At 43.5% G+C, this 144,179-nt stretch overlaps 1 protein-coding gene and 2 long non-coding RNA genes across 4 annotated transcripts; 1 reads left to right on the top strand and 2 right to left on the bottom strand.

The window, feature by feature from the left end:
- Positions 1-71,655: 71,655 nt before the first annotated feature.
- DIO2 (iodothyronine deiodinase 2) lies at positions 71,656-97,845 on the bottom strand. The gene is made up of 2 exons (XM_083503470.1): positions 94,065-97,845; positions 71,656-78,219 (listed from the first exon to the last, which is right to left on the bottom strand). The coding sequence occupies exons 1-2, from the start codon at positions 94,284-94,286 to the stop codon at positions 77,650-77,652; spliced, it is 792 nt and encodes a 263-aa protein (XP_083359596.1). The 5' UTR covers positions 94,287-97,845; the 3' UTR covers positions 71,656-77,649.
- Positions 97,846-103,574: 5,729 nt separating this feature from the next.
- LOC310707291 lies at positions 103,575-131,246 on the bottom strand. Of its 2 annotated transcripts, none has more exons than XR_014526418.1 (3): positions 131,125-131,246; positions 104,779-104,898; positions 103,575-103,919 (listed from the first exon to the last, which is right to left on the bottom strand). It is a non-coding gene; the product is annotated as an uncharacterized lncRNA (long non-coding RNA). The 2 variants fall into 2 exon arrangements; XR_014526419.1 differs by lacking the exon at positions 131,125-131,246 and adding an exon at positions 107,428-107,500.
- On the top strand, positions 124,106-127,263 carry LOC310707329. The gene is made up of 2 exons (XR_014526431.1): positions 124,106-124,166; positions 126,829-127,263. It is a non-coding gene; the product is annotated as an uncharacterized lncRNA (long non-coding RNA).
- Positions 131,247-144,179: the final 12,933 nt, after the last annotated feature.

The raw sequence follows: 144,179 nt of genomic DNA, 5'->3' as shown, positions 1-144,179 counted from the left end.
GTAGTTTCATTTGCTTCCCATGTGCTACAATGTTCCCAAAATAACTTTATGGCTAGTGCCTTTCCATAATACATCAAATATTAGCTGATATCATCTATTTTGTTCCCCTTTTCTTCATCTAAGGTGAGGTAAGACCCTCTATAGCTAACCAATATCTGAGCAGGCTCAAGAAAAGGTTCACATTTGAGGGATTGTGGTCCATAATTCAAGAAGCAGTGGTTTTCATTGTGTGCTGTGACCCAGTGCATACCCCTAAACATTTTGTGAATCTAAGTTTGGCCTCATTGAGAGGCAGTGTTTCAATATGAGTAGGAAAATGAGAGTACCCCTAAACATTTTTTAGAAAAAGCACTGCTGTGACTACACTGATTATTTCACATCTAACTACTTTTGGGAGAGCAAAGGTCCAATAATATGCTCCATTGTTTTAGGACAGCAATTTTAAAATTATGTTTTAGGGAACCCAGCTGTTCCTTGAAGCTCATCAAGAGGTCCTTCAGTGAAATTAGTTCTGGCATATCAGATTTGCCTTCTGTAGTTGCAGGAGAGCATTGACTACATGCAAGCAGCGTGATGGTGAGATCCAATAACATGCGCCCCAGAACATTCCCAAGAACCCTCTCCATGGCAATCAAATTAATGTGGAAAGAGTTCCTGGAGTGTAAGAAGTTGAAGTGTTTGTTTACTCCTGTCAAAACATCTGGGACATAATTAATTTCCATCTTTAAAACAAGATCAGCTATTTGTTTGTTTCTTAACAATGTTGTTTAGACTTTTACCTTATCTGAAGGGTCTCACTCAAGCAAAATTGCTATCAGAACTGGGAGGGGATATTGTCAATATAGTTAGCAATAAGTAATAAAGCAATTAGCAATGAGTAATGAGTAATTAGGGATCAAGCTGCAAGACACAGGGAGCTGTGGATGCTGTGATGATTTGACTTTGCAGACCATTAAAGTGCTGATTTCAAGAGGTAATTGTCCAGCATTTTGATAGTAATACAGATCAGCCAGCATGCAGGTGCAAAGAGGCCTTTGGATTAGGTGTCCTCCAATGTAGAGATCATGAAAATTTTGGGAAACCACAAGAGCAAGTTCCTGCCTATGATGGGAGCCATCAGTAAGAACAGGAAAGGACCCTATGGAGGAAAGAAACTTGGGGGGGGGGGATGAGACTCATTGTCTGAACCACTTCCCCACCCATGTTAGTCATAGGCTCAGTCAGTCGAGGGCTCACCCTTCAGGGAAAGACTGCAGGTCAATGGCAGAGCACCCGCTTTCCATCCAAAAGTCCCAAGTTAAAATAAATTCTAGACTCTAAGTGCATGTCTACTTCTAGCTGGAAGACCCCACAATCCTCAAATGTGTCCACACCAGCAAGACACCATGGCTTATCTAGCCAAGATTGTTATACCAATGCCTATGGAACCGGAGCCCAACACCTTCATACTTTACAACTGCACATTTTCTAAAGAGAGGCTTGGGGAATCAGGATAGCAATGTTCATATGTTACATTCAACTAGTGTACAATGTGTGAACACAAATAGTTGGACTGTACATGTAAAGTACAAGGAGTACACAGTTTGAATGTCTGTGTATACAGTAGCTGAGCTATTCAAATCTAGTGTACACTCACATGCACTTGCATAGAGACAGCTTGAACATGTGCTTGGTGTAATGTGGGAACTAGCCTCAGTTCTTAAGTCATTGAGGTATGCAGGAACTGTTGAGAAATCTGCTTGAGGAGGAAGTTCACTGGCTATCTAAAAAGAGAATATGCAATGGCAGGGCTAGGTTAAGATGTTTCCCTACCTGAGGTGAAAGACAAACTGGTGCCCCTCTGTTCCAGGTAGACTCCAGCTGGAATGACATCTGAATTTTACTTCAGTATTAACAGTGGGGCATTCTGCACCATACCTGAGGGCATCAGGGTAGCTTAGAGGGTACAGAACAAGCTACTGCGGAATGGTGAAGGGTTACTGCTCCCACAACACCTGCGACACTTTGCCTAAAAGTAGGCCCAGCCTTGTGTAACAACTTGCTAGGGCGAAATTTAAAAGGCTCATCTTTTTTGGTTATCTGCCAAAAAGATTCCCTTCAGGACTTGGTGTCAGACAATTATGCACATTATGGACATTTTGTGCCTCATTCTGAACATTGTCCTTGAGGGGAACATATTACTGAGCCTGAGGGATCACTGTGCTCTGCTGCAGCACACCAATGCCTATGGCATTATGGAGGAGCATTGAAATATATCACCTATGAAATGAAGACATTAACCCAGACCTGGTCTGTTTATTCCAAGCCCAAGAAAAATCTCTCTGGAATCTTTCTCACAAAGCAGTTCTGCTACACATATTACTTTGAAATATAAAGAAAGAAGAAAGAAGGAGTCATAGGTACATCTTCACTAGTTACCACAAAGAAATTTCCCCTTTCTTGCACATAAAGCTTTAATTCTGAGATCAAGTTTTCCTTTAGTAGGGTATTTGGCTGTGAATATGCTCAGGTCAGCTTGGGAATCTTCTTGCAAGTCTGAAAGGCAGGACATTTAAAAAAGAAATAACCACACAAGCCATGTGTAACATTAGTTCGTTCACCCCTTCTCCATTGCAAATAGCTGTTTAGGAGCCTTCCCTTTCAGGTGGCCTTACAAGATACAAGAGTTGTGGCAGGATTGACTGTTTGCCACCACCTGAAGGAGAAGCAGCTAAGCATTCCTTTTCCTACTCCTCTTCTGTTGCACAGCCCTCTCTTCTCCTGTGAGTATTCAGTGGCTAGAAGCCCCAATGTCTATATTCTGTCTCCACTGCCAGAGGCAGTATGTTTCTGAATCCCTATTGCTGGAAAACACCAGTAGCAGGCAATACAAACCAGGGTCGGCCCACCTATGAGGCAAGGTGAGGCGATTGCCTTGGGTGGCAGGATCCACAGGAGCAACAGATCCACCCTCAAAGGAATGCATCTCCTGTTGCTGCCGCCACTGCTTAACAAAAGGAAAATTGGATCATTAGCACAGCCTAACTGGGGTTAGCAGATGACTATGGTGCAGCTCTAACAATAGAAAATGCTAAGTATCAGGGTGAGCCCTGTGACCAAGATGGTGAAGGCAGGAAACTGGGGCATGGTAGGCACTGGCAGAGGAACAGGAGTGCAAAGGGAGCGGACCACCCCCGGCACCACTATTCCCGTAGGGTGCCACTGCGGCGCCCACCCGACACATGCCATGAACCCCCGCGCGTGCGCCGGGAGTCACGGCCCCACAAGCGGCACACCACACCCCCAAAACACGCGCCACGCCCTCGCAGGTGGTAATCATGCCCCTGGGATGTGCGCCATGCCTCTGTGGGCAGCATGCCATGCCCCCTGGATGTGCGCCATGCCCCTGGGGCACCAGCCATGTCCCCACCTTCTCTCCAGCCCCGGCAGTGGAGCATGCAGCTTCGCCACTGACGGGAGGTGCTTGGACTACGAGAAATGGAAGCTCACAGCTAGAGGCACATCAACACAGAAAAAATGAAGATGGCAGTGATTGAATTGGGGCAGGAAGAAGAGAAGGTATGGGAATCCTTAATGACTCCCTCCTCCATAGCCCTCTAAGAGCAGTGGTAAGTAACCTTGAGACTCCTCTCTCCCCTGCTTTGGAGGGCCATAGCTTAGTGGAAGTGTGTCTGTCTTGTATGCAGAAGGTGCCACATTCAATTCCTGGTGACTCCAGGAGACACTTTTGCCTGAAAACTGCCTTGAGAGCACATGCTGAGCCAGCAAGCTAGATGCATCATTGGTTCTAACGCAGTATAAGGCTGCTTCCTATGTTCTTCAGACCACCCTGCAATTGGAGCACTCAGAGCAAAGGATGCAAAAAAACAAATAAAAAACAAGGACTGAGAATATTATCTGGGGCAGCAAGGTGGGGGTGGGATGGCTCCTCTGCCATAATTGAAGCCTCAAGGGCCACACAATATTTTCTGGGCACAAACTCTACTTCTGGAAATGAGCCACAGGCTTAAAAAAAATGTTTGCAGGCACCAACACTTAAGGCTGTTGCAGTTGCCAGACCCACTGGCAGATGTGATTGCTCTATTGGGGGGGGATAACAGACACCTGGCTGAGCGGCTGCTACCTCACTGCAATTTTGCCTTGTGGAAATTTACCGCCCAGTCTTGCAGACGCTGATATAGCCGTGCTTCATGCTCTAGAAGAGAAAAGTTAACACTCTTTCCCAGCAATTGCCTAAGAAACGTTTTCTTCCCCTGCAGCTTTGTAGCCTGCAATAAGCAGACTGTGTCTGTAGTCAAGTCTACTGAAGATTAAAAGGCCAAAGAGGTGCAAGGAATTTTTGAGCTAAAATGCTCAAGCAGCAGTACTCTGCTCTTGATTTCAAAGGTAGCAAAGGGTTGGTGATGATGCTGAGCTCAAAGCTTTGATTTGGTCCTTATCTAATCAGGATAGAGGAGCCAGGGGCTCCGTGCGGCACATCTGCCGGTGAGGTCAGATTGGCCAGTGACCGTGAAATGTTTTGCCATTTGGTTTGGTTAGTTGTTTATCGGCCTACCTTTGCAAAAAAGAGTTGGGTTTGCTAATGTACATCTTAGAACTGTATTACGGACTGTGGTGCAGCTCTGGCAACATAAAACATATGGTTCACCCTGTGGTCAAAGAATATGTTGAATATTAGAACTATCTAATATGTGAACAGCATAGTAAATAAGATGGTAGATCAGAGCCAGGTTCAAATCTTACTTCAATCATAAACTCATCAGTTGGCCTTAGGTCTGCCAACATCCTCTCAGCCCCATATCTGCAACATAAGAAAACCATGCTATACTTCAGGTTTAGCACCAGTGTGTAGAATATTGAGGCAAGTCCCAGTCAGGGGGTACCACCACTGCTTTGGCTCAGTTGGGCAGAGACTGAAGAGATGAGCCGTCCAGCGAATGATGTGTAGCAGGATGACTCCCTTTGCCACAGCTGTTCCTGAGGTTTTGGTGGTGAGCTCATGTACACCAGCAAGTATACATGCTGCTGGTGTGTGCGTTTGTGTGTGTGAGGCTGGCTTCATTATACCAGTGGCACTGGTGAGGGAAAGGGGCATCATACAGTCCCAGAGTTTCACTTGGTGCTGCCACTATAGCCTGTGCATCACCTTGCAAGTGGCAAAAGCCAGGCCCTTTCAGGGGGCCTTATGAGGTCAGACGGAGCACCTTACCCAGTTCATTGCCTCCAGAAAAACCTGGAAAAAAGACCTGTCAGCATTACTGGATTATAAGGATTACTGTGACAATAATCCTGGACTCACACATTTTTATGAAAACTTTTTGATGAATACATGTGGGATCAGGACTGCAGGACTCTACTCTTAATTCCTAACCTCCATGTCCGTTTAGACATTAAACTGAAGCTCTACACAGAGTTTTCTCTGGACAATTGGGAACTTAGAGTTTCTAGTCTTGCAGAGGGATAGGCATGCAAAATAACTGCACATGCATGAGCTTTATGGAGCTGTTCAGCTGAATTCATGGAGTCTGGGAGGGGTGACATTTCAAGTGACCCCACCCCACTGTTCCCACATTTTCACTGTAGGATTTGACTAGAAATTGTATGCATGAAGCATTTTGAATGCTCTAACGGTGCTATTAAAATATAAATATTATTGTCAGTTAACTGTTAGCTGGGCAAACACCTATTTGGACTGCACCTTGTTTCTGTTTATAGTGCACTGTGGTCCGTCCACTTGTGAGTGCAAACAGTAATGTAGACGGAAAACACTCTAGGGGTGCATTTTTTTGACCACTTAATAGTACTTTGCATTTGTATTGTGATTTCAGGTATTCAAGGTGCTTCTCATCCTTTATCTAGACATAATCCTTACAGCACTATAGTAGGGCTGCCATTTTTTTAAGCGCAAAAAAGAGGACACATTTGCTGACTTCTGCTTTAAACTATGGATCGCTTTGACGACTCTCGTTTTACATACCCATGAAAAAGAGGACGTGTCCTGGAAAAAGCAGCCATATGGCAACCATGCACTATAAGATAATTCAGCATTGTTATTTTCATATTTTAGATGGGGAGACTGAGAGAGAGAGACCTGCCAGTGAGTTCATGGCAGAAACATAATTAGACTGGAGGCTTCCTGACTCATACCTTGGCTTCTTCACCACTGTGTTTTATCAGCAGCCTATCATTTGACTTGGGAATGAGTCTGATTGACCTGAACCAGTGCTTTTTTCCAAGTAAACATGCATGTGATCATGCTGCAGAAGTGCCATTAATTAATGCATTTAATTACGCACATGACTAGTATGATTAATTACTGTAAAATAACTATTCGCCATTACTATTAAAACGACACCTTTAGGTTCCATGTGAATTCACTCAAATTGGCTGCTACTGAGACAGCTGAAGCTTCCATTTGTTGGAAGACGTTAGACAAGGAGGAATTCATGTCATGTATTATGAAAAGCAGAGGGCACTTGCTGCCTGTTGCCATTAATTGATAGTGAAGGAAATGGTCCTTTACTAAATGCCAGGAATTGACTTAATGGGATAAAGTTTGTGTTCAAGCCCTACGCGTGCCTAGTGATGAAATTACAAACGCACTGTACATTTGTTTTCAATGCAACTGTCAATTGAGCGAAAGGCACACTAGCACAACTACATGTCTAATGGCTCGAATCTGATCTCCCACTCTTTTTTCTCCACGGCAAAGTGGCCTGGCAACTTCAAAAAGAGAGAGGAGGGAATGCTTCCTTCCTAACTTGTTAGCTGCTGTACATGTCTCTGGCTGAATGGCAAAGTGTTTTTATTCGTCAGCTTACATGGGAACTCTAAACATTTTAACTAAACACCCCAAACAGCTGTTACCAAGGGCATTTCTGCAGTTCTTGGGAATGATCATTGCTGTGGGGCGGGGAGGAACGTTGCCTGTAAACAGACCATAAGCTGAGTGATGATAATTCTGCGATGAGAGCTAAAAATGGTCTCCTATTGCCACTAAAGCACTGTGGTGCATCTCAGTTCCTAAAGCTTCCCGATTAACTGGACACAGGGCATGTTTGAAGATGCTTCGGTGATGTAAACTCAATTAAGTGTGCAGGACCTTGGAAACAAGTTATTCTGTGCGTAGGTGGGGAAGGCCTGACATTTTGCAATAAACTAAACAAAAATCCTTTAGGCAGCACTGCAAGAGACAATTCTGTTCTGTGCATCAGAAGCAATAGAATTAAAGGGGTGGAGGAACCTTATTGGTTGTGCTGTCCGTGTTGACTCCTTGTGAGTTCAGCTGCTATTTCTGCACTTCTACACATTGAGACACCTCATGTGATATAGAACCTGGATCTTCTCTGAAGAGGGATTTTTTTTTTTTAAAGAAGTGTTGACATAAAACTGAATTCTCAAGCTGGCTTTCCTTTCTTTTCCTGATTATGCTCTTGAGTGATAACCTCTGCCTACCTATGACTATGAATCTGCTCCTGGCCTTACTGATCCCCTAATCCTGCTTTTGAGATTGATCTCTTCCTGGCTTTGACCACGTATATACCTCTGGTCCTTTACCACTCCTGGACTCTGCCTTCCACCATATCAGATATGCTCCTTGGCCTACTTGAATGGGCAGCCGCCCTCCAACACCCCCCACCCAGGGCCAGAACCTGATGGTAAGGATGCGCAAGGATTTTTTTCAGTCTGCATTTTTAAGCAAGCTAAATTAATACTTGGATTAGAACACAGTTATCCTCGAGGCTTCACATTTTTCCGAATTCTGCAACACAGCTCAAAAATGTAATAACATGCATATTTTAGTTTTAAAATGTATACAAAAAATCTGTGAAAACTACATTTTAAAATAATGTGTATTTTCATACAAGTTTTTTTTTAAATGATGATGATGGTAATAATTATAATTGCAGATTGATATGGGAACAAAATAGAATGCACTTTTGAATGAGCACCTGCGGATCTCACATGGACCACAGATAGAAAGATTTATCCATGGGTACCTGATGGTCTAGAGGAGTCTGTCTCACATGCTAAAATGTCAAATCTAACCCAAAAATTCTGATGAGTCAGATCACCAATGCACATTGACTTTTGCCATCAGCGCATGATGACAATTAAGTAGAATGAAGTATGGCTTACACATCATCTGACACCTGCCAAGCTGAACACAGCCTATCACACATGATTGGCAGTCTAGGAATAGGTTGATATGTTTACCTGCCTAGGATTACAAAGATTCATGAACAGGAATGGTAAGAGTGGCAAGTCACTGTTAAGGACCACTGAAATGGAGGCAGAATGCCTTTCCAAAGTCAACATCCTGCAAATGTGAAATGATGGGTGGTCCTTAACAGTGACTTACCACTCTTACCATTCCTGTTCATGGAACATTTATTTGATGTTTATTAGTTTGTGACTCCATGCACATATTGCATATCTTCTGTTTATGAATTTTGTTTGGTTTTTTTTATAAATATTTATTGAGGTTTTCACATTATTACAAAATGAAAAAGGAAAAAGAAGAAGTACAAAATAAAAAGCTGTTAAAAACAGCTCGAACTTTTTATCACTTATCTTTCATTTACTTATTTCCTGGACCTCCTCATACCTCCCTTTTTTGTATTCCAATTCAAATTATTAGTTCAGCAATTCCTTTCCCTCCTTCTTGCATCCTAGTCTTTAATCTAAATATGTTTTATAATAACATTAAATTTTGATCTGTTAAAAATCCATTTTTTTCATATTCTTTTATACCTTTACAGCTAGAAACCACTTAACCTCAATCCAACATCATTCTAACATTCGTTAATTTCTGTTTATGAATTTTGAAACAGTATTATGATAAAAATATTGTCTTTACTGTATATTATTAGCCAGCATGTTGCTCGTTGTTGCTTAGAGTGTTCTGTTTTGCAACACCAGGGATTTTCTTTGTTGTAGGATTACAAAGATGGCATGATTGTCAAACACCTAGCAGGTGACAACACATGGATGATAGGTAGCATTTGGCTTGGCAGATCTGTTGTGCTGGTCTGGATTTGGCTTGATGTGTCACTTTTCCTGCACAGATTGCCTGAAAGGATTCAACGAGCAAGCTAGCATTCCTCCCAAATTTTGCTATTTGACCACAGAATGTTGAATGCCTTCAGACAAGCTTGTTCATTTTGATTCTGACCACATGGTGAAATTGATCATGCATGCAGTCTGTTGTATAGAAGGAGCTTCTCTGTCTTTTGGCTGCCCCAGTTTCAATGCAAGCAGGAGATCTGGGCAGACCAAGTGATATGCACGAAGCCGAGTTGCTCCCATTGAGATAAAACAGAAAACCTTGACATTTACTCCAGAGCCAGTGTCAAAAGAGTGAAGAGTCAAAATCCATTCCAAGGCTTGCAGTCTTTGACGAAAACATCCCCTGTAGTTAAGCAAAAGTGACAATTGGCTGGTATTGTATTCAACCATCTCTGACATCTCCAGCTTGAAGGAATGAATGAGCATTTGTAGAAGCTGCCTGATAGGAAATAGATCCAAAACCCTTAATTGCTTGGACAACCCAATTTCTTGCATACAGTTAGTAGCAGCAAAAGAAAATAAAGAGGGGCAAACTTGAGGTTAATAGTCAAAGATTTGTTTGCATGTGTTGGAGATACGTTCTTCTCCCTCTCCCATAGTATTAGAACTTGACACCACCCAATGAAGCTGACTGGCAGTAGGTTCAGAACATACCAAAGGAAGCAGAACTTCATACCATATACATGGAATTTATTGTCGCAGGTATGGAGGTTGGATTATTTAAATAGTGAATTAGCAAAAGATACATCTGTCAGCAACAAGTACTGGCCTTATTAGCTAAATAGAACCCCTAAGGCAGTATATCTTTGAATATCAGATATTAAGGACAAGAGTTACTGCCTTCATGTCCAGCTTGTAAGTGTCCTGGGGGCATCTGATGGACTGCAAGAAACAGGGTGCTGAATGAGATCAGGGAACCTGTGGCTCTGCAGATGCTGTTGGATTCTATCAGCCTCAGCCAGTATGGCCAGTGGTCATGGATGATGGGAATTGTAGCTCAGCAACTTATGGAGGGCAACCAGTTTCCCTTCCCTAGACCAAATGGATGCTTAGTTTGATCCAGCAAAGTTTTTGTTCTTAAGTGTGTGTGTGTGTTCTGTTCTGTTCTGTTCGGCTGAAGAGCATCATTTTTTCCTCAACCCCACCCTTCCTTTGGACATCTCCTGGAACACAATGTCAAATCAGTTACTAACTGTAATGATAGCACTCACAATTTGTTGACACACCCTTAGTGCTAAGGACTTGGCAATTTGAGGACTTGCTCTGGAGTCACATGACCTGGGCAGCTCTGTGGGCTTTTAGTTTCAGATTTGACAGAGACACTTAGAGGGTCTTCTGAATAAAACTCTTAATATTAAACTATTCCTCATTCTTGCTGCCTGTTCTTAGACCCAGAAACTTGTCACTAAGTTTCTTAAAGGTACCGCTTTCTAAACCAGTGAGCCCACTGTGTTCTCGCCTCCTTGCACATCACATTTCACCCTGAGCGTTGTGAAATAACAAGTGCTACCTCAAAATATCATTGAATGCCTTTGAGAGCAGGGATGAAGCAAGGGGGTGCATATGTTTTAAGTTCATTCATGGCCTAGATGACTTTCCTATATTGATTAAGCAGTACTTTCCAAGCAGGTATATTATCTTAGAAAATAATCAGTAAATTAACTCCAGGACACCAACCTCCTAGGAAGATTAATGATACATAATTTACTTCTATGAAAGAAGCAAGCATCCAATAAATTAGAAAATGCACACCACTATCAAAGCAAATTGTTAAATATCTCCAGCATTCACTTTATTGAGTGGTTGACAAATGGATTTTACATTCATTCAGTCACATCAAAACTGCCTCCTTGTTGCACATCCTGCTATGGCTCTGGGAACAAAGGTACTTGTTGCTTATTAAGCATGCCATGCACATTCTACTCAATCCCAAACTGAGATAGACAGACAGACAGACAGACAGACAGACAGACAGGTGCAATGGCTGCACCATACATTTAAAGCAGTATTATGTCACTGTCATAGATTTCTCCCAAAGAATCTGGGGAACTAGTTTGTTAAGGGAGCTGAGAATTGTTAGGATACCCTCATTCCTATTGCACAGCTACAATTTCCTGAGTTTCCTGGGAAGAGGAATTGATTGTTAAATCATTTTGAGTATTATGACTTTTTGAGAGGAACACAGGTCTCTGATCAGCTCTAAGCACCCTTAACAAACTGTGGTTCCCATGATACTTTGTATGGTGTGGATATGCCAATAGATAGATAGATAGATAGATAGATAGATAGATAGATAGATAGAGATAGATAGATAGATAGATAGATAGATAGATAGATAGATAGAGGATAGATGGATACAAGCATACACACACAAACTGGCCTAGTATATAAAGTAGCTTCTTCCCTATGACAGTGACTAGGAAAAGGATCTAGGGGTATGCACTCTCCAAAGGCAGATTCCAAATTATGTGAATTTTTTATCACCCCTTGCCAAATGGTTGTAATGACTGTTTCTAAGTCAGTGCAAAGCATGGATGCTATAAATACCCTGGAGAGCTGCTTCCTGTGTTACTATGTGAGGCCACAACAATTTCAGGTGTAAGTTTAAGGCATAACAATTTCTGATGAGGACGTGGAATGGACCATTGCAGGTCTAACACCACAAACGGAACAGTTGTGTCACTTTAAATGACATCCATTAATTCCATACATTCAATATAGGGAAAACAAACATGGTTGCATGTGTGTAGGCACGCTAAAGTAGAATCGACTTTTTATTACTTTTATTTATTATTATTTTTTTAAGACCTAGAAGAAGAGGCTGAGATTATCTACATAGGAGAGAGAGAGAGAATGTCTGCTGCAGCATACAGAGGACGATAAAGAATTTCTGCATCTTCCAATCTTGGCAAATAATTAAGCCTCATAATATCGGTGCCAGTATGATTAATGAAGAGGAAAGGACAATCTCTCTGGTGCTGCTGTGCTTTTTAAGTCGCAAGGGACCTTTAACCCTTTCAATCTAAAGATGATTTATCTCATTTCAAGGCAACAATTGCTCTCCTTGCCGCTGCCTTTTAGAAACAGAATCCAGTCATTACTGATACTCCCCATTCTGCACCAGAAGCTTTGAGAGACTCTCCATTAGGGCCATTCCAAGTTGTTTTGTTTTCTTTTGTTTTCGCTTCGCCAGGCATATTAAAATTTTGCTATGCCTCCCCCAGTATGCACATTTGTGTCTTATTATAGACCAAGCAACATAATAACTCATTCAAGCTGAAATCCTATGCACACTTACCTAGGAGTAGGTCCCATCAAACGCAATAGAATTTACTTCTGAGTAGACATGTATAGATTTGGGCCATGGTTGGCTGTGATAGTCCCTTTTAAAATTGTAATTTTATCCATTTTTAAAATTTATCAGCACACGTTATTGTGTTCCATTTTACTTATTCTGGAATAAATACATTCCCCCAGCCCCAGATTCTTGAATATCATTCTTAATGCAGATTGACTTCCCTCTGGCTATAGTTCTATGTGCACATTCCTGGAAGCCCCCTTTGAACAATTGGAGGTATGCAATAGGAATGGTAGGAAGTGGATATATTGCAAATATGATGTGGCAGCTTTATCCAGGCATGCTTGGAATGTTGAACAACAAAGACAATTGCTTCATTTGCAGTTGCGCTAGCCTGCTCTCCATCCTGTAGGACGACTTGTGGAAGGGTTTTATCATGTTCCTTCATCCCATCATAATGGCCTAACTACATATGACACTAACAACATGGTTAGCGACACACACACACACGCCCCATCATAGTGTCAGACTAGATGTGATTCCAGATTATCACCTGCTGTTGTCACTACTGGGGCTTCCTGATAATAATACGTTTCAGCCTTTTTCTCACCTAGGTGTAATATAAGCTATGGGTGTGCGTGGGCCACAAGATTTAGTCCACACCCTAATTCAGTTCTTCAGAAAATAGACCAATTTGGTCCAAAACACTTCGCAGGCTGTGCAGTTTAGTTGAGATCTGAATACTGATTCAGAAAAATGTCTCCCCCTTCCGCTATAACAAGAAAATAAAAAGCAGTTATAAATTAGGCAAAACTGGATGAAATTTTCAGTGTTCCATTCTAAGTAGATGAAGCTTGCTAAACTACAGACAAATGGGTCCAGGAGTTTTAGCACTGGGTACATTTAAAATCTGATTTTTTAAAAGAAGAGAAAGGAAGCATCTATAGCTCTCTCTCTCTCTCTTTGCATGATTAGATGAAATTTGCAGGCTTCTTAGCCCATTTTGAGGGACTGAAATTTGCCAAACTTCAAAAGGAAAGTTGCAGTGGTTTTCCTGCAAGAGCAGGCTTTACAGTTTGGGGGTGTTCTGTTTTGTTTTAAAAAAGGATTCACCTAACCTCTATTTTGTGGACAATTTGTATGCAAATAGCGTACACGAGCGGTGGTCCTAGCTAAGAAACCTGCCAAATTACAGGCAAATAGGTTGAGGGGATTTTGTGGTAAGGTCCATTAGACTTGATTTGGGAACAGCGGGAATTTCAAAGGAATTTCTTTTCCTCCCTATGGTTTTGAGGGAAATGATTTTATTATGAAAATGGTATGCGTTGCAGAGGTGCCCTTAGCCTGCAACATTTCAGAAGCATGGGTGAAAGGCTAAGGGAAGGTGGGGACAGGCAGAGCTTCAGACTTGGTTCACTTTGGTTCTTGATTCAGGATTCAAATGAATCAGATGCACACCCATAAAGTGAGACATGGCTCTGAAAGTGAAAGAATCTGAGACTAATAGACAATAGAGTGAAGATGCCACATAGCACCAGAACCTCTGTGTTATCCTTTCACTGACAAGCTAAGACCTTCCTAGTCAGACAGACCTTTGAAAATTAAGGCGCAGACAGTGCTGATCACTGAATTGCTGTGTTCAAAATGTGTTATGATGTATTTTTATTACTGTTTCTAAATGACGTAAGCCACCTTGAATCCCAACTTAGGAAAAAGGAAGGATAAGTAGGTAAACAATCGCAGTGAATTGGGGCCTGCTATAAACCATGTGTACTCTGGGATATATTTTCACCCCCACCCCCACCTCTGACCCTTTCATCTTCCTGAAATGCTACATGACTTAAATAAAGGCATCCTGTCTTTGATTACAGCAGAACAACCAGGCAATACCATTGGCACACTTCAGAGATCCTTGATGTAGACCTTGAGGGTTTTTATCTAGTTTTTATCTGTTGGCAGAGTTCTTCCACTGGCTAGAAGTGAATTCCTCCCAATTAGACAAGGCTAGGAGTAGTTCAAGGGGTTATCTAAAAGGTGTTAGGAGAATCAACACCACACTGCACCTCGGTCGGGAGAAGGAAGCATAAAACTTCCACTGTCACCACTTCCCCAAGAGCATAAGGAAAATGTTCTCACCATGGATAAACTTTCATTTGATGTTTGCTAAAAACTCCTCCCTTATATGTAAAAGTTAGTTATGAGATGTAAAAGTGTATTTAAATAGTTAGTCTTTGAATTGTTAATTTTTTTGAGCTCCACCATATCTCTTTCACACTATGTGCACAAAGACATCATCATACCCTTCCTCTAATCATGGAAATCTCCATTTGGCTTGTCATAGGTAATATCCATTGATAGGTCTCGTCTCCCTGAACTTCTCTCTCTCTCTCTCTCTCTCTCTCTCTCTCTCTCTCTCTCTCCACAGTAATAGCCATTGCCACCTGTTATTGGTATGAATTCTGCAAGTTAATTATGCATTGTGTAAAGAGGCACTTAAGGTATTTTCAGAAATCTTTACCATACTTTAGATATCACACCACAATGGACTGTTAATGTGCCCTTTTCATAGCTACATTACTGACATAAAGAAAGTCAAAGAAGGACCCATCTAGTAGAATTTTCTCAGCAAGCTTTTGTGTATATTAATCCCTCAATGTGAATCTTTTCTTTTCTTTTCTTTTTACTGGAATTCCAGGAAAAACAAATTGCCAGGTAGGAAGAGAAGAAAGAGGAAGACCAAACCATTAAGACAGTACGAATTAAAAGCTTTTGGGAAGATAATGCAGGATGAGAGATAGCAGACTTGTATTCCCTCTGCCGTTAAAATTTTGTTTGACCAAATGCCTCACTTCCGGTCTGATGCCAGTCAAGAGAATATGAATCCATAAAGCTATTCTCTATCTATTTCAAATACAAGTAATCGCTCTCATTCCCACCCACCCTTGCAATATACTTTCCATTTGAAAAATGGCCTTTTCTCTTGCTCTCCATTATATGAAGCTGTTATCCATGGAGATGTAAGTGGATGGTTTTGATTACCATTTGGTTATGCTGCCTCATTGTTGCAGGAAGGCTTCTTCTGTAATGAAGAAAGTGAATAGCACTTAGATAATAGCCAGGCGTAGGGTTGATGATGTGTTAAATTATTCCTGATGTATATGAGAGAAGCAGATGATTAGTATTAGCACTATGAGAAAGATTTCTAAAGAGCACAATATAGATGTTGAAGATGGGGTCCAGAAAGACCCGCATGTCTTCGAATACTTTAGGAGATTTGTTAAAATGAAATGAGCCAGTGACTTGCCACCCAATTGCTCCTAATGCAAAACTTTGAGGCTAATCTGGAGGTTCCAGCTCAGGTAACAAGGCTGGCTCTGCCTCTGACGAGGTCCTGGGCAAAGTCTCCTATGATAGGCCCCTTCTGGTGTAATTAAGACATAGCAATATGTTGCAGTGGAAAACTGGGGTATCTGTCTTCTGGGGTGTGCTCCTGTGCGAGTCACGTGACCCACATGAGAGCACAGTGTCCCAAAATGCCTGTTTTGGGGTACTGTGCTCTCATGTGAGAACACGCCCCCCCAAAACAGGATGTCCCGATTAAATTGAGGGGCTATGAATAGTGGGTCTATCTGGTTGTGTTGCACTGTTCCAAGCAGTAGTGGGTGACTCCTTTGAGACATTAGAGGGGAATTGAAAGGGTGGCTAGGCCCACCTACTTGAGAATGCTCAGAGTACCAGGTCCGGGGGGGGGGGGGGAGGAAGCAGAGAGAGGCATCTTCTCTGGTCTGGACCCTTCAATATTGCTGGGGCCCTGGCAGTATCTCCCAGATGCTGTTTGGTGGGCTATAGAAAGTATAATTTGCATGGGCATAATGACTCTCCCCATACACATTCCTTCCTATCACAGCTGTGCTCCTCTCAGCCTGCCAAACATCTGATGGGCTGAGGGTAGGGTAGCTGCTGGTACCACTTGCTGAGATCCCATTGCCTGCCTGTCTGCTCCCCATCCTAGTGGATTGGACCTGCAAAGAGCTGAGGTGCATGCCAACCAGCTAGAGGGGGGGAATGCATGATGGGATCCCTGTTCATCATGTGCCTCTCTGCTGCCCAGCTGATGGATCTAGAAGAATGAAGGTATTGACATTGTAACCACAAGGAAGGGCTCTAAGGTCGTCTCAGAGTTGTTCATGGTGAGAATTAAGTAGTTTCACAGTGTGTTCCTGTACGTGGCTACTTAGAGTACATTGAGTTTACCCAGGTAGGCGTGTGCAGGTGTGAAGCCTTAGCCACATTAAGGCAAAGCTATAGGGAGAAGCAAGAAAAGCTACCTAGGTGTGCATTAGTCTGATGATGCTTATGGTTAAGTTCTGTTAAAAATAGTTTCAAACTGTGCTGAGCTGTTGGCATTAATTGCTCTTGTCTCTCTTTACATCTGTAATCAGCACCTACCGGCATACATTCCATGTTCCCCTCCAGGGCTGCCATTCACAATACTAATCAAAATGGAGAATGTTCTGCATTTAGGGGAATATTCAAAACAACAGCATGGAATTTGCCACTTGGACATAGGACAGGATGCCAAGGGTAACCTTTTTTCATCTTCTGAAGTATTGTCACTGTTCTTTCTGTAAGCACAGAGAGAAAAGTTGCACAAACATGTGGAATACCTTCCCCTTAATGAGTGCCGGTACTTACTAGATCACCCAAGTCCTTGGAGGGTACTTGAAACCACTCCTAGCATCTTCACCAACAAAGGAAGTTTTCTGCCTGCTTTCTTGGAATCAGTTAGCATTACGTCACTCCAACAGCAATGGAGATATTGCATTTTTTTTTTCACGGGTGAAGTGGTTAGGAATGGAAACAAAAACAATATGTTAGACAGGTACATAATCATCTTTATCTCTTCCCCCGCTCCCCTCAATAAGAACAGGTGTTTTCTCCGTGTGTCTTAGTAGTGCTTATTGGTAATACCAGTTATGTCATATCAATGGTGTAGCAGGAGGGCGGGGGGAGTGTTGCCCCAGGCACAGTTTTTTTGGGGGGGGCATTCCTCATGACGCTCTGTGACATTGTGAACTGTTGTGTCTTTTTCATACGGCCCTCCAGTTGGAGGGCTCCATGAGAAAGATGCAACAGGTATGCACCTGTTAGGATCACCCTACTCACGTGTAGGACCCTGGCAGAGACACATGCCCGACTGGCATGTTCTCTACCTCCTGGTCGGTTGGTTGGGAGCTTCAAAAGCTTTCTTCAGCCCAAACATCACAGCGACTGATACCAAGAGGCATCAGCAACTTACGATCCTGCAGACTATTGGCAGTTTGCGTAACAGAACTCAGTAGCACAGCATTTTGGCTAATCTACTTTTATTTACATATAATACACTTGGAGCATTCTGACTCAGCTCCTTCCTCTTTCTCATCAGACAGCAAAGAGAAAAAGGACAAAGGACAATAATCCTGCATTCCGGAACACAGTAACATAAAACAACCTGTCTCCGTCACTTCCCACTCTGTGGAATGAAAACATACACCATCATGTGATAGACAACAATCCCATGACTGCAAACACAGAGCAAGAATCCTAACATCACCCTGCCAGCCCCATGGCATTTTTGCAAATCTTGCCAAGTGACACTGGGCTCGCAGGCGCCCTGAGTGCACCTCTCAAAGCAGGGGGGCATTGGCTGTATTGGCCAGGCCGGCTCTCCACTCCAGTGGGCGGGGGTCACTCCAGCATCGCACCCTGCCCCCACAGTGGTGCATGTGCTCACACACCAGGCACCAGCAAGGAACACTCTGCCACTGTGCCATATCACATTTCTGTGAAAGGCTAACAGTAGAAACATGACTAGAATCTGACAATACATATGAATCGGTGAATGTCTGGTTCAGGGAGAAATCATGTGTTTACCTGCCTGTAAGCCTGTATCATTAGTTTATGGGGGTAGATGCCAGTATGCCAGTATAGACCCACTTCTGCAGTCTGGAGACCTCCAGGAATAGTTGGGCTACAGCTCTTATCATTCTTGACAATTGTCTATGCTGGTTGGAGTGGATGGAAGTTGTAGGCAGGTACCAGGTTCTGGAAGTCTGGTGTAGGCTGTACTGGCTACGTGAACCAATAGTCTGATTCAGTACCAAACAGATTCATAGATTTCTGTGTTCCTACAACAGAGATCTAAATGACAAAGGGAAAACACTATTTGCTTTTGTGGGTAAGTTTCCAGACCATGAAATACCAGAAGGCTGAGCTATTCAAGAAAATAAAACAATGATTTTTGCACCTAAGAGTGCAAAGTGAATCACTGAGTGTGGAAACTGCTTGGAGTAAAAGAAGAGGAGAATTTTCAGGAGGGCTTTGGTGATCACCTTTTAGCAAAGCATTTATCCAGGGGGTTGCCAAGTGGATGTAAGGTGAATTGAAAAACAGAATAGGGTGTTGTCTGTCTTTCATCTCCCGTCAGCAATCCAACAGAAAGTACCTCTATTTTCCAGGAGAGCTTCCGGCAGAGAACCGGCTTTTGGGCAAGTGAAAGATTTCAGGCCAGTACATCTTATTACATGGGTGGTCGAGTTATTGAACTCTATTGACAAAGGGCTGGATTTTCTAGCAAGACGGAGCTTCATTAAAATTCTGCAGAGACTGAAAATTCAATAATCTCTCTCACAAAGAACTGCATGAGTGGGGCTGATTAGGCAATTTCTCTCTCATTCCATTCCTTTTGCTAAAAGCGTTGTTACTTCTTGTTGGTACAAAAAGACAATCATTAAATGAGCATTCGCTATAGTTGATCGAGTGGAAAGTTTTAAAGGTGCACCAGTTTCTTTCTTAAGGCTTTATTGAGGCTTTTAAAAAAACCTCACAACATGAGAGTCACAATGCTAGATAATTCTAGACCGAATGATTGAAAATTAGATCAGAGACCGTTCCGTTCTGGGATCCTTCCTCTTTAACTCCTCTGCTGGTTGTTTTTTTTCCAATGGCAAGATGTGGAGAACCATTGGTGGCAGGTGAGCCAAATTACGCCCAACATTGTGGGTGCCTGGTGCACAAGTGTGATGTCACATGCTGGGAGGAGCCCCAGTGTGCCCTCTGAAAGGCCTGGCGGGGCCTGCTGTGGCTGTGACAGGCTCCATCGGGTCCTGCTGCTTCTGCAACGGGCTCCAATGGAGCCGACCACTGCAGCGGCAGGGCCCGGCTGAGCCCACCAGAGCTGGAAGAGAGCCCAACACAGCCTGTCTGACTGTAGAATATTGAGGGGCCCCAGCCCCCACATTGAAACTTTTGTGGGTGCCTGGGCACCAACAGCCCCACAGAGATGGTTCTGGTGACTGGTGTTGTTTGCCAAGGGTGACACACAGTATGTCTACACTGCTCTAAAACTGTAACTGAGGAGGCTTCATGTAAAGGAAGTCACATGGTTCCAAAGGGGAGAGAGCTCACTGCAATGTGAGCCTGTTGCACATTGTACAAGCACAGGTGAATGTGGAGGTGATATTTCACACATTCAGCAGGGTATGCAGGTGTCCTCTTTTTTGCTCTTCAGAATATGGCAACCCTAGTGTTGGTAGGACAGGGACGGGAGATGTACAAGGGGCTTCATCAGTGAATAGCCTCCTTCATGTGCTCAGTGAAAAAAAGTCTGTCTAATAGCTTCTGTAGATGAGACCTGCTCAAGTCATGACCTGCCAGCTGGCCATGAAGGATACCTGCAGGCTCCTCAACTCCCCCTCACCCTGTTTAATCAGTCCCTGGCAGGCAAAACAAAAAGTTTATCAAGCCCCCAGTAGGCTACCATATGCAGCTGGTTAGTGGAGCACTGTGCTCGACTTACTATACCACATAAAAAGAGCCCTGCTGGATCAAGCTAAAGTCCATTATAGTCCAGCACCTTGTTCTCACAGTGGCCAACCAAATGTATAGGAGAAGCCTGCAAGCAGGACCTTTGTGCAGCAATGCTCTTTCCTTGTGATTCCAGCAACTGGTATTCAGAAGCACACAGCCTCCAAACAAGGAAGAAGAACATAGCCATGATGGCTAGAGGCAAGTGACTGCCGTATCTTTCATGAGTTTGAAGCAGTCTAAGTTGGTGACCATCATTACATCTTGTGGGAGTGCATGTGGTCCAGCCATCATTTAGATGGTTAAACCATCCTATGTATTACGGCGGAAGGCATGGGTGCCCGCCAGTCTCATCTCTCCGACGACCTTTCCTTTATCCTAAAAGCGGAAATGTATTCTACCCTTGAGGAAATAGCTCTTCAATCAAACAAAATATTCATCCTGACATTTTTCATCTGAAGGATTTATTTGTTGGTTTATTTGTTTGTTTATGCCCCACCTTTTTCTCTGGCAGGACTCAATCTGTGGCTTACAGATAAAAATAAGAACCACTTAAAACACAGAAAAACCATAATTTTTTTTAAAAAATTAAATATTGATACAATTAAAAACAATGTACAGATATAAAATCTATGAAACCCACACCAACAATTACAATAAAAACAGCACAGCACCAGTCCTTTCATTAGAAGCAGTCAGTTCCCAAAAGCCTGTTGGAACAAGGAAGTCTTCACCTGCCAGCAGAAGGAAAACAAGGTGGGAGCCAGTCTAGCTTCTCTGGAGAGGGAGTTCCAGTGTCTGGGAGCAGCCACTGAGAAGGCCCTTCCCTGCACCCCGACCAAGCATGCCTGGGACAGTGGTGGGCCTGAGAGAAGGACTTCCCTTGAAGATCTCAAAACCCAGGCAGATTTGTATGAGGGAATAGGAAGCTCAGTCACGAAGAGCTTTAAAGATCAGAGCCAGCACTATGAATTGTGCCTGGAAGCAGACCAGTAGCCAGTGAAGCTGTTCTAGTGAGGGAGTCATATGCTCCCTATAACCAGCCCCAGTCAGCAATCTGGCTGTAGCTCTTTGAGACAGCTGAAGTTTCTGAACACTTCTCAGAGGTAGGCCGAGATAGAGCATGTTACAGTTATCGAAACAGAATGTAATTAAGCCGTGTGTCACTGTGGCCATATCAGGCATCTCAAGGAATGGGCTCAGCTGGCACTTACCTGTGCATATCTGGAAATCACACACCAGAACCTGAACATTTATGCTCAGGGCTGAATCCAGGGCATGCCCAAACTGTGCACCTGTGTCTTTAAGGGAAGGGTTACTCCATCCAACACAGGCCAAATCCCTATTCCCTGTTGTGCCTTCCGACTGACCAAGAGCACCTCTGTCTTATCTGGATTAAGTTTCAGTTTGTTCACTGAATATTCACTTTATTGGGCCATTGTTTCCATAGATGGCATCCCGGTGGAAAAAGTGGGCAGTATGCATTATTACCCACTAGAGGGCAGGCAAAGCTCACAATTTCAAAGGCCAATGGCTCAGTAGAGAAGATTTGGTTCCTGGGATCTCCAGCATGTTCCACTTGTTCTGAACTTCCTTCCTTCCTCTTCTCAGCCCAGAACATTGACGAAAAGCTGTCTAAGGGTGAAGCTTTCTTTAGCTTCATCTGAAATGACCTAGCCCCAAACCGCTTGCCAGATCATCAGAGGTGGCTCAAATTGGCACAGGTGTGCTGCGTAAGAAGATAGGGATATTTTTAATTTAGTTTCTTTTAATTTTTAGCACAATCACCTCCAGTCAATCTGCAGCCTGTGCAATAAACATCGGGGTGGCGGGGACAGGCTACTCTATATCTGCACCCAATAACCTTTCCTTTTATAAATTCACCCATTGCCTCAAAGCATTGAGCCCAAAGTCCTTAACCCAAGTTTGGCCTGGAACAGGGATAATAGCTGTTTCCCTTGCCCACCCCTCATGAGAGGGAGAGAGAGACCCAGAATGTAAAGGGTAGCAACTCAAGCATGAATTTAATGGGACTTACCCCCAGGGAAATATGCACAGGACTGTGCTTACTTATCAGTAAATGTGCTTGGGTTGCACGCTTAAGGAAATTACTGAGGAAAGTAGAACAAATTGTATAGGGAGGGATATGCAGCGCAAGATAGGTAAGGAGAGACCCCCTAGCTCAGAGGTAGGCAATGTGATGCTCATCAGAAGTTCCTGGACTACAGCTCCCATCTGGTCCTGCCAAAGCAGTCAAGAGGCAGGAATGATGGGAGGTGTAGTTAAATGACATTTGGAAGAGCACTACATCGGCTATCCCAGACTACTAGCTTCTTTAAAAAGAGAAAGAGAGAGATAGAGAGTTCTTATCCCAGGAACAGCAGATGCAACGGTTGCCCAGTTAGTGGCTGAAACTGGAGGGAGGCTATGAATCATATGCTACAGGGCTCTGTCCTAGGTACCATATGCTGTTCAAAATTTGTATAAATCAGGAGTCGGGAAACTTTTTCAGCAGGGACCTTGTGGGGGGCCGGACTATATTTTGGAAAAAAATAATGAACAAATTCCTATGCCCCATAAATAACCCAGAGATGCATTTTAAATAAAAGGTCACATTCTACTCATGTAAAAACACACTGATTCCCGGACTGTACGAGGGCCAGATTTAGAAGGCGATTGGGCCGCATCCGGCCCCCGTGCTTTGTTTGCCTATCCATGGTATAAATGTCCTAGAAGCAGGGATGAATGAATCTATAAATTTTGGCTCCTCTTAGCTTCTAACATTTCCAATCTTAAGACAACTCTCACTTGTTTCTGACTGATAGGCCTGGATTCAGTGTTCGCTGACTGCCAGTGCAAGGACTGTTGCACTAACGTAAGTGTGAAAATAATGCTTTTGCAATATGAAATCCAATGCAACTCTTGCAGTAGCGGAAGCTTGTTGGGCAAGCAGTGGTGCAACAGGTTGTGCAAAAGCTTGCACAACAGGAAGAACTAGGGCTACAGCAATCTGTTGCACAACCCTGGCTTCCTGTGCCTACTTTAGCATTAGCACAACTAGTGCAACATTAAGGGACTGTAACTTAGCTCTGTGTTGAATTCCTCCATTTGTTTCCCCTAATACACACATTCTCCTCTGTAAGTTTGTCCAATACAAATGTTTTTGCAAAGCAATTTCCCTGGATATTGTGCATCTTTATATCTTACATTCCCTAACAAATGCATTTATGCAGTACTATGCATCTTGATGGGAGAACGGCACTGCAAAATTAGGATAAGTGTGAATTTCAAAGCATGGCCCTCTTTGGTTTGTGTTTTATTTTGGAAGATTTGAATAAGGTAGGTTCACCTTTAAATGTAAGCGGAATTGAATTTCTCCCCCATTCCTACTTGGAAAAGGGGTAGAGGGAATGCTCTTCACATCTGCCAATGACACAAACCTGGGAGGGGTAGCTATAACTCTGCAGAAGACAGAGTCAAGATTCAAAGTGAACTTGACAGCCTGCAGCACTGAGCCAAAACCAACAGGATGAAATTCAACAGAGATAAATGCAAAGCTTTTCATTTAGGTACCGAAAACACACAACCCTGACACAAGCAGAGGATGGGCGAGACCTGGCTTAGCAGCAGTACAAGTGAAACGGATCTGGGTGGATCACATGCTGAACTTGAGCCAGCAGTGCAGTGCGATTGCTAAAGCAAGTGAATGCAGTCTTAGGTTGCATTGACAGAAACAGAGTATCCAAGACCATGGGAAGTAAGAGTTCTGCTTTGTTCTGTGCTGGTCAAGCCACACCTGGACTATTATGTCCAGGTCCATGTGCCACGTTTTAAGGACAATGAGACACTGGATTGTGTCCAATGGACGGTATTCAGGATGGCGAGGGGTTGGAATAGTTGAAAGGGCTGGGAATGTTTATCCTGGAGAAGAGGAAGCATGATATCATTCTTCAATCATCCGAAGGGCTGCCATGAAGAAGGACAGAGCAGACTTGTTCCCTGTTGCACCAGAGGCCAGGACTAGAAGCAAGGGGTGGAAAGTACAGGGAAGTGGATTGTCATCAGAAGAAACTTCCTGATGGGAAAGCTTGTTTGACAGTGGAGCAGACTGCCTTGGGCAGGCGTGGGTCCTCCTTTGCCAGAGGGTATTAAAGCAGAGACTGGGCAGCCATCAGTCTAGGATTCTGTAGCTGCAACCTGTATTGCAGAAGCACAGTGTTTGGACTAGATCAGGGATTCCCAAACTTGGGTCTCCAGCTGTTTTGGGACTACAACTCCCATCATCCCTAGCTAGCAGTACCAGTAGTTGAGGAAGATGGAAACTGTAGTCCAAAAACAGCTGGAAACTAGATGGCAACTCTGGACTACATGACCTCCCTTTTAATTCTATGATCCTAGGGAATGTAAAGGAATTGTTCCTCTTTTGTAAAATTTATCCAGCCTTGCCATCCTTTCTACTGGCCTTGCTCTTGAGCCTTTAAACAGCCCCTTTAAATTAGCACATGAAGCTTTGCCCATCATATGCCATCCCATAAAAAGAGCCAGCTGTCTGCTGCCATGCCTGTGTAAGGAAAGAGAGAGACAGATAAAGAAAGGATGCAACTCTATAGACGCATATTTAAAATATTGCTATATTGAGTAAGGTAGGGCGTATTCCAGCTAAACAGCAGCCCTTTTGAGTTCTACTTTTTTCAGTGTAAGAGTTAAGGGCATGCTTAATTCTCTGTCACATAAATCAATAGGCTTTAGGGCTTAGCTTTTGCTGGATGGTGCCCTAAGTAGGTAAAGAGATTGGCCCTGTCAGAAGATAGAGTGTGGATTTTGTTAGGAGTCAAAGAAGATCTCCTTTAGTTCATAAGGTCAAAAGGCCTGTGTGTTTGGCGACTGGAAGAGCTGGAGTCGCACTCCCTCTTCTCCTCATGTGTGCTTGATTTAGGGGGTTGATATTGGAGCAAGAAAGAGACTTTCCATTGACTTCAAAGGCCTTTGGATCAGGCTGCTGTGTAGTCATTGTATCAGTGGCCTGAATTCATTTCAGATTGGCATCCAGACAGCACAGCTGACTGATGATCTGTTACAGATGCAGCGAAGTGGCCTGATGCAAGGCACTCTCCCATCCAACATCCACAATGGAGTGAAACGTCATACCAGCTCTGAAGAGCTTCAGGTCCCTCGTTGAGCATTTAACTCTTTGGAGAGAGTCTCCTCCAGGGAACCAAGGCAAGGGAGGTAAGTTGTCAACAACAAGTTCAGGTCATTTTTATGGTTTGGGTAGGAGATCCTACAAACACATAACAGCACCATCCTATGCATGTCTACCCAGACATGCCCATGATGGAACTACCCATGCAGGGCTGTCTTTACCCGGGGGTGCAAGGGGTGCAGGGCACTCGGGCGCAAATTCTGGGGGGCACCAGGCGCCTGCCACTGAAGCCGCCTAAGCTCTTAACTATCTACCTGTTATGAAATTATAAATAATTTTGATCAAGCTAGAAAAACAAAATACATATATACCTAGGTATTACTGAAATGTATACCTACTGTTTCACTAAAGGACTTTCGACTTTGTGCACTCATTTACCAAAGACGTGCCACGCCAGCGGTGGCGCTTGTCATTCACAACGGCGCCATGCACGCGAAATTAACTCTTACATCAAAATATTATGTTAAGTGTTGTGTTGAGCTGCTATGCGGCAGCGGGGTCAGTGGCACCTTTGACACGACTGATGTTTCTCCTAAGTAGGTGCCTAAACAATACTTATAAGTTTAAGTGTGGTGGTGGTGTATATTTAAGTATAAGTGTATTGTAAATAAATGAGCAAATAAAAAAGTTTGTTTCTTTTTCCTACCATCTTTCGTAAACAGGAGATAAGGCGTAATCATGGTGTCTGACACAAGCACAATAAAAGTTAATTTGGGGGCTAAACTAATTTTGGGGGTGCTGGGCAGATCTTTGCACCGGTGGTGCATATGCTAAAGACAGCGCAGTACCCATGTAGTTCCACCATCGTTCATACTCTCTGGGAAGTGGGTATAGGACTGTAGCCTAAAAAAACTGGAGAAAGTGATTTTTTCTGAGATGGAAGGTCTTTTAAGAAAAAAAAGGGGGGATATAAAATCTGAAAGCACAACTGTACAAAAACAAATCCTTCTTTTAATGAGCTTCTGGTTCCTCCTGGAAAGCCAAGAAGATACCTCACTGCATATAAAGTTCTTCCAATAGATCATATTTTCCACCAGAGTCCCTTTCTCTATATCTCTCTTTATTTATTATGAGAAAGCTATTTCCTACTTAAAAAGGAAACGCGTTAGTTGTTGTTAGAAAGCTCTTTCATGAATCCCAAGCAACTGATTTTATGAAACGTGTTTGCTTGTAAGAATGCCAGGTTCTTATTTAAGAGGAGTCTGTGCTAGATCAGACTAAAGTCCTCATTCGTTCAGCATCCTCTTTCCCACAGTGGCCAAGCGGGTGCCTATGGGAAGACTGCAAGCATGACACAAGGGCAATAGCCCTTTCCCACTCTTGTTCCCCAGTGGCTGCATTCAGAAGTGTGCTGTCTCTGATCCAGGAGCTAATACATTGCCAACATGATTAGTAGTTACATCCTCCAGGACTTTGTCTAATCTCCCTTTAATATTTTTTTTATAAATATTTTATTAAGTTTTCACAATAAAAAAGCATACGAAGACAAAGAGAATACAAAATCACAAAAAACAATACAATACAAAAACACAAACATTGAACACATCAAAAGAAAAAGAAAAAAGAGATAAAATCACATATAATAACAAAAAACAAAAATTCCCTCTTTCTTAATTTCTCATCTTCAATTAACTTATTTTCCAGACTTCCTCACGTCTCCCGTTCTTGTATCCCTTTTTAGAAATTAATTCAGCAAATTCATATCCTATTAATTTATCTGTTGTTAATCCAATCTTACATTTTATTTTGTTGCTAAAGCCCCTGCAATTCATTTCAATGTCCTTAACATTCATAAATTTTACAGTATTTCTGCAAATAAATTTTAAATTTCTTCCAATCTTCCTCCACCGTCTCCTCTCCCTGGTCTCGGATTCTGCCAGTCATTTCCACCATCTCCATATAGTCCATTAGTTGCATCTGCCAATCTTCCAAGGTGGGTAGATCTTGTGTCTTCCAATGCTTTGCGATGAGAATTCTTGCTGCTGCTGTAGCATACATAAAAAAAGTTCTATCCTTCTTTAACACCGATTGGTCCACTATGCCCAGGAGGAAGGCCTCTGGTTTCGTCTAATCTCCCTTTAAAGCCATCTATGTCAGTAGTGGACTTCCTGTTTTAACTATGTACTGCATTGAGTTCTGTCCTGAATTTTCCACCATTTGCCTGCATTGGCTGACCCTAGGTTCCTCCCTAAATTTCCTTCAATTTTATACACCTTTATCATGTCTCCTCACTCACCGTTTTCCAAGCTGAAAGACCCTAGAAATTGTGTCCTTTCCTCAGAGATGCTGAAAGTGCAACAGTAGAGATCAGTCAGTTTCCATCTTAAGGGTTAATTTTGTTATCAGTAATTCAGCTAACCAAGAGGCTGGTGGAAGAGGTGTTGCCTGGCAACCAGGCAGAGTGGCAGGAACTTCACTGAGGTACCATGTGCTTTGATTGACTGTGTAGTTTTGAGGTAGTTTTCTCCCCTTTGTATATATGTATGGTTGAATGAATGTCTTCCTTCTATGTACACAAGGCCTGACCTAAGAAAAACAAAACCACTCTGTTCCTTTTGCCTCAAATGTTGCACTATTTTGTTCACTTTTACTCAGTAAAGTGTTAGTGGGGCTTTTCTCTCTGGACTCTTTCTACATTATTTAAGGGAGCAATCCAAACTCAAGATCTGCTAGGATCTAGCGGATTTCTGGTGCAGCTGGCCTATTCCTAGTACAGCCAGCTATACCAATGTTGCTCCCTCATCCCAGCTCAGCCACAGCTAAGCCAGCTGAGTCGAGACTGGCAAATCTTATCCTGGCATAAGCCTTGAAAAATTATACTTCCTGCATAATGTGAGTATTGACCATGGTGCCAGTTCATAACTTTGAATGTTTCCACACTAGCCTGTTTCTATGGGGTTGCCATCTTCCGTTCACTTGCTGTATACAGAGAATTCAGTTTTCATCAGTGCTAAGTTCTGTTTCTCTCTCCCTGTGCCATTTGAGCAGCAATCTTACCAAGCACCAAGAGAAGGGGAGCAAGGGCTCCTGGACTGGGCTGTTAGTAACTAAGAGAGCAGCATTTCTTCTGCCTGCTGCACCAGTACCCAGGTTCTACATTTAAAGAGCATCAACCTTGAATGTAGACTGTCCCAGTTTTAATCCAAGGCATCTCCAGGTACAACTGAAAGAGGCCCCGATCCTGAACAATAGCTGTTGGTCAGTGCAGACAATACTGAGGTAGATGGACCAATGGCCTGACTCAGGATAAGGGAACTTCCTTTATTTTCCAACATCCCTGGCCATGCTGGCCATCTAAGGGTTCCTGCCCTCCCTGTATCTTCCCCTGGAAGCTCCCAAAATAGGTAGGAAAGGGGATTCATATAAATCCAATGGTTTCTCACCCCCCCCCTCTTTCTCTATGTGTGATTTTTTTTAAAGGAACCACTTAACAATATACTTGGTTGTACTGTCTTTAAAAGTGCTGGGTTAATCCCTTCAAAGACACATAGAAGCCTTTGGCTTGGAGAACCATGAGGGCCTCACGGATTGCAACATCAGACTCAAGTTCGTTCATATATCCATTCCTGCAGCTTCCCTAAGCCAAACTTAATCTCTTCTGCCCTCGGGTTTTAAGAATAGACAGTGCCAGCTTCGCAATCCAGGGCAGCAACATGCCACTGGCAGGGATCCCAAAGGAACTGGTAGGGCAGATCGGGTTCATAAACACTGCATCCTAATGGCTTGTCTGGAGCAAGAGCTCACCCACCTGAAGAGCTTACATCCTGACTTCCTCTAATGACTCATCCCAATGAAATCTGGCATAATTAAGTGCCTTAATCCTCTTTTCATGAACTCAGTGGCAAAACTCCGCCTGCCTTTCAACCTCTTTTGGCCATGTGTGAACTTGTTTCTTCCTCTGACCCATCTCAGTTTTTCCCACATTATCATGACTTGTGTGAGACATCCTTTTCCAAGTGTCCCCTTCCAATATGACTCCTTTGAGTGATTAAAAATCCTTCAGAAGATCTACAGTCCTAGATCTTCCACCATCTCTTCTGGTTTGGCCCTTCAAAACTAAACTTGACCGGTTATTCATGAACTCCTTTCTCCTGGATCACAAAGCCTGGTGACCATGATTCTCTTGGCCATGTTTGGATTCAGTTTACTCACCAGCATCTTTGAGTAATTAGGATCAGGGGAAGATGAAAGAGACACAGAGATGAGTGTTAGATCAGCAAAATCCATAGCACAATGTTCCAGGTCTTGCACTGTGGCCAGCAACTTTTCCACTGCCACTCAAGTCACAGAATAGTCCTGGTTAGTAGTAGTAGTAGTAGTAGTAGAAGAAGAAGAAGAAGAAGAAGAGGAGGAGGAGGAGGAGGAGGAGGAGGAGGAGGAGGAGGAGTTTGGATTTGATATACCGCTTTATCACTACCCTAAGGAGTCTCAAAGCGGCTAACATTCTCCTTTCCCTTCCTCTCCCACAACAAACACTCTGTGAGGTGAGTGGGGCTGAGAGACTTCAGAGAAGTGTGACTAGCCCAAGGTCACCCAGCAGCTGCATGTGGAGGAGCGGAGACGCGAACCCGGTTCCCCAGATTGCAAGACTACCGCTCTTAACCACTACACCACACTGGCTCTCTTAGTGTGGAAATGAAAGTCAATTAGCATCTTCCTTTAAAAACCTATGGAATTCACACATCTCTAGAGAGAAGCAAATCTATTTTGCACCCCGCCCAGTGATTAGGAGGAAAGATTAGTGCAATACATTCTCTGAAGGTAACTTCCCAACAACAAATCCAGTATCTTCTCAACACCCCCAATAATTGCAGTGTCTGCTTCCAAGCCAATGCAAAGCATAAACCCAATATATGCCCCAAGCTATTCATAACTTGGAATAGATCCATCACTATTATGAAAGCCACGAAATCCTACACTGTCTTGAGGGGGTCTGTCTCATCCAGTATGTCAAAGATGCTCATGCCAATAAAATTGGACATGGTCAACATCGGCTCTGAAACTAACACATCCAGATCATCAGCCTATTGTGCAATGGGGAAACTAGTATAAGAAAGCCTTCAGGACAAAGAACACACATTCATCCCTGGAAATCTACCTTCATCAGGCAAAGCCAGGTGCGTCTAAAAGGTGCTAATTGCACCAAGCACAACATGGGTTTTTGAGCAAGATTGGGGTGTTCTGATGTATATGTGAGTGTGCTATGTACTCTGCTAAAAAAAAATAACTGCATAAAACCAAACCAAATCCTGTATCTGAAAACACTAAATTCTGCGAACAGTGCATAAGTTATGTAAACTGAGCCAATTTGCAAAAGGACACTCCTGACCTCAGAAGCGGCAGATTTCCATCATCCCCTCTGCCTTGGAAGAGACTGGATTTGGTCTCTCCCAAAACTGACATCTTGGAAAGTTGCTGTGAATAGTGAACTTAGGTCTTTTGCAAGGAAAGTATTTACTCTGCCACTGATATATGACCCTTCCATCTTATTAGCCACCCCTTCCTTCAACACTCTATCCTAAAGGCCTGGGCATCAATTCATCCCATCATTAAGTTACCTACAGTAGATCTCACCATAGTTTTTTAGGGCAGCTGTTCTCTCAAATCTGCTCAGGTGTTTTGTTTTGGTTTAAGTCTATATGCTGCTTTTTAGACCTGATTCAACTGCCCTGTCAGGTAGGTTAGGTTGAGCAACAGTGACTGGCCCATGGTCCCCCAGTGAGCTTCGTGACTGGGTGGAAATTTGAACTCCAGTCTCCCAAGTCCTAGTCTGACACTCTAACCAATAAGCCACACTGACTCTCAATACTCCACAATGATTTGAAAAGTCTCACACTTTAGACCATCCTAAATTCTCACACAAATCATTAACAGCCCAATTCTGTATCCGGTACTTACTGTACTACACACATTGTTGCCAGGGCACTCTTAACGTGGATTGTTTGCAAACCCAGATGCTAATTCTGGCAGAAAAACCAGTCATAAGTCGGGGGGGCTGGATCTACACTCAGGAAAAATGATATAAATAAGTCAGAAATTAAATCACTATAACTCAAGAAAACAAACACTATGTAAAAAGCGCATATAATTTTTTTTGCTCTCCGGTGCCATCTGGTGTTGCATGTTTATCATGTATTCAAAACATTGTTTTTTGACTAATGTAGCTCAGAATTGCACTCCATAGGGCTGGGTGGAACTAGTGCCAAGAATTCAATAATTGTACCAAGCATAGCATGGATTCTTGAGCAATATGAGGGGGTTCAGATGTGCACCGAAGAAAAGTCTGTACTGAGACAAACCAAATTCTGTACCTCACAAAGCTGGATTCTGCAAACAGCCATTGAATTAAGTACATTGAGCCAATTTGCAAAATGTAGCTTATTCTGGATCAACCCAGGTGGCACCCTTGAGGAACACTGCTCAGTCTGCCCGACTTGTGACAGAAATGCCATGGATGCCTTAGGTCAGATTCCTGCATTGCAGGGGGTTAGACTAGATGACCCTTGCGGTCCCTTCCAACTCTAAGATTCTATGATTCTATGAAATATGACTCCGAATGTGCAGAAGATAAGTTGCAAGAGGCTTGCTGCTGTGTATGCTCATTTGAGACCACTACAATTACCCCGGTGCCTTTTGGAACTGTAATTTCAACATAGGATAAAGATCTGGGCACTATGTTTAAGTCCATCACACAGGGAAGAGCTATTGCATTTCCCCCCCTTGCAGTATACATCACTATATCCATTGCTGATAAGACCAATCAACTCCTTTCTCCTTGTGCTGAATGTTAGTTCTAATAAAGAGAGGTATGTTGATTCACATTGCTGCTTCCCATACCCCCAGTCCTCCAAGAAAAGGGGAATCATACATCTGTTTGTATGCTTGAATTAGAAAACAGGCCCTAGTCAACAAGAGACTTAGACAAAAGCCAAATGATCAAATTTACTGCTTGAAAAAAGAAGCTTGAAGTTTTAGAATTGATGATAAAAGCTCTGGAACTCTTGGCTGCGATGTGAGGCCGTTGCTGAGGAGGTGAAATCCCAAAATCCCAAACGCTGCTGCTTCTCTTTCTATATAACTTTTAAGAGTTTACTGTCTCTTTCAGTTTGCAACTGTTGCCAATTAAGTCTTCCAGCTGTGCAACTCCCCTCTTAAATCTACAGTGGTGCCTCGCAAGACGAAATTAATTCGTTCCGCAAGTTTTTTCTTCTTGCGGGTTTTTCGTCTTGCGAAGCACGGTTTCCCATAGGAATGCATTGAAAATCAATTAATGCGTTCCTAGGGAAACCGCTTGCCAGGCTGGCGGTGCGGAGAAGGGCTTTTCTCCGCACCGCAAGCCTTCAGCACAGGTACGGGAACAGAGGGGAAGGGGCGCAGCGCTTTCCCTCTGTTCCCGGGGCTTGCGTGGGAGGAGGGTTTTTCCTCCCCACCGCCAACTTTCAGAACAGCATTCTGAATGTTGGCGGTGGGAAGGAAAACCCTCCTCCCACCCCAAGTCTTCAGGAAAGCCATCCGATGCCGGGCGGCGGGAGAAGGCTTTCCCCCTCCCCCTCCCGGCATCGGAGCTTCGTCCCGATGCCGCGCGGCGGGGGGAGACGTTCCCCCTCCGCCGCCGGGCATCGGGGCTTCGTCCCGATGCCGCGCAGCAGGAGGAGAAGTTCCCCCTCCGCCGCCCGGCACCGGGGCTTCGTCCCGATGCCGCGCGGCGGCGGGAGGCTTTCCCCCTCCGCCGCCCGGCACCGGGGCTTCGTCCCGATGCCGCGCGGCGGCGGGAGGCTTTCCCCCTCCGCCGCCCGGCATCTGGGCTTCGTCCCGATGCCGCGCGGCGGGGGGAGACGTTCCCCCTCCGCCGCCCGGCACCGGGGCTTCGTCCCGATGCCGCGCGGCGGCGGGAGGCTTTCCCCCTCCGCCGCCCGGCATCTGGGCTTCGTCCCGATGCCGCGCGGCGGGGGGAGACGTTCCCCCTCCGCCGCCCGGCACCGGGGCTTCGTCCCGATGCCGTGCGGCGGCGGGAGGCTTTCCCCCTCCGCCGCCCGGCACCGGGGCTTCGTCCCGATGCCGCGCGGCGGCGGGAGGCTTTCCCCCTCCGCCGCCCGGCATCTGGGCTTCGTCCCGATGCCGCGCGGCGGGGGGAGACGTTCCCCCTCCGCCGCCCGGCACCGGGGCTTCGTCCCGATGCCGCGCGGCGGCGGGAGGCTTTCCCCCTCCGCCGCCCGGCATCTGGGCTTCGTCCCGATGCCGCGCGGCGGGGGGAGACGTTCCCCCTCCGCCGCCCGGCACCGGGGCTTCGTCCCGATGCCGTGCGGCGGCGGGAGGCTTTCCCCCTCCGCCGCCCGGCACCGGGGCTTCGTCCCGATGCCGCGCGGCGGCGGGAGGCTTTCCCCCTCCGCCGCCCGGCATCTGGGCTTCGTCCCGATGCCGCGCGGCGGGGGGAGACGTTCCCCCTCCGCCGCCCGGCACCGGGGCTTCGTCCCGATGCCGCGCGGCGGCGGGAGGCTTTCCCCCTCCGCCGCCCGGCACCGGGGCTTCGTCCCGATGCCGCGCGGCGGCGGGAGGCTTTCCCCCTCCGCCGCCCGGCATCTGGGCTTCGTCCCGATGCCGCGCGGCGGGGGGAGACGTTCCCCCTCCGCCGCCCGGCACCGGGGCTTCGTCCCGATGCCGCGCGGCAGCGGGAGGCTTTCCCCCTCCGCCGCCCGGCACCGGGGCTTCGTCCCGATGCCGCGCGGCGGCGGGAGGCGGAGGCTTTCCCCCTCCGCCGCCCGGCACCGGGGCTTCGTTCCGATGCCGCGCGGCGGCGGGAGGCTTTCCCCCTCCGCCGCCCGGCATCTGGGCTTCGTCCCGATGCCGCGCGGCGGGGGGAGACGTTCCCCCTCTGCCGCCCGGCATCGGGGCTTCGTCCCGATGCCGCGCGGCGGGAGGAGGCTTTCCCCCTCCGCCGCCCGGCATCGGAGCTTCGTTCCGAAGCCGGCGGCGGGAGGAGGTCCGAGGACAGTGGGGAAGACGCGCTGCGCTTCCCCGCTGTCCCTGAGATTTCCCTATGGGCTGTCGTCTTGCGAAGCAAGCCCATAGGGAAATTCGTTTTGCGAAGCGCCTCCAAAACGGAAAACCCTTTCGTCTAGCGGGTTTTCCGTCTTGCGAGGCGTTCGTCTTGCGGGGTACCACTGTAGAATCAATTTGCCATAGCTGCTCTCTACAAGTCTAGAAAATGCGCACAGTGTAGCCTGACACGGTGATCATTGAAAGTTGGCTGTTGCCTGTGTGCCATGATTACCGATAGTGGTAGGAATATTTGTTATATAATTATTCCTTAGCATTTTAATAATGTAAGATTCCTTTGTGTTTTAGAAAGGAGACAGCAGATGCAGAAGGTCCCAGGTTCAGTCCTTGGCATCTCTTGGAAGGGCTAAGAGAGATCCTTATCTGAAACTATTCTGCTCCCACTTAGTACAGACAACACCAAGCTAAATGTGCCAATAGTCTTAAAATAAGCTTCCTATATTTAAATCAACCAGGGAAGTCCCTTTCCCCCCAAAACATTTTCCCCCACTTGTGAAATATGTTGATGTGTTTTTGGTAAAATTTTGCATTCTTTATTTGGATTAACAGTGTTATTACAGTCTTTCCATGTATATCCTAGGATGTTTCTTTCTGGAACAACTGGTTTCTTCTGGCTTGTACCTAAAGAACTACATTTCACGTAATGGCAACTTCTGTTTCAATCATGCAAGAGATCTGTTATCCCACTTTCCTCAGCTACAGGGCAGTCTTGTATTGTGGAAATGGGTGCTTCACCTTTTTTTGCACGACAAGAATGGAAAATTTAATCCAATCTGTTTAAGAGATTCCAGGGACTGTTCTAGGCATCTGCAGTCAGAACTCTATTGTTTTGGAGGAAAGCTAATGCACCTGGAAATTGCACATTCTGAAAGAACATAGCATCCTTGACAATTATAATCACTGTTTCCCGGTGATCAACAATGGAATTGTGGCGTACAAGTTAGTTGCAGAAGAAGGGGCCCTGATAGGTTTGCTTTATGATGATGTGAAATGCCAAAGATACAGACAGACCTTGCAACTCAAAATGGATTGGAGGAGGAAGAATATCAGCAATTCCAGATCAAAATAACAGGAAGGCAACCCTTAAAGACGCTAGAGAAAAATAATGAAGAAGAAGAAGAAGAAGAAGAAGAAGAAGAAGAAGAAGAAGAAGAGTTTGGATTTGATATCCCGCCTTTCACTCCCTTTAAGGAGACTCAAAGTGGCTAACATTCTCCTTTCCCTTTCTCCCCCACAACAAACACTCTGTGAGGTGAGTGGGGCTGAGAGACTTCAAAGAATGAAATCAAACCTTTATTAGGCATTATGCAAATAAAAACCGTAAGAAGGAAAATAACATGTAAAAGCCTTGAAATATATATAAAAAGGCAGCAGTTGGCTACAATCATATATATATATATACATATAAAATCAGTGGTTTTCCTTGTTAACCTGCTCCTTGGAGGACTGCAGCCAAAAACTCGGCTACCCCCGCCGTTACCCTTTGGTCAACGTCGGATAGGCAGAATCCCGCACATTCACCTTGCTGGGGTTCCAGACCACCCAAAAGAGGGGACAGCACGCGTTGACGGAGCGTACTGTACAATGGGCAATGGAAGAGAATATGCTCTACAGTGTCCGGGACATTCATAGAGCATCTGCAGAATCTCTTGTTTCTAGGGATGTTTTGATATCTTCCCCTGACAAATGCTGAGGGAAAGACATTCAACCGGGCCAGCATAAAAGCCCTACGTTGGGCTGGGATTATTAATTTAGTGACGTAATTGACTCTGCTATCTAAGATATTTAAATCATAGAATATGGGGGAGCAAATTTTGTTTACAGCTGCCATAATATTTTGTCTCTCCACATCCTTTAGTCTAGCTAGGATATTATGGAAAATGTATTGCTCACTAGAATTATACAGGGGCTCCAGCTCGATGCCTAAAGATTCAATCTTTTTTTCGAGGTACTGATACCATCTTGATTTATAGGAGTCTTTGAGCAGATCAGCGAGCAGGCTTGATGGAGAGCAGCGAAAATGGCAGCGTAACCAATACTTTATTGAGGTGGACCAGGCCCAGTATTCCATTGTGTGTATGCCTATTTCTGCACACATTGTTTCATATTTGATCGCAGCTGGGAGTCCAAGAATACGTCTCAGAAAGCTGGAGTGAATCTTATTTAAATCACTGTTATATGCTTGAATCCATAGCGGGATTCCATAGAATATCTGGGCTTGCACTTTTGTTTGAAAAATCTGATTGGCCGCAGGAATAAATTGATTACCTTTCTGATAATAAAAACGGGCAACTGCTGATGAGGTGCACTTTGCCTGTTTTATGGCATTTGTGCGATGACTTGCCCACCCTAGATTGCTCTGGAATAAGATTCCCAGATACCTATAGATTTTTACTTGTTGGATTTCTTGCCCTCTTATTTTCCATTTCTCTAGTTTCCAACCATTTGAGAAGACCAAAATTTTTGTCTTCTCGTAATTTATAGAGAGTTTATTAGATTCGCAGTAAAGGGTCAGAGAAGATATAAGACGTTTCAGACCCAAGCTCGTTAATGATAGTAGGACTGCATCGTCTGCGTATAATAAGAGAGGAACTGGTTTCTGATTAAGTTTAGGGGCATGTGATTCTATTTTTTGAAGGTGATCTGGCAAGTCTGATAAGAATAAGTTAAATAAAAAGGGGGCAAGAATACATCCTTGTTTTACCCCTTTCGAGATTGGGATGTCTGATGAAAGATGACCTATGGTGTTAAGTTTGACTTGACAGACATTGGAAGAGTATAGATTTTGTATTAGAATCAATAAGCGCTGATCAATTTTTAGTTCTGCGAGTTTCCTCCACAGCTTTGGGCGGTCAATTGAGTCGAATGCACCACGAAAATCTACAAAAGCAGCATATATCTTAGATTGCCTTTGAGATCTATATTTTTCAACCAAATGCATAAGTATAAGGCAGTGGTCTAATGTAGAGCAACCTTTAGAGAAACCTATTTGTTCTTTCCCTGGTAAATTTAAATTTTTCATCCATATAAGGAGTTTAGATAGGAGGTGCTTAGCGTAGATTTTCCCTATCACTGATAGTAAGCTTATCGGTCTGTAATTCTTTGGTTCTTTTGGGTCGCCATTTTTAAAGATTGGGATAATTATTGATCTTAACCATATCTCCGGTGTGATCCCATCTTTGTCTATGAGAGTAAACAATTGAGCTAGGGGTTCTGCCCACCAATCTATATAGGTCTTAAATAATTCTATTGGTAGACCGTCTGGCCCAGGCGATTTCCCCGATTTGAAATTTTTAACTATCTCTCTAATTTCCACTTCTTCTACCCTTGGCCACTCCTGGAGTTTATTGATTTTATTTATAGCGGTCTCATTTCCTTTAAGTTCACTGTGTAGATTGTTAAATACAGATGTAAAGTATTGGGACCATTAGACTTCAAAGAAGTGTGACTGGCCCAAGGTCACCCAGCAGCTGCATGTGGAGGAGCGGAGACGCGAACCCGGTTCCCCAGATTACGGGACTACCGCTCTTAACCACCACACCACACTGGCTAATTTATTCACACACCCTTCAGTTTATTATTATGCCTAATATGTTTTTTTTTCATCAGAGGCAGTAGTCATTTCTTGCCTCCTGGATGAGGAGTCTGTTCTGGGTGAACAAAGAGTTGTCATGCCTGAAACAGGTATAATAACAGAAAACAGGGCTAGTCTTGTAAATAAGTCATGCTATTTTTTTTTCAGCATCTTTTAAGTTAAAGTCCACCACTTTACAGTTGTTTTGGCCTTACAACCAAACAGATCCCACACAGTAAACATGAGGTTAATGCAGGGCAATTTTATTACCACTTAAGCATAATTTATAATCATTTCTAAATTGTTCATTCACCCCTGGTCAATCACTTTAGAAACATGTGGAGAATCTGGCTACAAGCCATTTGTCTACATTATTTTTAACATTAGTTTCCTATCTACCACTGGTGTAGGTAACATCATAGCAGTTTCACATAAAAGGGAATACAAATGGGAAGAGGATTCCCTACTGAGGCCATGAAGGTATGGAGTGGCAGAGCTGCCACCACATCCAAAGCCCTGCCAGTTGGGAGTGGTTGTGTGTGTGTGTGTGTGTGTTGGTGGGTTGTTGTTTACAGTTTTTGCTGTGCCATCTCCTGGGCTGGGGCAGTTTTTGGGACCAAGGATTGGGCCTCTTAGGGGATCTATGGAGCTTTGAATCCTGAAGATCCAAAGTGTCTTGGACCTCTTTCTTTCTTTCTTTCTTTCTTTCTTTCTTTCTTTCTTTCTTATTATGGACAACTTGGGCTGTTGGATTAGACTGCTCCTTTAAAAGCATTTCCATTCCATTCCAAACCCCAGATGGTGGGGTAACTGCTATGCAGTAAGCAACCTGTCTCACGAAGAGCTTAGCAAAGGTTTGCAGAAGCTCTGAAACTCTGCAGAAGGAAATGTCGCACCGTTGTGGGACACGATTTGCTCCTTTCCCTGAAAAAACCAAAACCAGAGAATACGGTGAGATATTACTGTCCAATAAGGACACTCACAGATCTCCTGTTGCAGCTGTAGGCAACAGGGCAGCCTCACACATGGCTGGAACACTTTGCTTTGTTTGAACACACCAGAGTCTATTGACCTGGACCGTTACAGAGAATTCCAAGAACATTTATCCAGAATAATATTGAGATATGGGTGAAGTGAACGTGTCCGTGCCAAAAGCCAAGTTGTCAAGGCCACATTTTCAGCAGTTACTTGTGTCTTTTTATCTGTCTGTCTCTCTGTTAAAAATGCAATCTATGCACTGCCAAACGACTTTACATTTCTCACCATGCACTGAACCAATGTTTTCAGGGGACCCAAATGCTTTCAGTATCATGTCTTTCAATACAGCTGTCGATTTTTAAATCACCCTGGGTTTGTCCAAGCGGTACCCTACTTCATGGAGAGCATGAATAATAAACAAAAGAGTACAGGAAGGTTTTCATAGGAGATTAAGTGTGAAAACGAGGGAAGCATCCAAGATAAGAAAAGCAGATGTGGTTGCATCAGAAACATGGGAACAAGAGGTCAAAAAGCAGCAGTGAAGCAAATACAGGATAAAAATGGAAAAATGCACTGCGGGACCCAAATTCCATGTAAATACTGATAGGATATTGGGAACAGAGGCTATATATGGAAAGGTAACAATTTCACTCCCAGCAGCAAGGAGGCTATCCAGCTGCATCATGAGTTTTGATGGAAATAGGAAATGGTGATGATGAATGACACTAAGGATATGATAGTGTTCCACAGAGTAACTATTTCCAGACGGGTATCTTGCAGAAAAACAACCAAGAGACTTGAGGCATATTAAAAACTAATAAAACTGATTATGACATAAGGTTTTGTGGACTGGTCACCTGATGAAGTGGCCTCCATACTACGTCACCGGTGTCATGGCACACCCTTTTTGTTCTACTGAAGACACCCAAGACTATAAAATTAGGTGTGTGTGAAGGGAAAAGATGTCATGTTGATTTGTTCCTATATGGCCACTTCACATGTGGGAGTGCCATTATTTGATGACTGCAGTATCAAATGATGACTTGCAAGTGTGAAAGGGCCATCCACAGATAGAGCTTATAGAACACCTCCAGGGTGTTGTTTTTTAGCAGAGTCAGTCCACACATTCAAGTGCAAGTCATCAGGTATATGAAATGAAGTGATGCATAACTATCCCAAACCACTAACTACAAGGAAACCAGAGTGCGCATGGCTAAAGTACAGGGTGAATATACATAGGGATCTGTTTGTGCAGATTCTCATTTTTCCAATATTCAGTTCTCCATCTTTCTACATCAGTTTGCAATTATTATTTTTAAAGAAGTCCTCTTGAAAACTCATCCGCATTTTAATGTGAATTTCTCTTTTCTGTGTGCAATTTTGCCTAATACACATATTTTGCAAAGCAATTTCCCCAAATATAATGCAGGTATGTTATTGTCACTAATATATGCATTTATAATGCACACCTCATGGTAGTACATTTACTTTTGTACACATCACTGGGCTGGAGAACTGCATTGCAAAATTCAGAGAAGTGCAAATTTCAAAGGATGTCTGTTTTAGCTTCCATATTGCTTCAGAAAGCATTAATTAGGTTAGTTCACCTTTAAATGCAAACTTAATCAAATTTCTCCCCCATTCATAATGAGTATACTGAATTCTTACATTCCATGTCCAGAGTGGGGCTAAATGTCACTAGGGTCATGTAAGGGCCAGTGAAATGTAGAACAAGCCAGTAACGAGCAGGATATAATGAAGGAGATCAAAGTAGTGAAGGGGGTGTTAAGTACTACGGACCCCAATCAAGGTTGACACTGTTAACCAATTCTAGATCAAACAAAAATAAATGTGCATAAGTTAGGTCTAGCAAGGAGCTTTCAAGAGAGCAGTCAAAAATGGACAAAGGTTAAAGTCCACAAGCTATTTACTCTACAGCAGACCTGCTAAACCTAGAATAAATGTCATGTGGATTGCAGTTCAAGCAATGAAAACCCATTTGCATGATTTTGAAAGGAAAGCTATGGACCAGAAAACAGATCAACCACATTGCAAAGCTTAATATACCACATGCAATTGCATTATTTTAACAATATTCTTTCCATGCCTATTTTCTTAATAGTAACAATGGGACAAAATAAAGACCCAAAATAGCATGCACGGATGTCATCAAAATTTGTTCTTCTCTACAAAGGATATAGTTATAACTTGCCAGATGCACCCATTGTGTTTTTTTAAGGGGGAAAAGGCTTTATCTAATAAAGTGTACCATATTTTCCTTCAACAGGCATGCAGACTAGAACCACTGTACCCTTCTTTCTGTCATTGTTAGGGGTTTTTGTGGTGGCACCCACGTCATAAGCAATGAACCAGAGGGGGAAACCTTAATAGAAGTTAACATTAACCCATAGCCTTGGCCTATAACAATATGATTAGCATGATCTTTACAAGGGGAAAGCTGGGTGGTAGGAGAGGTTATGTGGGGGGAAAGTCCACACATGTGGACATGATAAAACAGGAACTGAGAAGCCATTACAAAACAAGGACGAAACAATGCTGGTTTGTAAGAAAATTAGGTTGCTACTGCAAGTTTAGACCAAGTGAGAAAACATGAAACCATAATCTTCTTTCTGAGACTAGCCCCCCCAAAAGGAAGAGATTTTATTTGTCTCTCTGGGGTAGACTTACTTCCTGCTAAGGATCACAATAAAATGCATGTTGTACAAGCAAGCAAGCAAGCAAGCAAGCAAGCAAACAAACAAACAAAAACTGCAACCCTATAGCCCCTGGAAGGACAATCCAAAGGCCAAAGGATAGGCAATATCTCCTTCTTCAATGTCTGACATAAAACTCCCACAGTGGAGAGTAAGATTTGAAGTTGGATTCTCCCCCTCCCATTGCCACCAATAAAAATAATATCTGGTTTGATACAATCCTACAGACAGATCCATAACATTCTCTCCAGGCATCCAGGGATATCCAGTATAGTACTGTGCTTCCAGTTCTTAAGAGAAATTAATTTAGTGGCAGCTAGTGACCCCAGTTCTTGCAAATATTGTATCACTCCTCATTTCATTTCTTTCTACAGGAATTGGTGATGTTGGATGTTTGTTCTCTGCATTTTTCACAGCTGGACTGGATTTTTACCATTCTTTTATGTGTAGAAAGCAGACAGAGTAAAGGAACACAGAACAGATTCCAGGAGTTCAAGCTGACTAACAAATGTTTGCTGGGGTCAGCAGCAGGGGATTCATTCCTATGGAATAAGAAGGTTTTTGTTAAATTTCCTCCTTCCATTCCAAACAAAACTGGCCTTAGCCTGCCTTCTGTTTTTATGAGATTTTTCATATAAACCTGCATTTATCTGTTCACTGGTTGATTTAAAAAACAACATCTTAATCCTGAAGTTCCACATGAAGAAGTGAACTGTAACACAGCCAAAGTCTGAGACAGTTCTTTGTTCTCCTTCAACATGAGGTCTAAGTCCACCGTCATGGCCTGCTGCCTCAAAATAAGATGCAATGTGTTGTGAATCCTAGGCTGAGTCAAGGTTCCTCCTTACTTTACAGCAGGACTGGAGATTCTGTGGCCTTCCAATATTGTTGGACTTCAGTTTCCCTTAGCCTCAGACACACTGGCCAATGATTTGGGATTATGGTAAGAGATGAAAGGAGTCTAGCAGCATCTGGAGGGTGAGAAAATGCTCCATCCCTGTCTTGCAGGAGGGGACAGCTGCTACCACAAACAGTGGCCATGTGTCCTACTTTACAAAGGATTGTCTTCCATTTAAAGGCCCAGTCTGAAGATAAAGAGCTCTAAGTAAGGAGAGTTGGAGCCTTGAAGTTGCCCATCAACAGACTGAGCAGGCACAGTGTTCACCTGGTCACAGTCTGCCCCACCATGTTGAGACATATCAGTGGCGGATCTTAGGGTCTCAAATTTCAGTGGCACCCTGTGCGACACCCAAATTTGGTGCCCCCTCTGCCTCTTGCCTTCCATTCTACATCATAGTTGTGACACCCCCTGCAGCGTCCCTCCTAAATCGCGCTCTCCTAAATTCACCTCTGGACATATTGCATTTCTTTTAAATTTATAGTATTATGTGTCTGTTTCATCTTATTTTGGTTACCTTCCTCTCATAGGTTAGAGAAGGAAACTAGCGAGAATTTTTCCACGGCATTCTGGCACACCCCTTGCTACTTCCACAGTAGAGTTGACTAAGTTTCAAAATTCAGTTTATGTCATTCAGCAACCCTTCTCACTGCCTCTTTCTGCCTCTTCACACTGTCCAGATTGAGATACTCAGTAAAGCTCTGTGCTTGTGCATGCTGTATAGAAATGAGAATTTGTTAGCTACCCGTAGCAGAATTCTCCCTTGCTCCCACACTTCTATGACCTAAGGTCTTCTGGGTCCTAGGACTTTCTTACTCAGAGGTTTGCTACTTGTTTCTGATCCCTTTTCTTTGCCTTTAAAAGACACCTGGTTTGGGGTGGGAGGGAATGAAGCTGGTGAAACATTTACCATTACTTTGTTGCACCACAAATCAGGAGCCAGAAAAATGACAGAAACCATCCTTGCTTATCAGCAACCCTCAACCCCTCGCTTTACTAGGCCTGGCCAAGAATTGTCATTTTTATGTAATGACAGGGCTTCTATACCTGTAAAAGCTCCACAAGAGGCATAAATGCAACTACTGAATTAAATATGATTATTATTAACCGGACAGAGATGCCTTGATGGGAAAAAGTGCAGCTGTTCAGTTTTGATCAGTCATGCAGCTTTTAAAGACACAGGAGCCCTGCTATTATATAAACATCCACCGTGTTGTCGGGCTTCCTTACGTATTTACACGCTAGCAATAGACTTCCCAGGAGGGCATGCATTCTTTGAGTATTAGGCAAACACACAAGGAAGGCCAATCATGTGGGCGGGATTTTGTATATATTCCTCAGAGTGATGTAGGAGCAACTGTGAAGGCAGCAAGAACTACATCGGAAAGGGAGCCTTTGCTCAGTCTCTTGCTTTCCCTTGGCTCTGCTTAAAAGCCTAAGTGCATCTTGCTTACAACCAACGATGAAACAGGGGGCTGATGTTAATTACACATTTTCTTTTCCTGCAACATAGAATCATAGAATCATAGAGTTGGAAGAGACCACAAGGGCCATCGAGTCCAACCCCCTGCCAAGCAGGAAACACCATCAGAGCACTCCTGGCATATGGTTGTCAAGCTTCTGCTTAAAGACCTCCAAAGAAGGAGACTCCACCAAACTCCTTGGCAGCAAATTCCACTGTCGAATTCCAAATTTTCTCATCCAGTTAACTTGTAACCTTGTAGGTCTTCTTGGACTCCAACTCCTGTCAGACCCAGTCAACGTGGCCAGTGGTCAGGAAAGATGGGAGCTGGAATCCATCAAGATCTGGAGAACCACAGGTTCTCTGCCAATGCTTGAATGGGCAGATCACAGAACTGTAGAGTTCGAGGATCATCTAGTCCAACCCCCTGCAGTGCAGGAATCTTTTATCCAACATGGGGCTCAAACCCACCACCCTGAGATTAAGAGTCTCATGCTCTACCAGCTGGGCTATCACTTAGCTTGAAGCAGAATACTTTGCTGGTTCCTTGAACCTGCCTGTTCCTACCCACTTTCCCCAAGGTTGAACTACTAACAGACAATCACATCAACATTATTATTATTATTATTATTATTATTATTATTATTATTATTATTTAAAAGGGGGGGAATAGTTGCTTTCATTGAAGTTCAAACAAACCAAGCATCGGGGGGAAATTGAATCCACAGCGTTTGGTTGCAACTATACAGCTGAGTGTATGGATTCTTAGAAGACTCGTTGCTGATTTCCCATCGGAAACTGCTCCACAAACTAATTTTGGATAATGTGCACCGAAAGGCCTTTCCAGTCAAGGTAACCTATTGGCGGCAGCTGCCCAGTCATGGAGGATTTGTTAATGAATGACAATATGTAAGAGACTTGAAATAATACATAAAATTCTACTAATAGGCAAGTCCTGAGTGCCAGCTTTAATAAGAGGGGAGAAATGATTACATGTCTAGCAAATCTGCTGGCACACAGTAGCTGGAAGCGACTCAGATCTACCTTCTGTTCTCTGTTTGAAGCCAGTAAAGCGAGCGGGAAAGCACCCAGACATCATTGGTATTAACCAAGACCTTCTGAAATTCTATGGCCCCCATTAGACATAATACATAAAATCTGAGCCTACATCATTACAAAGGAGACAGCTGGTGCAACAGTCACACAGGAACAGTGGGCAGGATGCTAAGCTTTGAGAGTTTATAATAATGAACCATGCATATAACTGCATGGAATGAGACAGTGATGTCCCCCTTGGTCCTCATTCTTCTGCAGCCGAGAAGAGGGAGCTTCCAAGGCAGCCAGCAGATATGTGCATATATGTGTATCATTTAAGTGGCTGCCAGGCTCAACGGAGAAATTACTGCTTTGATAGAAAAAGGGAAGGGGACTCTTGGGTAAAGCCCTGTTGCTTGAAGTGGGCCATACACAGTGGGGGTGCACTCGCAAAAGGACAGATGAAATAAAACTCTGCAGGCAAAATAGGACTTTTAAGAACACCCAACTGGTTTACGGGTGATATGGGATTGTCACGTAATGCAGTCTTAGAAATTTCAAGCAGCAGAGGCTCCCATATATAGAGAGAAACAACAGTCTAAGTAGTCTGAAAGCCCAGTATCTAAAGGACTGTCTTCTCCCAAACCAGCTTCCTCCTCAACTGTGAATCTGTTATTGTCTTCCAGATCTATGGATGGGAGAGAAATGTGGTCCAGTTCCCATTTAAAGGCGAGGCTATCTAATTTGCAATTTTTGAAACAAGATGAGAACCAAAACACAGCCATTCTTCAAAATTTGCAGATCTCTGAATTTTGCAACGTGTATTTTACAATGTGTACAAAATTGCATATACAAAATTGAGTCTTAGAAAGATTATTAGTGCCGGATCCTATGTGTATGTCATTGCCCCAAATATGCTTTCTCCTGAAACAATATGGCTCAAGCGTGTCATGCCATGAATCCCCTTTTGCAGCCCATCTTAAAACTATCATAAGACCACACTGAAAGAGGAAGAACATAAAGTTTCTAGAAAGTCGTAATAAAATTGCAAATTTCAGCATCCCCCACATATTTATCAATATGTGGATTTGCCGAAAGCAAATCTATATAGATCCCCATTCCCTTCACAAAGTTAGATGAGGGAAGATTTGTAGGTTGACTCCCTACGTAATCTGGGGGCATGTGATGCAATCACATGGTAATATCTAGTAGAGCAGTGCCATAGAACCTCTCTTCCATCAACATTTCTACAGATTATCTGGACAGGGCAGGACAGGGGGGTAGCAAGTTTGAGGTGGCTTGGACACACTGGCAGGGGCACCGGATTGGCTTCCCTGATGTGTCTACCCGACCCTGACTTTGCTGACACCCTGCCCTGCCCTGCCCTGCGCTGCCCCACTCCATCCCCCTCCAGATAAAGTCTAGCAGTGCCAGTGTCAAGACACCTGGAATACTATGTCCAGTTCTGGGTGCCTCAGTTTAAGAAGGATGCTGACAAGCTGGAATGTGTGCAGAGGAGGGCGACCAAGATGATCAAGGAGACCAAGCCTTATGAGGAATGGTTGAAGGAGTTGGATATGCTTAGCCTGGAAAAGTGGAGACTGAGAGGAGATATGATAGCCTTCTTCAAATATCTCAAGGGCTGTCACATGGAAGAGGGAACAGGCTTGTTTTCTCCTGCTCTGGAGGGTAGGACCCAAACCAATGGATTCAAATTACAAGAAAGGAGATTCTGATAAAACATCAGGAAAAAACCTTCTGACAGTAAGCTGCTTGCTGGTGGAACGGTCTGTCTCAGAAGGTAGTGGACTCCCCTTCCTTGAAAGGAGGTTGGATGGCCATATGCCATGGATGGTTTAGCTGAGATTCCTGCATTGCAGGGGGTTGGACTAGATGGCCATTGGGGTCCCTTCCTACTCTACAATTCTATAATTTGATGGCAGTGGCTTTGCAACTCTGCTGCACCGCACCACCCCCTACTACTACCACTATCACCTCCTTAAAGCTGAGCATATCTGCGGCTGGTCCTGGCCTAGACATAAGATCACTTGGGAATCCTAATAATGCCCCTTATTTGCCTTTTGTTCTCTCATAGCACAATGAGGGAAAAATGCATTCTAATACCTGTTTCATGGAGATGATGTGATGATTAATTAGTTAATGCCTTTAAATACAAAGTAGTAATACCCAGCCAAAAAAGGAAAAGCCTACAGGTTTGCAAACACGTTTGGGCCTGCTGGGTCTTATTCATCAGTAATAACAAGTGGGGTCTTGAGGGTTAAGAAACTGACACATCTCTTTCGCTGATGTTATTTGTTTGCATAGCGCAAAATGTTTATAATCTTGCCTTTTTAAGGATTTGCAGTGTTGCGAGGAGAGTCCAGGTGCGGTGGGGGGGGGCGGGTTTTGTTGCACAACCAGGAGTGACTGAACCATGCACAGGGAGCAATTGCTTTGGCCCAGAACAATTGAATTCTCTGGGTGAAAGGCTCAAAAAGCAAACCGGCAGCAAGTCCACAAGTTCGAACTGCAGCTGGCTGCTGTTTGAAGCCAAAGAGAAATTCTCTTTTTCTGGAAAAACAGCATACTTGCTCATTCTTTACAAACAATATAAAGAAATCTTTAGGAGGACAGATGGGCCCAAAGAATGGGGATGCTGAGAAGATGCAAGGGCTTCGCAATATTCTAGCTCCTGCGCTGAAAGCAGACTGCTGTTAATGTGAAATATAATTGATTTTATTTCATACTGCTCTGCTCTTTCTCCCTTGCTGCCTCAAACACTGCCTCCCAAAATAGGTTGAAAGCCACCTTTTCCAAAAAGTCATTAGCACAACCCCTGGTTCCCATGCTTTACTGCATGCAAGTAATCCTAAATATGTGTACTTGAAGTTAAATTACAACACATGATTTCCCTCTGTTGCAATTTTAGATTGCAAGTTCCTCATGGCAGAGACCTGTCTTCCTGTAGTCCATAATGCACTGTGCATGAAGGAGATGATAGATAGATAGATGATGATGATAGATAGATAGATAGATAGATAGATAGATAGATAGATGATAGATAGATGATAGATAGATGATAGATAGATGGTAAATAGATGACAGGCAGATAGATAGATAATAGATAGATGTTTGTTTGTTTGTTTGATTGATTGATTGATATAGATAGATAGATAGATAGATAGATAGATAGATAGATGATAGATAGATAGATAGATGATAGATAGATGATAGATAGATAGATGATAGATAGATAGATATAATAGAAATAAGATAAAAAATAGATAGATATAAATATAGATACACACACACTTTTCTTAGGAAAAGATAAAGGTAGTACTCATAACATCTTTTATCCTCATGCTTTTGCCATGCCTTTCTAGGGAGAGGGCCATGTTAGACTAACAAGGAGTCTTGCAGCAGCTTGAACTAATGGGGTTTTTAAATATATATTTTCAAGGCATCTCCTTTTTCTACTAATAAAACATTTCTGTAGCACATTTCAAGAAATAAGACCCTTCATGTATGCTATGTGAGCTTTTTGTAAGCATCTAATTGGCCACAATGAGGAACGGTCATTGGACATGATAGATCTTTGGTCCAATCAATGGACTCTTCCTATGTTCGTTTATTATTTTAGCCCTGCCAGGAAGACTAGTGTGACCTTCCTGTTGCAGATGCAAGGCTGAAGTAGAGAAAACATTTAAAGGATGGGGAGGATCCTGTGGCCACCCAGATGTTCCTGGATGTTAACCTCATTGGCTGTTACCTCTTCCCTGAGCATTGGCCATACTGGCTGAGGCTGATGGAAGTTGGGCATCCATCATCTATCCAGGCTTCCTATCCCTGAAATATTGGCTTGTCTAATGACCACCTGATGTCCCATCAGCTTCTGCTTATCACCTGCTACATTGCTCTTAATTCACAGCAGAACATCAGCATTTAGGTATAAGCCCGTTGAAATCCAGACGAGTTGGTACATATCAGCAAACGGTGAAATTTACCCCTGAAAGAATTTGCACCATTAATTGTACACAAACTTTATTTTTGATTGTATGCTGGATGGTAGAAGAGATAGGAAAGAAAACTACACAGATGATAGGTTCTTTCAGTCCTTTCACAAGCCAATATGGTCTTCGTAGTTTTAATACTAGTTTTACCACAGTGTGATCATGCTGTTCAAATGATTATTATTTACAAGCCTTTTTGTAACTGCTAACACTCAATGACCAAAGCTTTCATCAACTGAACATAAAAACTGAGAAGTGTGAGATAGACTTTCTTGGAGAGAAACCAGGAGCACAGGGAGTGGCCCACTGTCATAGGAGTTAGCTTCAGAGGATATGGAGTTGGGGATATACTGTATAATGTGTGATCAGAATAATGCCAGTTGGGCTATTGAAGGTTGTGTATACACACCCATTAACTCATTTACACTTACTATCAACATCATCATCATCATTATTAATTTTTATATCTCATCTTTTTCCCTCAAGGGACTCAAGGTGGCTTAAAGGTAAAACAGGAACAATATTAGCCACAACCCACATCTATCCGGAATCTATCCTGTCATTTCTTATACTGCATTGTTATACTCAATACTATTTTTCTAGCAAAAAAGGTGCCTCACCTCCTCGTTCTCTTATAATAGCAATGGCGCCCACCTGAGAGGTGCCAGGACTAAGTTCCAGCAAGTTCCGGCTGAAAAAAAGCCCTAGTTATACTGCATGTTTTTAACTGTTTTTCTTTCTGAATTTTTAAATTGTTGTAACTCACCTTGGGAACTGCAGGTGAAGGGTGGGTAGTAGTAGTAGTAGTAGTAGTAGTAGTAGTAGTAGTAGTAATAATAATAATAATAATAATAATAATAATAATAATAATTTTGACCCAGCTTCAATCAGAATTGACAAAAAGAATGACCTTGCTGCATTTAAACTTGGAATGTTTAGTTATTGAAATAATCATGAAAAGAAGATAGATATGATTTATTACAACAGGAATTTCTACCTCTTCCTCCAAAAATTGCAACTTATTTTTTCATTTAATTTTCATGTATTAAGTTTCTTATCCACCCTTTGCTACAACTGTAAAATAGGCAATTATAACAATCGGCAAAACAGTTAAAGCCCTGAAAAAAGAAACATGTAAAAACAATTCCATATAGAAAACCATTAAAAACCATTTATAACATTGAAATATAGCTGCACAGAAATTGGAGAAAATGATTAGAAACCACTAGAATGTCATGAGAGAAAGAGGGCCATTTATATATTGTCTGTCTAAAATCCAGGTCCCAACATTTTGCTGCAGTTCCATAAAAATAGAAAACAACCAAGAACAGGCTTCTTTATTCTGGTGCCAGAAACACCAGGAGAGGGTAGCGGGTTTAATTGTCTTCTGACCATCTATGCAGAAGGTGGATTCAAATTGTATAGACAAAGCATTAACCCTAATGTTCCAAATGCACCCCTTTACGTTCTCCATTGTGAGCAAATAGTTGCCATCCAACTCCTGCAAATATAAAGTCATCAACCCAAATCTGCCCACCACCTCTTGAAATTGGGTGCTCCAGGCCTGACTGATGCGAATTCACCACCCAATGGAGGGACCAGCTGCAGAGTGTCTCTATATGCAGGGGCCATGGCGGTGACACCCAAACTCCAGGGCATCTAGTAATACAGTATATGCATTTTCATATCACAGTAACGGGCATTTTGCTAGCTAAGTCATAAGCCTCAGGGATGAGGAAGGCAAGCATGTCATATGTTTATCTTAATAAGATCTCCACAAGCTACGAGTTGCAGCCCATAAGAAAATTAGGAGATGACTGTGATGGCATTAGGGAGCAAAGCGGGGAAATACCTGAAGTAGTCATCACGTCTGATGTCAAGATCAAGAGACTTCCAAATCTTAATCAAGGTGGGAGCAGGCTTGGACAGAAGCAAATTGCTTGAATGTCAACTGTAACTCTTGCTGTAGGCAACAGCCATAAGGGCAGATGCAAATTTCCAGCCCCTGTTAAGTGCATCTGTCATCAAATAGCTTGCTCTTACTACAGTTAGTTTCATCTAAGCTACTATACAGGTATTCTGTCCTTTGAGGTTCATGAGCAGTGGGTGCTTGGGTGTTCTGAAGGCAATGTGGAATGCCCTCCCATCAGATTTCAAAGCGATAAACAACTACCTGACATTCAGAAGACATCTGAAGGCAGCCCTGTTCAGGGAAGTTTTTAATATGTGACATTTTAGTGTATTTTTCATCTTTGTTGGAAGCCGTCCAGAGTGGCTGGGGAAACCCAGCCAGATGGGCGGGGTACAAATAAATTATTATTATTATTATTATTATTATTATTATTATTATTATTATTATTATTATTGAATGCTGTGCTATAAATGGAATGAATGAATGAATATGTGGAATTTGCAAACTGCTACATCTGCCCACATGGAAGTTCTGGCACACCTGAGGTGCCATCTTTATGTTGCAGCAAACACAATCAGTACTGTCCCCGACTTGGTGGAACGCTCTGTCACAAGAGACTAGGGCCCTGCGGGACCTGACATCTTTCTGCAGGGCCTGCAAGACAGAGCTGTTCCACCTAGCCTTTGGTTTAGTCTGACTCTTATGTTTCCCTCCCCTTATGGTTTTTGATCTATGAGCTATTTTTAAAATGAGGCTGCATTTTAAATTGCGTTTTAACCTGCATTTTAAATTAGTTTTCTCCTATTATGTTTTTACTGTAATTTTATTGGTGTTAGCCGCCCTAAGCCCGGCTCTGGCGGGGGAGGGTGGGGTATAAATAATTTTTTTATCATTATTATTATTAATCATTGAGGTGACTGGCAAGCTGAACAAAGTGGCAAAAAAATCCATCCCCTATGCTGGTTATCTCCCAGCAGTAACTGCCTGAAGGAGCCGCCTGAGCTGTGGTCACTGCAGTTGCTACTGCCGAGAAGCCCCCAGCCTCAGTGGCGGGAGAAGGAGGTGGAGGCAGCGGCAGCGTGGGCAGCAGCGGCAGCCTTGACTCAGCTCGCGTCATAGGGAAGAAGGTGCAGCTCTCTTCTGCGCCCCACACCAAGAAGCTGGAGAACCTGGGCCTAGCCCTGCACTGCACTCCGCTCACTACTCAAACTCTTCCACTCCCTGAGCCCCCTGCTAAACAATATTGAAGGGGCTGACGATACCTCAACCCTAAGGAGTTGACACCTATGGCTGTGGGATGGGGGGAAGCACCAAAGCTGTTCTCTCCAGGTAGAAAAACCTCTACACTTACTTTCTGTGTCTACCAATTTCAACTGCAACATTACTTTCTCTCTTTCTTTCTTTCTTTCTTTCTTTCTTTCTTTCTTTCTTTCTCTCTCCCTCTCTCTCCACACACCCCGTTCCTCTGCAAAGTACACACCTCAGCTCCTGCCCCCTGCAGGTAAATTATCCATTCAGGAGCCCATTAAGAAACAGGAGCCTTCTTTTATCAAGGCCCTGATGACCAATCATTCACAACAATCAAGGCATGCGCTGCTAACAGCACCATTTTCAACAGCAGGGTCGTCTGCATCGTGGAAGACCTGCTTAAATTGGAAATGATTTCCGAAAGCAGAGGTTACAGACTTTGGGAACTTGCTTTCTCTAGAAGTGGCAATAAGTGCCAACACCTCAATGGTAATTGTACAGGTTCCACAGGATCAGCAAGGACTCTGTGACCTGCTGGGACAGATCCCATTATCTGATGCAACTGACTTCTGCCTTTTCCTCGCCAAGGGGAGAGGGCAACGACAGCCTGAGGTATTATCAAGTTTGCCTTTTTTTAAAAAAAGTTTAATGTGTCGTGTGTTGACCTATGAGCTTTCCCTCCTTATGTAATATGACCTCATTGTCACTGGGGGGAAAAGGCATGAGTTCCTATGGAAACAGTTGGTTTTCTGCACAAATAATCCAAGGCTTACCAGAGATGCTGTTGAATCTCGTTTCCCGACCACAACTCCTATGTAAGTAAGCATCTGGTTTCCGTGTTGCTATCATTTCCAAGCACATCTAAAGGGGCCACAAAATGTCAAAGGCTGTTACTGCAACCTAACAAAGGCATTGCAAAAAAGTTTGGAACTTTTAAGCTCCTTTCTGTATGGCACATAGAGAGTTTTAATCTATTTTCTGAAGGACATGACTCCTTAATATTAATTTCCATGGAAATGGGGGCTGCTGGCTGTTCCTTGCTGCAACATTAGACATATCAAATCTGGTACTCAACAAATGTTATTGAATTCCAGCTCCCAACAGCCCAGCCTGCGTGGCCAATGGTCGAAGATGAGGGGAGCAGTGGTGGAGAACCCTCCCCGGCACCCGGGGTGTGTCAGCCCATATAGAGTGCGCATGTGTGGCATCCCACACATGCACAGTCCGTATGGGATGCCGCACATGCGCACTCCGTACAGGCTGTCGCTCATGCGCGGCAGTGCCCATATGGAGTGTGCGTGCCCTTGGCCACTCTACAGCTGGGGGGAGGCAGGGGCCATCTTGGCACCTGGGGCAGCCTGCCCCCTCCGCCCCCCACTTCGTATGCCCTTGGATGGGAGTTGCAGTCTGGAAACACCTAGAGAGTATTGCATTGGTTATTCTTGCTAGACAACCTGGTTCACTGCAATATCTCAACATGTTCTCCGATACATGGAAGGAACTGCATAGAAAACATATGCAGCTCACAAAACAGTTTTTAAAATATGGAAGTTTTTTTGTGTGTGTGTGGTTGTTGTTTTTAAGACATAGGAACATAGGAAGCTGCTTTATACCAAGTCAGATAACTGGTACAACTAACTAAATATTGTCAACACTGACTGGCAGTAGCATTTCAGGAGTCTTTCTCAGGCCTGTCTAGTGACACCAGGGATTGAACTTAAGACCATTTGCATGCAAAGCAGGTTCTCTACCAGTAAGCTATGACCTGTCAAGCAGCTGCACTGTGGTCATATGGCTAGGTAGGGAAAGCAAATGACCCCTGGTTGGTTAAGTCCAGCCAAAGGCGACTATGGGGTATGGCACTCATCTTGTTTAAGGCCAAGGGAGTCAGTGTTTGTCCACAGACAGCTTTCTGGGTCATGTGGCCAGCATGACTAAACTGCTTCTGGTGCAATGGAACACCGTGATGGAAGCCAGAGTGCACAGAAACACTGTTTACCTTCCTGCCACAGCGATACCTATTTATCTACGTGCACTGCTAGGTTGACAGAACCTGGGACAGAGCAATGGGAGCTCACCACCGTCAATTGGATTCAAACTTCTGATCTTCCAGCACACCCAATCTGCACACCCAAGAGACTCAGTGGTTTAGACCACAGCGCCACCCACATCCCTGATTATATGGACAATGCAACAAATAAGGATCCATTCTTCTCCATTTCCAGAGTGGCAATCAAGACTAGTTTTGGAGAGCAGCATAATGCCCTCTGGTGGGTCTCCTTCATTTGGCGGTGCCTCCCATCAGATCCTGTGAGCCTACCTGGCAGTGGGCTATAGTAGGCAGCAGCAGAAGGAGTATGAAGTACAGTGCTCCCACAGAATTGCAGAAGCCCTTGGAGGACTATGTCTCCCATAGGTCCATGGGCTTTTCATCCCTGTGTACTGCTAATCAGCAGACTGGGGTAGTGAAAAGAAAGGGAAGGCAAGGGCAAACAAAGAAATGAGTTTCCTCTAATAACTTTTGTACTTGACCAGGAGGAAATGTTCAAGCAGTGATACTGAGGTAGAAAAGAATGTCCCTATTTTCTTCTGAGCAATGTTGGAGGGTATGCTTTTCTCCTCAGGAGGAATCAAGTGTCTCCCATCCTACAGAAAAGGCTATCCTATGGAAAGTCACTACCCTGAAAGGAGGAAATTTCTGCAGGTGTTGCTTGCATGTGTGGGCCAAACAATGCCATCTTATTAATTTATATCGTCCCAGTTCTTCCCTGCTTCAAAGCAGTGGTGACCAGTGAAGGGCAGTTCACCGCAGATCCACCCCAGGGCCACCACCTAGTCATGTGCTTGCAGGATGCTCACTCCAGCAGCCCCCTGGCTCCACTGCTGTCTCTCAGCACAGAAAGGGAATAGTGGGACGACTTTTCTATCACCACATCTCGGCCACCAGTGCTTTTGCTCAGCAAACCACACCTCCTTGACCTGCCAGCACTAACAGCTGCTGCTTCCCAGACACTAGACTAAAGTTTGCATGCAGAGCTGTAAATTATTATATGCTGCTTAAGCCAGCCCATAGGACTACAATGCAAGAGGAATACTGATGGGGTGGAAATTAACTTTTCATGGGTTTGAAGGGAGAAAAAATGCTGTATAGCTGGAGGGTTTCTATCCCCCTTCCTTTTATTGTTATGATGCAAACCTCCATGGGACAAGTGTAAATCTCATCACTTAAAAGGAGACTAGAGAAAGAAAAGGGGGGGGGGACCAAAGGCGGCATTGTAAAGGAGCAGTCTTGAACTTGCCTCTAGGGACATGGATTACCTGAATAAGCAAAGCATTTCTATTGCAAAGGTCACTGTTTTTATTATCATCAGAATCCAGGAATTGCCATCGACAAGAAATAACCGACAGCCAGATTACTGTGGTTACCTGTTTGGATACATTCCAGTCCTTTAGAGGAAGTCGGAGCATTCCTACAAATTGCAAGGTCACATTTTTGTGTGTGTGTTTTTACTTTTATGCCTAGTATAATACAACCGGCCACAAGTGAGTGGGCTCCGGTCTCTGTAATCGTTATAGTGGATGCTCTGCTGCTATTCACAATGAAAGGAGGGCCTTAGGAGAGACAGAAGCAGCTGCCCAAGAGGTTAATTAAAAGCAATGGATAAAAGGAACAGGGAGGGAAGGAGAGAAGACTCACCCAAAAGCCAATGCAAGAATCACATACCATAAATAAGCCAGAGGGAAAAGAGACAGCCAATTATTTGTGGGAGAGAAAGAGCTGGTTTGGTACATTCTTTATGGCTGAACACCTCTCAGGCGCAGTTCCACCACTGAAATCAAATGAGAATAAATATGCTTCCAAATAGCAACATTCAGGAATGAGACAATACATGGTGTGACCTTCATCTGGACTTTGGCATTGAGTGGAAATGATTTGTTCTCTTCCCAGACAGCTATTCAGTTGTTTTCATATAGAGCTAATTTTTCTTTTCTTTCTTTCTTTAAAAAAAAATCAACCCTATTCATATCACAAAGGGATTTCACTTCTTTACAACTTCCTCATTTGCTATCACTTTGCACATAGCAATAGGCAATGGGCAAAAAGGATTGTCTTCTGTGAAAATGGGAACTTGACATGACCTTGTCAGTTCGTGGTGCTTCATTTGCCCTAGCATTCAAAAGTTAAAAGATTTCACCCCACTGCATAATGTATCCCTCACTCTTTCTTGATGCATCTTTTTTTCTTTCCCCTAAACTTATTTGAATTCTTATCGTAGAGCCAGTGTGGTGTAGTGGTTAAGAGCAGTGGGCTTGTAATCTGGTGAACCGGGTTCGATTCCCCGCTCCTCCACATGCAGCTGCTGGGTGACCTTGGGCCAGTCACCCTTCTCTGAAGTCTCTCAGCCCCACTCACCTCACAGAGTGTTTGTTGTGGGGGAGGAAGGGAAAGGAGATTGTTAGCCGCTTTGAGACTCCTTAGGTAGTGATAAAGCGGGATATCAAATCCAAACTCTTCTTCTTCTTCTTCAATCATGCCTTTTATTATCAGACCCAGGTGGTGAGTGCCACCAGGATTATAGCTAAAACAGAACAGGTACTACACAGATATTTGCTAGCAGATGCTGCTGCCCCTAATATTAAAAGGTTGGAGGACCATTTTAACTCTGAAAGCGTAAGATGTTTTCTTGTTTGTTGCCACAGTTAAAACGGCCCAGTTGGAGGATCCTGCTTCCAGACATCTGTAAATAACTTTATGATGCTACTGCTTCTTGGCAGCTCTCAAGTTTGTCTGTCTGTTTTTATTTTCTCAGGGATTTGCATTTTGAGGAGCCAGAGGAAAGTCCTCAATCTTGCTCTTCTTCTCTCCACCCACTGTTATTTTGAGAACTGCTAATAAGTTCATGCTGCAACAAACAGCGAAACCAACAGATTTATCTCTGCAAAAATGTCGTCAAGTAGTTCTTGGGATTATGTACTTTGCCCACCATGTGCAGGCATCTACTCACAGTCTCACTCATGAGGCAAAGTTGCATTGCATAATTTGTCTTCTAGAAGTGGGCAGAGGCCCCAAGATTCACCTTGTATTTGTGCATTTTAAAAAAATTAGAATCTGTTTCTAAATCGCTCTGTGCTCTCACCACTTTGATCTGTGTGTTTTAAGTTCCAAGCTGCTCTGTATGAAATGAAGCTATGTGTTCCCCATTCACTAGGGTTTCTAAGAAAGGCTATAACTTTGGCCATATTGTAGAAAATAGGTCCAGACACTTTTCTGGAGAAATTCTCTTTCCTCCATAATTTACACTGTTACATTAGGGGCATTGTCACATTCGAGACAGCTATACTTCTTGCAAAGCCCATGGATCCAGAATAACATAAAACTATAGGAAGATATTGATATAACGCCCAGAAAAGGACAGGAACTAGAGAGTGGTACATGGTTTGGGAGGTGGGGGCTAATTTAACAGGTGGATAGGAGTATGGACTCCACACTTTGACTCAGGAGAGAGGAAAAATTCACTGAATCAACCCAAATTGCCTCAGTATTTGGTGCCACAAAGAGCCAATTCGTACCCCCCAAGAATCTTCTTTAGACAGGCTAGTGGACTAGGAATCATTCCAATAAAGCTACTGGGTTTTAAAAAACCACTATTTATTGAAAATTTTCATTGCAAAGAAGAAAAACATACATGGCTGATTGCCATCAATGGTAAGGTGAATTAATCACCACAAAAGAAAGGAAAACATACATAAAGCAAAATATAAAACAATGTCACTATAATCAAAAGGAAATGGAGCATATATACCTTTACACATTCAGCTATGACATAGGTGATTGGACAAATTTTAGGAGGCTCTCAATGAAAATGTGTTGCATCGCACAGCAACAGATAAACAGTAAATGATATTAATAAGGCTACCTTAGGTAACAAGGTGAAGAAAAAGTGATATGGGTTACAGTACCACCGACTTCAGTTAGGCTAAATATGCTAAAGGGCAAATTGATAAATCATATCTGGAATGGACAGATAAGATTTACACAAATGGGGAGCATTAGTATTATTATATTTATTACCTACCCTTCTCCAGCAGATCCAAGGGTGGTTTATAACAATTTAAAATTCAGAATTAATAACCGTTAAAACATAACCCAGTCACAAGAAAAGGGTAGGCCCTGGAAAAAACATATCTTTTGTGTCAAAGGCCAAGGTAAAAAGGTGTGTCTTCAGCATTTGCTGAAAGCTATATAATTTAAGAAATGCAGCTGGATTTGGGGTGGCGGGTGATGGTTCTTTTCAGCCCAGACTTCACTATGAGATGCTAGGTTTGGACCCAACTCCTAGGGACGTACAGGATTTATTCACTTTTGGCACTCATTTTATTTTTCTTCTGAGAAATACCTCATGCCAGAGATGGGAACTGTGCCCCTTCAGGTGTCATTGGATGACAACTCTCATCATCTTTGATCACTGGCAATGTTGTCTGGGACTGATGGGGAGCTGGAATACAACAACCTCTGGAGGGCCACCAATTCCCCATCTCTGTCTTATACAGTTTCTAAAATGGGAATGATCCTGATTAACTCCTCAGCACCATGTGGCATGGGTTTGAATCAAGTTGGCAAAACTTGCAAATTAGAAAGAGGAAGGATAACTACTTTGCAAAATCCATTTTCTTCATTCCTTTGCCAAGACCATTTAGATTTTAATTATTATCATAACGCTACATTGCTGTTCTCTAATTTTCTCTCTGCAGTTTTGGTAATGCGATCTCCTCAACATCACTCTGCAATTTAATCTTTCCTGAGTGGGAAGAGGCTGTAGTCTTTTGCATTCATATTATGAGATGTTTGGATAGTGAAGTTTGAATGAAGAGAGATGAAGCAGTTTAAGACATTTTGCCGAAATGTGAGATCACCCTCTATTTCCTTTTTCCATTACAGAAACAGATTGTGTACAAGGAACATGCCAGAGAAAATGCAAGAGAAGGTGATAGCAAACAAATAAAAGAAAAGAGGAGAGGGAGGTGGACCTTCTGCATTGTACTCCATAACAGTTTTATCCCTTAAACTGTTTGATAATTGTATTTGGTAAAAAACAGTGGGCTGGATCCACATGTAGACACAATGAAATCATGTGTAGACTCAATGAAATCAGAAAGACTTGTTAATCATATTGATTTCAATGGGCTCATTCTACATAGGACTAAATCTCTCTGGGCCATATCCAATGTTCTCTGTCCATTAGTTCAAGAGACCTTGTTCTAGAGAAGGACAGAGTTTAAAGGTTGTGCAACAAAGAAATGCATTGCAACAGTTGTTGCACAACAGCTAGTCCTTGTTGTCCAACCTGTTGTGAAGAGGTTACTTGCATGTAGAATGACTGAACTAAGAGGAGAGCAGCTACTCCCCCTCCTACTGTGCATGAATCAATATAACATCAACATGCAAACAATCCTGCTCCAACATGTACATGCATTCAGCGTACATTAAGGTGTAACAACTGCCCATCCTTTTTGCCAAAGCAAGGCAAACAAGATGTCTTTAGCTACTGAATCATACATTGTGGGAGTTGCCTTGTGCTGCCATTTTAATGATTTCATGTAGTGAACCCCTTTGTTTCACTACGTGAATCCCTGACTCACCCATGGCCCGAAGTCATGCCAGCGGGTCATGCCAACTACTATCAAAGGTCACCAAAACAATGAGTAAATAAGGTGCTTATTGATCTCCTTAACAGAGGTCAAGACCTTTGGTGCATTCAAAGTGCCATGCCCATAGCAAATGTTGCACTGGCAGAGGTCAAAGAAACCAGCAGAACTTCCAACTGCCTCAGAAGCTAGGTAGTAACCACCCTCTCAATAACTCCCACCCACAACAGAAAGATGGGGTATGGGTAGAATGACCAGTGAACTAATTGCATTTGGATTTTAGTCTCCGTGTCCTCGGCCATCCTTAAGAGAAGCACTTATGAACTGCCCCAGGTTATCCATGGAGGACATTCAGTGGCTGCTGGCCATGATGGTATGTTGTTCCTTCAGCAGAGGAGGCCTCTGAATACCACTTGCTGGGAATCACACATGGAGAGCAGTGCTCTTGCCCTCGGCTCCTGCACAAAGGCTTCTGATAAGCATTTGGCTGGCCACTGTGAGAACAGCATGCTGTACAAGGTGGACCAGCAGGGATCATCTTACATTGTTATGATTCAACTTCTGGTTGGCTTGCACCTTATATGGTGGTGAAAAATAAAAACTGGTGGTTGGTTTGTTTTGTGAATGGGTGCCCTAACGTTGCTAAAATGACCAAGGATGCAAATAATAATTATTTTGGGGAGTGTGGCCAAGCGTCTTCATCTTCTCAGCATGTTTCACTTGTATGAATATGTTTGTATTCTGAGAAAACCCATAGAAGACCCTCTCTTTTTGCCTCTTCTAGGCAGTGTGAAAATGTGTTTAAAGGTAACAGAGTGGTGTGTTTTTTCCCAAGCCTCTAACACTGCAGATATTACTCCCTGCTCTCCAATATTTACTTCATCTCAGTTAAATGTAAACTTTGAGCACAGCATTTCACTGGAACCACAGCCTGAAAGGGACAGTATATATGCCAACAGACAATAAATAATCAAAACAGGTAGCTGTAAAAATCTACATTATTATAGCATGCTATATTTAAGGTTTGCTGTTTTACGGGGGGGGATGTTGCCCACAAATCCTTCAACAACATTAATCACAGAGCAAACCATTCTCTCTTTTTTGCAAAAGTATAAGGTGCCCTAAAGGAGGTATCGGTTCTGATATTGTACAGTGACTCATGAACAACTGGTTACAGGAAATATTAAGGGAAATTGAGTAGGGAAGTCTTGCTTGACTTATGACCGAGTCTTCGAAACAGGTGCCCTCAGGAAATCCAGTATATATATGTCATCAGAATATTTAGCTTAAACAGCTCTTAATTGCAACAGTTTCACTGCAGTGAAATACTATCAGCATAATCCATAAGTACTTGTACTGGCACATCTGCTTAGGATTCTGTTATGACACACCAGCAGAAGGGTATAGCATGTTCTCCACTGGCGTGATTTTTTCATTCACAGAAGTGTTTGTGAATGGTGAAGCAAATATTAAACCACAAAGACACCTTGATTTCCCCACAATAAATTGCAATCCACAGCTGTCCTGCTAAGATTAATACCACAATATTTCCAGATAGTATCTCTCTTATCCTCATATTAGACCCAACAAGAATTCAGTATTCTGCTGACGCATCTTTCCTGGAAAACCCATGTGGATTTTCAGTTCCAGTGTAATATTTCCCACATACATTGCTTCTTGGGAATAATTCCAGTCACAATATAGTGGTGGAAACTTTGCATTGGGACAGATATATAACTAACCAGAAGCATTTGTGGTTAAGTCAACAGAATCCTGTGGAAATCAACTTCATTCTATGGATGAGCTTGCAGCTGAATATGATGGTAAGCGGGGGGGGGGATCCTCCACCCTCCTTAGCCCAAGTTATGACCATGTCACAAGTACTCAGATGTGCCAAAAAAAAGTTCATAAAATGAATGTAACACAGTATTGTCTATAGTATATTGACTGGATTTCTCTCCAGGGTTTCATACAAAAAATACTCCCAGCACTACCTAGAAATTTAACCTGAGACCTTCTGCACGGAAAGCAGATGCTCTTCCACTTAGTTGCACACCTTCCCCAGGAAGCAGGAGGAGTTTTCTGAGAGGATATAAATCTCCTGGACTCTTCTGGGTCTTTGCAGAGGGAACAGCTCACCATCAGGCTCTCCTAGGCAGCTCTAACTTGCCCTAGATCCAGCACAGATCTCAAGCTCACACCAGCTCCAAGGTACCCTTGCTTCAGTCCTGTTTTACCCCACTCTGAGGTATGGGCAGAGAAGCACCCCTGAAAGAGAGCTTGGCTGCTGCCACTGATCTTAACCCAGCAATGGGGAGGTGAACCACCAATGGATGTGTTTGAAGTCACATGCTTAGGTCATGTGGGGCAATGGAGGGATCCAAAGGCCTCACTGGGTGAGCTTCTGGGGACATTTCCCAGAATTGTTTGCAATGTGCTGGAGTTCCATTGCAGATGCTTAGCAATTCCTTGGAATAAAAGTAAAAAATAAAAGAGCATTCCCTGAAAGTTTGCAAACTAACAGGACAGGGCAGCCTTAGTACAGGTCCTACAGCTGTAAGAGTTGTGGATTTCACTGAAAAATATGTTACATTACCATTGTGACTTGGTAGCTGCCACCAGAAGCTCCTGTTTTCTTCCTGACAGCAGATATGAAGACATAACAGTCTAACTATTCATCAGTTATATTGGGTATACTGCCATTGATATTTCTGCTCTCATACTCATCCTTCCTCCTCCACTGCCTCCATGCCAGCTCCCCCTCCCCAGCTTGGTAGTGTCCCTGGCCATTGATAAGACACAATTCTTTAGAATACATTTAATTAAAGTTCTATTGTGTATTAAATAGATCATGACTGACACCTGATGGTAGCAGAAACAATTAAAAAATTGTTACCTGACTTCCCACGTATCTGTCAAGTGAACTGATTTATCCTCTGCCCATAAGGGAAGATCAGAAGCAATTTAATGGCAGTTTAATAGGAGGAAGCTTGATAAAATACCAGCAGATGGTATTCTGGGTAATGATCCAGCCCATAATGATTTCAGTAATGGCTTGTCTTATCTATTTACCTGGCCTGGAACAAAGCACACCAACAAAGGAGAGCTCAAATAGTTCAGTCGGATTAGGTTGTCCCAGAGATATAAACGTTTAAATCACTGAAGCAGCCCATTCGCTTCTGTTGCAGGAGAAAAATGTGAAATAGATTAAAACAGTTGAAACTCAGAACCTGAGAAAGGACAGCCCTCAGCTTCTGCAGTCTGGGAAGCAGCTGAGTCTTTCTTATCTTCCATTATGGGCTGCATGTGTTTAACCAGAGGCATAGCATGGGGGGCCAGGGGAGCCATGCCCCCCCCACAGAATTATGAGGGGGTGCAGCCAGGCACCCCCATGCAGGTGCTGGCTTCAATGGGGATTCCTGCCCCACCCTGGCAAAGCATCTCTGGCCTGTGGTGAGCATGCATGGAGGGAGGGAGGTGGGCAAGGGGCAACTCCAGTGCAGCCCGGCCTGGCGCTCCTCTCCATGGGCAATGGGGGATTCACCCACCAAGGGCCATGTTGGCCAGCTCGACACCACCCCCCTGTGCAAGCATGCAGGCGGCGCAGCGTAGCCCTGATGGGCTTGGGTGGGGGGGAGCACTCCAGTGGCATCAGCAGCTTGCCTGCTCTGAGTGCCAGCAAACCACGTTACGCCACTGTGTTTAACTGTCATTGTATGGTCTCTATGAGATTATGAGCAGGACCAATAATATTTTATCGGCAAATTCAGGCTGCCCAATTAACACTGATCTGGCATTCTTGCGCAGCAAATCCATTCCCCAAGTTGGACTTTTTACAATAAGGAAAATGATAGGAAAATGCACTGGAAAGTGGCAGGCTCCAAATCGATTCGGGTTTGTAAATAATAGAATCGTGGAATAGTAGAGCTGGGTCATCCAGCCCAACCCCCTGCAATGCAGTAATCCTGTTCCTGGGTGGGCTTGAACCACCAGCCTTCTGGTTAACAGCCAGATGCATTGACTCATTGCAACACGGGGAGCAGCCCTGATTAGAGTTTAAATAGGATGTCTAATTTGGCCACAGTGACACATGCCTTAGTTTTGCATCCTGTTTGGATTACTGAGAGCCAGTGTGGTGTAGTGGTTAAAGGGCGGTGGTCTCGTAATCTGGGGAACCGGGTTCGCGTCTCCACTCCTCCACATGCAGCTGCTGGGTGACCTTGGGCTAGTCACATTCTTTGAAGTCTCTCAGCCCCACTCACCTCACAGAGTGTTTGTTGTGGGGGAGGAAGGCAAAGGAGAATGTTAGCCGCTTTGAGACTCCTTCAGGTAGGGATAAAGCGGGATATCAAATCCAAACTCTCCTCCTCCTCCTCCTCCCCTTCTTCTTCTTCTTCTTCTTCTACTACTACTACTACTACTGTAATGTACTGTACGTGGGTCCGCCTTTGAAAAGGGCTGAGAAATTTCAACAGGCTCAAAGAGTTGCAGCCAGATTACTGACCAGGGCTGGTTATAGGGAGCATACGACTCCCTTACTAGAACAGCTTCACTGGCTTCTGGTCTGTTTCCAGGTGCAAGTCAAAGTGCTAGTTGTCACCTATAAAGCCCTATTCGGCTTAGGTCCAGACTATCTGAAAGAACACATTCTCTCATACAAACCTGCCCAGGTTTTGAGATCTTTGGGGAAAGCCCTTCTCTGAGTCCTGTCACCCTCGCAGGCATGCTTGGTGGGGATGCAGGAGAGGGCCTTTTTGATGGCTGCTCCCAGACTCTGGAACTCCCTCCCTAGAGAAGCTCAACTGGCTCCCTCCTTGTTCTCCTTCTGCCAGCAGGTGAATACCTTCTTGTTCTAACCGGCTTTTGGAAATGGAAACTGACTGTTTTTAATGAAAGGGCTGGTGTTATGCTGTTTTTATGAGAATTATTTATATGTTCTAAACAGATTTTATATGTGTATAGTTGTTGTTTTTGTTTTTGTTGTTGTTGTTATGTCTGAGAAAGGTTCATCTCCCTTGGCCTAGCCAATTCTACCCCTAGGGCTGGAGTCACTCCCACCAAGGGATCTGCTCAGCAGTAAGTCCCCCAGCCTTTCACTTGGTGTGGCTAAGACAATTACACAAGAGCAATGCAGGTGGATCTCAAATATGCAAAGATCAGCCCCTTATTCCCTGGGAGCAAGGAACAGCTACAAAGATAAAGGGAAAGACATTAAGAGCTCTGGGTTGGATTGCATTTCAAAGTGGTGTTCACTATCTCATGTTGGGGTGAGTCTCCTGACCCTGGAATCCTCCTAGTTTTCTAGTCACCCTGAAGGCAGCTAAGAAATACTCCTCTGTTTGCTGCTTTCTGCTCCGTCTTGCTCTCTTGATGGGTTTCCTTTGGCTCTCCAGAACGGCAGCTATATAAACAGTGCAGGAGCTTGCTGTCAATCGTCCCTCATAGGCCCATAGGAAGCTGCCCTATGCACACAGTTAGACCAGTGGTTCACTAGCTCAATTCTCTCCACAATGACAGGCAGCTGCTCTCCAAGATTTCGGGCAGGTGTTTCTCTCCAACCAGCGTCAGACCACTGGTGCATCTATTGCAGTTCTGCCCACACTGATTGGCAATGGTTCTCCAGGGTTTCAGACAGGAATTGTCTCTCAGGCCTACTTGGAAATGCTTGGACTTCAACAGGGGACCTTCTGCTTTATTGCTGAGCCACAGCCCTTTCTCTACCATGTCTCCTAAGCCTCCCATCATCAGGGAGAGGCCCACATCTGCTATCTTTTCTCCATGCATGGCCTTTCTCTTGCTTTATGGAGAATCTGTTTGTGTCCAGCCTTGTTTTCATGCTGTGGACATCCCACTTATTCTAGGAAAACGCTGGGACAATTAAATAGCCCCAGTCCCCTGAATTCCATTACGCATTCATTTGGCCACTTCATTTCGTGTCCTGAGGCTAAGAAACTTTCCATTTAAACATGTTGGCAACCGATGCAGTCATAAGCTGCATTAACAGAAGCATGGTGTGCGGATCACGAAAAGTTGTTAGCTCCATTCAGGCACTGTAACCCTTCATCCTGCACTGATGGCTTGTTGGATCCTCACTGCAGACATTTGCCTGTCACTCAGGTTACAAGGATGGAGACAGGAAGGTGGAGCAAGGAATCTCCCTCACGTTATTCTACTCACACGGGGGGATTGGAATTTGGACAGGGGTGCAGCGGCATAGCGTGAGTTGTCAGCACCCTGGGCAAGGCAAGTAATTTGCGCCCCCTAACCCGGGGCAAGGCAAGTAATTTGCGCCCCCCCTAACCCCTAACCTGCGAGTTGCCGCTGGCGCTGCCGCCCAAACCACGCCGCTTGCCTGGAGGAGGGGGGGGCAGAGAGGCGAGGAAAATGCAACATGGCCCAGCAGCTGCAGCAGCAGCAGCGGAGGCGGGGCTGTGAGGAGGGGCTGCCTGGCGCGTCCTCCGCGGCCCTGACGCACGGGGCTGAGAGCCGCTGCCTGCCGGACGCCTTCAGCCCGGGCGCGCGCACAGCTCGTCGGTTCCACGAGACATGGGGCTCTGCTACAGCCTGCGCCGGAGGCTCTTCGGCGACTCCGGAGGCAGCGAGCGCGCCCCCCCAGATGTTGCGCCCGGTGCGGTCGGCCCCCCTGGCACCCCCCACGCTACGCCACTGCAGGGGTGTAGTTCCACTCTAGGCATGGAAAAAGCCAGTTCTGGGTCTGGTTCTGGATTCCACTTTTTAAGAAAGACTAGAACCCCTGAAAACAAGTCCTATGAGGAATGGCTTAAAGGAGCCTGTACCTTCTCAGCAGAAGAATGGAATGAGGCTTTGTTGAATCTAGTAGCAATAAGAACTTTGGGTTGTATTCAACATAGTGCTGAGATCATTCCATTTCTGCTCCCCTCTTCCCCCCTTGCACACTGTTCTTGGGGTCCTTCTGACCCTCTGGAGCAGATTTGGGGAGGGTTGCAGGGTTGGGTGCAGGAGGAGAAGGGGGAAATCCCATTGCACAAGCAGGAATCATTGTGCTCATTTCCACTAGCACAACTGTTCAGGTCCCGTCCGCATTATACGTTTAAAGCAGTATTGTACCGCTTTGAATGTATCGTGCAGGTGAGGACTTAGTTGAATATGGCTGCTGAGTTGTCTTTGGTTGCTGAGATGGTAGAGGAAAGTATGTGGGCAGTTGGTTTCCATTCCTAGACCTTTACAGCAATTAGCTTGTAGCAATGATGCTTCTGCCATGCTGACTCAGCACCCAGGCACTAAACTGGAAGGTGTGTGGAGATCATATTGTAGAAAACAGGAATCAGTTCAAGGTGAGACATAAGTACTGTAGAGTTGCTGTTTTGCACTGCATAAGTCATGGTGATCCAGCTGAAACACCTGTCATTGGGCTTCCAGCTATCACAGGGAAGGTCACCCACCCGCTATGGCTTGTGTGTACAGAGCACACAGAATCAGTTGCCCAGAAACATTTTGTGAGGAAGTGTCATGGGCAACACAGTGGAAGGGAAGAAGAAGAGAAGAGAAGAGTTTGGATTTGATATCCCGCTTTATCACTACCCTAAGGAGTCTCAAAAGCGGCTAACAATCTCCTTTCTCTTCCTCTCCCACAACAAATACTCTGTGAGGTGAGTGAGGCCGAGAGACTTCAGAGAAGTGTGACTAGCCCAAGGTCACCCAGCAGCTGCATGTGGAGGAGCGGGGACGCGAACCCGCTTCACCAGATTACGAGTCCACCTTTCTTAACCACTACACCACACTGGCTCCCAGGGAAGAGAAAGAAGCAAACTTTTATTTTGAGTTCCCATAAATTTTCAGGCAATCAATTTATTTTTCTTCTTGAATACATTAATGAAACATGAATTCACAGAGTGGTGGGGGTTCTTCCCTTTTGAGCTCAAGGATAGTACCATCTGGTTTGCTAAAAAGCCCTGAAGATGTTTCTTAAAGCTCTACTGTGACAGAACAATGAATCACAGAACTTTGGCACATCATAAAGCCATCAGCAGAGCAACAATGTCTGCTGCACTTCCTTACACATCCATACACATGGATGGGTTGTTTAGAAAGTGGTTATTACAGAGGCTGGCTAAGACACTTTGGTATTTGCAGTTGGTAGTATTCTTTAGGCAAAAACCTACCACCGTGAAACATATTCCACAAAACTGTGATTGGCTTGGATTGATTTCTTGAAAATCTTAGAACTAGCCTTGAAGACAACATCTCCAGCAACCTCTGGCCTAGATGCTTCAAGGGGTGGGCTCCTCTTAGCCAAACTGCAATGAAATATACTTCTGCTTATGAGCAAAAACAAATCCAAACCTGATGCCCTCCAGATGTTGTTAGTCAACAAGTTCCCTCATCCTTACCCATTGACCATGCTGGCTGGGGTGATGGGAACTGTTATCCAAAGCATCTGCAGGGTACCAGGTTTGGGTAGGCTGTTATAGCTTGTAATACTTGGCTATGTCCCTCACTTTAATATGCCTATAGGAAAATTCATTAGAGTTCTCCCTCTCTCTGTACAGTCACAGCTCACAGTTCGTATGTGGCAGGGTCTAGCATCCAAACAGTTGTTCTGGTGGCATGCCCACTCCCAATATTCAAAAGTGTTGGGTATCGTAGATTTAAGAGAGGAGAAAAAAAATAATGTTCCGGCAAACCTGATGCAAGTTGGTTTGGCATATGTGGGGCATAGAAAATAACAGCTTTATATGGACCATTTAGCAATGGAAAGATGCATGTATCAAATGAGGGTTGGCAGAGCTCAAGCCAAACAGAGGCAACTTCTTTACAGTACAGTGCCTATTTCTAGAGGCGGAAGCTAAAAACTGGAGAAACATAGTGTAATTTTGCTGTAATTGTAAATACTATGCAAAATATGTTTATCGTTAGCAATGATTTATCTTTTAGATTTTTTTAAAAAAAGTAATTATTTTGTTAAAATACAAAATTCTAAAAGGGGAGAGGGGAACTACCTTAACTTCTTACCGCTTCGATCAAAGAAAAGAATGTTTATACCTCTTCCATGCTTCATCTTGCACAAAGCCTCCCTTCTCATTGCATGCTAGACCCTAATTTACAAAAAAAAAAAGTCGCTTGTGAATGGCTCCCCGTTGAAGAAAATATCTAGGTGCTAACAAAACACAGAGGAGGATACAGTTGATAGGAACAATGCTGTTTTGTGATGGCCCCTTTCCCCATTTTAGTTCTGCTTCAGGGTCTAACCCATTGATCTAGAAACTACATTATGGTCATTAAAGTTATTGCACAAATGCTTACAGTGCGTACAAGTGGGGGTAGGGTGGGAGGGGAAAATCTTCTTTAATTCAAACTAGATGTTATATTACAACCGCCCCCAGTTGGTGCTTGAGGACCAAGAGTTTGACACAAACAGTTGGCATTCCCAGAATGTCTCATGCCACATTAGTCTCTTTAAAACATATGTATGCCAGTGGGTTCATTAACGCGACTGGCAATTTAGAGGAAGGCAGGCAGGCGGGCAAAATGTAGTGAGTCAATTAATGCGGTGAACCATAGACAAGATACTGACTTTAGCTAAAATTGATCACTTGTCTGTGATCAAGGTCTTTAGCCAGCAATTAGGGCTTTTGTTGAAAGGTTATACTTGGGGAAAGGTTAATGATGTCTTAAGAATGTTGCTCTTTTTTGTTAACAGAGTGACTATGTGTGTGTGTGTGTGTTTTCCTGTCATTGCATAAACCTGGGTATTGAAATTTGCTATTTTGCTTCCGTTAGAGATGGACAAGATTTCTCTTCCCCACCTCACCATTATTTATTTGATACTTTTGGCATTTATTTATCTGTGGAACACTTTGTTTTATTGATTTTTTTGGTAACCAATTACACAAAACACACAACACAGGACTCCCGCTGCCTCCCTACAAATAATTAAAAAAAAATAAGTACACTTGCAATTACATTTAGCTTATTTCTCCTCCTTATAGCTCACATTTATTTTAGTTCACTCGGCATACAGTGGAAACAGAAAGCAATTCATTTAAACATTTAGTTTTGTACTCATTTGGCTCATTTGAGATACTCCCATTTCCAAATATGAGATTATTGCCCACTGGTCTTTCGTAAAATGATCAGATTTCCACCTCCCATTTTGAGCCCTAATTTAGGGTGATAGAGATAGATACCAATCCTTTTCTGTAGGTGATTTGGTAAATTTCCGTTTCTATGCTATCACTAATTGGTCAGCCGTTAACGAATGATGAATTTATTTCTTATAGAAGTGTTTTAATGACTGGTGCCATTCATGTCTGGGAAGTAGGAAACTGCCTTATATTGAACCAGGCCATTGTCTGTACTGATTGGCAGTGGAGTCCCAGTGTTGCAGACTTTCTGAGCCCTACCTGGAGATGTGGAGGATTAAACATAGGAGCTTCAGCATTCAAAACACACACTTGTCATTTTGTTGATCTTGTGTGAATCTTAAGAACATAAGTAAATCCCTGCTGGATCAGGCCAACGCCCCATCTAGTTACCAGACCCTCCAAGTGTCCCCATTTTCCAGCGACAGTCCCAGATTGAGAGAAGTCATCCTAGTTTCTGATTTGATCCCAGCATGTCCCACATTTCCTAAGGGAAAAGTCCCTACTTTCACTGGAGAACCCTTGGAGGATATGGAGTTATGTGACCCCTGAGCCAAGGAGATAAGTAACTATACAATCTTTAGAAGACACCTGAAGGCAGCCCTGTATAATGTTTATTGTTTTATTATGTTTTTATATATGTTGGAAGCCGCCCAGAGTCAGATGGGTGGAGTATTATTATTATTTAATAGGACATCCCTATTTTCATTGGAGAAGTGTTGGGAGGTATGCTAGTCTAGCATCCTGTTTTCTCAGTGGCCAGCCAGATAGATGTCTGTGGGAAACCCGAAAGCAGGACCTGAATGCAACAGCTCTCAAATATTCCACTCTTGTGGAATCAGGTTCAAAAGTCATTTTGTTTGTACAATGTTGCAATAGGCTATATTTATCTATTTTAAGCATTTATAGCCCAGCTTTGTACCTGGTAACTGACTTCCCAGAAAACTGAGGCAGAGATGGGTAACTCCAGATGTTGCTGGACTCCTTCAGCCACAATCAGCATGGCCAACAGTCAGGGGTGATGGGGATTGAAGCCCAACATCTGGCGGGTCCTGCTCAAGAGTTTAATAGCGTAAAATGTCAACTCCCCGGGCTTAAATGCTCTGGCTGCTTTGCACATTCCAGTTCCTGCTCAAAAGACCTATGGTGACCCCAGATTCATGCTATTTCACAACCAGGGCCAGATGTTTTAGTTGCTAGTGGGTGATGCATCTTCTCACCCAAGCATCTGGACAGCTAGACATGATGGCGACAGCAGAAGCTAGAAGTCATTGCCACTTCAATATAATGGCAAGGACACTCTTCCTCCATTTAATTCATTCCATTTTGTCTTGAAGAAGACCCAAACTCCCAAGCCCCCCCCCCCCGAATCCTGGAGTTTAACTTTGGGTCGACTGTGCCTCATCCAATTATTTTGCTTACTCTTTCATTCACAGATTGAATGTATTACTTTCATAGTTCTCCTAAATCACTGGTGATCAAGCCTCTCCAAAGGCAGTTTAAAATGGCCTTTCACCACTTCAGGGTCCGGAAGTTCTACGAGAACCTGTGTCATGTACCCACGACAGAAAAAAATGAGTCTTTTTCTTCTTCTTCTTTCACTTTTATTAAAATACAAGGTGGAAAACACAGTTCTATAAAGTACATGGTCCACGCAGCACCAATATTGTAACATGTTTTTGCTGATTCTTCTACAGAGTGTATTTGTGACATCTAAACAAGGATACATGCATACACACAAACAAGTGATTTCCTCACTATGTTGACTCAGGACTCATATTAAATGGATATCAAATACATCCCTACTTCTGAAGGCAGAAACAGAGAGGCAAAGAGAAATGCAAGTGCAAAAGCATCCGAACACCAACTGAGTGAGACACTCTTTTGTCAGTGATCTTCATGGAGACACCAACATCTCTGCTTCACCCTCTTCTCCCATCCTTGCAAACCAAGTCTTAGGTCCAGCCAAAGTTTGGTCAATATGAGTCCTGAACTGACATGGTGTGGAGTTGAATATAACTGGCCAGTATTCCCTGCCTGATACATCTTTTATTGCTTTGGTTATATTATTGAATGCAGGTTGTAAAGATCTAAATCCAACATCCAGCAACACGAAAGGCCACACAAAGAATACCAGTTATGATCTCAACCGAATACTCAGCCTTAGTCCCCTCATTTAAGTGAGCTCACCTTAAGCTTTCTCAATCACCCTAGAGTATATATTGAAAAACAGCACTGGGTTTGATTCACTGACATGTGATTTGCATCTGTAAAAGAGAAGCATGAGACTGCTTTTATTATGTGATGGTTGTGTGAGGCCCTTTTTCTTCACAAGTCCACACATAAACTCAAGATGTGAGGCATAAAGGGATTGGCTTCCCATGCTGCAAGTTAGATCTAACACTATGTTCTTCCTTTTGCGAATTTTAGGACTAGTTAACCACACTGGCTTGTTTACGTTGATCCAGCTCAGTGTATTCTGTGGTAGGGTTCCATCTGTTATCTTATTCCTTAATATGTCAACTCACTGCTTCTGCCTAATTCCCCATCTGGAACATGGCTGTGCAAACTACTATCAGAGACAAACATGATTTATAATACATACTCAGGAATTACATCCTACTGGTGGTACAGAGTGGCACATAGACCTTTTGGTGGGTTCTTATAACTTGGGAGCATCATGAATTGAAAAGTGACAAATCCATCTATATATCAGTATCCTGCTTCCAACAAAAGCCAGTATTGTATTGTATTTGGGCAATTAATATCAGAACATATACTTTTAGAAACATTTTCATTATTATACCTGAAGCCTAATAGTCTAATTTTATGTTTTTAAGTCCTGCTGATTGAAGAGTAGGTGCTGGTATTTTCAGTGGGTGGCCTAACATCTACAATATTTTTATCATTAATGGTGAGAGGCTGCTCACAAAAACTAAAACCTTAAATCTATTTTTTTTTCCTTTTAAGAACAATAGCAAAATCATATCCCTAACAAGACTGAAGTCACAAAAGTCTTCTCCTTGTTGTTGTTGTTTTTTTTTGGGGGGGGGTGTATTTTCCTCTGGGTTTTTGGTCTGCTGTTTTCTAGTGGAGTTTTTTTTAAGAAGCTAACACTGTCATGATTATTGTGTTGAGCTGATGGGCATAATTAAGTTTATGAACAGAGTCAGAAATCTGTGTTGTTTGGAAAGAAAGAAAGCTGGTGGATTTTCCTTTGACATATGTCCGTTTCCTAATCCTCACACTGTGTGAGGAACAGACAACTATGAATAACAAGCATTTCACACATAAGAAGAAATCTCAGAATAATGGAAAACCAAAAGGAAGAAAATAGCCATGCAAAATAGCAGTGACTTTAGATATGTAAATGTATTATAGTTTAGTCACTCACAATCCCTATTCTGAGTTTAAGGTATGTTCCAACTGTCAAGAAAACACTTTGGTTGGTCTTTCTATCCAAGGCATATAAATGAAAAGGAATTTGATTTTTTGACAATTTTTTTAAAATGTTTTTTTTAAAAAAAGCCTGAAGAATGAATATAAAGAGCATAAACATGCAAACCAACTTCTGTCACCATCCAGAATAGTGACTTGTGTTTTATGTTCACCAACATGAAAATAGAGCATTTGCCAAAAAAACAAAATAGGATAAAAATGATCAAAAACATAGAGGGACTTAAAAAATAAAGCAACAAGGTTGTGGTTGTGTAAGGAAACAATAATGGAACCAAATGCCTCATTTTCCTTAATACTGTGAGAAAAAGGAACATTCTGTGAAATGACAGGACAGCAAATTTGAATGTGATCAAATAAATTATTTGGCATTGTATATCCCACTAAATGAACTTCTTGAATTGATAAGTCATTGATTATATCCAGAGGTGCAGCTGCAAGCCTATGCACATTGACTTGTGAGGCCCATTGAACACAGTTGATCTTACTTTGGCATTACCATGTGTAGGCTTGGGCGATTCAGGTCCTTTGAACCTATTGGTTTTCACTTCCAGGCAAACCTGTTTAGCACAGCACCTCTTTAACACAGTGCTTAAAGTGCTTAACTGTGTCTCCATTGTGGTTTTAAAAGATAAGCGTTAACAGTCACTGCTAAATTGTTCTGGAAAAAGCCATAAATTGGATTTTTGAATTTGCCTCTATAATAAAACCTGACAACTATTTGAAACAGGATACTGAATAAAATGAATTAGGTGGCAATCCCACATGCAGTCACTGGACAGTAAGTCAATTGAAATCAGTAGGACTTCTGATTAAATATAGTTGGGAACACACAGTTAATCTGATAATTGCTTCTATTCTTCACAAGGGTAAAATCAGGCTTTGTACTAATATTTAGTTCTTTGTTGTTGTTGTTTTCAAAAAGAATCAGCTAAGAAATGGGGGATCATCCATACTTCCTCTTGTACCACTGCTTTCCCCTGGGGAAAACTGATCTTTAGTGCTCAATCAGAGCAAATGGCAAATTGGGTTTTCTCTGGATTGATGTTTGCATCGATTTAGCACTAAAGACAGATTTTCCTTGGGAAAAAGGAATGTGTTGAGCAGAACACCACTCAGACATGTCATTTTGGGCATGAGAAGTGTGGACAATCCCACTGTCTCATGTACCTGCCAATAGGCTGGGGAAGACCTGCATTCCTTCCATATTGACTATTTTTCCTGTGTCTATCCCGCCCCCTTTATTTGCAGCAGTATCTTCTTCACCCCGAGCTAAAGAAGCCCACCTTCCCTAACACTTTCCCGCTTTACTTCCCTCCTCAAGCCCTTACACCTGTGCAATACCCTCGACCCCAAGAGCACACCCCTTCCCTACGTCTTCCAACTGCCAGCTTTCCACACTTCGTTCATCCTGTCAGCTTCTCCAAAACCCTCTCTCGGTATTTGTGTGGCCAAGTGCTGTGCGTCTGTATAAGGGAGGAAAGGAATGAAAGAGGACATGGGGAGGGGAGGGGGAAATAGCATTCATACCACACTGTCAAGTTTGCATACCTGCAGTGGAGAGAAGCACGTTCTAAAAATGCCATGTGCATGAGCTGGACTGGCCAACATCAAAACATAAAGATAGGCTGAATCTACAAATAAGGAGGCAACATAAATGAAGAGGTGGGGAAGGAACACTTCTGGGTATTGGTGAATGGTTTCCACCAATAATGTAAATTGCTTTCCTTCCCCTGGTTTTGTGTGTGTGTGTTTTTAAGGTGGCTTGTGCTCAGTGTCGCTTTCAAAACCACTCCTGAAAAACTCATACCAACTATTGTATTTCTATTCTTCATCATGCTTGAAATGGTGGTGGAGGGGAAGGGGAAGGAAAGTAGTACCTATGCGGCTGACATGAATTTTCCAAGGAAGCTCCTTAGAAAATGAAGCTGGGCAAAGGCAGCTGGCCCTCTGCAGCTCTGCAATTCATCAGCCCTGAGGGCGAAACCTCTTTCATGCTGAACTAACTTCACCGAACTAATCTGATTAAAAACTAATTGCAAACTTCTAGAACAGAAGGGAGGGCAATATCGACGCAACCACATTTAACTAATGGACAAAGTTTCAATACCAATGAGGTAAAGTGGTGTGTATCTCCCTCCCTACCCCCTTTCCTTTTCACCCGCACACAAAAATACACCATCTGCATCATGGCTTCTAAATGCAATAAATTATTTTTTAAAAGAGCATCTACCAAACACACAGTAACTTCTAATCCTAATTGTACTGTTGTTGTTGCAGCTGCACCCGTGGCTGCTGCTTCTCTTCAGAAAAGCAAGCAAGTGCACTGATTAATAAATTGTTTCAGTTCCATGCATCCAAAGCTAGTGTTAAACCAAGGTTGCTTCTAGGATGTGGCCTTAGGAGGTTGTGAACACACATACGCCCAGTCCAAAAAAGCCCAGGTGAAGGAATTCACAAATGGTCCCAATGTCTGAAATGTCATAATGGCTCTCCCACAATGAAGTTCCTGGCCTGTGTGTTCTTTCTTGCCTTATTCCTGCCTTACTTTTCTTCCCCCACTCTCTTTCTAAAGATTACGACACACACAATATTTTTCCTACATGGAGGTAATCTGACAGCACAGAGCACATGAGCTTCTCCCTGTTCAGAGATTATCTGAGTGCAGGCATAATGTTAAGCACATAGCAATCCTAAGGGCACATTTATGTGGCTATTTATGATGAGATCAGACACACAGTATCAGCACATGCTGTCCCTGATAGTGTTCTTTTGCCTGTGCTGGTCCACAAAGCTGAATCGTCTGGTGCAGACTCAGCAGAGGCTACAGAATTTTCATCGGTGGGATCCCAGAGGGCAACATTTTCTGATTTCCCAACTGGGTGTGGTCAAGTAGAACTGCGTATTAAAAAATGCTGCCATGTGACTGTTCTCTAAATTCTTCATCTGATGAGAATACAAGATCTATGCTGACATGGTAAGAACACTTTGTCTTTGATGATCTGAGACCCAAGTGAGTTATCTTAGCAGATTTTTCTCACACAAGATGACATGAGTCAGCTATCTTGGATGCATTCAAGCTCAGGCATGGTAGGACTATCACCTTATCTTACACAATGTACATTTTCATTATGTAAGTTGGCTTTGGCAAGGCAAAATATCCCAAGGGGTGAATTCAAACTAACAGGTTGTCCCCCCATCCCATTGCTGCCTCTAAGTGGTGGGAATCCAGTGGAACTGGGTTGTCTGAAGTGATCCAGCGCAAAGTGGACTGCTCTGCCACAACATTATCACGAAGTTAGATTTTGAGATATAGCCTATGATCTTAAAATAGACATATGTGTTTTTCATGTTGGGTGGTGCTGTGAAATCTTTAAGTCTCCTTAAGATTTGAAGACCACAGTGCAGGGGTTATGCATGAATGTATAAGCTGAATCTCTTTGTTTCAAAAGCATGGAAACCAGCTAGCATCAAATCATCTGTTTAGATTAAAAGCTTTCTGAATTGCAGCTGTACAATACTGCAAAGAGAGATTTCTAGTTGTGAACACCAATACTTTCAGCAAAAAAAAGAGGTCAACTGACTAGCCAGTTTGTAGCAGATGCTGGAACTCGCAGTATCTATAAAGCCGTACCCTCTCTATCAAAAAGGAATAGTTCTATTTCATGGCACTTGCAAGCCTCAAATTTCTAATTTTGCTACATTTGAATTCAGCAGGACAAACACAGGAGGGCAAAGAGATACCCCTTCAAATGATGGTATAGCCTTTTCAACGAACTGTTCTAGAAGCGATGCTTTTGGTTCCTTCTGCACCAAACATCACCTGCTCATGGCACAGGAATCTCATCTCACCAGTCTTTCTGTCCCAAACAGAACGCTTCTCTCAGCTCCCTTTTGGGAAGATGATGGGGAATTCGGGTTTCATTTTGCTTTCATGGTCTGTTGTGTTGATCTGGCCATATGATTTGGCCTGCTGTTCAGTAACAGGCCAAAAAAAAAAAAAAAAGCCTATCCAAAAAAAAAATACAATAAACCAACAGGGTGCAATTTCTTTCCCTTTTGCATTGCTTTAAAGGGGCACTATGTGCAACGTATTTTCCTCTAGTAAGTCTGGACACTTCATCTTTTCCTGAAGTTCTGCTCCAACCAAAGTCGAACTTCTTGGAGGTTGTAGAAAAAGGGGCCCTTGCCCCCTAGGTAGGCAATTTTTTGTCTTTGTACAATACACACACGCTCAAAGGAGACCCCGTAGGCCACGTTTGCATTGTTGTCCATGCAGTCTGCCACTATCTGACACTGAGGCGGCAAGGAGAAACGCTTCAAAAGCTGGTGAGCAGCTGCACACCTGTCTTCTTGGTTCCTATGTTTCTTGACGTCGAAGGAGGAGGAGATACCAGGAGCAGCCCAGCCGTCTGATGGGTGAGCCTCATCAATGTAGACCAACAGGAAGTCAGCCACACTGGAGAACTCTTCCACCAGCTTGCCAAAGGCCGACAGCTGGTTTGTGAAGGGGGGTCAGGTGGCCGAGCCGAAGTTGACCACCAGCGGGCGCTCCGATTTGGCAAAGTCTAATAGGTGGCACTCGGTGCCGTACTTCCCACCAGAGCTTTTCCATCTGCTGCTGCTGTCACTGGTACCATTGGGTATGTGAATCACGTTGGAGTTAGGTGCTTCTCCGCCCAGTTTCACCTGGTATTGAAAACAAAGAAAGAGGTAGTAAGTTACTATTGTTTGCTGCCATTTGCTTTTTGTGTTCCCTGTTGCTCAACCAATAGCAGCCAACTGCTCCAATAAGATTATGTTTGTCACATAAAACGCTACTGGTAACCCTGTTTGCTTTCACCAAATGATTGATGGTGATGCATTTTATCTCCCGCCCTCCCCAAGGAATCCAGAGCAACTAACAACAAGCAATAATTTTTGTAGACATCCGAAGGCAGCCCTGCTTCTGGAAGCTTTTAATGTTTGATGCTGTATTTTTGTTGGAAGCTGCCCAGAGCGGCTGGGAGAACCCAGTCAGATGGGTGGGGAAGAAGAAGAAGAAGAAGAAGAAGAAGAAGAAGAAGAAGAAGAAGAAGAAGAAGATACAACAGATACAGCCCTTGACTAATATTTGATGAGAGGCAATTCCAAAAGTTCAGCTCCACAACACTAAACGCCCAATTCCTATATTGCGTGGAATGGTCCTCCTGATATAATGTGCCCCAATCTCCCGTTATTTCCCCCCTCTTTTGGTTTTGAATTTTTGTATATATACTAGCTCTATTGCTGTAGTGATAATTTAACAGTTCTGTGGCAGAAAAACTACCAGGTAATAACACACTTACATTGTGTAGATAGATAGATGATGATGATAGATAGATATATGATAGATAGATAGATGATAGATATAGATAGATAGATAGATGATAGATAGATAGATAGATAGATAGATAGATGATAGATAGATAGATATAGATAGATAGTAATGAAAGAACTGTACAGATATTTGCTTATGTTCAATGGCTCCACATCTTCAAATATATGGTTACTTTCCCCAGACTTTGGTGAAATGGAAGAAAAGAGAATGCAAGGAAGGCCAATGGTGAGAGCCAATAGCGGCTGTACTCCAACAGTATGTTCCAACTTCCAAAGTTAGGGAAGGCTGCCTTTCACAATAGCCGTAGGAGAGGAGCAAAGAACAATGTTCCATAATTAATGCCTATTTGTAGCTACTAGAAGTCAAACTGTGCACCCACAATGGTTTCTGAGCTTCTATTAATTATTATTATTATTATTATTATTATTATTATTATTATTATTATTATTACCATTATTATATAAAAACACAAAAATACATAACAGTAACAAACAAAGGCAATACCCCACCCCCAGTTTAAAAGGCCAAAGGTTGTTTAATTAGCCAAAGGCCTGGCGCCTAAAGATATCATATCGTATCGTAATGAAGGCACCATGCGAACCTCCCTGGGGAGAGCATTTCATAAGTGGGGAGCCACCACAGAAAAGGCCCATTCTCATGTTGCTAACCCGCCCCCGCCCCCAGCCTCTCATGGAGGAGGCACATGAAGAAGGGCTTCAGATGATGATCACATGGTCCAGGTTGGTTCATACGGGGCTAGAAAACTGTTTTAAAACGAACGCTAAGTAGTCTGAAATGGATCCCATAACTTTAAATTGCACTGCAATTTCTACGAGCACATGGAATACATACAGTAGTCTAAAGGGTTTAAGTAACAATGGGAATCTTTTATTTTGTTACATGAGATTTATTTCAAGACCCAGACATAGCTGTTATGACTAAAGCGGCAATCCTAAGGGAGCAAGCGCCACTGAATTTAGTAGGAGTTATTTCTGAGTAGATATAAGAACATAAGTTTGGGTTTGCTGGATGAAAGGCCCATCTAATTTCAACCTCATATTTTTACAGAGGCCAACCATATGCCCCTGGGAAGCTTGGTTAGGATTGTGCTGTAAGGCAATAAATGTTTGCATACAAAGCCTGGAATAAAATCCCCCTTTGATGGCATGATTACTGTACACACTCCTCAAGATTCATGAAGCGAAGCCTTGCAATTTAGTCAACCAATTGTGACAAAGTAAAATATGGAATTTCAAAGAGAATTTCTGAAGTGTGAAGATATACATACATCCCATCAAATCACTGGAATATACATAGGTAAAGGTAAAGGTACCCCTGCCCGTACGGGCCAGTCATGTCTGACTCTAGGGTTGTGCGCCCATCTCACTTAAGAGGCCGGGGGCCAGTGCTGTCCGGAGACACTTCCGGGTCACGTGGCCAGCGTGACGAAGCTGCTCTGGCGAACCAGCACCAGCGCAGCACACGGAAACACCGTTTATCTTCCCGCTATAAAGCGGTACCTATTTATCTACTTGCACTTAAGGGTGCTTTCGAACTGCTAGGTGGGCAGGAGCTGGGACCAAAAGACGGGAGCTCGCCCCGCCGCGGGGATTCGAACCGCCGACCATGCGATCGGCAAGCCCTAGGCACTGAGGTTTTACCCACAGTGCCACCCGCGTCCCGGAATATACATATATAGATATATCTATAGGAATATACATATATAGATATAAAAGAGAATGGATGGATGGATGGATTCAATGAATGGCTAGAACAGGATATTTGCCTAACAGCCCAGTCTTACGCATGTTTGTTCAGAAGCAAGTCCCACTAACATCAAGCAATTGCAGCCCATGATATGTGTACATTTGCTGCCCCATACATGATGCGCTTTTTGTCGGTTGCACCAATGCAGGGGGGAAAACCAAGCTTCTCCTGCAGCTGTAATGTGAACAGGGGCTGGGGGGCGGGCGATGTTTGCTTTATCCAAAGAGTAAAAAGGAAAGCAATAGTGTCTTAATTTTGAATCCTCCACTCTTCATGCTATTCTTAAAATGAATAGATCCTTGAAACCTGGGACGGGGAGGGCAGGGAGGGGGAGATAGAAGGACCTAGTTCTGTAGGGCGTTGTTATCATTTGGTCTTTCAAGCACCAAAACCGCTTTGCTGCCAAGGGCATTGGTTTAATTATGTCCCAACAAAGGAAGGGTGCCCTCTGTGCCTCCCTCCCAGCCGCAGTAACTTACAAACGAAAGGGAGGAAGGTTGACTTTGGAAGCAAAATAATAGCTGGTTTCACGTCATCACATATCTGGAAAGTACCCAAGCAACCCTCTGGTGTGGCTAGCATCACTGCATTTCCCACAGCAACAAAGGAACTCTCTCGGCCACAGGTTACCTATCGTGTTAATGTTTTCCCCCCTACTAGGAGTCCTTGCGTCTGTTTGGAGATTTTGGTCCTTAATGAGAAAGTCTTGCCAAGCAGACATTCACAAGGCCTCCTCTGCTCTAGCGGAGGAGTAATTAGGTCGGTGCCTTGTTCCGTGCTAGCATTAAGCCACTCCGAAACACCCCCCCCCAACCCTGCCCAGTAGTTAATGCTCAGACACAACCAGCAGCATGTCCTGCTAATTGGTCCTGATGAAGCTCTTACATTCCCAAAGGGCCTCTTTATTCCAGCAGGCTCAGGAATGGGATTGACATCCTCACTGATCACCCGCTTCGTGGGGCTCCTTTGTTTCTTTGTTGTTGTTATTCGTTATTGAGAGGGGGGTGCGCAGAATTAGCTCTTGGAAAGATACCCACACCACACCACAATGAAATGTCATCCAAAATAAAATAAAAACGGGGGGGGGGGGAATAAAAATTATTGCTCTGCCAAACCTCTTTTGAAATTATAAACAAAGGCAAGCAAGGGAGCCGTTCTGAGGAACCGACCCAGAGAATTTTACTCACACGCAATAGCTCAGGCTCCAGAGTTCCTATAATCATGGACTTCTGTCAGCTACACCAGCCAGCTACTCTGTGTGCCTCAGTGGTGGATGATGCGGAAACTGGGCTATGGGTCTCTGCTTCAACTACTTCTCCTCCACAGGGAAGCTTGGAAGTTGATCTATCTCAAGGCATTTAATCTTCTGACCTCAAAAGTAGCAAGTGAAATGATTCTCCCCTCCCTCCCTCCCTCTCTCACAGGATTGTCCAACAAAATCGACAGACTGTTGGCTCAAGTTGCATAAAAGGGCATGTAATACACTGTTATGCAATACATTGCTGCAACGTGAGACAATGCTTCAAATAGCTTCTAGAAAGATTAGACATATTTTAATAATACCTTTATTGTCAATGTACAACCTGTGTACAATGAAAATAACTGAGCCTCCCTCCCCTCCAAACACTCAATATCATTGCACTCTGTGTACTTGTCACACAACACACCAACCCCGAAAGTCAGTTGCACTATATTATATTCATTTCATATAGTTAAAGCTATGGTTTTCCCAGTAGTGATGTATGGAAGTGAGAGCTGGACCATCAAGAAGGCTGATCGCTGAAGAATTGATGCTTTTGAATTATGGTGCTGGAGGAGACTCTTGAGAGTCCCATGGACTGCAAGAAGAACAAACCTATCCATTCTGAAGGAAATCAACCCTGAGTGCTCACTGGAAGGACAGATCATGAAGCTGAGACTCCACCTCATGAGAAGAGAAGACTCCCTGGAAAAGACCCCGATGTTGGGAAAGATTGAGGGCACAATGAGAAGGGGACGACAGAGGACAAGATGGTTGGACAGTGTTCTCAAAGCTACCAGCATGAGTTTGACCAAAGTGCGGGAGGCAGTGGAAGACAGAAGTGCCTGGCGTGCTCTGGTCCATGAGGTCACAAAGAGTCGGACACGACTAAACAACAACAACAAATTCATTGATGTCACAGAACTGCAGTGTTGGAAGGGACCCTGAGAATCACCTAGTCCAACCCCCTGCAATGCTGGAATAGGCAGCTGTCCCATACCTGCAACCTCGGCATTATCAGTGCCATGCTTTAACCAGCTGAGCTATCCAGGCCCATTGCATTATGTCAATAGCTGTAGGGGTTGTATAAGCTAAAACGAAGCCTCCACATTTAGCAGCACTATAGGAATACTGAAAACTGCCTTCTATGAAGTCAGACCATTGGCCCATCTAACTCAACACTCTCAACATGGACTGGCAGTGTAGGGCTTAGCGTTTTCCCCCAGCCCTCCCTGGAGTTGCTGGGGATTGAACCTCAGGCCTTCTGTATACAAAGCATTGTATTGAGCCATGGCCCTTCCCACAAAGTATTTTATGGGTTGTCAGACAATACAAGCACAACCTTGCCTATATGACCACGATGTCCTGCTTCTGAGCACCCGCAGACCAGAAGTAGCAGGCTGGCTACTTCTGCAGAAAGAAAATACTGGACAAGATGAACGTCTGTTTGTGCATAAGGTTCAATCTGCATTTTTAGCTAACTGCCCAGACTCAAGGGATCTCACTTTAAAGCTGCACCAAGTAGCAAGGGCATGATTAATGTTGCTCTTGCATGAAGATTGAAAAATGAGGTGGAAGAGGTAGGGGAAAAAGAGGTCCTTTCATAAGCCGCTAACCAGAAATAGAACTTACCACTGTAGTAACATTGTTCATTTAACGCCCCATGGACAAAGCATCAGGACATTTAGACACTTTTCGCACTTATTTTCAGGGGATAATATAATAAGGCTTTTCAGAATCTGTACACTAATGTTTTTAAAGCACAGCATTAGAGACTTCTGAGTTCTGAGCAAAGTTAAGTCCTTACAGAAGATAGACATTGTTGGATAATTAGCAGGCTGTGGTGCTGGCTGTTTAAACATAGACATGATGTATTAGGGCTATGGAGAGAATCCCCTTGAGCTCTCAAATACTTTTGAAGACCTTCTCTTTGATTTTGTTCCATTCACAGGCATCCAAGCCCTTAGGAACCTGTCATTTTATAGTGTGATTCATCCAAACTGTCATCAGCCACTGGAAAGAGGACAATTCCAAAGCTACTATTGTTTTTCCCTCTACAGAATCCAAAGTTGTGGTAAGTTGCTCAGAGGCCATGCAAGATGCATATGTGTAAAGTCATACCCATTAAAAAATAGCAACTGTAAGTAGCCAGGGAAAATCTTCCCCCACTCACCCAAGTGCAGACCCTCCAAGTATCCCTATTTTCCAGGGACATCCCTGATTTAGAGAAGCCATTCCGGTTTCTGATTTGATCCCGGAATGTCCCGCTTTGCCTTAGGACAACCCTATTTTCATTGGAGAAATATTGGAGGCTATGGTAGGATGTCCCTATCTTTATTGGAGAAATGTTGGAAGTTATGGAATTATCGAACCCCTGAGCCATCTGAAGGCATTCCTGTATAGGGAAGATTTTTTAAAAAAAATGCTTAATGCTTTATTATGTTTTTATATATGCTGGAAGCCACGCTAAGTGGCTGTGGCAACCCAGTAATATGTGTGGGGTATAAATAGTAATATTATCATTATGGAATGGTATGTCCCTATTTCTATCGGATAAATGTTGGAGGGTATACAAGTGCCACCTGCTTACTAGTTGCCAACTATCATCTTTCCTCATCTCCCCACTATCAGAGTCCTGAATCGTCTATTTTCCTAATATTCTCCTGTTTCACTTGAATGAGCAAAATATTTCTTAAAGGAGAACAATGGGCCTGGATATATCTGCTGGCTTCTTAGCAGAGTTTTTTTTAAAAAAAACAACAACAACACATACACACAAAGAAACCACCTGATTGTAACAAAACCTCTAAGAGGTTTACAATAAATATTAAAAATATGAATAAAAACCAGTTAAAACAAGTAATTAAAACATTTTAAAAACAATTGAACAAAGCAGAAAACTAAAAGGAGATTAAAACATGTCAACATGTATGTCCCTGGATACTTGTCTAAACAAAAATGATTTAAGCAGGCGCTGAAAAGAATAGTGAAGGAGCCTGCCTGATGTCAATAGGCAGAGTTCCGAAAGTTTAGATGCTGCCATATAAAAAGAAAAAATTCTTACAAGTATGGACCAAGAAATGTGTGGCACCTGTGATAGGGCCAGTTCTGCAGACTTAAGCGGTTGAGTGGACACCTATGATGTAGGGCAAGAAAACTGGCTCCAAGCCATTAAGGGCATTATATTCCAATAGTAAAAAATTGGCAACCACTGCAAATCTCTGATCAAAGGCATCTCTGATCAAAGAGTCTCACAACCATGTTGCAGCATTCTGCAGTAGCTACAGTTTCTCAATCGAGTGCAAGAGAAGCCCTACCTAGAGTGCATTGCAGTAATCCAATCTTGGAAGTCACCAGTAGTCAAGCTCTCCTGGTCCAGGAATTGCCTTAGCTGTCTCACTAATCACAGCTGGTTAAAGATGCTTCTAGCCACTAGGCTATCTGAGCCTCTGGTAACAGAGCTGGGTCCAGAAGCACCTCACTTTGTATACTTGTCCCTTTGAGAGAGTGCAATCCCATCCAGGACAGGCAATTGAGCAATTCCTCTGACACTAACCCACAGTGCCTCCATCTCGCTAGGATACAAGTTCAGTTTATTTGCCCTCATCTTTCTACTACATCCAGCCACCAGTCCAGGTCCTGCACATCCTCTCCTGATTCAGACATTATGGTGAAATGATGCTGAGTGTCATCACTGCACTTACAGCACCTTGCCCCCAAACTAATGACTGAAGCTCCATGTGGATATTAAATAGCACTGGGAAGAAAATAGTATCCTGAAGCAGTCCACAGTGGAACTGCCAGGTGGCCCAAAGCACTCTCCCATTGCTGCTTTCTGGACTCGGTCCCATATGTGCTGGGATCACTGTAGCACAGTGCCCCCGTTCCCATTTCACAAAGCTGGTCCAGGAGGATACCATGGTCAATGGTATTGAAATCTGCAGAGACATCAAGTAGCAGGAGTAAGACTGCACTCCCCTTGCCCCACTCTCAGTGAAGGTTGTATGCCAAGGTGACCAGGCCAACTAGGTCCCGTGGCCAGGTCTGAACTCAGCTTGGAACTAATCCAAATAATCCAAGTCATTCAAGAATGCTTACAGTTGCGCCATCACAACTCACTTCACCACTTTCCCCAAGAAGCAGACATTTTCAACTGGGAAATACTTATTCCAATCCATTCCATTTTGTCTTTCAAGGGAGTATCCTCTAACATGGTGAAGGATTACCTCCTGAACCCAAACAGTCAAACCCACTCTGCTGCAGTTGGTCACAGCAGGTCTTCAAATGCTCCATAGGTCCCTCCACCACAGTGGGAGTAAGTTACCTTTGGCCCGTCCAAAATAACACTTCCAGCCAGCTACTAGAAGATACACTGCTAACTGAAAAGCAAACCTTCCTCACAGCCTGCATTGCCATATGGGCACAAAATCCGTGTTAGATCAGCTTTAGAGCAAGGCTTGCATCACTTGCACTCAACTTGCTCCATAGCTCCCCACAATACCAAGGAGACACTTGGGCTCCACTAACCCAGAGAGGATGCTTGGGAGCACTTGTGTCAACTGCTCATTTCATCTCGCAGCTGAAGTAGGCCTTGATGCGTAGGCTTCAACAAGAAAAGAATCAGAGCAGGCACTGCCAAGGACTTCCCTAACAATCTTGGGGAACAATGCTACATTTGTCAGGAACAATATCAAAGAAGCTCAAAATATTGTGAAAGATCTCGGGTCATGTACATATATCCTCAACAGGAAAAGAACTCGTTCCCTCAAGTGCATGATGTTATCCTTTCCTTTCAACTTCTGTGGATTTGGGGGCAGTCACAGGAATGAACACATTCCCAGGCCTAAACCTAGAGTTAGGAAGTTCATCCTTCCCTAAGTACATAGGAAACAATTTGTGGTCTTGCTTTTTAAAAAATAGTTTGTAAATGTTTGCGCCTGAATAATCTACTGAGATCAATTATCTGCCTTCTAGGCTGCTATAAGCAGAGCACTCTTAATGTCAGCTTGGGAGAAAACTACTCACTATTTCTTAATAAACATCCAGTAAGACTATTTTAGACCTAGAACTATTGGACAATGTTTTTTTAATAGAGAGCTTCTTTCATAAGATACTCTCACTGCTATGAAATACAAAGAAAAGCACTTCCTTGAACTCCAGGCCAAAGTAAACAAAGATGATGAAAGCAGATGGGCTTAGGCTAAGAGGCCTTGTTCCACTGCCCTAAAAGCCTGCCAAAATAGTTTACTCTCCCACTGGTGTGTCAAATAGACAAAAGTCAGAAAGAAGCCTATCCGTTATTCCACACACTGATTTGTCTGCCTTTGTAAATATATTGCCTCTGCCGTGATGCTACACAACACTGTTGCTCATATTAATAGAAGTCATATTGGGATTACATTCTGGGAAGGTTTGTAGCTGCTTCATTCTAGGAACAAGTGTGCAACCAAGGAGTTGTTCTTATGCACAAACTGGGGTCCTGATATTAATTCTCCCAGATCAAAGGCAAAGAACAGAACAGAACCTTGAGACAGACAGATAGCTGGACAGATAGATATCAGTTGAAAGACTAAAGGAAATGCTTGGATAGATTAGGATGGAAGAAAATGGCTGGCTTGACTCCTGGTAGACCTTAACCAAAACCTTGCGATCAGGGATGGCTAACCTGTTGTTATTGGACTACTGTTCCCATCATTGCTGACTATTGGTCACACTGGCTGGGGCTGATGGGAGTTGGTGTTCCGCAGCATCCAAAAGTCCACAAGTTCCCCATCTCTGCTTTGCACAAGAAAATTAGCCCATGACAACACTGTCCATAGCCAGGTCTTGTTGAATGCTGCTGTCAAAGTCCATTCTGCTTTGAGGGAGCAAACACATGGAAAAAGTGCAGCAGCTGCCACTTAACCTGGATACACGTGGGCTAAATAAACAAGTTGCAGTGACACAGAGCTCATCCCCACCTTGTTTGCCCTGCCATTTCCCCCCAGGAAAACCCATGGTTTATTGCTGAGTTGGATTGCAGATCGAGAGGTAGTTGTACATAAACCCTTGACTTTTCTGTAGCATAGCAATCCAAGCAAGCAACATGGCTGGGTTGGTTAGGGCTGTGGCCTGGGGAGACTCATGAGGGCCAGACAGAGAGGCCTCAAGGGCTGCATTTGGTCCACAGGCCTGAGATTCCCCATTTCTGCTTTAGCCAATACTGAGCTAGATGAACCAGTGGTCCGACTTGGGATGAGACAGCATCCTAAATTCCTATGAATCTGAATTACCAGCTGTAGTGGAACAACAGCAGGGGAGACCTGATATTCTCATGTCTTGCTTGTGGGCTTAACAGAGGCGGCTGGTTGGCCACTGTGGGAAACAGGATGCTGGCCTTTGATCTTGTTTTCTTATGGTTCCACCCTAACTTCAGTCTTGGAGACTCTTATCAACATTTCCAAAAACCATGGCAAGGAGGAACAAAGAGATCTGTCTGTAGGACTTCATGCAGCCCATTCCCCTGCATTGGTCTGGAGATGGCAATGAAACTAAAGCCCACTGTGTCCTCCATGTGTCTCTGGGCTCCTTGCACAGTAACAGAGATTAAAAACAGAGTAAACACCCTGGAGAGACTGGGTTTCTGGGTTTCCACTGGAGTCTAATATATCTGGGACACGGGTGGCACTGTGGGGGTGGGGGTGGCACTGTGGTCTAAAACACAGAGCCTAGGGCTTGCTGATCTGTAGGTCAGCAGTTCGAATCCCCGCAATAGGATGAGCTCCCATTGTTCAGTCCCTGCTCCTGCCCACCTAGCAGTTTGAAAGCACGTCAAAGTGCAAGTAGATAAATAGGTACCGCTCCAGCGGGAAGGTAAACGGCGTTTCTGTGCACTGCTCTGGTTCTCCAGAAGCGGCTTAGTCATGCTGGCCACATGACCCGGAAGCTGTACGCCATCTCCCTTGGCCAGTAAAGCGAGATGAGTGCTGCAACCCCAGAATCACCCGCAACTGGACCTAATGGTCAGGGGTCCCTTTGCATTTACCTATCTATCTATCTAGGGCCACAAACTTCAGATGTTTGAGCTGCTTCTTGAGCTGTGATGTAATGTAATGTGGAGGTTGGTACTGCCCCACCAATTTCAGGCTGCCTTTAGCCAACCTGGACTTCTCACTTGCAATCAGTCCAGGGAATGATTGCCTGTTAGTTTCCACCTCCGCACAGAACTCGGCAAGGAGAAGAACCTTTGCAACAGCTTGGTTGTTTAGAGTGTGGATCTGATCACAGTTACGGGTTTGATCCCCATATGGGTGCATATTCCTGCATTGCAAGGGTCTGAACCAGAAGATCCATCGTGACCCTTCCAACTCTTTGAATCTAGATTCTGAAACTTGACTTAGTTGGCTTTGTCGCTCTCTGGGTCTCTCTGCCTACCACCCTACCAGTCTCAATGGGCACCAGCCTCCACAGCTTAGGCTGCTTGAAAATTACTTTGCTGTTGGTTATTTCTTTCTTCCTTTTTTCTGGGTTTCATAAAAACAGGTTCCACACAGTGCTGAAGCATGACCTGTTCTACAGGGAAAGATTTTGTTTCCCCCCGTGACTGGGGGGAAACATATGCGTTATTGTGTATAGATCAAACATGGTGGCATCGCCTGCCACAAAGTCTATATTGGCACTCATCCGGATGACCTATATAGCGTAGGAATATTGTGCATATCCTGCACGTATACAATCAGGGGTTTTCATCATCCTGTTTTCCCAGCAGTCACATCACTCTCTAAATATGTGATGGAATACAGATGCCTTTTTCATCCTAGCAGCATCCAGCAGCATTACAGAACCTTTTTTGAGTTGAAAGCACAAGGTATTCTCAAAAACAAGCCCTGTCTTTGAACTCTTCCTCTAAAATGTAAAGATACCCAGCCTTAAACACTGGCTCCATTAACCCTCATTATGATAATTAACCTTGTTATAAAGAACCTCTCTGTGCAACGCAGGGTGTGCTTGCCTCCTGGGGGCTGCAATTCAAACGATAAGGAGGGAACAGTACGGCAAAAAGAAGGGGGGAAATCCATGCTGAATCTGGCAGGTGTTCAAATCGGAAAGCAAAGTTCACCAAGTATGTAGAAACCTACTAAAAGCTGGGTAAAAAATATACAAAAGAGGGAAAAAATGAGCAAACATTAGAGAATCATCAAAATCTCTCTCTCTAATGAAACAGAATCTGCCCATGCCAGCTTTAGCAACAAATTACCCATATATCGAATAAGCCCATTAAATAATGCTTTTCAACATCCAGCTTTACATTTAGCATTGTTGCTAATGGTTATTGCCCTAAAAGCCAGCTTCCTAACAACACAGTTGTACTGAGGTGTCTGCTTCTGCCGCCAGCAGTGGTACATTACAAAAGGGGGGGAAAGACAAATGCGCAAATTACATCTCACATCTGGAAGTTGTACTAGTTAATGTGATGTTAATTGAAAGCAAGCTTAGCAAAAGGAGGGGAGGGCTTTTTTCTCCCAATTGTCTGGCCTTCCACACAGTTTCTTTTCCTCATGCCACCCTGTGACCCTACATCACATTCTGGCCTTCTGCAAACTCCTCTATAAAATGTGTTGTTGTTGTTGCTGTTGTTGTTCCATTCTACATTACATTATATGGTGGGGCAGTGGGGTGTTGCTCAGACATCTTAGCAGTGCAGTGTGTGGAACCTGGAAACACTATTCATGGAAATGAGATCCAAGCCTCTTTTCTATGTATTGCTCAAGGCTACAGGGAAGAGATAGCAGCTGACTTAATCAACTGTTCTGGAATATGCTCTTTTTATACTCTCTCTTTCTGTGGGAGTTATAACCTTGCACACTTCCTCTCTCATTCTTTGTGGTGGAGACCTCAGCATTCTGCTCTCCCCTAAAGAATCTTACAGAATCTTGCATGACCTTCAACATTCAAGGGACCATTCACAACCACTGCCTCTGAACTCTTACAAGAGTTATATTCTCCAGGTCTGCTTTAGATACGCTCTTGCTGTGAAAGGATACAAAGCAGGGGAAAGGAGCAGTGGCCTAACTTTTTATTGATCCGGGAGTATTTACATTTTCAAGATGGAATGCACAGAGCATCTGCATGCTGTCCCTGCATATCAAAGTCAGTTATGTATGAGAAGTATGTTTCTGGAGTGTTTTACAGGGAGGGTTTTACAGTTCTTGGCCACTGCAGGTGAGCAGATCCTCTTCACAAGAGGTGCTGGCTGAGGCTGACAGGAGTCGCAGTCCAAAATATCTGGAAGGCATCAGGTTGGGGAAAGCTGCACTAACTTACAGGTGCTTAACAGTGTATAACGGCAAGAACACCTGGTGGACAGAGAGGACTCTGAGGAACACCTGCTCTCTCACTGCCATCATTATCTCTGAAGGATTGCCGTGGCAGCTGGGCACTTGCTCATTTGAGGAAGCCCTGCTCCACAGGGGGATTGAAAATTTAGGGAAGCTAATGAGGAGGACCCTAGCTCTGTGCCACAGCATCTGCTTTGCAGGCAGGCAGTCCACAGTTCAATCCTTTGCATCTCCAGGTAGGGTGAGAAAGGTCCCGTCTGAAACCCTGAAAACCTGCTACTAATATTGGCCTGACTCAGTATAAGACAGCTCCCTATGCTCTTCCTAGCCAGTCAGGGAGTAGACTCTGGGTTGGAGTCTGTTTCCTCTGTGACCACTGCTGTGAACATGGCGAGGCATTAACCCCAGCGATAAGGCTGGATAGGACTATGGATGTACATCACTGTTCCAGTGCCCTCCCCCTGGAGCTACTGAGACCCTTTGCCCACAGTGTCAGCAAGAACACTTGGCGGACTGGGGAAAGGACACCGGAGAATGTATGCCCCCTTTCTGCCACTGCCTTAAGGTAAACTCAGCCAAGAGCCATACCATACCATCTGTTGATATAATAAGCGTCACCAGAGATTTCCTCCAGATGTTGTTGGACTCCACCAGCCCAAGCCAGCATGGGCAACGGTCAGAAATAATGGGAGCTGCAGGTTTCCCACCCCTGTGTTAAAGCCATTGTGTTACTTTGGTCCGCTTTCAAATCTTTACACCTGTTTTCACCTTTGCAGGGCTGCAACCTGGCAGACAAAGTGTTGCTCCAGCACACACCAGAGTAGATAGTCACAATTTAAACTACGCCAAAGAGGTTTTGTGGCATGCAGTTTAATAAATAATAATTTCAAAAATTTTAGTCTGTGGTGCTCAGACTTCAAGGTATCACTTAAATTCTAAGCAGGAGTGTATTTTGAAAGCATTGGGTCAACTATAAGCATATTCTATAGATGCAATTAGAAGTGTTTCTGGAGGACCCTGGGATATCTGCAGAGTGTCCCGTGAACTCTTCTATTCAAGAATCATGATGGATATGTTGCATGTGAATATTATTGTCCCTGGGTGCCTAACCCGCCACATTACTCCTGATTTAACCATGGGAGCTCTCCATGGTGCAAAGCATCACTCAGAAATATGCACACGCCATAAGAATGGCTAGATTGCAATAGTACCCTGAATAACCAATTAGGAACATAGGAAGCAGGCTTATACTGAGTTAGATCATTGGTCCACATAGCTCCATACTGTCTACACTGACTAGCAGCAACTCTCCAGCCTTTTGGGCAATGATTGTTTCCCAGCCCCTATCTAGAAATGCCAGGAGCCGAACTTAGGACCTTTTCCATGCAAAGCAGATGCTCTAATACTGAGCTACGACCCTTCAATTTCCTGGTAGTTGTCACAAGATAATGCCCTTTCCTAGGGAAGATGCCGTCACTGTCCTTGACATGAATGGAAATCAAGCATATTCTTACATACTGTAATGAAAATGGGCGGACTTCCAAGATTTATAGTGTAAGCTCCTTTGTAATACAATACAGTAGATAATTCAGTTTAGCTTATGAAAGATGGGCATATTTGCATGTTATTTGTTTATTAATGTCCAGAATGTAAAGAGGGGGACTTCTGTTTTCATTAGTTTTCATTCTGTCTTCACTGAGAGCTGAGCTTAATGCTTCTCTTTTGCTACTTACACCAATAAAAGCACAACATTTCCCAGTACCATAACTAGTGGAAATCCTATAAATGATAACTGGGGAAGCACCAGGCTGTTAAATGAAAACCTGGTGAGTAAGTAAATTTCATTTCTATTATGTTGCTCAGTCGATTGACCCAGTTGTCACATGCCCCAACAAGAGGTTGCTGAAGTCAACACAGGGAGTTCCTGCTGAGGAAGCTCTTTGTGGATCACCCAGTAAGTTTACTACCCATGTATTACTGAAGGCCTCCTACTAACTGTTCTGCAGACTGTGCCATATCCCTTTGCTGAATGCAGAGGGTCCTTCTCACGTGGGAGATTGCATGGCAGCTCTGTGGCTGACATTATTACCCTTGCCCACCTCACTTTTCCCATCTGCAAAATGGCAAACACAGAAACCTGTCTTGTTTTGGCATGCAGAATGATATATTTAGTTTCAAATCTGCCTAGACACTGGAAATCAACAGGACGTGCCAAGCATAAGGCTGGTGGCCTGGCTAATTTTGATAGCTGTGAAAGTGGGATATAGTGATTATATGCTTGCTTATTCAGTCTACAGTCCTGCACATATTTACACCCACACAGATTCTATTATTACACTCAAAGGAGAGACATGTAGGAATTCACCATTTATTGCATGTATATATTTAACGTTAGGAAGAGTCTTTCTGTGCTTCAGTGAAAAATGAACCAACAACATGTTATCATTAGCTGCTAAAACTCTTAAAAGAGTTAATACAACGCTGGTCCAGAAGTGGGCATCGCAGATACACTTCCTATTATACAAATTCATACACTGTAATGAAACCCATATAGTTTGAATGGAGTGGATCTCCCTGCCTAAAACTTACCTCTGTCCTTTGCTCCCACCCGAAAAAGTCTTCATGGAACCACGCATTTGAATAAGTTAAGCTGCAAACCAGGAGGCAGGATTCGAATCAGAGTTCAAATCCTGACTCTGTTACTTTCTGTGATAAATGGCTCAGACCATGTGCCTCAAATCTTCCTTGCGCTCTTGCGGTAAACTTTATCCCAAGCTGCCTTTCTATCCGCAGCGGAGACAAATGTCCCCACCAGAAAATTTTGCTTTCCACTCAGTGTCCGCCAACTCACCTGTTTGTAGGCATCTAGTAGGAAGCTGTTCCAGACGCAGCGCAGCCCCTCCGACGTGAGCATCCTTCGCCACTCGCAACGTGCAGCCTTGGAGCGGCTCAGAAGAAGCACCATGTGCTTTAGGAGGACCACCGAGTCATAGAGTGCAAGGAAGAGGCAGTTGGAGAAAAAAACCGGCAGGATTTGAAGGGTGATCAACAGGTCCACACTTAAGAGACCCATCTTGCTTGCTGCTGCTCTTCAGAGGCTTCCCTTGAGTTCCCTCGCCATGCCCTGTGCTCTCATTAACAATAATAATTAAAACAAAAAACAAAGTGCTCCTTAAAAACTCATGGTGCCCTGTCTCTTCTCGTAGAGTTGCCTCAGTGCAGCAGAGCACGGGCTTAATGAAAGGAAGGAAGGAAGAAAAACATTAACTCAGAACGCCAGTATGAAAATCTTTTCCACCCTGAGCTGCTTTTAATTTTTCAGAAACTCCTAAGTCAAACTTTGTGTTGTTGTTTCTCCTTAGCCAGTAGCCCCTTTTCAGTCCGCTACAGGGAGAGACAGCTGCGCTGCCAATTGCTTGCAGTTCTAAAACTGAAGCTGAGCAAACTGCTAACTTTCCTCTAACTCTGAGGTATTGAAAAGCGCTGAGCAGCTCTAGCACTCTCGCTCTCTCATTCCTTTTATCACCAAAGCTCTCAGGTGAAACAATACTTTTTTTCGTTTGGTGGAAGAGGGGTGGGTGGGAAGAAATCTTTGTACACAAACTTTCTGCTCTTCTCTCTCTCTCTCTGTGCTGCCTCCGTCTCTCTCTCTCTCTCTCTCTCTCTCTCTCTCTCTCTCTCTCTCTCTCTCTCTCTCCTGCCACACTCTTCTTTCTCTCTCCCTCTCACTATCTGCCTGTGGTACAAAGTGCTTTCCCTCTGGAGTTCTAGCCGGCTTCCCTCAAGCCTTTTATACATTCCCTGGCTAATTGCTGCAATAGAGAAATGAAACCCTAATCTTAGTAAAGATCTTGACGTCAATGTAAAAAGAGGGCTTTACTTTGGCCAGAACTGCAGTGAATAGAAAAGTGAAATTTTCTAAACTCTTTTTTCCCTCTCTCTCTTTTAAGGAAAGAGAAGGGAGTGGGGAGGGAAGAACTTTGCTTTGTTGGGTTTTTGTTTTTTATATATATAAAGGAGAGGGGGAAATCTCTTGATACTTGTGGTGCTTTTTTCTTTTACAAATGCTTTCAAACTTTGGAAAAATATTTTCATATGACGTGGAAAGTGACACCATAACAAGGTCTTCTATTGTTTAGAAGGGTGCCCCCCTTTCTTAGAGGTTTTTTTTTTTAAAAAAAAATATTATTATACCCTTTTATATTTTCCAGGAAGGTGTAAAGGCTGATGCATCTTAGAAAAGGGCATGTTTTGGTATGTTTCCCTCCCACAACCATCAAGTACAAAAGCCTGTGCAATTTTAAATATCTTTTGTCTTCTTCTTGGTATTTAAGGAAACACAAGGAACACCCAGGTCTGACTTCATCTGCTGATGTGGAAGAGAATTAAAAGAGGTGGGGAGAAGAGTAAGGCTTTAACTTTTATGTAAAACTGAAGTTCATCAATGAAAATGTATTGTACTGAATTTGGAGCTGATTTAAAGTAGAGTGCCTCATAAATTCCAATTATAAAGTTACAAGGGATTGCATTTGTTCATGGGGATCTATTTCACACATTAAAAAGAATGCATTGCTTTTCTTCAAAGGGAGAACCATTTCCTCTGAAAGATTGAGATAGCCTCCTATTTTCATATAAGAAAGGCGTAGGCACAGAAAATGTATCTGACTCTAGTGAATGGCACTGATAGTTACAGCTGTGCCAGCAATCTAGGCTGATGGCAAACTGCCCCAGGAAGACAGATCACTGTTCCCCAGAACCAAGGTATCTGAGACAAGAAGAACAGGAGTGCATGCCCTATCAGATCAAACTGGGCCTCTCCCTGCATGCAAAATGTTTTCTGGTGTTAAGTTCTTTTCCTCTGTTTGGGATAGTTAGCAAAATTATTAATGCTTTTGGTATGAGGTTTCTGTCTTCCATCAACATGAATCCCAACATGTTCAAGGAAGGCAATCACAGCCAATGTGGTGCCCTCTAACCAGCACAGTCAATGGCTAGGGATGCTGAGAGTACTTAATCTTCAGTGCTTACGGTTTTCCTTGTGCAACAATGCTCTGCCAGTGCAACAAGTATACCAATAGGTAACTTAGCACTACATTGGGTACAAACCATGGAATCACAGAGTTGGGAATCTACTGTTTCCCCTCGCTCAGTGCAAAACGTAACTACTACCTCCTTGAGCCTCTGTTGAAATACCTCCAGCAATACCTCCTAGTTGTTCCCTCTGGAGCAACCTAGAATAGATGAATTGGCACATGCAAGAAACAACTAACAAGACTGCATGTAGCGATACTGGGGAGAGGGCACAACTGAAGTGTAAGTGTAAGCGTGGGATACAGGGTTTGACTTCAGTTTAATGATGCCTCCAACTGCAGTCCAAATCTTCCCCTGGCTACCCCATCTTTACTTGAAAGAATGGGTTTCCCATTTCCCCCGAAGTCTTGCCAATTGCATCCCTTTAACTTTGTCCTACATGGGAGGGTGGGGGTTAGCAGTGAGAAGCAAGCATCTTCTGTTCTGCAGTGCCCCACCCCAAATTCATATGGTAGTATATGACATATAAAGACCGAGCTGGGACAATGGCATCATTGTAATAGGCTGAATGTGTGTGTGGAGAGACCCATGCTTTTCAGGGACCCACAGAAGTGAATGCCAGCCATTTGCTTACATAGGACTACAAACGGGTGCACTATGGGGGAGACTGCTAGGGGAGGGAATAAACTTGATCACCTCCTTTCCATTATGCCCCAGTTTGCCAGCCATTTATAGTGGCCCACAACGTTTAGCTCGCCATCAACGGCATAGCTTCACCCCTTCCTTTGCTTTTGCAAAGGGTTGCAGGTTTTTCCCTACCCCCAGAGAGGAATGCAACTAAGAGCTGGAATTTGGGAACTGGCTGAAACATATTATTTGTATAGTCTTTCCTCACAACATTCCTATCAAATGTATCACTATAGTTCCTATTTTTAAGACAAGAGACCAGAAGACACTGACATGGCAGACTTAGTTGCCAACCATGCGTCGTGGTTTCCAAGTGTGGGCACGCCCACCAATTTATCTGCACACAGACCATCATGTGTGATGACTGTACATAACTACAGCAAGTTATGCGCATGCATGGTGTAAATGACGGGGCCTCGCCCTGCAAAAGTCCCCCCAGCCAGAGAAGGACCAGCACTGCATCTGTTGCTTTGAGATGCTGTCACTCATTGTCGTCTACCACACAAACACCTCTCAGAGCTGGCTGGATGAGAAGTGGCACTTTTGAACTGGAACTTTTATCATGTGCACCGTCTAGGTTAAGTTAACCAAAATGCCAGGCCCTGGCCCATACAGCTATGTAATCAATAAATGTCACAGATTGATGGGCTGGGGCACTACCTTTTGAGTGACCTAAAATGGTGGGCAGCCATGTGGATGAGAGCTGCTGAAAAGCATCTTGGGGCCCAGCAGTAAATGCAGTGAATGGTGAGGAGCCCTTCAAAACCTCTGGGGCCCTCGACTAGTGCCTGCTCAGGCTGAGTGCTGATGCTAGGTCTATGCAGGGCCATCACATATGATAATCTACACTTGTACAACACATAAAGGCCTTTTGTGAAGGGGAAGAGGCCCTCAGCAAGTCCAAAACCTGTGAGATAGCTGAGATACTTGAGAGATCCAGATCTCTGAAATAGTGTCTAGTCCATTTAGAGAGACACAATGACTCTCCTTCCCCTCCCCCACCTCTGGGAGAGGCAGCAAACCAACTGAGGAAGAGATATGTTGTACAAGCTGTACCTTCAGCCAGGTACACCATGTTCTCTTAAGTGTTGTTCTGCAAAGCTTTAATACAAAATTGAGAAATACAGAGAACCCATGTTCAGTTCTAGGAAAAGTGTAGGGTGAAGTTTGCTAAAGGAAAGAATGATTCCTGCCATTGTGGCATATGCCTTAAGCTCGTCAAGGGGCCCCTGCATTGTATGTCAGTGCTGTTAAGAGGTTTGGCAGGTGCCAGTCAGTGGGGTTGTTGAGAGTTTGGGGCAAAAGTCCAGCAACCCACCCAGCAAGAGGGTCCCAAAGAGAGCAAGGCTGTTTTACCACATTTTGGAGCATTTCTATCTAAAGATGAGTTCCCCATAAGACTATTAAGTCTAAAACAACCTGACTGCTCCACTGGCAGTGATGAGATACTGAGCATTTTTCCTAGTTGTATCCTTCCTCTAAGTGCTTTTCCTGTGGAAGCCCATCTGAATTTGTTGAACCTGTCCAACTTAATTATTATTATTTAAATAACCTTTCTGGAAGGAGCTTGGATCAATGGGGAGTTCTATCCCATTCTTTCTCCTTGACTATTTGTTTTATATTAGAATTGTATCATTTGCAAAAACAAAAACAAAAACAAAACCCACCACACTGCTATGAGACCTCATGGGGCTTATGATATGGCTTACACACACACACACACACACACACACACACACAAATATATACTGGTGGGGTTTTCTTTTTTTAAGGAAACTTTTCTCTTTGGAACAGAGTTGATCCCAACAGAAATCACATTGATCTTACACCTCCCAACCAATTTCCTCAAAATATTTCTTAAGGACATTCTCTCTGCCTCCCTTGTGATGGGCCTCAGTTGCCTGCTTGTCATATAGTGCTTACGTATTACTCCTACTGGCCTCTGCAACATTTGGGTGACTTTGCATCAGAACTCCGTTCAGAAGGGCAGCCGCAGATGGGACAAGTGGCAAGCACCATCAGCACACTGGAAGCTCCAAGGCCAACAGTGACATGCTCCCTCCAGTAGAGGTCAGACGTGACACTGAAAGCGGGTGTGAATAGGAGGCCAGCAGAGAGGATTATTCATGTGCCTTTGGGAAAGGGACTTGCTCACCCTGTGATAATCTCAGGAAGGAACAACCAAGAGCCTTTGGGGCCCTTCTTATTATTACATCGCTCCTATCTTCTTCTTGCTGAACAAGACCTTGCAGTTGTGCTCCGAGGCCTTTGCAAAACCAGTTCATTCAATATGAAGATTGTCTGGCTTATCTTATTGGCCCCAGGGAGCCCCTGCAACAATGTCACCAGTTTCACTTGTATGCCATGTCTTGGTTGAACTTGCTTGTGCCTGTGAACAGCCTGACAGATATGCACAACACTCTTAGAATCAGACACTTAGGTAAACTGAATTGTTCTGAGTCCGTGGATAAACTGACTACATGGAGAGGGTATAAGCTTGCCAATTTTGTGTGTCTGTCAGCCCAGCTCCTGTGCATTTAAGAACAGTATGACACAGCAATAAAATAAATAAAATAAAATTAGCAAGTGCAGGTTCCCTACCAAATTTCTAGGCGACAGGCTGCTGTTAAAAGCAGAGCAGCAGGGCTATTAAAAAGATAGCAACTAGCAACAATAGCAGAGCAGGGTGGACTTCATCATCTAGTTATTTCAGAGGAATGAGAGAAACGCTAATGCGGGGTGGGGGGTGCAGTCATGGCAATCCTAACCTGACTGAGTGGATCACCAAGAGCACATTACATCATGTTACTTGGGTTTAATTAGTATATAGCTTTTATGTATAAAACCTTAAATGATTGGACACTAGTGTTGCCATTTCCCTCCACCTCCACTGCCTTTTACCTCTATTTGGGACGTGCAAAAATGCAGTGCCAGTTTTTCCCCAGCAAGGAGATACAGTGATGGGGAGATTCTGCAGACGTTGAATTTCTGCCTATTTGGAGGAAATGTTTCAGGAGATGAAAAATCCACCTTGAGTTTGACAAACCTTGAAGCCAACCTTCTCTTCCCTTACATCCATCCTCAAATCTTTAAACTCAGCCAAGGTCTTATTGGCCAATGTGTCAAACAAATTGTGAAAGTATCAAGAGGTGTCCTCAGCAGTTGGCTGTCCTACAGTTGAAGAACTCTGTTTTCCAGAAGACATTTTCTGGAAGCATGGTCATGTTTGGACTATCTTTTAATAGCAAGGGTTAAGTAGATATGCAACCATTTCAAATCAATTTAGTGCTTCAGTCTCTCTCGTGGGAATTTTATTTACTGGTTTTGGAGCAGTGTTGTTTGAGCGTTGCTACCCAACCAGAGACTTCATGATGGTGCAGGTTAAAAACTCAAATAAACAAGTGAACACACAGGAGTCTAAGATACTGCTGGAGTTCAAATATACAGGTGCCTATGGTATTGTCAAAGATCATGTAATGGAATTTGTTCATCTGCGTTTCCTTGATACCTTTGGCGAGGAACAGAGAATTGCAAATAGGCTGCCTAATGCCAATCATTAGCATACCGCTGATGTTTCTTGGGATTGACCCAGACAATTACTCACCTCAAGCATTTGGCATAATTTTCCCTTAAGGAAACATCAATCAACTCCGCTGCAATTCACATACATGTGCCGAAACAACACTCAGCTGGAGCAACTCTCAGCACATGCTGCAGGCTGTTGATGTCTTCTTAGCGCTTAGGCAAAAGCCTGCCAGTATCCATTAAGAACACACACCTATAGCGTGGACTGCAAAGCCGCACTCCTGCACCAGCTCTGTAGGGTAAAAGGTAAAGGTAAAGGGACTCCTGACCGTTAGGTCCAGTCGCGGACGACTCTGGGGTTGCGGCGCTCATCTCGCTTTACTGGCCGAGGGAGCCGGCATACAGCTTCCAGGTCATGTGGCCAGCATGACTAAGCCGCTTCTGGCAAACCAGAGCAGTGCACGGAAACAGCGTTTACCTTCCCGCTGGAGTGGTACCTATTTATCTACTTGCACTTTGACGTGCTTTCGAACTGCTAGTTGGCAGGAGCAGGGACTCAGCAACGGGAGCTCACCCCGTTGTGGAGATTCAAACTGCCGACCTTCTGATCGGCAAGCCCTAGGCTCTGTGGTTTAGACCACAGTGCCACCCGCATCCCTGTAGGGTACCTCACCACCAATGGATGAACCATTCCACTTCTCTCTTCTTGCCACCACCCGATTTTAGGAGTAGGAGGATTGCTAGCTGAAATCATGCCTAGTCATTTCAGCCCATCAGTCCTCCTAATCTCCCAGGCACTTTGGAGCAATAGCATAGTTCACAAGGTCTAAGTAAGGTGGGGGGGGGGATAATCAGCCCCAAACTACAATTAAACAGCCTATTTAAGTGAAGTGCTAAAGAAAAAAAAGAAAGTGAGAGAGAACAGTGAGTAGGCACTATCAAAAAGGGAAGAAAAAAAACACTAGGCCAGAATGTTGACCTCTGTAACCGTACACAAGGCAATCTAAAGTTACTCTTATGGTTATCTCTAACATTGGCTGCGTCGGAGTTGGTTGTAGGATAAGGGACAAAGGAATACAGGGAACATTTCAATATCCATAATCTTTTGTGTGAAGATCACCTTGAGGGACAGGCCTCTGGGTCAGCCAGTTGCAAAGAGAAAAAGCTTCAGGGAAGTGAGCTTAATACTTTGGGAGAGGGGAAACTGTCAAAATGTTAGCTACTGTCAAAGTTCTCCAGCTTCCTAGCTAGAAGGCAAGCTTTCCTCAGTTTGTTTATTTGAGGGGAGATGTGACCTCTCCACTTGGACATGATGGAGAAGTAGAGAAATCGGCTATCTTGAAGGGAAATGCCCAGGCAAGGCAGATTTTCATTACAATTTTCACATCTGATTCGTGTGGACTCTTGGCCTGTTTGAGGGAGATATTTTGGCAGGTCACCTTATCAGTCACTGAGATATTAGTTACACAATTTAAGTTGCACTCTCCAATTCCCATGAGCCCCGACCAGCCTGGCTGATGGTCAAGTATGATGGGAATTGTGGTCCAGCAACAACTAACCTGGTGGACACCAGGTTAGCTACCCCTGTCCTAAATAATCTGCTTCTGTTGTTCTGTAACTTTTTAAGTGTAGTCAGATTCTGCCAAGGAAGCATTGCTTCTATGGGCCTCTTCTATGGACATAAGCAACATCATCAGGTGAAAGACCTTCCCCATGTGTTTCATACACACAGTAAGTATGAATCTTTAGTTCTATAACAGGAAGATGTGAGCAGCAGGAGCCTTTCAGGCAACTGAATCATGGGAACATGTTCATGCCGTCTCTGTTTAGAAGGACTGTATTTCAATGACACATGTGCTGCATGCAGAAGGTCCCAGGCTCAGTCCCTGGCATCTGCAACTAAAAGGGATGAGTTAATGGGTGATGGCGAATACCAGTCCAAGATCCTGGAGAGCCAGAGGAAGCCAGTGATCAGGAACCTGTGGTCCTCCAGAGGTTTTTGAACTACAACTTTCATCGCCCCAAACTACCAATAGTCTGGGACACTGGGAGCTGTAGTTCAGCAACAGCCGGATGCCCATAGGTTTCTCATCCCTGGAGTAGATCATTCTGGCCTGAGGATTTGCAGATAGACTGGCCAAGTATAAGGCAGCTTTCTAGAGTCCCAGTCCCAGCCATCTCATATTTAGAGCCTTCCTGCTGTTGAGCAATGCTATCCATTAGATGGTATTTCTGTGGATTGATTTGTTTTCTATCCTGACATGCAGAGGCTTAGATCTGAAGCATTTTGTTATTATGTTTGACAGGTAAGTTACCTCATGGCCTACATTGACTTAAGATGGCACAATGTCCTTTTCCTTGCCTCTGACACTCACCTGCCAGTATCTAAAACCTAGTTGTATTATGGCTTTGCACCGCTAAATGCCCATGCTTACGGAACATACCTTTCTAATACTTCTGAAGATTTCTCCCCTTAATAGCAGTTTCCATGTTCCTAGCAGATCATTAGGTTTGCAAGGTCACACCCTGGCACTGGACTGGGTTGTTTGTTTGTTTGTTGTTTTTGCAAAATTTGCAGAATATTTTTTCCAGGTACGCATGGGCCACAATTTTTCATCTAGACGTGCACTTCAAAAAATGAGCTATCTGGATAAGGGAAAAGAGAATGCTACTGAGAACGTTTGGGGTCAATGTTACAGCACAAATGGGGAAAACAACTGTCAGGGGCTGCCTGCCTGACGAAAGCAAGCTGGTAGCCAAGATGGGAGCAACTGCTGCAGAAAGGCAACCTGAAGGCTACTCGGGACATGAGCAATACTTAGAATGAGGAACCAGGCTACAGCCAGAGACTATATAGCATCAAGTGGAACCAATGGGCTCTTTCTCTCGCACAGCTCCAGCAAAGCAAGCAGCCGCAATACCACCCTTTGACCCCCTACAGTAGTGGAACTGAAGCACAGAAGAGGAAGACCAGCAGATCCTCCTCTCTTTCTGTCAGACCACCTGTGCAAAGAGTAAGGCACCTACATCCCTCTGCCAGGGGACTCAGCTATACAGCTGCAAATAAAACGTTTTGAATGTGTTGTAAAGTGCAATATACAATTGTGAGCTATAGCAAATTCAATGCATTTTTCAAAATGATTTTTTTTAAGCATTTTGAACGGTTTTTTTTTACATGTGTGTAGATTCCACCAGAGTCTCTGGTTTGAGATTTGCAGCATCTTGCCAAATATGTGTTTGGCACAGGGCTAGAAAAAGCAGCCTCTAGCACTAGCACTCATTCAGCCAAAAGAACAACCCTAGAAAAACAGAAGAAGAGTCCTGCTGGATCAGACCAAAGGCCCATCTAGTCCAACCTTCTTTTCCCCACAGTGACCAACCAGTTGCCTTGGGGGAACCCACAGGGAAGAGAGGAGCACAGCAGCCCTCTCCTGCTGTTGTTCCACAGCAACTGGTGAAAGCTCTGTACAGAAGGAAGAAGGGGAAATGGGTGGGGTTGAGATGCTTTTTCAGGTGACATCTTATTCTGGAGAATCTTAGCTGCAAAACTGTACGCTGTCACTTTTGCAGATAAACCACATTATTATGCAAGAAAGGGTGGAGCATATGAAGAACGATTGTACTTCAGTGCTGTCCTAACCTCATTGAATCATAGATTTGGAAAGGACACTGAGGACCGTATAGTCCAACCCCCTGCAATGCAGGAATATGCAGCTGTCCCATATGAGGATAGCACCTGCAACCTTGGCATATTTATTTATTTATTTATTTCTACCCTGCCCATCTGCCTTGGTTTCCCCAGCCACTCTGGGCAGCTCCCAACAAAATATTAAAAATACAATAAAACTTCAAACATTAAAAACTTCCCTAAACAGGGCTGCCTTCAGATGTCTTCTAAAAGTCAGATAGTTGTTTATTTCCTTGACATCTGATGGGAGGGCGTTCCACAGGGCGGGTGCCACTACTGAGAAGGCCCTCTGTCTGGTTCCCTGTAGCTTTGCTTCTCGCAATGAGGGAACCGCCAGAAGGCCCTCGGAGCTGGACCTCAGTGTCCGGGCCGAACGATGGGGGTGGAGACGCTTCTTCAGGTATACTGGGTTGAGGCCATGTAGGGCTTTAAAGGTCAGCACCAACACTTTGAATTGTGCTTGGAAACGTACTGGGAGCCAATGTAGATCTTTCAGGACCGGTGTTATATGGTGTATTATCAGCACCATGCTCATAACTGTTGCTGTCCGTCTTCAGTGGGTTTTATGAATCTGTTGTGCTAGCTCTTTCCACGATTGCTACGTTCTCCCATCGAGAAAGCAAAAGAAACTAACCTGCAAGTCTTAGTGGCGGGTGAGAGGCTGCAAAGCTCCCTGCATTGCTCTCAGTGATGATCCTCAGCAATACGTGCAAAAGAACCACGTTTCTCCCGGGAAGTAATCAAGTGAACAAACCTGGCAATGAAACACACCTGGATGAGTCAGACCTGATTTTGGAACAAAAACTAACCACCTTGCCTGCCCAACCCAATATAAAAAAAGCAGTTTCTCTGAAGAGAAAGAAGAAGAAACAGGAAGGTTGGTTCATAATTATTGATGGGAAACATTCCTGAGATAAAATCAAGAATGCAACAAAATCCAAGGCATATGGTGAAAGAAGTGGTTAAAAATTCATCAGGCAACCCCTATTGGCTGGATGTGCTCTAAATGCTGAAGGGAAGAGGGCTGAATATATTATCTCTCATGTGTCCTGTTGGCCTCTTGCAGCCTTCATTTAAGACAATCACATTCCATAGAAGCTGAAGAGCTCCGACTGTTAATATTTGTGACGCTGAATTGTATCCAAATAAGACATGCTCAAGAGTAGAGCCATTGAAATTAAAAGACTTAATTTAGCCACGACCATTATATTTAATAGGTCTACTGTGAGTAGGAATAGCATTGGCTACATCTTAGAACAGGTTGAGTATGGTGGCTCAGAGACGATAGGTAGCCGAGCTCACAACATCTGTCGCAATGGAAGGCAACACTCTTGTCAATATTACCTACTTCCCAATTCAATTACCAAAGCCCTCAGGCATTCAGATGAGGCAAAGTATGTTAACTGTTGAAATATATATGGTTATGTTTTCTATATAGTATAGATGGGCAATCTGTGGCTGTGGGGCCGCTTGCAGTGTGGTGTAGTGGTTAAGAGCCAGTGTGGTGTAGTGGTTAAGAGCGGTAGTCTCGTAATCTGGGGAACCGGGTTCGCGTCTCCGCTCCTCCACATGCAGCTGCTGGGTGATCTTGGGCCAGTCACACTTCTTTGAAGTCTCTCAGCCTCACTCACCTCACAGAGTGTTTGTTGTGGGGGAGGAAGGGAAAGGAGAATGTTAGCCGCTGTGAGACTCCTTAAAGGGAGTGAAAGGCAGGATATCAAATCCAAACTCCTCCTCCTCTTCTTCTTCTTCTTCTTCTTCTTCTTCTTCTTCTTCTTCTTCTTCTTGCAGAATGAGAAGCCCACAATTCTTTCATTTGTTCCTGTTTCTTTCTTCCTTTCTCTTTCCACCATCCCCACCCCACCTTTCTGTATAATTTCAAAAGAACTAGAATGGGAAATATGTTGCTTAAAAAACATTCCTTTTTGTTTTTAAACATTTTTCCTAGTTGTATGGCTTGGATAAAAGAAGCCTCCACGCACACACCCCAGATGTCTTAGAACAACACATATACAGTGGTACCTCAGGTTACATACGCTTCAGGTTACAAACTCCGCTAACCCAGAAATAGTGCTTCAGGTTAAGAACTTTGCTTCAGGTTGAGAACAGAAATTGTGCTCCAGCAGTGCGGCAGCAGCAGGAGGCCCCATTAGCTAAAGTGGTGCTTCAGGTTAAGAACAGTTTCAGGTTAAGTACGGACCTCTGGAACGAATTAAGTACTTAACTCGAGGTACCACTGTAATCCTGCCTTGTGTATGTATGCGTGCATACATGTTAAAATCTGAAAGGAATTACTTCACCTGCTTTCAAGAAGAGTAACCATATTAGCCTGTTGTAATAAAAAAGAAATTCTGGGTTCAGTCCCTGGCATCTTCAGGATATGCCTGAAACCTTGGAGAGACACTGCCAATCCGTGTCGACAGTACTGAGCTAGATGGAGGTCAGACTTGGCATATGCCAGCTTCCTGCACACCTTACTTTACATCTAGTTAGGTCCTAAATGTGAGCAAGCATGACCTTGAAGAAACATTCTTACTTCACTGTGTAGCTTTTCTTTTCCTCGAACATGTTTAAATGTTTAGAGTTGAACAAGTCTCTTGCCAGATAACAAAAATGTGTGTGTGCGTGCGCGTACACACACACACACACACACACACACACACACACACAATGGATGAATAAATGAGCTGCCCTTCAGGCAAAGTAAAATAATTGTATAGACAATATGAGCAGCTTGTTGAGAGCTTCTGCTTGACAGTTCCCATCAATAATCAAAATGAGCAAACCCTCAAGAACGTTTGTTTTCCTTTTCTGCTAGTGAGGTCCGACCAACATGTTTGCTTTACATCTCCTTACCCAGCTAGTATTACACATTCCCTCAAAGAAAAGCCTCTGCCCTTTAGTGGAATAATTATTATTATTTGATTCTGGTAAAGGAAGTCGCTGGCTACTTTTTATTTTTATTTTTAAATGGAATGAGGAAGGCTATTCTGTGGTGCACTCAGAAGCAGGCCAAGAGTTGAGGCTCCCAAGTCCCTTGGCTTCGTCTGCACAGAAGGAGGTGCTAGAAGGCCAAGGAAGTAGAACAGATTCCATTACTTCAGACATCCCCCTACATTAAAAAAACACAAACCCTCTTCCGCTGCAAATAGAAAGCCAGCACACTCTTGCTCTCTCCCAGGCTTGGTTTTTTACTTGCAGAGGGTTTTCTTACTGGGGAGCTTTAAAAATGGTAGCTTCCACCTTCAAGACTAAAAAATTGTAGTCTATTCTACCAGTTTACCTGATTCCTCTTCCATTCTGCTACAAGTTGACACCCCAGCCTCGGTTTCTTTGGATAGCCTTCCCAACCTTGGTGCTCTCCATATTTTTGGACTACAACTCCCATCAGCCTCAGCAATGTGCTGGCTGAGGCTGATGGGAGTTGTAGTGCCTTAGGATATAGTTTCTTATTTTAACTATTAGTTACTTCCATGTAAAATCACTATTACATTTACATCCAATACAGTGGTACCTCAGGCTAAGTACTTAATTCGTTCCGGAGGTCAGTTCTTAACCTGAAACTGTTCTTATCCTGAAGCACCACTTTAGCTAATGGGGCCTCCTGCTGCCAGAGCACGATTTCTGTTCTCATCCTGAAGCAAAGTTCTTAACCTGAAGCACTATTTCTGGGTTAGTGGAGTCTGTAACCTGAAGCGTATGTAACCTAAAGCATATGTAACCCGAGGTACCACTCTAAATTGGTCTGTCAATTGCTTCAGACCTTCCAAGTGTTCCTATTTTCCAGGGACAACCCTGATTTAGAGAAGCCGTCCCAGTTTCTGATTTGATCCTGGAATGTTCCGCTTTTCCTTAGGATGTCCCTATTTTCATTGAATAATTGTCGGAAGGTATGGAGTTATCTGACTCCAAAGCTGTCTGAAAGCAATCCTCCATAGGAAAGTTTTTTAAAAATGTTTAATGTTGTTGTTTTTAATATGTTGGAAGCTGTCCAGAGTGACTGGGGCAACCCAGTAAGATGTGTGGAGTATAAATAGTAAAATTATCATTATGGACTGGGACGTCCCTATTTTCATTGGAGAAATGTTGGAGGGTATGCTGCTTCTGTCTGGCCACAAATGCAGGCTTGAGACCAACAGCACAGAATCCTTGAGAGAGCCCTAGACTAAAAAACAAAACACCTTTCTTGAGGCAGAGAGCATAAAATATTCCTGGCCATTACTACTTGGGACTGCAGGTAGTGAATGTCCTCCCATCTATTAAAATCAAACCAGCAGACCTCCCTGCACATACATTGAAAACTTGGAAAGTCAGAAAGTCGGAAAGAAGTCAAGTGCACAACTGTAGCCTTCTTCCTGATACCCTAGTTTGCTATGAGTAGGGATTTCCCCCCACCCTTTATTGCTGGGAATTTGACTGTGCATTGTCTACTCTTGCAGCTTGAAGTGGTACATGTCAAGGCACGTTTTGTCATGTGGAGAACTGTTTGCGTACATTCCTTTGGTTTTCAATTGTTGTGCCCTGGTGGAACGGCATGCCTGGCCAATTGTCTTACCATCATTTTCTCTTTCTGCACACTTTTTATGAGAAAACATGAGGAAAGAAGAAGAAATTGCATAGAGAAGGAGGGACAATTACACAAGAATAATAAAAATTAAAAGCCATAGTATGAAGCACTATTAGCCTCCCATCAGTGTGTGTACCAGGGCAGCATAAAAAGAAATCTTCATCTCTGGTATGGATGGTAGGTGGGATGGGTGACTGCATAGACAACCACTTGCAATAGGAATTGCACCAGCAGTTGGTCCTTCTAGGAGGCTGACCATCATTCCGTGTGTGTGTGTGTGTGTGTGTGTGTGTGTGTGTGTGTGGAATAAGGAGCTTAAGTCAAAATTGAACCATCATGTCACACGTTTTCTGCATTGTAGGGGAGAATCTATGATTCTACGCTTGCTGTGATCATGGCACCTTCATCTTAAATCTTCATCTGAGGCTCTTCCAACAAGAAATACTCCCAGGAGTAGACTAGACCTCTGAATGACTCTTCCACTTAGGCATCCAAACCAGTGCTAACTGCTGGAGAATCAGAGCACTACAGACTAATTTCTCTTTTGGGACTATGTTGCCATTGCATATTTCTGGAAAGAAGTAACAAGAAGAATTAATATGATCTTAAACAAATCCTATCATATTACATTTCTCCATGCTGCTATAAAACACATAATTTTAAAACGGGACATGTCTACCCAATAGAGAGCCTGGGTTCACAGAGCATCCTCCTAGTCAAACACAGATTTCCCCAATCAGGTGTCCTCCAGATGCTGTTGGATTCCCATGGCCATTGGCAATGCTGAATGAGGCTGATGGGAGTTGGAGAAAACAGAAAAGCCTCTAGATTCCTCATGATGACCAATGGGTAAAAAACCTCTTAGGCCTCACAGCTTATGAACAAATAAGTAAAGGTAAAGGGACCCCTGACCATTAGGTCCAGTCACGGACGACTCTGGGGTTGCGGCACTCATCTCACTTTACTGGCCGAGGGAGCCGGCGTACAGCTTCCGGGTCATGTGGCCAGCATGACTAAGACACTTCTGGCAAACCAGAGCAGCGCACGGAAATGCCGTTTACCTTCCCGCTGGAGTGGTACCTATTTATCTACTTGCACTTTGACGTGCTTTCGAACTGCTAGGTTGGCAGGAGCAGGGACCGAGCAACGGGAGCTCATCCTGTCACGGGGATTCTAACTGCTGACCTTCTGATCTGCAAGTCCTAGGCTCTGTGGTTTAACCCACAGCACCACCCGCGTCACTCTTATGAACAAATACTTTACATGGAAAGAGGGGTGAGAGAAATTGCATTACATTTGGCAGAATTTCTTAGAAATCTGGGTGGACTAAAAAGATGGGTATCTCCCTCTGGTACCTCCCATCATGAACTATACCATGTTTTGCTTTTCTTTTTCTTTCTTTCTTTTCTTCCCACTATAGTTCCTTTATAACCATTCTTCTTTTTTCTATACAATATATATTACCAAATCTCCCATGTCACCAAAAATATAAATGAGAAAGGCAGGAGGTCTTTTATTGTAAAAATCTCAAACAAAAATCTATAAACAATTTTTAAAAGGCTTCCACTAGGGATATCACAAAACCCATAGATTTTGTATGCGTAAAGAAGCCTATATTACAGATAAATATCCTAAACAGGCAACAAATATTATTGTCATATTTTTTTCAGTGGATAGTGTTCATTTAATCATAGAAGCTGCCTGCTCCATTAACAAGCAATGTCAAAAACAGCCCTCAAAATGTCAAGCATCATTAACCTGTGGTGGCAAATATTCTTAAATGAAATTATTATGATGTGGGTTTCACTAATTAATATCACTCCAGTTACATAGTTTAATGATAGGAATGCATTACTGTTAAGTTGTCGAGGCAGCAAGCCATTATTTTCCAGTGCCCAGACTCTGTACATCTTGCTAAAGTTCTCTAAAATCAGCTGAATGCAATCTCAGGATGGTGAAAAAAAGCACAGCATTTGAAAGAATGAATGCTGTATTCATTTACGAAACAAACAAAAAGCTTTGGAGTCTGGATTATTGGTTCTTTAATCAGGTTGGGGAGAATCCGTAAGTAATACAGCTAGTAGTAGCCCAATTCTGGTGTCACCTGTAACCCTGAGATGTCTGCAAACATGACATGAAGGCTGGCAACATGACCCTTGCCATGTGGAAGTCCCTTGCAGACGACCGTAGTGCCTGGCAACAGGAAGTCAAGTTGTGTATCCGTAGCAGTGACCAGAGGAGGAATGACCTCTGGGAGGAGCGCAGAGAGAAGAAATGCCATGGTTCATCTGCAGCAGCACAACCAGATGCCTTCATCTGCCCCAGCTGCAACGAAACATGTCTCCCCCACATCAGTCTCTATAGCCACAGCAGGTGCTGCAACCAGCCAATAGTTTGACCTCACCCCCAAAGGCGCACCCTTCCATTGTCTCCCAATGCAGACGGATGCCAACTCAACATATAATTTGAGTTCAAAGCTGATGTTTTCCTACCTGGTCAGAGATCCCATTGTTCTCTGTTTATCTTCTTCCTAAAGTTTGCCTTAAAATGCCTAACATTTCAATACATTTTGAGGCACAAAGGTGTGTAAGTCAAGATGAGACTCAATGGTTTAGCACCTGGTTATGATTCAGGAGTTAAGTACACTAACTCACGCAAAATAAAACCTTATAGTTATACTTTTTAAAAAAACAACCAACAACTATAAGGGGCTCTATTTTTATACCAAAAAAGAGAGAGTTAAAATTGGTGCAGATACTCCACAAAATTGGATCTGTTTAGTAATGTCAACACAAATAGCCCCAATTCAGCAAGCAAGCATCTTTACCACATGTCTAAATTTAAGTCTGGGAATCATCTCAGTGGCGGCGGCAGAGTTTGCTTAGCAGTGAACTCACTTGCGGCGCCCAAAGAGAAATAAAATATCACCAGCATCACCATTACTCCTTTGCAGTGGTTTATTTTATTTATTTATTTTTTTTAAAAAATGATTTTAAAAAGGCAGAATGATATTTTTGCATTGTTTGGGCACCGAAGGGCTAAATGTTCGGCCTCATTAAACTTTATGAGAGAAATAGAGAAAGTAGCAATGGACTTAATAATAATAATTATGTTGCACTGTTCCACTCTGAAGTGGCATACCAATATGAAATCATCTGTGCCAAAGAAAGAGGCCTTGAAGTTTTAAAAGGCCCATTGAATTTAGTGGAAATGCTGCCCCTGTTGCTTTCTGAGCTGTTTGCAAAGAGCCGCCATTAGAATTGCTTAAAGGCTAACCCTGATGCACACAAAGAGATAAGCTGTATAATTAGAAAGGAAAACGTATGAGCTGGAAACCTGAAAATGCTCCTTTAGAATCAATCTTACCCAATATAATAGGGCTCATGCAAGATGGTCTGAAGGATGTAGCCTTAATTCCCGTGCAGCGTCAGTTAGCATTAAGGGGAATTTAGTCCTTGAAACTGACTATGACATATATTCTGTTCTCATTGATTGCATGTATTTGTTAAGAAACAAAAACAGCATATTGAAGAAAATAAGGAAAATGTTTTAATTAAATGAAAAAGCTGGACACCGATTGAAGTATTTATTATGATTGTGTTTATAGTTATTTATTTATAATATTTATATACCTGTTGGCATTTATAGGATGTTGTTAAACCACACCTTCATGGCTGGTGCGCATTAAGCTGCCTCAACTCATTTATCTGTTAATAAGTGTAAGATATACCTCTGATCTATTATACATTTTTATATTGATTAACTTGAGTGGCCTGAATTGGCAGGTGGATTATTTGCTCATGAAAAATAATGGCTGATGGCTCATGTTGTAGAAGGTGCTTGCTTCAACTGTGAACTGAAATCACCCTTCCTAGAAAAGATCTGATTTCAAAAGGTTTTTTTCTTGAGAAAATGGACTCTTAACAGTGGCCAAGCACAACAAGAAGCTGACCTTAAACTGAGTCAGACCATCTGTTCCTTTAGCTCCGAATTGTCTAAAATGGCTGACAGCAAATCTCTAGGGTTGGTCTCTCCCCCAGTTACAAACCTGCCCTGTAAAAGGTAAAGGTAAAGGACCCCTGGATGGTTAAGTCTAGTCAAAGGCAACTATAGGGTGCGGTGCTCATCTTGCTTTTCAGGCCGAGGGAGCCGTTATTTGTCCACAGACAGCTTTCCGGGTCACGTGGCCAGCATGACTAAACAGCTTCTGGCACAACGGAACACCATGACGGAAACCAGAGCACACAGAAACACTGTTTACCTTTCCACCACAGCGGTGCCTATTTATCTACTTGCACTGGACTTGAAAATGGAAAGCATAATGCTGGTGGTCAACAAAAGAGGTTTAAAGACTGTCTCAAGGCAAATCTTTAAAAATGTAGTTTTTTCCAACTGACAACTGGGAGACACTGGCTATGAGTGCTCCAGTTGGAGAATAGCCTTTACCAAACGTGTCATGGGCTTTGAAGACACTCAAACTCAGGATGCAAAGGAGAAACGTGCTAAGAGGAAGGCACACTTGGCAAATCCACACCGTGATCAACTCCCATCCGGAAACCAATGTCCCCACTGTGGAAGGACGTGTGGATCCAGAATTGGCCTCCACAGTCACTTACGGACTCACTGTTAAAACCATGTTTATGGAAGACAATCTTACTCGGCTACAAGTGATCGCCGAAGAAGAAGAAGAAGAAGAAGAAGAAGAAGAAGAAGAAGGCCTTGCACTGGCATGCTTTTGAACAACTAGGTTGGCAGGAGCTGGAATAGAGCAACGGGAGCTCACCCCATTGCGGGGATTCAAACAGCCGATGTTCCGATCGGCAAGCCCAAGAGGCTCAGTGGTTTAGACCACAGCGGCACCCACATCCCTGTATTCAATGTGTGTAATGAGGACCTGCATTTTTATATAGAATAGCGGCCTGAGGAGGGTGCTCTTTTGAATGTAGCAGTAGGAAGGCAGTGAAGCTTAACCCTTTCTGTACCAAGCACTGTTCTGCTCAAAATCCCCCACCACCACTCTCAGCAATGAGCAGGGAGATCTGCTTTTCATTTTTCTTTCAAACAATAAAATAAGATACCAAGACTTTGTTTCACAGCTTTGCACATAATGGTTAGTTTGTCCCCCATTCTCTGTCCTTTGGCAGGTCACCATCTGCCAGCTTCAGTTCCCCATCTATAAAATGGGACCAACAGTAACTCATCTCATGGAATTGCTTTGGGATTGAATACAATAAAGGCTGTGAACCACTTAGCAAAGACCGAACATGCTGTAAAAATGGTACAGAGTATACATGAGCTGTATGAATTACCAGCTGGGGATAGTTAATTCCTGAGAGACATTCATTATAGGATATGTTACTGTGACCCGACCGTTTAACAAAAACATTTTCCATTTACATTAACACTTTAAAAAATTGACAGCAGCTGCTCTAATGGCACTGGCTTGCATTCCCTGCTGGTCTATGAAACAAAGCCAATGTACACTCTGCCTCCCCCCAGACAGGCAGCCCCCACAAGTGCTTTAAAATAGACAAACAAATGCCAGCCGTTGTGCCTCTCACCTTTACTACGCTGTGTAATTCAGTCAAGGATGGCACACGTGTTGAACATGTGGACCTCAAGTTGCAGTCCTAAAAGACTTACCAGAGAATAGGTTTCATTGAAGACAGTGGGGATTGTAGGGATGGGAGAGACATTCAATTCAGTTAGCATTTAAAGGTGAACCTACATCATTTGCACTTCCCCAAGCAAAGGGTGAAACACACCCATCCCTTGAATTTTGTACTTCTCCGTGTGTTCACAAGTGTGTTCTCCAGCCAAGCAGTGTATACAAAAATATGCATAATAAAGTGTACATAAAAATGCTTTTATCTATTAGAATAACACACAAAAGTGTGTGGTATTAGGGGGAAATTGGTTTGCAAAAATGTGTCTATTACGTTAGGCAAAAATTTGCACTAAAATGCTGAATATTTTTTCCTGAGGACTTTAAATGAATCAGAAACGGACGTGGAAATTCTGAAGAACTGAACTCAAGGTTGGGAAAATGAGAAACTGAAATTCAGGTATAGTCACCCAACCCCAGAGGCTTACTTTTGAACAAACCTGCATAGCGCCATGCTGTACGTTGTTAACATTTGCTCAGTGGATACCTAGATAAGGGATTAATCAGGATTGGGGTAAAGGGAGATGCAAATAAATGGAAGAAACTAACAATGACCTTTTGAGAATCACCAAGCACACATTATCATTTATCAGCATTCATTATCATTTATCTAATTAGGCAGATAATATATATTTCAAGTGCTTTTAACAAGGGGTAAACCTTAAGTGCATGTCTAAAAGAAGAAGGCCCTGCTGGGTTCCATAGCACCTACTGCTATGAAAAGAGAGACTAGTACCCCAGCCTTAAGCACTTTTAGGTCCTCCTGATGGAAGAGTTAAAATGGGACCTGTCTTTTTTGCTTGTGTATCAGTGCTGCTATTAGTAGAAGATGAAGAAGTAGTATTAACAACAATAATTTTAAAAATGATAATTGAATTGAAATGAAGTCAATGAATGGCTCCAAGCTTAATCATCAATCCAACGCAAGATCTCCCTCCACCCTGCTCTGCTGGCTGTACCCATGAAGTGACGGCATAGGGTTGGCATATTTCCAGAAATTCTGGGATGTATGGCAACCTTAGATGACACCATCACTCTGCTGGCATGGAGCTCCAAATGAGCAGGTGGAAATTCCCAAAGTTGGGCCTTCAGAAAGCCCCCAAATGTTCTGGGGTGTTCTGAGGATGGAGCTGAGGATTAGACTGTGACTTCTCTGCTCCACCACACTTCACCTGCCCAGACAGGGTTTGGATGGTCCTGTAAGTCGTGCTTGGAGTAGACCCACTGAAATAAAAAGGGACTGAATCTCCCTTGATTTCAATGGGTCTACTCTAAGGATGGCTAAGTTTGGATCTAACACTATTAGTTTAGCTAATAACACCGAACATATATAAAATAAGTGTGAGTGCATTTTTATATTATTATTATTATTATTTAATATATAAAACAGTTAAAACGAGTGCATTTATGAAAACAATGTTTAAAAACCTATAGAGAGCGAGAGATGATAGATAGATAGATAGATAGATAGATAGATAGATAGATAGATAGATAGATAGGCTTAAAACAACAACATATACATAAGCTCAATCAGAGGCTGGATCTAGACACATCAAAAATGTGATTCAGTTAAACACACTGTAAACTTCATAAAGGGAAATCCTGTTGGCAAAAGACAAGACTCCACAGAGCATTGTATCACAGTGTTATAACTCATATAAAATGTTTTTTTCTTCACTGATGTAGCTGAGTCCCAAATCTGAAACAGATACCAACAGGGATACTGTAAATATTCTTTAAGGATTGTAGCTTTATTCTGTATTTCAAGTGTGATTTATTTCTTTATTTTGCAGAAACAAATGCTCTAAATTGGAGTAAAACTAGGCAGTCTCCAAGCAAGAAAACACTCGCTTTTTTTTAATTCTGTGGGATGGTAACTCTGAAGTGTATAAATATCCTATCTCCACAAGACAGAAAACAGAGTCTCTCTCTTCTTCTGTAAGATTATCCATCTCTTTTGGGAGCAGAGTTCAGGATATCTAGGTTTTAAACTCCAGGTCCTGCACTTTGTGAATATGGGCAAATCATATAATCCCTTGGTGTCTCCATCTGTAAGATGGAGATAATAAATTTCTGCACAACACAAGTTTGATTTCAGCTGGGCAGTTGGAGCCTATGAATTGACTGTATGTGCTGTAGAACAGTCAGTGGTGTCAGCAAGCCCCATTCCTGGCTTGTGAATGAGGACTGGCTAGGTCTTGGCTGCTTGCAAAGAAATACCCATCCACTTTGTTACTCTTGTATTTAACAGATGCATACATAAGCGAGTTTCTCTGGCTTGTCCAGGACAGAAGAGAAAGATGGAAACCCATGCTATCCACATCCATGAATGTGCATAGTAGGAGGAATTTGCATTAAAATGCTGATAATTTTGTATTTAAAAAAATCACAGTGGAAATGTAGAAAAACAAGAAACAAAATCAGTACAGTATATCCCTACCACCCAATGAGCAAATTTGTTTAGGAGATATTATGGACACACCCTGTTGTAATACTTTCTGTCGCTATCTCTCTTTTTATGGAAGGCAATGGCATTATTACTAGACAACAGAAGGGGACTAGATAGCAGAATGAAATGGACCTGTGTGATTGCATCAGTCTTTGTAGTGTTTTGTCAGTGACAGGCCCAAAGGAGCAGCTCTGAAACGACGGCCTTTGCTTGGCAAAAGATAACGCTGACAAATCCAGGGAGAAAGTAAAATAAACCCATGAGAACTATTCTGAGCTTGCAATACAAACAGAATTGACCTTCCTAGCGTAATGCGCCCTGATGTCTTGCATGTTCATTTGGCACTGTTGTAGCTTGGCTTAGACCTCTCACAATGAACAGCCATAACCAGTTCAAGGCTTGATCAATGTCTGTGAAGCTCCTGCTAGTACTGCCACTGCATTCTCTTTGGCTGCTGCAAAGCTCCTAATAGCAACAAGATTCTCTTCTCTTCTAGTTGGGCTCGCCTCATTTCATAGGTTCCTGCAGAGGAGCCACTGAAGGAAAGCTGTTCTTTATTATTGTACCTGTTCAATGCAATCCCTTTCAAGCAGGACAGCCAAGGCTTGACCGGAAAGGCGCAGCTATGTAGAGCAAGGATACACTTTTCCTAGACTTCTGCCAGCGTATCCCGGATCTCCCTGGTCAGGGCAGGATGTCTGCAGTCATTTTGGGTCTTCTAACAAGAAGATCATGTCATGGTTGCCAAACTCCAGAATAAAAAAGCCACCGGAGCAATTTTGGCTGGTTTGAACATAGGCGGCTTTGCTTTTCCTTTTTTTCTTTTTAAGCGCCACTTAGAACATTTTCCTTATTTCCAAGCCAGCAGCTAGCATAGCAGGACAAATTTGCTTTTACCTGATATGGTTATGAATGGTTTTGTAATAATGTTCCACCACAGATCCACAAATCTGTTGGTTTGTCCGCCTCTTTCTGAGCATTTTTGCTGGTTTGGGTGGAAGAGGTGCCATCACAAAGATGAGGGAAAATAAAGGTTGTATTTGGAGAGAGAGTCTTGGGGACAACCCAGGAACTGCGTAGGGAAATGGCATGGTGTTCCTGTGCTTTGGAGCTACATTGGTGCCCTTATGCAGTGCTTTTTTTCGGGGGGCGCAGGGGGACGCGTACCCCTAAACATTTTGTGAATCTAGGTTTGGCCTCATTGAGAGGCAGAATTTCAATATGAGTAGGAAAATGAGAGTACCCCTAAACATTTTTTAGAAGAAGAAAAAAGCACTGCCCTTATGTACACATTACTCTAATCCCCAGTTTAATCTCAGACCCAGTGTTTTTTTTCTGGGGGGGACACAGGGGTACGCATACGCAGTCCAATCTGGGCATCTGGCATAGATGATTTAAAAATAATCTTAACGGTAAATAAATATCATCCTTTTAAAAAACCCCACCCCTTTTTACTACAGCTGTGGCTAACACCATATTTTTAAAAAACAAAAACTTTGTGTTCAATAAATTCTTTTGAAACCCATTTTGAATGAAAGATGTTATAGAATCCAGCATTCTGCAGTGAAGCATAATAATACACTTCCTGAATGCCTAAAACATCTTTGATATAAATGACTGAACAATAAGGAAGTCATGAGAACCAAAGATGTGTGGGCACTCAGAAATTTGAGGAATGAAATAATGTTCCACTTTCTCTGCTTAGTCTGATGGATGACTGTACGTCCTGAACATTTCTGCACAGAACGATGGAGAATATGGAAAATTCATTTCAAAAAATGCATCATTTACTCCAAATATTCACTTAGCATGCAAAGAGTGTGCCCAGATGGGACATAATGTTTCTTTTATTTATGGCAGAATATAACTACGTACACTTCAGTAAAAAGGGCACCAGTTATAAGCAGTCCCATTCAGAAATTCCTTACAAATGATGGATCACGAGTTCAGTCTTCTTTTCCTCCTTTCTCGGTCAAGGGAAGCACATTGTGTCAGAACTTGAGTTTGCAGCTTCCAGTAATATTTGCATACAGATTTTAAGTAACAATAATACTGTATGCATTACAAATTCTGAGCATTGGTTTGGTATCTCAAGAAGTTAGAATTGCTGCATAAAATTGGTATGTTTCTATGGCTTGGATAGCTGAAGCTGGACCATAGAGACTAATGTTACTCAGAGTTGTTCCAATGGTGAAAACAGGTTTCATAGTTGAACAGATAATATTATAGCAATGCATTATATATATAAATCAGAGACAGGGTTGCCAAAGTTTTTGCACAGATGAGCACATTTGGAATTTTGAAAAAGGGCTGCGGGTGCCAGTCACAAAGAGGACAGTGTGGTGTCTTTACTGACCACAAAATGGATGCACTGGGCAGAAAACAGATATGTGTCCTCCATTAGCTGCCTCATCAATGTGGGAAAAGGCACCTTATGTCTTATGTCTTGCATGTGGGCATCCCAAAGACATCTGGTTGGCTACTTTGAGAACTGGATGCAGGACAAGACGGGCCTTTGGTCTGATGAAGCTCTTACGTTCCTATGTCCAGCAACCAAGATGGATGTATTCCCCTTATTCTCAGTGTAGGTCATCCTTCAATGCAATCAAAACTGTCTCAGCCCCAGAAACAGCCCCAGAAAGGACCTAAATGAGCCGCATCATGCAGGAAAACTTTGAGTTAGGATATCACCCCTTGCTATCTTTGCATACTATAAGATAATTCAATAATTTGTTTGGGTGTTTTGTTTTGTTTTTGCTCTTTTCTGGCATAGAACAGCTGCCTTATATCCTCTAGTCATGGTAGCCTTATTTCATACAAATTAAAATGTGTCTCAAACATGAAAGGCAGGATTTCTGCAGCTAAGTGTGGCTTCCTTCCCCCTCCCCCAGAAAAGCACAATGAAATATGCACTTCATCACTCTGTTGAACGAGGTCTTACAGAAGGTTGTTGAGGGTTTTTTTCTTGCTGACACCCAATAACCCATCAAAATGTGAGGCATAAATTCATCAGCATATAAATGAAAGGATCTAAGACTTACTTGGGCGCAATAGCTGAATCCTTTTTAAAGATTTCCATTATTTCTAGTATTATTGTTTATCAAAAATAAAGCTATTTTCCACTATGATTTACTGAGCATTTATTCTCAGATTTATTTGGAATAGGATGGATTTCCATACCTTTCTCTAAGATCAGGGTAACAAATAAATGCACTATCCTGTAAGAAAATTTGAGGACTCATTAACTGAGGCTTGTTGTCCCTTGCAGTATTTTTCTTTTTTAATTAAACTCTCCCTTGACTTGGTTTAATTTCCTTACCAGAAGCTTCTTCTCACCTGGATCTGAAGTGGTGCCCAGGGTCTGCGGTATACACTGCAAGAAAAAGCTCCAGATTTAAGCTACTAGAGAGGCTATGAGTAACTGGTTCTCAGGATGTAAATTTCAGAATAATTAAAAAGCAACCAACACAGCTTCTTCTAATTCTACCTGTCCCCAACCTGGTGCCTTCGAGGTGTTGCTGGACTACAACTCCCTTCATCCTTGTCCACTGTCATGCTGATGGGGATTGTAGTCCCAAAATATGGAGGGCACTAAGATGGCGAAGTCAAACACTAAAGGGGTCATTCCAGAGTACTTCTCTGTGTGATAAGAATATCAAATAGAAGCTTCGGTGATTTTCCTCATTCTCATACTTAAACTGCCTTTCAGTGATTAGAAAGGTCACTGAGATGCAAAGACTGCATTCCGGTTTATTGCGTTAGCTTTATTAGTTTTAATGCTAGCACTTCTGTCCCAATTTTTAATGTTCCTTTTACACTGTAGTAGTATGTGGGTGGCTCTGTGGGTTAAACCACAGAGCCTAGGAATTGCCGATCAGAAGGTCAGCGGTTCGAATCCCCGCGATGGGGTGAGCTCCCATTGCTTGGTCCCAGCTCCTGCCAACCTAGCAGTTCGAAAGCACGCCTAAGTGCAAGTAGATAAATAGGTACTGCTCCAGCGGGAAGGTAAACGGCATTTCTGTGCGCTGCTCTGGTTTGCCAGAAGCGGCTTAGTCATGCTGGCCACATGACCTGGAAGCTATACGCCGGCTCCCTCAGCCAATAAAGCGAGATGAGCACCGCAACCCCAGAGTCGGTCATGACTGGACCTAATGGTCAGGGGTCCCCTTTACCCCTTTACCTTTACCACTAATTTGCACTAAATTTCAAATAGGAGGAAAGAACTGTGTGCTGGGATACCGCATTTGTCACATGAGTGGCAGTGATCATGAAAATTGTGGGAAACATTACAGTGCAAAGCTATATGTGGGCAATTGTAAATCTACTTCTTACTTTTTGGAGCAATAATTTTGCATACGATGAAAGCCAATCTCAATTACTGAGTTTGTTTTAGCTCCTTTGAATATAAACTGATTTTATGTTAGCCTTGTAGTTTGTTACACACATGTGTGTGTGTGACATATCTCCAAGCTTTCAAATGAATGAACTTTTCCTTAAGAGTGTTTTACACAAGTTATTACATAAGTGCTTCCATGATATATGATTATAATAAGGGTTTAAAAAGAAATATTTCTAGTGATATTGTTGTGCTATGTGCTTTCTTCCAAAATTCCAAGCATAAAGCCCCCTCCCCACCCACCCCAAAATACTTGACATGCAATTAGACAAGGAGATCTCTGACCTTTCTCAGACCTCCAACTTTTGAGAAACAACTTTCTTTCTTTTGTGACATTCCTGTAAGTCAAACTGATTAAATGTCGCTCAAAAGCCCATTCTCAGATTGCTCAGCAGGGCAAAGCCAGAAGACCAGAGCCCAGTGAGAGGTCTTGATCTTGTGGACAGTGTGTTCTTTCAATACCTTCCCATCCTTTCGTTCCTTTTGATCCCAAAGGCTCAGGTTATTTCGTAGAGTTCATGAGCCTGACATGGAAAATCTGACCTTTGTGAAAATAAATCTTTGATCTGTCCTGAGCTATAGATGTTGGTTTCCCCCCATTTTTCTTTCCTAAAGTCTGAAATGCTTTGCAAATGTTCAACACCGGTAGGAAAATAAGCAAAGGTAGTTCTGCCATGGGGGTGGCCTTTACAGCATTCTAGCTGGACACGACTAAACAACAACAAGCTAAGGGTTTGCCAATTCAGGAGCCCATTAGAATCATAGAATCATAGAGTTGGAAGGGACCCCAAGACTGATCTAGTCCAGTGTTTCCCAACCTTGGGCCTCCAGCTGTTTTTGGACTACAACTCCCATCATCCCTAGCTAGCAAGACCAGTGGTCAGGGATGATGGGAATTGTAGTTCAAAAACAGCTGGAGGCCCAAGGTTGGGAAACACTGATCTAGTCCAACCCCCTGCAATGCAGGAATCTCAACTAAAGTATCCAGGACAGAAGGCCATGCAACCTCTGCTTAAAAACCTCCAAGGAAGGAGAGTCTGACGCAGAGCACTGAGGCTCCTCCTCCTGGCCAGTCTAACACCTTCCCCTTTGCCCATACTGCACCTCTTCTCATTTTAAGATCAACTGCAACTTTAGACAGTTTTATATAATGCTAGGGTATATTGATCCCGCATTGGGTGATCTACTCTAAAGGTAAGGTAAAAGTAAAGGTAAAGGACCCCTGGACAGTTAAGTCCAGTCAAAGGCGACTATGGGGTTGCGGCACTCATCTCGCTTTTAGGCCAAGGGAGCCAGCATTTGTCCACAGACAGCTTTCCGGGTCATGTGGCCAGCATAACTAAACCGCTACTGGCGCACAGAGGACCGTGACGAGTGCCAGAGTGCACGAAAACGCCGTTTACCTTCCTGCCACAGCAGTACCTATTTATCTACTTGCACTGGCATGCTTTTGAACTGCTAGGTTGGCAGGAGCTGGGACAGAGCAACGGGAGCTCACCCCGTTGCAGGAATTTGAACCGCTGATCTTCTGATCAGCAAGCCCAAGAGGCTCAGTGATCTACTCTAAGAATATACTGGGACCTTAAGCTTGCAGATCAGATTGCCTGGTGCAAGCTCTATATCGGGGTTGAGGCTTGGTTTGGGCACAGAAACTGCTTTCTTCACCCTGTATGATGACCTCTGTCGGGAGAGAGACAGGGGAAAGTTGCCCCTGTTAATTCTCCTCAACCTCTCAGCGGCTTTCAATGCCATTGATCATGCTATGCTTCTGGAGTGGCTGTCCAAGTTAGGGGTGGGTAGCATTGCATCGTGGTGGATAAAGCCCTACTTGGATGTTTGTCCCTTGAATGATTCAGCTCAGCTCATCTGTTTGTTCCTTGAATGATCCAGCTCAAACGAAGATTCTAAACTAATTCACAATAAAGCAAGTTCATTTTCATGGACTGGGCATCATCATGCACTCTTTTATGCATGCTCAATCTGTTTGCTTGAACATTCCACCTGGACTGGCAACAGTGGCTATATAGATTGAAAATAAGTGCAGTTTTGCGACCGTGTGATTTGTTTCGGGGTCTTACTCCAGTGGTTTTCTCAGGCCAAGCATTGTGCACCAGACAAATACTGGTTCTTCTTTCCCCTAGATCAGAGGTTGGCTTAACCGGCCCATGAGCCACCACTGAACCATGCCGCCTGCTTGGCAAGTCCCCATGCGCTGCGCTAAACCGGTGCAGTGCGGCATGGGGACTCTCTTCCATGGCTCCGGAAATCGCTTTTGCGCATGCCCAGACGCCGAAAATCGCTTCTGCGCAGGCGTGATTTCCGGCATCTGGGCATGTGCAGAAGCAATTTCTGGTGTCGCACTGCACTGGATCTCCGCAGGAGTGATCCGGCCCGTGCCCGGTAAGCCTTGCCGACCCCTGCCCTAGATGTTCAGATTAAAACTACTAGGAATATGTTGACCTTACTTATCCCTGAACATTCTGATTCAGATTCTGCTGAAAGGACTGGTTTTATAATTGCCTATTAACTTCTGCAACCAGAAACATAAAGTTATATCGCTTCCTTTTAGCATTATAGCTCTATGGGTGCCCCCAAAGCGTTACAGAAATCCAAAGACCTGGTAAAAATAGGGCTCCAATGTCCCATTAGCACTTTTAGATAAGTCAGAATTACAAAAAAGCAAAGCCTTATGGAATGGTCAGCCTCCAGAGGCTCTTTCTGTGTGGCCATGTGTTCATCTTGCTAATATGTTACGGAAGCAGAACCTTTGGTCAAAGGGAGAGGGAATACTATGTTGTTTTCTAATCCTTTGTTTGCAGCATCACAACGGTATCCACAGCAACAAAGTATGATGTGATACTGAAAGGAATGTGACTGTTGCGCCAGCTGCTGATGAACCCATAAGGAGCACACAAAAATCCTCTTTTGTTACACAAACACCCAAGGTAATGACGTACAAATAAACAAAGAGCTGGAATGCAACGACATATACAAAAAATTAGGATTTTATTTTTTTTAACCAAAGAAATATTACACTCAGCTTGCAGAGTGGCTTGCATATACAGGGTTACCTTGGGTTACAGATGCTTCAGGTTACAGATGCTTCAGGTTGCAGACTCCGCTAACCCAGAAATAGTACCTTGGGTTAAGAATTTTGCTTCAGGACAGAAATCGCACGGCGGCAGCAGGAGGCCCCATTAGCTAAAGTGGTACCTCAAGTTAAGAACAGTTTCAGGTTAAGAACGGACCTCCAGAACGAATTAATTTCTTAACCTGAGGTACCACTGGCAAGAGCCAGTGTGGTGTAGTGGTTCAGAGCGGTGGACTCGTAATCTGGTGAACCGGGTTTGGTTCCCTGCTCCTCCACATGGAGCTGCTGGGTGACCTTGGGCTAGTCACACTTCTCTGAAGTCTCTCAGCCTCACTCACCTCACAGAGTGTTTGTTGTGGGGGAGGAAGGGGAAGGAGAATATTAGCCGCTTTGAGACTCCTTCGGGTAGTAATAAAGTGGGATATCAAATCCAAACTCTTCTTCTCTTCTTCATTTAACAAACCTTCTTAGCTTCTTCTGCAGCAAAACTGCATCATGTGCCTTCATTCTGGAGGCTGATGTTACCCAGAGGTGTCAGCATGCGTTCCAGCTGGGAATGTGAAATACACCGGGGAAGTGAATGCGCCAAACCCACAATGGCTATATTGAGTCTCCAGGGTGTGCCCATGGAAGCCGTATACAACTTGGTCTTTGTTTGGCTAAAGCTAGTTTGCAGGGATGGATGGATATGATGTTTTAGTTTATTTCTGTCATGCATGTATTTTGGCAGCGCGGGAGATGTAAAGCTTTAAGTGACGCTCTGAGCTTCAACTTACAGTAAATAAGCAGGTAATTATTGCACAGTGGTGTCTACGAAGAAGTCTCAGAAGTTCTATTGTTCGTTCTTCGCTGACTTACGGTGTCATTTGAAACTGATCAACCTTACCAAGCACATTCTATGTGCCTCTATTTTTCCAGCTGGAAAAAATAATTGCATTTTTTTAAAAAATGATTATTTTTGCTTCAGTTTTGTGAGCTGTGCTATTTATAATCTGCACAGACTCATGCTCACAACCACACTGCTCTTATTTAGGGGATCAGATGTACCATTTCGGCACCACAGGCGCCTGAAAGATACAGGTCCCCTACATATTCGCAAGGTCAACATAGGCCATACAGGAACACAGTAAACTCACACACGCAAGGATTCATGTTCCACCCTGAACATAGAGCCTTCACACACATATACCCAGAAGTGGGATCGCCGCTTCCATGTGATGTGACTCCATACCCCTGGGAAGTATGCATGAAGATTGTAGCATTATTGTAGCAATGCGTCTTAAATCATGAGTCTTCCCCGCCCTCCAAGCCAGATGACAACCTGACCAGTGCCATCCAGGTGGATGGACCAAGTAACTGCATACAAAGCATGACTGCAACCTTAGTTTTATCAAATGCTTCTTGGGGTTCTTTATTTTTTCATTATCTCCTGGGTGCTCATTAAGTTCCAGATTTGGATCAGTCATACAGACTCCTCCCAATAGGTAACTTCCCTATTCACTTCATCTTCTCAGAGCACTGAATTTATTTCCAATGAATATACTGCATCTTATTGTGCTGAGGTTATTTCTACCAGTCAGGACTTGGGTACTGACAATAACTTATAGCTAATGAATGAAACTCTTTTATTTTTCCCCTCCCTTACTCAGGAGCTCTGGCTTGATTCACAGATCATTGCCGGCATTGTTCTGTCAAACCTAACTCTAGTTTATTAGTTAAATCACTTCAATTCATTGAAGCCTGAAGATGCTTCGGTTTCCATTTACATGGAGACATTGTCAGCGGCAGCAATCAGGTGATGTTTTTGCTCTGAAAATTGTTGGGGCATTTCATGGATAGCATCAGATGAGTTTCAGCTTTCTACTGAAGAACTCCATTGCCCAATACGCATCAACTTATTTCTCCTAAAATATAAAAGATCTTTGAGTTAACCATTCTTCCCTTCCTTGGGGGAAAACACATTTCCATTTCTCAGTGGGTACTGAGAATAGGTATTCCAACAAGCCTGGATCTCAGTTATAGACATTACTTTAATTGCTAAAGCCAGCATTTTATAATGGCATATTTCCTGTAAAGGAAAAATGTGGCTGGAACATTAAGCAGTACCCATGAACCCCAGAAAACATTGAAAACTTTGTCCTCTTTTTCAAGGATTTCTCAAGTAGCCATATACTGAGTAATGGGTTCATCTGGACCACTCCTGCTATCTCAGACTAGCAGGCATTCTCCAAGGTATCAGGCAAAGACCCTTTTTGGAGAGGCCAAGGATTGAACCTGAGACCATCTACCTACCTCATCACTGACCTATGCAGTCTTCAGAAGCTACTTCTGCTTTTAAAACAAAATAAAATGTCAGCGAAAGGTTGCATGCAGTAGCATGGCATTGTTTGGTCTGCCTCTTAAAATAATCATTTCTACATTTCTGTACCTTATTATGTGTAACCTTGAAAACCTTTGCCATATCTCTTCAAACCCATAAGTTATTTTTATGTCTGAACTCTGTGTCTCCCATATAGCCAGTATTTCAAGGGAAAGCAGAGGAGAAGGCAGATCTATGAAATGTACAAGCTGTTTCTATGCCCTGCAAGACAGGCTGGTGCATTTTGTGATATCATCCAAGAATCTGTATTTGAGCAGAACTGACTTATGTAACTACCATTGCTATTTTAACTGAGTTATCAAGGGATGCCTGGACAGATGTTGTAAATAAGCAGATTACATCACCAAGGAGTGTATTCTAGAAGCTTAACTGTTTACACAGTGGCCACGACTTCCAGGAACACGGTTAATGAAATGCAGTGAGATGTGGCAAGTTACGTGTGTGTGACAGCAATGGAACGGGGCACAGGACTCGACATGCAACACCAGTCCTTTATTGCAAACAACTCTACCTCATTGTACTGTACAGGAAGCTCTACTGAGCAGAAAATAAAGGAAGCATTTTGTATTCACAGTGCCTTGCTCATAAGAGCACAACTTGGGAAGGCAGCTTAGTGTCCTCTTAGATGAAAGTCACTGGGATGTTAGAACCCAGATAGGTGCAGCTAAAGCCAACTTTTGCCAACCCAAAATGCCCTCTTTTGAGTCATTCACATGCTATTATCACTGGGGTATGGTTTTCAAATGACATTTCAAGGAACTCTGGGTTTCCTTCAAAGCTTTTCAATGGTTTCTTACACAGAAGATCAGTAACAGCTGACAAGCTGCCCAAAGTCTCTTACTGACAGAAACTTCCCCACCGAGATGTGGAGATGCACAGAGGCTCTCACTGGGGTTTGTCCGACGGTAAATTTTCAATTCACGCCAGACAGTGGTGAAAACTTGAGATGTGTGCAAATAAACTTATCATCTGTGAAAACCACACAACAGCAGCAGGGAGAGGGGGGATTTTTTGTTGTGCAAGCAGACATCCTTGCACTAACTCAATAGGTGGCTTGGCACTGCACTGGATAAACCACTGGCTTTCCAGCAACAGCGTCACTCTTCCGTACTGGGATGGCGAGGGGGCTGGGTGGCAGTGGCAAGTTTGGGCCACTCCTGCTGGGGATCCCCTGCCAGGTAGAGCAGTCAGCGCCAGGCTACATGCCCTTAGAGAGTGGTCCATTCAATGGCATGTTGCCAAGAACCCCCCTTCCCTAGCCTGAAGGCAGAAGAATTTATCGCTGCATGGGGCAGAGGGGTTGGTGAATTCAGAACCAGCTGCTGACTGCTCATGACTCTCAAGTGATACCAGAAAGTGAAAGGATGAAAGCAGTTGTGTGGAAGAAGAGAGGGAACTAAGAGAAGTGGTTAGGAAGGTACCAACCCAGAAAGCAGGTCCTCAAGCAAGTGCTCTTTTATGAGCCAATGTTTTTGTTAATGCAATTAAACAGTGTTTCTATCATAATGGAGGTCCAAAATATATGTTCTGTGAGAGATCCATCACTGGATTTCCCATCGTTTTCTTTTTGCAAAGTGCCGTGCAGCAGCTGAGGTGACTTGGGGCTAACCATTTGACCAGAGTAGTTGTAGAGAGGGAAAGAAAACCTTGCCATTTCATTTCCATAATCAATGGAGGATTTTGATAGGGAAAATGACCATGGAGGAAAGGGTTAAACACTCCCCCCCCCCCGGATGACAGTTCTGATCCAGTTGGCAGCCCACTGTGACTGCATTTCATTAATGAAAATAAAGCATAGTGAGATCAAACCACCCAACTGAAGTGTCATTTGGCCCATAAAAAGCAGCCTACAGCTCAGATTTCAAACCCGCTTCCAATCCAACCAAGAATTCCCATACATTTCTCAACAGAAATATTATTTCCTTGCACTTCCTACCACCACCGGCCAACTTCCCCTCTCTAGTTCACAGGAGCAGTGGTTATGTGGGGAATATATTTCCGTCAGCAACCAATTGTTTCTCTAGGAAATGAGTCAGAAAGGAAGGTTAAGGAAGCAAACTGTATTTGTGGTTTGGTGACCATTTACTGTATGTACCACATCACAAAGGTCCAATACATATGCAACGAAAGCAGCTCTAGACACACTAAACCACCATCTGACCTCATGGTGCTCCAGGAACATCTGCAAGAAAGAACCACATTATCTGCTACATGGTTTGGTCCTTTCTTGCCGATGGTATCAAAGCAGCATAGGATCAGACCAAGGGAAATAACTCTCACTCAGAAAGTAGCTCTCACTCAGAAAGTATTATGGAGTTGGGAAAGGCTTGGAAAAGGGCAAACAAAATGATCAAGGGTTGCAACGTTTGGGGACTTTTTAGTTTAGAGAAAGGGTGAATAAGAGGTGGCAGAAGTTTATATAATTATGCATGGCATGGAGACAGCGGATAGAGAACGGTTTTTCTCCCTGTGACATAATAACACTAGAATTCATGGCCATCCAATGAGGTTGAATGTTGGAAGATTCAGAACTTATAAAAGAAAGCAGTTCTCCCTTTGCCTTTGCCGGCACGACCTCTCAGCCGGGGAGCGTGAAGGCTTTAACCCCTGACTGAGCAAAAACCCCATCCTATTGGCACGCACATGCACATATCAAAGGGATGGGGGTTTATTTGTGCACCTCAACCGGGGAGCGTAAAAACCTCCCACTCCCCAGCTGAAGGAGCCTGAATCCTTCTCCCGCCTGCATACTGGCAGGAGAAGGATTGGGGCTCCCTCAGCTGGGGATCGGGAGCAGTTTAACGGAGCCTATGGCGGGGCGGGGACTCCGTAAAATTGCTTGACTGAGGTGAGGGCAGCTGTGTGCTCCTCAGCCAAGCAGTTTAAAGAAACAGAGGGAGGAACAAGCTGTATACAACTTGAGAGTCAGTGTGGTGTAGTGGTTAAGAGAGGTAGTCTTGTAATCTGGGGAACCGGGTTCGCGTCTCCGCTCCTCCACATGCAGCTGCTGGGTGACCTTGGGCCAGTCACACTTCTTTGAAGTCTCTCAGCCCCACTCACCTCACAGAGTGTTTGTTGTGGGGGAGGAAGGGAAAGGAGATTGTTAGCCGCTTTGAGACTCCTTAAAGGGAGTGAAAGGTGGGATATCAAATCCAAACTCTTCTTCTTCTTCTCTTCTTCTCCCTCTGCGCTGGGATGAGGGGCAGACCATGATGGTGGTTTCACTCCACCATCGCTGGTATATCACTGGTGAGACTGCCATGGCTCCTGAGTCCCTCTGCCTCCAGCGACTGGCGGAAGCTTGTTTCTCCCTCAGCGTGCTGGGCGCTGGAGGGACTCACCAGCGGTGGTGGTTTTGCTAGCGATATACCGCTGAGTGAAATCACCATCACGGTCTGCCCATCATACTGGTCCTGGGCAATATATTGATATATCGCCCAGGCCTAGTAGACAGTAGCGCAAGACATAAGGCAGCTTCCTATGTTCCCTACTGCAGCTCTCTGGATTTATTGGAGATTTCGTTGGGATCCTAAAGTAATACATTGTTTTAAACACCTCATCAATGTGTGCTTTGTTTCTTTGGGTTGATTTCCCACATTTTGAGTTTTGGGTGATGTTAATTATTCAGTGGTTGGGGGGGGGGAAATACACCCACCTTATTTTCTGCTCACCTTTTCCCCGATCTCCTCCATCTCAACTCCATCTCCCTTTAACAGCTGCAGTCTCTTTCTCCTCCCACTGAATACCCTTGGCCCTCGTCCCTGCCCCCTTGGGAGCTGAGTAAAATGTACTGCTGATCGCTGCATTGCTAAACCGGAATGCTGTTGGGCACAAAGAAGGGATTTCCAATACCAAGAAAGGGACTGATGATGCAGTGTGTGGAAGGAAAGCCACCAAAAGAGATACGTCATGTCAAATAACACAGACCTCGCAGCAGCCAATGGAAGTTCTCGGTAGCAGATTATGGGTTTCCCCCCCAAGCTTTGCTGATGTCATTCAGGTTCTTTTTTTAAAAAAAATGTTGGCCATTGAAATTTCAGCAGCCTAATCTAATCTTTGTTCTAGAAATTCCATGAGCCCTCAGTCAATAGACATGATTTCCTTCTTTTTAACCAGAAGTAATAAAGGAATAGGAAGGGAGGCAGGAGGTAAAGCATGGCAGATTAAACTTTTGTGACATTCTGATCTTTGACTGGCAAGCACGCCTGTTGCCCAGCAGGCAAACCCTTAGTTCTTAGAAAAATTCTATGAAATCCCAGACCCAACCTGCCTCAGCAAGTGGCTTTGCTTACTCACCGTTCAAACAACAGTTCCCGGCAGATTTATTAACCTGTCTCTTACCAGGAACCTCATCATTTTAAAAATTATTTTTATTTTATTTTATTTTAGCTTGCCTCAGATCAATGCCCTGGGAAGAGTTTATTTTACTCACCATCTTTCCTGGGATGATCTCCTCCCATCTCTTGAGTTTCTTATGTGCATTTTTGTCATTTATAGAGTTCCAGAACAATGTGCAGAGTGCCTTGCAATAAATAGAGACAGGAAGAGAATGGAATTCCTCGCTCGGGGGGTTGAGAGCTCAAGGGCAAAAGCAGATACAATGCAGAACAACAAGAGAGTGGAAAGCACAGGGGGACATGCCATGCCATTAGAGATGGAATGCTATTGAAAGTAGATAGCTTTTCAGAAAGGGAAACATACAGGAAAGAAAACCCTGCCTCCATTCGGACAAAAACTGGGCATATCAGAGACAAACCAAGTGTGCCATTAAATATGTGCTTATATTTAATGTGCATGTTTTTAAAACTACAGATAGTATCCATTGGATGTTGAGAGGTGGATAATTATTTGACCATTTTCCTCCCCTGCTGCAGTCCTGATTAAAACCACGCTTTTGAAGCTACTAGGACTTGCGGTTCGAATCCCCACGACGGGGTGAGCTCCCATTGCTCAGTCCCTGCTCCTGCCAACCTAGCAGTTCGAAAGCATGTCAAAGTGCAAGTAGATAAATAGGTACCGCTCCAGCGGGAAGGTAAACGGGGTTTCCGTGCGCTGCTCTGGTTCACCAGAAGCGGCTTAGTCATGCAGGTCACATGACCCGGAAGCTGTACGCCAGCTCCCTCAGCCAGTAAAGCGAGATGAGCGCCACAACCCCAGAGTCGGTTACGACTGGACCTAATGGTCAGGGGTCCCTTTGCTTTTACCTGCATTATGATAAAGTCCTTCCTTGGTACCAACTCCCCCATCCCACCCACTGCAATCCTGACCATTATTGCCTCTTCCTTCTAGCGGTTGCTCTTTGCATTTTTTTATGGTACATCAAACAGTAATGTCACAGGTACTTAGGCTCTCAGTTGCTCAATATGTTTAGTGAGTGGGGAGAGGAAGCATGAAAAAAGATGGACAAACATGGTGGAGGAGCACCTAGATCACAGGAAGAGCTTTCGAGGTACACCGAGAGAGGACACAGAAAGTGCTGTGAACTCTCTGGTTGAACAAAAGAACAGGGAGGTTATGATAAACCTTTCCCCCACAGGCTCCCATAGTTGTAAAGCTGCTCTCATGAGACCAGGCCCTTCAGGACGAAAGCATGTGGGACACCACCAAGCCGCATACTTCCATTTCAGAGGAATGTTGGACTTTGAGGTCAGTGCCTTTGGGTGATCTGTCAGTGACACCATGTGCTAGGCCTGTCCTGTTCCTACATTCCAGGCAAGTATTCCAGTGGGGCTTCTGGACTGGCTCAGTCCTGGCAGGGGTGTTCACACTGTACTAATGGAGAGTGAGGGTCAGGATAACATGCGTTTACACCCTCTGTTCCTCCTTCATGCATATAAGTTCTGAAACAGGATTGTAGATTGTATATGCAATCAAGGGCATTGCTTTTCACAGAGTCTCCTATCAGATCATCCCCACAACCACTCTGAAGATATGTTGAGCACCTTAGTGAATGGTCAGGGCCAAATGGTGTGGTCCTACTTCCACTCACCTCATGTGGTCATTGAACACACAAACTGTCTACACACACCTCCTGCAAATCCCAAGAATGTACATATTGTCTCCTGAAAGGGGACCCAGCAGTAGGTGTTCCTAAAAGACTTCAGACCAATGAAAGGAAAAACAGGTTAATAGAATGTTATTGAGAGCTGCATTCCTCATACCTTCGACAATCTGCCACTCTTTCCCGCCATTCTATTCTTGCTAATAACAGCTAGGTTCGGTGAACAAAATTGAACCTTTTCACAATTTTAATGTCAAGGACTTGACAGATTTGGAACATTTCCTGCGCAGCCCAAACTCAGGTCTGTTTTTAAAGTTTACCTCCCTCAAATTATACCCAGCTGAAAACCGAAGACACAATTTAGTTTGCTTTTGACAAATGGTTAATTAGGTTGTCTGTCATGTCACATGACAGGGTTGCCATGTGTCCTCTTTTTCCTGGACATATCCTCTTCTTCAGGGGTAAAATTTGGGACAAATTGCATTTATTTCCTTTGAATGGCAGTCAGTGTCCTCTTTCTTTCTCTTCAAAATATGTGCCACAGACAGTTGTGATATACCTAGAACTGAACTGCAGATATCAGAGACTTGGGGGTGCCTTCTTATTGTTTTGCCATTGCTGCTTTTGTGCGCAATCCTTTCTCCTTCTACTTTAAAGAGAGGTATCATATTTTAACAACTGCTCCTTAAATTGCCACTCATTCTCTCAGCAGGGAGAGATGATGCTGTTTTAAGTATCTTGTCAACCAGGAGACATTTCAACCTTTTTGCATGCTTCTGATAATAAAATAACAGAACTTGTCAAACACAGATAATTATTGAATTTTTAATGTTTTGAATTACAGTTGTTTAACTGTGGATCTGTGGATCCATGTGTATTTAATAAACGGTGAAAGATTATGTTTATTTAAGGTGGCTTGTTTCAATTTATGAAATTGATAATGGGATGGTGAAATTTGAATCCAGATATGATTTAGACAGCTGCTTCCATTCGCAGGGAATGCAATATGTATATTTGGTCTTTTCTTGCAGCTTTCAAATTAGTTTTATAAGGTGCTTGACAACCTTTACCCAAGTGCAACAATACATTCATAACACAACTAAATTAGGCCTTGTTTTAGAAGTCAAAATGATGCAATATGGGGAAAATTGTGGATGTGTAGTCATTGTACACTAAGCCAACAGTAAAGATGGGAACTGCAAGCATAGTTTTGATTTTCAACAACAATTTACAATTTGTGATTTACAGTCTGCTTCATTTAGGACATTAAAATTAAATTATACCAAACAATGACAATCTCAGAAGCTAGCTGTGTGAAGGTTCCATGGGCAGGAGCTATTGCAGTGATGGAATCCTAAAACCCTGGGGCTGAAACACGTTCCCAAGATCTGAGAGCACAGCTACATTGTTGGCATTCACCTGTCTCCGCAGACAATGAAAGGGTGCACCTTCAGAGGTAAAGTCAAACTGTTGGAGAGATACAGTGCCTGATGTGTCTGTAGAGACAGATACAGGAAAGACATGTTTTATTGCATGTGGGATTGATGAAGGCGTCTAGTTTTGCTGCTACAGGTGCACCACAACATTCCTTCTCCCTGTGCTCCTCCCAGCAGTCATTCCTCCTCTAGCCACTGCTGTGGATACAGGACTTGACTGGCTAAAGATCTAAGTAAAATGGCCATGCCAGAGGACAGTGAGGATGGAACATTTCCTCTTTGCCCTCTGACATGGCTTATGCGCTGAACGGCTCATGCTCTGAACTTAAAGTAAAACAACAGAGCAACAGTACAGAGCAGAATGAACAGTTTCTTGGGTCCCCTCTGCATAAAACACATAGGGAGATAAGGAACTGAGTGCAAACTTGGACGATTTGGTTAATGCACAAATTAACAGGTTATGCTTGGAAGAACAACGTACGTATATAGTGGATGCAAAGAAGTGTTCCAACGGACAAGATTGAAGCAGCCAGGATGGGTAGACTTTCTCAGATACAGTGGTACCTTGGGTTAAGTACTTAATTCGTTCCGGAGGTCTGTTCTTAACCTGAAACTGTTCTTAACCTGAAACACCACTTTAGCTAATGGAGCCTCCTGCTGCCGCCACGCCGCCGAAGCACGATTTCTGTTCTCATCCTGAAGCAAAGTTCTTAACCTGAAGCACTATTTCTGGGTTAGCAGAGTGTGTAACCTGAAGCGTATGTAACCCAAGGTAGCACTGTACCTTGCTAAAGCCACTTGTGACAGGGGTAGGGGAGCTTTGTTCCTCAACACTGCTTTTGGGGAGCTGGTTTCCCATGCAATCCAATGCAGAAAGTTTAAAAAAAAGACTTTAAATGACTGCTCTAGTAAATTGACACTTTGCCACCCACATGGCTATGTCATATCCACTAGGACAGGACATGGTGGTATATACAAAAAGAACATAATACACACCCACCCCGGAAATGTGGGAAGTAATTTCAATTCCACTTGTAGCTTCCATCACAGCAGCAATGATGTGCTAGGAGCTCCAATCTGGAAGTGTGATATGCCCATCTCCACCCTCAGTTTTCTGCATTTGTAGACCAGTCTATTGTACTTTTTTCTTCATTTCTGGTTAATGTGTGAACTGATAAGATCCATTCTGTGAATGTTATTCCTGATCCCTTGGGATGAGACATTAACCATCATCTGATTCAAAATTTGCAACTCAGATGTTGAGATAATAGAACATTTTAAGAACCACAGATGCAACAAAAAAAACACTCTTAGCTCCAACTGAATCAGTTGATGAGCCATCCTACTCTCAGAGAGAACTGTCTGGAATGTATTTTGCCACATAACACAGAATTTATCAAATAAGTATTGAGGATCTTTTGTTCTGCCTTGTATTATTTTTCCAATCTGTGCAACAGGTTCTTCAAGTATGTTGCAAAATTCTCCTGGGTGCATTGCACAATTTGTTGTTCATCTGGAATGTACGCTGTCTGCTATGGTTTTGAGTTGTTGTTTTTTGTTGTTTTTTACTGGGGTTGTCAGCAGAGTGATCACAATTAACATGGGGAGGGGGAGAATTAGGGCTGTCACTCAGTTAAAGAAATCCTAGTTGATTCATCAAATGAGTTTTAATGGACTAGTTTAATAAATCTGCATATGACTAAAACAATTATTTTGAAGAAGAAAAAAGAATGCCGGGTTATTAGGTGGAGTGAGTATACGTCATAGCAGGCACCACAGGGGATGGAAGGAAGTCCCCCCTGTGTGAGAGGGAAAGGCAAAAACCTGTGGGTTTTGTAATCAACATTTTGTTCTGAATAGCACTTTCTTAAAAAGTAAAGTTCTCAGCCTTAAGCTAATACACAATCCACACTTCTATCTGTCCTTTGGGTTAACTGTATAACGTGTGCACATTCATAAGTACTCATGGCCACATTAGTGGCGCTTGCCCTGTGGAATGCCCTCCTATCAGATGTCAAGGAAATAAGCAACTATCTTACTTTTAGAAGACATCTGAAGGCAGCCCTGTTTAGGGACGTTTTTAATGTTTAATGCTGTATCTTGTTTTCATATTTGGTTGGGAGCCACCCAGAGTGGGCGGGGCATAAATAAATTATGATGATGATGATGATGATGATGATGATGATTATTATTATTATCATCATCATCACCTGTCCTTTCCCTGTGTAAATAAGTTTGTGTAAAATAGATCTATGTAGGGTTGTTTTGCTTGCTTGTTTGTAAGTTGTTTTAGGCTGCCTTGGGCAAGATAAAGCAATAACCAAATTATTAGTATTAGTATTAGTATTAGTATTAGTATTAGTATTAGTATTAGTATTAGTATTAGTATTAGTATTAGTATCATATTACAAATTGTTACCGATTAATCAAGTATCCCTATTCAGTTGATTTAAAATGTTACAAATAAATTAAGCTAACCAATGAATTAAAAAAGCAACCTATCTTAATTTTTTCATTATTATAGTGACCTCGGGTTACAGACGATTCAGGTTACAGACTCCGCTAACCCAGAAATAGTACCTCAGGTTAAGAACTTTGCTTCAGGATGAGAACAGAAATTGTGCGGCAGCAGCAGTGGAAGGCCCCATTAGCTAAAGTGGTACCTCAGGTTAAGAACAGTTTCAGGTTAAGAAAAGACCTCCAGAACGAATTAAGTTCTTAACCCGAGGTACCCATGTATTATAAACATTAATTATGCACCCTTCATTAGCAGGTCTCAGAGGAGTTACAAAAATATAAAATTCCAAAATAAAAAACAGTTAAAACAGATTACAGTCACAGGAATAGGGTTTAAAAGGCCACCATAAAGAGATTTACCACCAGCATTTTCTGAAAGCTGTACAGTAAAGAAACCAGGCCACTTAGAATAAAAATTAGAGCCATTGGTCCTGTGAAAGATATAATCTGAGGGCTTTGAATCTGATGTAGGTGTTTTACAGCTCGGTTCTAAGGAAGACTTTTATAAAATGGACTGAAATGGAAATGCTTTACTAAGATCAAAGAGTTTAAAGTTGTGCATTCATCTTCTCCCGTCACGTAGTGCAAGGAAGTGACTGAGTTCATCCTCCTAACTGGCCTAGTTTTTACTTGTGGATTGTGCTGTATCACAGCAGACTCCAGTTGGGGACTCATAGGAGTTGTTTAGTGTCAGTCCTATACTGCAGAGGAACATCAAAATCTACTATCTGAAATTTCAGTTGAACTGCTCAGGCTTAAACCTGGAATTCTCCCCAAGAGTGCCCCTTGACTGTCAGTAATTTACAAGAGGGATTCAAGCACATATCAGAACTTTAGGTTTGAAGGAGGAAAACAACATGTAGAAAGGAAATGCCCATAAATACCCGAGATTAAAAAAAACACTGCTGCCTTCTCCAGCACTTTTAATATTCAAAAGCCTTAGCATTCTCAGGAATCAAAAGTTTTGTGTCTCTTTTATAGGAAATGTATACTTTTTAACCGTATTTTTTGCTCTATAAGACTCACTTTTTCCCTTCTAAAAAGTATGGGGAAATGTGTGTGCGTCTTATGGAGCGAATGCAGGCTGCGCAGCTATCCCAGAAGCCAGAACAGCAAGAAGGATTGCTGCTTTCACTGTGCAATGATCCCTCTTGCTGTTCTGACTTCTGAGATTCAGAATTTTTTTTTCTTGTTTTCCTCCTCCAAAAACTAGGTGCGTCTTGTGGTCTGGTACGTCTTATAGAGCGAAAAATACGGTACATTCTGCAATTTCCAATAACCCAATTAAAGTGGATTAAAGCGCTGTGTGACCCTAGTGCAACAAACCACAAAACAGACCTTTTGTGGTTAGGAAAGTAACAGAGAAATGCATTGAAAAGTGTGCAATGAATGAATGAACAACAAGACGAGGTGTAAACACTCCACAAACAAATCAGGATGAATGTCCATTGTTGTATAACCACCCCATAAACAAAGTAGAATGGATGCTCGATAAAAACCAGGCATGGTCTAACCACATAAGCTTTGTGCATGCAGATTAAGATGAATGCTCAGTCAACAGGTCACCCAAAGAAACCCAACGTTCAGCACTTTTCGATCCCAATTATTTCATTTAGTGATGTTGGTACGGCTGACATCTCCACGACTCATTTCAGGTGCTTGAAATGCTCATCTCTTAAGACAAGGCAGCAATTATGACCACCAATAGTGACATAGCGGTAAGTTCTATGGAGTGTATGGGGTCTTAGGGGAGGGGTAGTACCTCTGGTGGAGGAAACATAATTTTCCTACTAGGGTCAGTTTGTCCATCTTTGGTCCCCAACCTGCACTCAGCTCTCACCTATGGCTCCTAAAAGATGTATCAGCAGCCACACCCCAGGAACAGCTTCAATGGGCCGGCTAAAGCAGATGAGGGTAGCTGGTAGGTCTCAAACTCATGGTGAGTTAGGGATAACCCCTGCATGCAAAGACAGGCCCCAGTAGATTGAGTGGATGAGACCAATAGTGGGTCCAACAGTCAAGAAGGTGGTTTCTGCACATGCTTTAGAGATAAGTGAGAGGAAGATGAGGCTTGTCAATCTGGAAAGGTAGCCCATCTACGAGAAGCAAAAATCTGATCATAAACCTCCACCGCCTTGTGGGATATTTTCAAGAGACAAAAATACTTAGGAGTAAACCCTACACAAATCTGGAGTGGATGGTGCCTTGTACGTCTTCTTCCAGCAACTCCTGCATCTAGGCTGGTGCCAGACATATGGCTCTGCTTTCCTTCAGAGTAGTGATGGCCAAACCTGACCCTCCAGCTGTTTTGGGACTACAACTCCCATCATCACTAGCTAGCAGGACCAGTGGTCAGGGATGATGGGAATTGTAGTCGCAAAACAGCTGGAGGGCCAAGTCTGGCCATCACTGCTTTAGAGTGAGGCCAAGAGAGGGGTCTTGTCATCTGGGCAGCCCAGGACTTCCATACACCCTGGGGAGGTCACTTTGGTGCTGCTAATGCAGTGGTTTGACTTTACCCTGAGAGGCACACTTCATTATCTCTCAAGGCAGACGAATGCCAACAAAAGGTAAATTATAAAGTGCAGATTCTATATCATGATGGCCCCCATAACCGTACCCTCCTTTAGAGTCTAAAAATGGAAGCAGCTGTGTTGGTCCATATACACAAACATCTTCTGAAGAGCAACAGTAAGTAGCATAATATTCAATTGACTCAGATTACTTGACAGTCATGGAATAGATAGTTACAGAATAAATTCAACTGTAGACCACATTGAGCTTTTACAGAAAGACTCCAGCCAGCTGAAATGGAACCTTTAGCTTATAATTAGAAATGCAAACAAGCTCACACACACACAAAAAGTGTTTCCATATAAACTGCTAGCATGAAGTAGGAACTCTCATCAAAGAAAAGGAAAAATGTTTCCAACCTCTTTCTCCAATTTCCTCCATGCTAAACTGTCACAACAGGAAAACCTTATCACCACATTCACTTGCTGCAGCAAGGAGGGTCTCTCTAGTTAACCTGGCACTACAGCAGGTGAGGTCTTGGATCCTGTTTAGAAGAGAATTCCTGAAACTGCTCCCATGTGTTTCCCTCCCAATACATTGCTGCTCCCCAAATTCTTCTCTGGCTCAGATTTTAATTGGGAAGAGGGAAGGAAGAAGGCCAACAAGTAGTCCCTCAGAAATGCAGTTTCCCTAAGGGCTACCGCATCAGAAGCAGCATTCCTCAGAGAACACTTGTGGCTTGAATTGCTCCATATCATTAATTCAGAGAGGAAAGGGGTGGAGAGATCTCTGTCCTTTTCCATTCCCAATCACTTGGTCACCACCAGAGTGCCACTGCAGCTGAATAGGGGAGGAAAGAGAGAGATCCATCCATCTGCTTCCTATGTCATGGCTTGCTAGAGTACCCCCACTGTTCCATCCTAATAAGTAGAAAAGACAGGCGGCTGAGGTCTTATAGGGTAGTGTAATGTGTATGGGGTTGCTCGTGCGTAAGTTGCCGCCACTCCTGGCTATGTTGCCTTGTTAAACCTTTCTGTCTGGACAGCCCTTCACTTCGTGACTGCCTCAGTCGCTAGCAGAATCCGTCAGTGGGCGTTTCTTAAACCTTTTCCAGCATAAAAGCTGTTTGATGCCAAGTCTCCTCCTACTCTCCCTGCGCGGAAGTCTTCTGCGCAGGGAGGGTGTGGGTAGCGGAGGACCCGTGCTCTCCCCGCTGGTGTCCGGCGAAGAGTCCTGGAGCCCTCTCGCCGATTCCCCATCTGCCCCCCTTTATCCCTGGTGTTGCGCTGATTTCCTTCCCCAGCTGAGCTGCCTCTCTCCCTGTGGGTCCTTCTCCAGCATCATTTGGGAGCCTTCCCTCCGCCTCTAGCTCCAATGTCAGTTCCCTGACAGGTAGGGACACCTTTTCCCACATTTTAATTGGTTTGAAATTAAATTGGATTACTTCCTGTTTGTGAGAATAGTTTAATTTCAAACCAAGCAGATGCACACCATAGAATTTTTTTTCCATTACTAACTTTAATGGCAGAGGTAAGCATGCGTTCAAATATTCCCACTGAAATACTTTGGACATAAATTGCCTAACACTGACTGGATTGTGCCAGTTGATCCCAGAAGCCCCCCATGGTGGTTGAGATGAAGCATAGCTTAATAGCTGAGCACCTGAACCGAAGCCACTATAACCCATGCATTTGTAGCCTCAAGGCTGGATTACTGCAATGTAGTCTATGTGAGGCTGCCCTTTGTCCTGGTCTAGAAGCACCAGCTAGACTGCTGATGAGGGAAGATGGACAACAGCATATAACTCCTCTAGTAAACCATCTGCACTGACTGCCCATATACTACTGAGCCAGATTTGAGGTTCTTGTCTAAGTACACAAAGCCCTGAACACTTTAGCCCTGAGGCCACCTGAGAGCATGGCCATCATGTCTAAATACCAGTTGCTTAGAATCACAAGGCAAGAGAATGCTGTTGCACTCACATCCTGTTTACGGGCTTCACACAGTTGTCTAATGGGCCAATGTGAGAACAGGATGCAGGATTAGATGGACTTGTGGGCTGATCCAGCAGAGTCTTCTCACATTCTTCCATCCGGTTTCAAGGCCATTTAGCATCCCTTTGCCCTCATTCTGTGCCCTGTCTCAGTCAGCTTGCTAAATTCCATCACCTGAATTTTCATTGCTTACACAATCTCAGATTATATTATTCTGCTGGTTCAGTAACAGAGTTGAGGAAAATGCACTGTAAGCAGCCAGTCACACTTTCTTAAAACTGAATTACAGTTCTGTAAAGAACATACCACATATCCCTAAATAAAGGTGTCTTCCAAGAGGCAGTTAACAAAGACCATTCCCGCAAGGCCCTTAAAATGAGCTTTTGATACCACACTCTATTAAAAACCATTAGTGATCATATGCAACTCACCCCTTCTCCCTCCCTCTCACGCCACCCAAAAATGAGGGAAATGGCAGCCAGCAGCATCATGAATCATTGGCACACCATTTGTGTGCAAGGTGCTTAATCACCATTCTCTCATAAAGCCTCTTAACAACTCAGGAAAATAGTAGGGATGGTGGATAAGTTATGGAAAGCTAAGAAACATGGCATCAGTCATGGCTAGTGCCCACTGGATTGGCTAAGTGGAAGGCAAGGAGGGCAATGGAGACAGAGCCAAAGACAGGAAGAGCCAACTAATTCTATTTCCGTCCACAACCCTCCTGCTCTAAGAAGGAACCAGGTGACATCCAGGGCCATCCCCTGGCTGGTTGAAAATAAGAAAGTAAACAGGTAGGGATTGACTGAGGTCAGAACAAGGTTGGTGGAGCAGTGCCACATGTGCCCAACTGGAGCAACATGCAACATCCATCTCCCACTTTCCCTCAACACAATAACAAACATTCCTGAAGCACATGGTAGCAGTGAAAGAGGAACCAGAAACTGGCTGCCTAGTCTGGGCCAACCCAGCACCAAGAAGCATTATTGGAAGGCAGTCCTGGAGAGCTGTGCAAAACTCTTTGGGTCGACACCCTATGCATTTTTGTTAGGTGAGGTCACAATTTACGTTTGGACAGCAGGTGGATAGTATTCTTCTGAAAGCTGAAACTGATAAAGCTTGGGCATAAGCCTGCACAGATTTTGCAGCTGGAAATGAAACCACAAACCACCAAACATTCTTTCTTTCTTTCTTTCATTTGTTCTTTCTTTCTTAAAAAAAAATACCCATTTTGTAACTGGATCATCTTTGTGGCTCCAAAATGTTGGGTGAACTTTTCAGCTTTCCAACTATTTTTTAATTTCCATGCTGCCTCTCCACTTCTGGATTCCACATAGGTCTGTAAGGAGAAGTGACAAAATACCAGGAGAAATTATGCTCTTGTGGTATTTTGACAGGAAGTCCAGGAAATCTCACTTGCTCTCGCAGGTTTTCCAGGCTCAAAAGCTATTGAAATCAAACCAAACAACCTTAAAAGGGTCATCTGGCAATACATGCCAAAACATGTGATTTCAAGTAATACCCCCCCCCCACCTCCACCCACAAAAAGCTTCAAATAATGGTTACAAATGAGTTGGCAAAAATTTGGAGAAAGAATTCTTGAGAGTTCCCTGGGAAGAGGGCCTGGTTGCTAAACCACTCTGGGAATTGTAGCTCTGCAAGGGAAATTGGGAGACTCCCAACAACTTGCAGCATCTGTAATAAACTACAGTTCCCAGGAATCTTTGAGAGAAACCATGGCTGTTATAGTGGTATCATCAAGCTTTAAAAGTATAGTGTGGATGTGGCTTAAGATTCAGCTGCCAGCCCAGTCAACTTCTGTCTGTGAACTGGGGAGGAAGCATTATATTGTCCTTTGTCTCGGGCAGCAAAATATATTGAGCCAGCCCAAACTGTGATGCACTTCCCAGCTAATATGGGCAATAAGGCTGCAGGTCAAAAGCACCCCAGACCAAGATTTCAGGACCCAAACCTGAGATGTGGTGGCTGTCCCTGGTGATACCACAGGCTAGGCCCTGGTGATTCTTCCTCTGTGCTCCCTCCCACCACTGAGTCCTAGAGATGGAGATTAACTGGGAGAAGAGAGGAAGAGGAGCTTTTGGTAAAAGTGCAGGTGGACACAAAAGTGAGGAAACCATTGTGTAAATCGAACCTGAGATGACATTAATCATCACAATAGATTGTCCAACAAAGCACAAGCAGCACTGAGCCTCAGTTCTATTCAGTCTAGTAGTAGAAGGCAAGACAAGGAACTTTTAAAAAATACTGGCTCATGAGTTTAACCAAGACCTCCCCCTGTGTCCAAGATCCATTAAAGGAGTTCTCTTCCTTAATCCAATTATGGGTGTTTCAGAAAATCTTCTCCCTGCTACCCATCAACCCTCATTAAAACCAGCTCCACTGCACACATAACTTACATCAGTGCTGAGAACAACTGTGCTCCCATCTTATGACCACTTCTGGAATACAAGTGTCGTATTTGTCACTTTCCATTCCTCAGAACATTGGCCTTCCATCAAAGAAATTCCCCCAAATATGTGTGTTGTGTGTATTTTAAATCCAGCCCTTCATTTAACATTATATGGTTAATTAGAGGAGGGTTTGATGATCGACTCCAGATGCATATATGGCTGAGCTGAATGTGGTTATTATAAGTTTTATTTTTTAAAAAAAACTCCTTGAAGTTTTTAAGCGGTTTGATCAAAGAAGCAATCTGTCCCCCAAGACTAGGTGCCCCAGGAGAGAACTTCATAAACTGTGGTATGGGGACCACCAATGATCTGCTTTTCCCTTTCACAACAGCTCAATTATTATTCGGGGGGGGGGGTTGAATTTCTAGTTCTAATTAGCTAGAGAGTCCTAATTAACTGAGCATGACTTATATTGGATCCATCTCTCTTACCTCAGTAAATAGTAGGAGTTATCATCACACCAGCTTATGAAGAAATCTAACTCTTTCTTACTGCCATTCCATCAGGCTGCAGGAAAGAGAGAGATGGAACTATGAAGTCTCTTCGTTAGTTTT

This window comes from Podarcis liolepis (genome assembly GCF_965112155.1).
Source record: "Podarcis liolepis genome assembly, chromosome: 1".
In the NCBI taxonomy this organism is placed as follows: domain Eukaryota; kingdom Metazoa; phylum Chordata; class Lepidosauria; order Squamata; family Lacertidae; genus Podarcis; species Podarcis liolepis.
Note: the sequence above shows the minus strand (reverse complement) of the source record. Positions and strands in the feature narration are given on the sequence as shown.